Genomic DNA, 144,179 nt, shown 5'->3' on the forward strand with positions numbered 1-144,179 from the left:
AGAGCACACCTGCACACTTCACATTATACTACACATCATAACTGCACAATCTCCATTATATGCAGTACACTCTTCACCTCATTCCTGCACCATACTTGGACAATCCACATCACACATTCCACATCATGCTGTGTCTTCATACTCACTCAAAAATCACATGTGAAAATTAATTAATCGTGAAAATATCACACATGCAAATAACTGAATTGTGCATAAAAATCACTTGAAAATAAATTCATCATGAAAAATCATGTGAAAATAACAGAATTATGCAAATAAAAAATAAAGTAAAAATAATTGAATCCTTAAACAACCACATGTGAAAATAAATGAATTCTGAAAATAGCACATCTAAAAATAAGACAATCATGCAAATAAAAAATAATGTAAAAATAAATGAATCATGAAAACAAAATTACATGAGAAAATAAATTAATTGTGAAAAAAATTACATGTGAAAATGCATCATGCAAAAACAAATCACAGATAAAAATAAATGAATAATGTATTTAAAAAAATGATGAAATGTACATGAAAATGAATGAAAAATTGTGAAAATGTGAAAATAAATCATGCAAAAATGATGTGTAAATAAACTAATCATGTTAAAAATCACATGTGGAAAATAATCATGTGAAAAAAATTACATGGGAAAATAAATTAATCATGTAAAAATTAAATACATGCATTACATGTGAAAAATGTATGAAACAAAATGTGTCTAAAAACCACACGTAAATTTGTGTGACTTTTCTGTGACTTTCTATATCACATCTGCGTGCATAAATCTTACCTTTACATACATGCATACATCTACATCCATACCTTTAAACATGTTCTCCAAAGAAGTTGGCACCCCTTCCAGGGTATTCCCCATCTTTTGCCCCGAGTACCCTGGGATAGGCTCCGGGCTACCCTGCAATCCTGTGCAGGATAAGCAGTATAGAGGATGGATGGATGTTCTCCAAAGAGTGCATGTCTCATTATTACACACACCTGCCTGCAGATACACTCTTCACAACACACGTGTGAATTGAAGCTAGGGGGCATGTGTGGAGTTCATGTTACCACATAAGTCAACTGTTAATAATACATGCAAACAGAGAGACATGCACAATTTGTGCAGCAAAGATTTTCTGCAACCTGCTTTTGAGAAAGCTACATTTCTGCTTTTAAATACGAAGAGTCAAATCAGATTTGTATGAAGCAATATGTAGCAATATTTTATTCCCAAACCTGCAAACTGTAAGTGATTCAGCTGCTTTACTCGATTTATGTGTTAAACTTTCAGGCACTGTATTATACAGCAAAATATGCTGAGATATATTGTTTGCAGCAGCTTAAACTGAAATGCCTGATAAATGAAGTGTGTTGCTACAGCATATTTGTAAACTGCGTTTCAGCATATGCTTTAGAGAGCAAATGATAAAACACAGTGCAATAGCGTTGGATTCTCACTCGATACAACTGGATTGATTGGATTCTTGCTCTATTCTCCGCTTGATTTCTCACAAATGTAGCCATTTCTCCCCTCATCCCTGCATATATGTGTTACACGCTCAGGCACTTTATTATACAGCAAAATATGCTGAGAACTATTATTTGCAGCTGCGCCAAAAGTGATATTCCTGGTCATTGAAGCTGCTTCATACAAGTGCAGTGGATGTTTTTTTGCATGGTGCTTCGTGTTGGCAGAGATTTCAAGAGCCACAACATGGATGAAAACCGACATTAATGCAGGTCAAAGGAGAACCTTCATCTAGCTGTATTACCCATGGTGAAAAGAGCAACAAAAATGGCATACTCCACCATTTTCAGTTTTTATCAAAGTTGTCTGTGCTGAAGATGTCCAAAACCATGACTGTACATCCTTATGAAAAAACATAATCCACTCATGTTAGGAATTAGCGTACTAGTTAATGACATGCCATGCACACAGGGATGGAGCTAGGAATTCCTTGAAAGAATATAGCTCCAGGGTTCAAATCATCTTTAATTTCACGTTGTGTTTTGTGTACAATAATCAGACAATAATCACCCCCCCCCCCACCCCCCCACCCCCCCCAGGTCAGATTTTCCTGACCTTTAACCCCACTGGTGGCAGCCTTGTCTGTGCTACTCAGCATGTGCATGCAGGCATTGTTACTATAGCATCAAATGTAGACAAGTAAAAGCAACTATAGATAAACTGCACAAATAGAAACTATAAAAATTTGATTTGGCCCCTTATATAAACCAAAATGGCAGCTCAAAAACAACTCACATTTGTACTGCTGTGTGAACAATGCCGTAAGGTTTTTGATGCGTGAATTGTTGAATTATTCCAGTACAAATGTTAGAGTTAAATGTGTTTAGATGTTTAGATTAGGTAACAGATACACAATTTCTTTATAATATATCCTAGAATTATCTTCACATAAATGATTCTGCCCAGCTGACTAACAGAGTATGATGTATGTGGTGTTAGTTAGGTTATTTTTTTATCCTCTGTGTGTGTGTGTGTCTGTGACACTTTCCATCTGTCCTTGGTGGATGTATCACGCTGAGCAGCTCCCTCCAACCTTGTAGTAAAAAATTACGCTACAAGTCATAATGGAGGTTTCCCCCGCCTCTTATTTTAGTTTCATACGCACAGGCACACACACACACACACACACACACATGCAGGCACACATGCATGCAAACACACAAAGAGGCAGTCTTTCTTTGAAAGTCCCAGAAAATTAATTAAACTTCAGAGAATTTTTGATGTACAGTATAAAGCATATTTCCAGTTGTCAGTTTGGGTACCATACACACACACACACACACACACACACACACACATATGTGCACACACCAAATGAGCAGCTTTTCATCAGTGAGCCCTTGGGGAGTGGGCTAAGTGTCAAAAGGACTGGCAGAGTCAATTAGGTACTCCTTGTCAAGCTCAGTTGGTCTTTATGCATGCATGCACACTGACACACATGTACACGCACACATATACACACAATCACACACACACACACACACACACTCATATATACATTCATCCTCTCTGGTCAGTCTATAAGGCTCAGCTGGTTCTCAGAGGGCGGATGTCACGGTTGACTAACATATCCCATAATGCCATCTGCCCCTCATATCCCAGAAGACCTCTGGCCAGTCAAAACCCAGCAGTTACCACGGAAACACCTGACTGACACCAGACGATCAGCTGTTACCATAGTGATGAGGAGAATCTCAGGGCCAATTTTTGGGTGGGAGGGGTTGGGGCGTGTGGTTGTTCAAAAGTGGGTATATACTATAGTTTATATAAGACAGTTTTTATGAGATTAGAGAGAATATTGTGTGTGTGTGTGTGTGTGTGTGTGTTTTCTGTGAAAAAGGAAGAGATATGAGATAAGGGAAACAACTGTAGACTAATCCTGACCCGAGAGGAAGGCTAGGTCACATTCTGCACTGACATATTTAAAAGCAACTCTGCAGATGGTTCAGTCCGGATTAATCCTGGACCAAACAATACAAGCACTAGCTTAGAGAAGGAAAAAACCCTGTTCTGGCAGTGTGGTGAAGTCCTGAGCAGGCCTTTAATGAAACAGTGCCAGACCGTAGATTCACACGCTGTTGAACGCCTCCAAGTTTATTTAATGTTTCCACTCAGGTTAAATGCTTGCCAGAAATGGAATAAATATCTGGAGAGGATTGTGCTTTCTTAGCAAAAAATTGGACTGTCTGATTTCTTTGGCGCTAGAAGAGGATGAATAGGCTTCATCACAGGAAATGTAACCACAGCAGTCTAAATCCCATTTTCACTCTCTCACACACACACTCACACACACATTTCTCTCACGTTCATATTTCTCAGACTTTGCTGTAGTGAATGTAATTCATGACTCAGGTTAAAGGAATACTCCAACAATTTTCAGCCTAATGTGTGCAATTACCAAGACAAGAATTTTGATATGTTTCCTTGCACTGACAAAAGAACAAAGAACTCAGTGATTCAAAATGTAATTATAATTGATTGCTGTGGATGGTCCCACATGAGTGCTCTAAGATTATTTCCAAGTCTTTTTCATCAGTGGAAAATCTCACTATATTGTAGACTTGTACCTAAGAACTGCTGCTGTAATCATAAACACTGTGATACTCGTAGTGAACATCCTTTCAACAGGATGAAAGTAGTACCGTTAGTATTGTTGGAATTTATAGTGTACAGTTGTGGAGTAATGATTTATAATCTCTGTCCAGTGTCACCCAGAAGAGTTCCCTTTTGAGTCTGGTTCCTCTCGCAGTTTCTTCCTCATGTCATCCCAGGGAGTTTTTTTTTTTTTTTGCCACTGTCATTAGCTTGCTCATTAGGGATCTAAATATAAATCTACATCCAGATGTCTATTGTTAAAACAAAAACTAAAATAAAATACAAATAAAATTCAATATGGAAAACAGAAATGCTGCTAAAGGAATGAGGGTGTTTTGCAGCATGATGTGAATCTGAGTTAATGTAAAGTTTACTGTTTTCCTATAATAACATGTCATGAAGAGTTTTATTTTTAATTTCCCAATGCTTACAATTTTTTGTTTAGTAATAATGAATGACTTGTCATACATTTTATTCAATTATAGTTACATTGAAGTTGGAGAACATCCTCAAAACAAGTTATCGCATACATTCTAACAGCTATACATAATCCTTCAAAAGCCTCTCTATTTTCTTTCTGTTGAAGTAAAAAAAAAAACAGCTTTGTATGTTACAGCGAAACCAGAAAGCATAAAATCCCCTGTTCTTTATTATTAGCCCAAGATTATGTGAAGCATCCACCCTTTAAGTCTCTGTGAATAAGCAGCTACTATAGAAATAATAATATATTAGAACAAGCATATTTAAAATATTTCAAATAATTAGTCAACACCTTCTGACCAATCAGATTTGAGAATTCAACAGTGCAGTGGCATAATATTCATTAACTCAGTATGCTTATTCAACATTTATAGTATATCCTTTCTGTGGATCTCTAGCTAACGAGCAGATCCTTTGGGTTGAATTAGAGCACAAAATGTTCGATATTGATCAGCAGTCAGGAATGTTAGTGGACATAAAATATGTGGAACATCTGAAGTCTGGAAAGAGGGCTAATGGAATGATGGTATAGAGCTATTAAATGGTGATACTGCAATAAGTTTGGACCTTTTGATTTGAAGGCAGTGTGACCTCAACACTTAATTCTCACACACACGGAAAGTGGTTCCATCCATCACAGAGATTTCAGTGCAGCAAACAGAGTGCAGTGAGGCTCAGGGAGTTTTCAGAGGCCCTCCTGAAGATGGACGAGACTGTGAATAGGGCCTTTCCCCCTGATACACAAAACTATTTTAGGCAGCTTTAATTATGATAACGGACTGGGAGTTTTATTCTATAATGTTCCATCATAACCCATCATCATCACAATCATCACCATCATCATCTCTCTCTCTCTGTTTCTCTCTCTCTATCTCTCTCTCTTATTCTCTCTCACACACACACTACTTTCGTCACACTTGGCTGTGTTTCCATTTACTCCTTACTGATAACTCACCTCCTTTAGCAGATAAATACTAAATTAGAATAAATGACCCTGCATTGTTCAGCAGACAGCTGTGCAGTCTCTCTCTCTCTCTCTCTGTCTGTCTCTCTCACACTTGCTCTAATTATTATTAAGCATCTTCATTACAGTTGTTTCCTTACAACATTAAATACTGTATGGCTAAATGTTATAGTGTGTGTGCATGTGTGGGGCATATATGCATTCACTTTCCCGGATTTCTCTTGCTGTCACAAACTAATAATTAATTATTTAGTTAACAACTGTGTCATCATATCCAGTAAAGAATAGTAGTGTTTGGGCTGAAATGTGTTTAGGTACTGAAATGCATGAACGACAAGCACATTAACAGTACACTCCTGATTACGGTAAGCTGTAAAGAGCTAGCCATGTTTTTCACACTTGGCTAGCTAGCTAATTCCTTTATGTCAATCGCCTGGTATTGAATACAGCTCCAATAATCTAGCTAGCTAACTTTGGCAACAGTTAGAGCATGTTCAGGACGCGATGAAAAATGTCATTTTATCTCGATTTTATATTGAACAGCTGCTTAGTCATGGTCTGGCTACAGATGTACAAGCTGCCTTTTTAAATGCTTACCCTTATCACAGGCAATTACCATAAAGTCATTTTTTACTCACAAGCACATCAGTGGGAAAAGAGTGGAAGCTCAAGTATGGATGTTTGCATGAATTTAGGTTATGTTAGGTTAGGTTCAACTTTATTGTCATTGTCAGAGTATGAGTACAGAGACAACGAAATGCAGTTAGCATCCAACCAGTAGTGCAAATAACAAATAGTTACCCATGTACAGTGGTAAACAATATGATGCATACCAGTAATGCAAATGGCAATTAAGTTAAATGGAATAAATAAGAATTATGGTGCAGTTAGTTGAGATAAACAGTATACAGGTAGTGGCAAGCAGCATAATGCATGCAATATGATGAATTAATCCAGAGGTTTTGAAATGCTACTATCTACGCTTCCTCAGTGCAAGCCTATGCATCTTAGTAACGGCTTTATCTTGGTCAGTGTTGTGGTGGATGTGGAGCCTATGTGATGAACAACAGCCATGGGGTGGAACTATACCCTGGAAGAGACACCAGTCCATTGCAGGCCATCTTGTATGAGAGGCGGTGGGAGGAAACAGGAGAACCCAGAAGAAACCCACATGGACACAGGGAGAACGAGACAGCGAAGGAGAGAGAGAGAGAGTGATGCTGATGTGAAATAATGAAATTAACATATTGATCTTCCATTATATGCAGCCCTTTTATACCCTTGAGTGTGAGTTGACAAATTTTCCCAGATGACTGCAAAACACTGGAACTGTATTATGAAGGCAATTTGCAGTTCCAAAAAACGTTTCACTGTGATTATTTATTATGATTAGACATAATCATATTCAGCTAGAACCATGCACAGCTCAACAGAGCTCAAGGGTAAACCCTCATCAGGGTAGCATTACATAGGTCCTGTGTGTGTGTGTGTGTGTGTGTGTGTGTGTCCTGCATGCGGGTCTGTATTAACGCAATTATTTTCACTCTAAACTGCTTGTGTTGAGGCGCAGGACTTTTATCAGGTCTCTGGAGGGCTTTATCCTTCCCTAAAGCACAAGCACAGTTATTACCTGCGATAATATGTGTGTGTGTGTGTGTGTGTGTGCACGTGTAGTTTGTATGTCAAAGATTGTAACAAACATTATACTCCTGTAATCCTGTAAGACTCCTGACACTTTATAATAATTTGTACTCATAAATGTCCCTGAATGTTATATATATATTAGTAATAGTCTTAAAATAGTTTGCGTCAAAATGATGTAACTGTTACATTTAATGTGCCCTTCTGCCCCCCCCCCGCTCCCGTGCAGATGGTACAGTCCGGTAAGGAGCTGTTCGTCATCCTTCAGCGCGCCGTTCTGTCCGCGAGAGCAGCAATACAGCACATACGTTTCTCTCTCGCTCGCGCGCGCGCGTGCACACACATACTCTCTCTCTCTCTCTCTCTCTCTCTCTCTCTCTGTTTAGATTAACGTCATCATGGAATTCAGACCCCTGAACGGAATTCAGTTTGCGTAGAGCTGGATGTAGCGTTTAGATCGTCGCGCTGTAACACGGGTAGAAGAGAGAAGTGGTTCTGATGAGCGGCAGCGGGTGATCTTTGAAAGGATGGAGGACGGAGAGCAGCTCGCGCGGCGCGGAGACGCCACCATCGGTCGCGCGAGTCAGGAGCCGACGGAGCTGCGCGCGGACCCGGTGGCGCGTGACGAAACGGGGGAAGCGGGAGCGCGAGACACGGCCACGGTGGAGCGGAGACAGGCACGCAGCTGCCACGGTAAGAGCGCACCTTCACCTTCAGCTTCAGCTTCCACATGCTCTCCAGGGAGGTGACATGAATGAACGCAGTTATCCCTCTGTGTTCGTTCATAGGTCCTCATAAGGTCCTGCATGTCACCACAAACGTGCGCGTGAGTTCATGAGTCCTCATATCATAATCAAAATCAAAATCAGAATCAGTTTTTTATTGGCTAAGCATGCCTGAACACACGCGGAATGTGACTCACATAAGTTAACAATGTGCAAAAAAAAAAAAAAAAAACGTCAACAGTACATTGGCAGCAGTGAGTAACTCCTCATATGCAGAATGAGAGTGCAGATTGGACAATAAAAATCCATAATAAAAAGTACACAGGATTTTTTTAAAATGTGCATTACAAAATCAATGTATAAAGGATTTTTTTGTACATTTTTATGCATCTGGTTTAACACACCTTAACCAAAAAAGCCCTAAAGAGGCTGAGTGGCTGCTAGGGCTATCACAGTGCGCACTGACTGACCAGACACATCCATGGATGGCCATTACTAAGTGCCTAAAGGAATATTCCAACATTTTTTCGGTCTGATTTCTATCTACCCCATCTGCAGGCTTACCACAGATAAGCACTTCGACTCGTTTCGCTGTACTGAGAAATGAACAGCCTGTTTACTCAATTCTTACTCATAATGTAACCCATAGGGCAGTTGATGGATTGTTTTCATAAAATATGTCCAGAATAACTCATGACAGTGTGTGCTGTTCTAGGAAGATAATCAACAAAGTGAAGGTGTGATGCTGTCACCACCCCGAAGTGTTTTATTCCTCTTATACCACAACAGTTTGCCAGTGATTCCTGATTTTTAATTTATTACTGAATAACACTTATCATGTCATCATACTTTCTGACTGTTTATAGTTAAATTTAATGCTGTGGAACATCCATGAGTTAAGTTAAACAATCATTCAACGACCTCTGTCTTTTTCTCTTTTGGAAGTTAATATAACAAACAAACAAAACAAAAAAAAACACAGCTTGTCATTTTACAGAGAAACATGAAACTCTGAACACTGGAATCTCCTTCCATAAATGTCTTCTTACTGAAAGCTTAATCATATAAATGATTATACATTTATCTCTGTTAAATAAAATGTTTTTTAAAATCTGTTTATTATTAGTCGTAGATTATGTGGAGCATACGACCTAAAAGCTCTGTGAATGAGTGGTTGCTATAGAAATGATAATGTATTAGAATGAATGCATTAACATAAATCTGTGATTTACATTACAGACAGCACTACTGTCAGAGCTGCTCTTATAGAACATTAAACACCTTCTGACCTGTCAGATTCGAGAATTCATCAGCCGTGTGGTATAAGTGACTATACACCGTCCCGCAATAACATTAAAACCACCTGCTCAATATTGTGTAGGTCCCCCTTGTGTCTCCAGAACAGCTCTGACCCGTCAAGGCATGGCCTCCACAAGACCTCTGAAGGTGTGCTGTGGTGTCTGGCACCAAGACATTAACAGCAGATCCTTTATGTCCTGTAAGTTGCGAGGTGGAGCCTCCGTGGATCAGACTTGTTTGTCCAGCACGTCCCACAGATGCTCGATCAGATTGAGATCTGGGGAATTTGGAGACCGAGTGAACACCCTGAGTTCTCTGTCATGTTTCTCAAACCATTCCTGAACAGTTGTTACAGTGTGTGTGAGTGCATGTGTGTGGGTGTGTGGGGTGGCGGGCATTATCTTATATTATTATATTATATTATATTGGCTTTCTGTCACAGCCAGCATTAGCTCTTTCAGCAATTTGTGCTACACTGGCTCTTCTGTGGGATCCGAACAGACGGGATAGCCTTCACTCCCCAATGAGCCCTGGGAGCCCATGACCCTGTTGCAGGTTCACCTGTTCTCCTTCCTTCGACCACTTTTGGTAGGTACTAACCACTGCATACTGGGAACATCCCACGAGACCTGCAGTTTTGGAGATGCTCTGACCCAGTCGTCTAGCCATCACAATTGGGCCCATGTCAGAGTTGCTCAGATCCTTATGCTTGCCCATTTTTCCTGCTTCCAACACATCAACTTCACTTGCTGCCTAATATAACCCACCCCTTGGTATGTGCGATGGTAGCGAGATAATGTTATTCACGTCATCTGTTAGTGGTTTTAATGTTATGGCTGATTGAAGTATAATGCAAATTCTATAACTACGACCATTACAGTCTGATGTTAGGATGAGACTGATATAAGAGAGCATTTTACTGAAAGTGTTCTTATTTACACTCTTAGTAAAAAAAAAAAAAAAAAAGGGTTCTTCAAGGATTCTTTGGATAGTTAAAGGTTCTAAGCTTCCTAAGGTGGTTCTACTTGGAAAACTTGGGTAGGGAAATGGTTGTAGGTTTCTATAAATAAGCTTTATGAGACAAGTCAAGGAACAATTACGGTTTGAGATTTAGCATTTATCTAAGAGCATAGTTTATCAAACTTCAGTAGTTCTGGTTCCATATGTTCTCCTGAAGGATTTGCTGCATCCATGCACCATTAGGCCTACACATCTACATATTCTTCCCTCTGAATAGTAGTCCCATCTCTGAAAAGGATAAATTCTACAGATTTTGAGCTTAATTTAAAAAAAAAAAAACACTTTTACTGATGAATTTGAATGTTTTCCAGAAATATGTTTTGCATAAACCTTAAGTGACTGTCAGAACAAGCTTCCTTTAAGAGTGAGTTTTGAATCAGTGTACTTAGAGGTTTTTTTCTTATTATAGGGAAATATGTCCATGTTATTGTTTGCAGTAATTAAGCATATGCTATAAAAGAAGATTGAAAAATGCTGGAATGTCCAAAATGTATGTCCTTTCTTGGATGTCCTTTCCTGACCACAGCATCTTGGCGCTCAATGGGATGGTTATTATTGCAGTGTCACTTGAATCGATGTAAGTCCCCACAAGCCTTATTGTCTTCTGCGTGTGACAAAGGAATAGAGACACAGAAACACTGGTGCGAGAAGGTTTTGTTGTGGCATTTGCTGTTTCATTGTTAACACATTGTGAATCAATCAGCTGTTTCATTGTTTGTGTGTTAGAACTGAAAGAAAGCTTCTGCTGGGGCCAGGGATCTTTCATCACCTCAATGGGCTGTTTGTTCATCTTGGCCAGTTTTGCCAAAAAGAAGCATTGGCTGTGTGTAACAGTAAGGGAAAGCAACAGAGTGAGAGAGACAATGGGGGAAGGAAGGAAGGAAGAGAGATTGTACATTAGATGGGAGGGTGTATGATTTAGAAAAAAGTGTCACTGTGTGTGTAATCAACTGTGTTAGTGTATTTGGTTTGCCTTATTTCAAAACGTTTTTTTTTGGGGGGCATGACTGTTTTCTGGGCTGAACTGAAGTACATTTAAAACATAATGTACCACGACAAGTGATGATAAAGGTCAAAATTGAAAACAATGCAAGCAAGGAGGCTGTATCCACTTAGAGATGTTTACTGGAATAAGTTAATTAATTTCCCATTGGGTCAAATGACTTCCCCACACAAACAGAGGAATGAACGAGAGCTGTAGTAGGAGGCATTTTGGATGATGTCCAATGTTCATCTCAAGGTCTGCACTGTAATCTAATGCATAGCTGCAGCTTAGAACGTCAGCTCTTTCTGGTTGATGTCAGTATTTTGAGAATGTGCTTACTTCTTATTCAGCCATTGTTCTCAATTGTCCCACGCCTTGGCCAACAGATATTCCTCATCAAGTAGATGAGATTTTTATGCAGGCCTTCAAAAGTACATTTCATGTAGTTGAAGTTTCAGAGCTGTTGGTGCCCGTCACACCTTTATTCAAGCTGCGAGTGGCCTCAGGCTTGTCATTGACCTCTGTGAACTGTTATTACAGAAAAACTGCTGGCTCCTTCATAGGCCTGTGTGCTAGGTATCTTTTAATTTATTCAAACGCTAATATACGTAGAAATAAACTGTATGCAGCCTCACAGCCCCAGGGTCCCTTGAGTTTGGGTTACTGTCTGTGTGGTTTTTGATATGTCTACGCGAGGTTTCGTCTGGGTTCTGTGGTTTCTCCCCACCTCTCAGATTGTTGACTATAAACTGACACTATGTATAAATGGAATAATGTTCATTCCAGGATGTATTCCTGTCTCATGCCCAGTGTTCCTGAGATTACCCTGACCAGGATAAAGCTAAAGATCAATGAATGAATGAAAAGTTTTTTTTTTCTTCAATTTACCGACTATGTGCTATTTTTATACAGAGAACTTCCGGAAGCACGTATGTATATTCTCAGTGGATTCAGTATTGTTGAATTCTCAATTCTGATTGGTTGGAAGGCACGACTTTGACAGTAGTTTTTGGCAACAAGTCAAATCACAGGTTTATATTAATACAGCTGTTCTAATGCATTGTCATGTCTATAACAACAGCTAATTCAGAGGGACTCGTATGGCAGTCACATGATTTAAGCCTTGTAAGCCTAATAACCACCATATAACCAGATGGTTATTTCTAAAACAGTATGCTCCATCGTGTTTTATTCATTACGTGACAGACTTAGTTTATTATTACGTAGTTTATTCCTCTTTTTAATAATTGGCTGGTGCATATGGAGTGAAAATGGATATTATAGTGAACTCAAGAGAGAACAGTCTATATTTTGCTCTCTCTCACTCACTCACTCTCTCTCTCACTCACACACACACACACACACACACACACACACACACACATACAAACCTTCAGGACGTGTCAGATTGCATCTTCAGAGTCAGTGTAGAGGATTTAGAGGGCCTGACAAGACAGCAGCCTCTCTCTGTCTGTTCGTCTCTGTCTTTCTCTCCCCATTGGGAATAAATGCTTTTTGCTCTGACAAGGGAAAGAAGTGAGTAGATGAGTGTTAATATTGCATGTGTATGTGTGTAAAGTGTGTGTAAGTAGCTATTATAAGTATGTGTATGAGACTGTGAATAGCATTGTGAATATTCAGCAAAGTTTGTTTATTGGCCATGTATTATAAGAATCAAATTTTTCAAATTTTTACATGTTCACATTTGTGCACTGTTTCTACATTTTCCTTTTTTAACTTGGATGTTCTGTTCTTTATCATTTATTCTATGTCATTATGTTTCATTATGCTTCTCTGAGGTTCAGTGGACTCGCGTCTGCAGTTTAATTAATGTGTATTTATTGAGAGCATGTTGAAATGTCACGGGTAATCATGTAATCATGGATAAGGGCTGTCACGACTGGAGAGTGGTGAAATGATGTTTTTGTGGTAATGTTCAGGCCAGAAAGTATACACTGTCACAGGGTGTGTGTGTGGGTGTGAGTGTGTTCGAGGCAGTGTGTCATGATGTTAAACACAGATGTGGAGAGGGGGTTAATATCTGTTTACACTTTGGCAACAAAATGACAAGATAGTAATCGTCGTCTCTGAGTATGCTTGCATGTACGTGTGTGTGTGTGTATGTGTGTGCGTGTGTGTGTGAGCGAGTGCATGGTAATCATTAGTATGAAGTTACAGCCAAATGGAGGTAGCGAGTCGAGTTTAGCTTGAAAGGCATCTCAATCTTGATTTAAAGGTCATCTGATTGATTGGTTTGGTACAAAATGTCATCAGACAACAGAAAAAAAGGCACAGAAGCTGTGACACATTTACATTCATTAAAAACATCACACTTCAAGAATACGCAATTTAGAAATGCCCTCAAATCTGCACTCGGTAAAAAATAAAAACTAGTCATATTCCAGTGTGTAAAATAAATTTGCATACTGGAGTATATTTGACTATTATATTTTATGACGCAAAAACACTTGCCTGTGACATAGTACTCACTGAACTGCCTTCTGTTTGTTAAGAGAATGCAGCAAAATCAATACAGTTACAGTTTTCACACTCTAACCTGTCTGCACACTCAGAAATTGCTCATAAAAACGCATTTTATAATCTTCAGGGCAACATTAAGGTTTTAGGACTTGGGCTATATGAGTTTCTAGTAGAGAATCTCTTTTAATAAGTCTGGAGTTTTTCCTGAACCCTAGGGGTGGAATAGTAAGAAAAAGTCATGCTATGATGATTGTAAAACTCAGGATCAATTACTTGGTATAACACAGAATCTGCTTATAACAGAACATTACAATTATACATACATTTACAATTAAAGAACATTACAGTTAATCATTAAATAACATATAAAGCTTAAGTAGAATTTCATTTGTTTAGAAGATTCAACCAAATGAAACGTGTTTAAATATTTAAATTATTATTAATTATATTTCAATTATTTTTCAAAACACTGTAGAAATACTGGTTACAGATTTTTGTCCGGATATATTGAATGTCGAATCTTTGCTTTTAAAAAGGGGTGGCCTGGAAATCTATTCATGTATTTTCATTTTCATGTTTTCTTTCTATTCTGGTACAGCACATTAACAGTATTTCAGATTTCCTTATCATGCTGTATTATATCATGACAATATGACCAATCCAGCACATCTTTCATTTCCAGAAGCACAGAGTAATTGTGTGTGATGGCAGCTTTTTTATGATTAGCCCTGAAGCTACCCAGATGCACAAGGTGAAGCTGAAAGCCCTTCATACAATCTCTATTTTTAAATTCACTTATGGTGCTATGAATTGGTGTGATTGTGCACTTGGCAGCTTTTGAAGAATTTTAAAGAAATCTGCGTATTAATGCAAGCAAGCAATAGTTACGTATGTTTTCAAAATCATTCGATCAGAGCTCTTAATGTGCCATGAAAGACTCAGTAGAATTGCCTAAAGTCAAAACATTATATTGTCTATTATGTTTATGTCATTACATGCCCTTTGTCTTTTGTTCTGTGGTCGACCATTAAAGTTCTCTTGACATTCAAAGCTAACATATTTATTGACATTTGTTTAAATGTTAACTAAATACACTTGCATTCACTAATGTTCATTTATTCTATGACTGAAAATGAATCCACGTAAATGTTATTATGCAACAGTTAGTTCTGGTCCACTAATTTGATTGGTTGAGCAGCTTTCCAAGAGTGCCTATATTTCCTACAACCGCACTGGGACGTTTCACTGTGTGCGTGTATCACTCCGCTCGTCTGTGTTCACTACGTAACATCAGTGGACATGGCAAACAATACGTTTCAGGAATATAACTTTTGGCTTAAAATATGAAAGCTCCTCAGATGAAGATAAAAAGGAAGCAGGAACGCCAATTTCACCGGAAGTACCTTTAACAGGAATGTATAAATCAATGTGAGCTAGCTAACCAGCTAGCCGTCAGGCTATAAAGTGAGTATAGCTTCTTTGGGATCTATTTCAGCTAGCGGAGCAGAAATAAACAGAACATTTGGCCATATTATGTTTGAAATGTCACTTACTCGATAATATTTCACTTGCACTTGGGCGGTTATAATGAATATTGGATTAACTACGGCGAAATCACAGCCTAGCCAATATTCAGTGTAACTACTCAGTATAATATTCAGTATAATATTCAGTATATTGCTTAATTGTAAAATCCAGCTTAGCACAGCGCACATGACTTGTGAATGATATGACCTCGTAAATTAATAAGAGTCAATAATGTTCCAACACTGCTTGGTGGCGCAGTGGGTAGCATTGCTTCCTCTCATTTCCAGGGTTCCCAGAACTAAAGTTACTGTCTGTATGGAGTTTTGCATGTTCTCTCCATGTTCACTTTGGTTTCCTCCAGGTTCCCCTGGTTTCCTCCAACCTTGATAGGTGGATTGGCAATGCAAAATTACCCTAGGTATGAATGTGTGTGTGTGTGTGTGTGTGTGTGTGTCCATGGTCCCTTGTGATGGACTGGTGTCCCATTCAGGGTGTATTCCCACCTCATGCCCAGAGTTCCCAGGATGGACTCCAGAGCCACTGCAACGCTGACCAGGATAAAGCGGGTACTGAAGATGAATGAATGGATGTTCCAAAAATGCAAATGATGGACATGCAACACCAGTTTTCTAGGAGAAGGTGTTAGATATATGTAGGGTTATTGATATTTCAAGTTTACATATTTACAGAGTCTGGAGGAAATCACGTCTGTTGTATTTAGTTAGTAGTTGGCTAAAGTAGGCAGTTTATAAGAAGTGCAGTCTTTGGATAGATGGATATATCCATAAAACTGGGTTGTGAGAAATGGGACAGGATTTGACTTCAGGAAGATAGCATTTTGGTCTTGTGTTTGTGTCACAAATTCCAAAGCAGGTGGATAGAAGTGTGAGTAAAATCTTTCTTCATAAATCCATATTGTCAGGCACAAATGTAGTCAAAACACAAGCAATCATAGCAGAAACAGAAGAAACAAAAGCAGGAAGCTAGGAGACGATAAAAATTATGCTCAGAATAGAATCTGCAGACAAAGTCAAAACCTCACAAAGACTGTGAAAATACACTGAGAAAATGACCGAAAATAGGAAACAGGTGTGTTAGTGTTCAGGTGAGCGAGATAAATAATGTCCATGTTGGATCCAGATGTCACACCCTCTGTTGTGCTGCTTCGCCTGCTTCAGTATCGGCTCATACAAGGAAGATACTGTAGCTCCTGGGTGAAATCACCAGTTAAATTAACAGAACGCTAATGTTATATGTTCTAGACAAAATAACACTTGCAACTGCAAGAAAACACTAAAGTTTATTAACAAGTTACCAAAGGAACAGAGTAAATGTAGCACATAATTTCCCTTCTCTGGTCCTTTTACTTTTAATGGTGTGACCTATAGAAACTGACCACTGTTATGAAAGATTTAAAATGGCAATACGCTGCTTAGACACTTTTCTGAGTCACTTCTAGTGCTGAAGGCCATCATCTGTATGAGTCTTTTTGGAGGCTCGACAGAGATGTTGTTCTCGAGTGTAAAGTCGCCTCCTCCTCACTTTGAAATGTCACTCTGCTGCATCACACCGCTTTATTCTCTCTTTTCTTCCTCCCTCACTGCGTAAGAGACATTGCTTGTTATCCGTCCGTCAAAGCACCGGTTATATCTGGATATGTTTGTGAATATGTTTACTTGAAAGCAGGACGTTCTGAATAAACCACACTGGGATCTTTTCTGGTGGCATCGTTTGCATTAATGAATGACTTTTGTTATTTTTATCTATGGGACAGTGTGATGCCAGAATGCCTGTCTGCCAGAGTAGCCTAGCTGTGTGTATTTGTGAGCGAGAGGGAGAGAGCGAGAGAGAGCGAGAGAGAGCGAGAGAGAGCGAGAGAGAGAGAGAGAGAGAGCGAGCGAGAGCGAGCGAGAGAGAGAGAGAGAGAGAGAGAGAGAGAGAGAGAGAGAGAGAGGGGTAGTGCGGTAATGCTGGTATCTGTTTCATGCATTTGAAATTAGCACAGCTTTTTATAGACACCTGTACTTGGTAGCAGTAGAGTGTGTGTGGCTGCAGCATGCCTAATTCTTGACGTGTGTTGAGTGCAAGTGTGTGTAATGTCAGGTTGTAATCCGTTAATGTCTGGGCATTAAGCCACACAGCAATGCATCAGTGCTTTCGCACAGGAATCTGTGATCCTCTCAGACTTTTTGCTGTCAGCACTTCAGGTAGGCTGTATGTGTACGTGTGTGTGTGTGATCATGTGTTTGACTCTTCGTTGATTGATTTGTTAATGCATGTTGAGAATGATGTGTAGTGTCAGTGTTTTTTTTTTTTTTCCTTTTTCGAAAAGTTGTCTAGGGTTACCTCAGACCTAAAATATACCGTGGCAGAAATACAGCTGCTTGTCATAAAAACACATACACTTATAGTCTGACACTGAACTGTATCTCAATTTTCCAGTTGCTCTGTTTTTTTTTTCTTGCTGTATTTCTGTCTGTTTTTATTTCAGCATTGTTCCATAATATTAACTCAGATGGGATTCGCAACACACTCACTGCCTGCTACAATTTCATGACCACACACGTAAAAAGGGGATTTTTTTCGGTTTCTGCCTGGAATAATTTAGGGTTAAATGTTTTTGAAGGATTGGCTTAAACTGGGCTTTGATATACCCCAGACTATTTTCAATAGCCATGTATCAATAGATATATTAAGATATTAAAAATGAGAAAAAAGCAGTGTTTATTGTCAAATTTTATACCCATAATCCAGCCATACCATTGGCGCAGCTTGTGAGTTGATTGAGATAAATGCCATTTATTTCTTGTGAAACTAGAGATTAGTGAATGGTTTCCATCTGTCATCAGACTGCATCAACATCTTTTAGAAAAGACTGATAGTTTATGTTGCTGTCTGACACATCCATTGCTCAATAGTTTTGTGTAGATCAGTTATAGATCAGTTTTCATCTACCATTCATATTCGTCATTTTAAGCCTTTTGCCTCAATGTTGGTGACACCAAAGCCAGTTGGAGCATTTCATTCATTCATTCACTCATTCATTCACTCATTCATCTACCTATCTCCAGTAACTACTTCATCCTGGTCTCTTTATCCTTTATACTGAATAGGAAGCCCATCATACACACACTTATTCCCATCTAGAGGCATTTTAGAGTATCGAGTCTACTTACTGGCATATTTTTGGGAGGTCTGATGAAATTGGAATATCTGGAGGAAAACCATGTGGATATATTTGGTGTATTTGAACATACAGGCAGTAACCAGAGCTCAGCATCAACTCTAGACCCTGGCACTATGAGGCACCAACAATACCTCCTGCTCCATCAAAGCAACCCATGTCTTATTCAGGAGGTGTGGAAACTTAAGCTGTACTTTATAAGCTCAGACCAAGGCATCACTGTTAATCAGAGAGTCTTCTAACAGACAGGAAACACTCAGTCTGGTTGGTTCTGTTAAACAAACAAGCGAAATAAAGGACAATGGCATGTAACAACAGTAACTGACAGTGACTGCTAGTGTATTATGTCAAGTCATGTAGACTTGACCATCACATCCATACATATGTGCTTGTTGAACACCTCATTCCAGATTTAGTCCACCTCCACTCTTTTGGGAAGACTTTCCACTAGATTTTGGAGCGTGGCTGTGAGGATTTGTGCTCATTCAGCCACAAGGACATTAGTGAGGTTGAGCGAGGAGGTCTGGGGTACAGTCTGTGTTCCAGTTCCTTCCAAAGGTGTTCAGTGGGGTTGAGGTCAGAGCTCTGTGCAAGCCACTCGAGTTCTTCCACTCCAAACTTCACAAACCATGTCTTTATGGACCTCGCTTTGTGCACAGGGGCATTGTCATGCTGGAACAAGTTTTGGGCCACTTAGTTCCAGCAAAGGGAAACAATAATGCTACAGCATACAAAGACATTCTATACAATTGTGTGTTTCCAACTTTTTGGGGAGTGATGGTCAGGTGTCCAAAAACTTTTGGCCATATAGTGTACCTTGAGCTCAGACTCACTGTTTATTTAAGCATCTGCATCTTTTATTCTATAAAAAACTGGTTTCAAAATTATCTGCACCTCTAATGATTAATATATTGTGATGCCTTCCTGTGCATGTGAATTTCCATCTTCCACTAACCATTAACCATTTCTGTGCTGATTTGGATGTATGTTTTGCTCATTGTCCTATGACCTAACCTCCTAGCAAAGGCAACCAGGATAAGAATAATTTTGGAACATATATGTTTGAGGGAAAAGTAGTTTTAATGAGGATAAAGAGAAATAGTTTCCCTTATTGCTTGAGTGGAACGTTTTAATTATTTTCTGTAACGATTAGTAATTTTGGTGGGCAGTGTATATACACTGGAATGAAATGTCGTTTCTCCAGGACCATGGTGCAACACACAACAATATTAGAGCAAGCATGGCTACATAAAGTGCAAATATTCAGCAGTATATGACAGTGCAGTGCAATATTATAGACATAGCGAACACTATAATAAAATAGATACAGCAGCCAGTACACACAACTGCACAGGACATCAGGAGCATTATGAGAGTGTACTGAATAACATTCTGCACCAAAGATGAAAAAAATTGTAAATTGTATAAAGTTAAAAATAGCAGTAAATGCTTGTGTAGAAGGAAATTGAGATGTATAGAATATTAGACACCACAGCTACTAGCAGAAAGAGAAAATGATATTGTCGCAGCTTTCCATAAATGAATATATGAAATTAGATTAGATCATATATATGTGTTTTTGTGCACAGGTATACTGTTCTTGTGCTTGGATAATTACATAACGAGACGTGTATGTGACTTTATAGAGCTATAATATAGATGCTGTGTGGGTGCTATTCTGACTGGAGGCATAGGCTATGCTATAGATGTGACGTCACTCTGATTTTTTTTTTTAAACACAGCCTCTGAGAACGGCTCTGAGCATCTCACCCTGGATTTGAGCCAGAATGTCTTCCAACTGTGTTATTCAATGCAATTTTCAGCTTGGTTTTCAGGAAAGATATACGGCCATGTAGGAATAAGTCAGCGCTATCGGTCTAATGTTGTCTTGATGTTGTTTTTCCACTCATCCAAGAGGCTTCAATGTGTTCATAAGTGAGTGTGTGTTGGTGGGTCATTGATCAGTCAGTGTGCTGCGACTGCTATCATTTCACTCTATCATCCAGCAGACTCTCATATCGTCCTCTAAGGGGTTCTGTAGTCAAAGTGGCAGCTGAGGAAGAAATGGCTTCTTCGCTTCTTCCCCACAGCTGCTCTGATCTCATCCTGCGCTGCAGTAATTACTGTTTTTCAGGATTTGTCGTGAGGTTGTATTAATGGTGTGCCTCTGTCTCTCTCTCTCTCTCTCTCTCTCTCTTTCAGACGCTGTCAGACAGAGAGGCACTGAGGTCAGCAACTTAACAAACCTCAGCACCCACGATACAACACTGGATAAAGGTAACAATACTGCATTTCATACAAAAACAAACACATGGATTCATGTGGTATAGGGAGGTCACGCAGGGTTTGGTCTTTTAATTTGTATAAAGGCATGAACACACTTACAGGAATGAGCATGAGCATGGAGGCTGTAATAAGCCTGTGCGTCAGATTTTAGCAGGAGTATTCAGATTATGTATATAAAGCAGAAAGCAATTACTCAGTAATAATTGAAGATTTGTTATGGGTGTCTCTAACACACTAAAGAAATTGTTGTAATGTGACAGCTGAACTATAGCAGCGATTAGTGTATGAATCATGTTCTCTCCGTGGTGGTGGAAAATGGGAGAAATGTAATTTGTGAGTTTCCTAAAGGCGAAATCCTCACCGATTCAGTAGTGCTAGAAATTTTGTTGTAGTTTGGTACTTGATCACATAAAAAAATATATATTAGATTTAAATGTATTAGTAAAATTACTGTTGAGAGTAACTGTTTTTATCCCTCATGGTTTTTGAATGGAAAAATGGAAAATCCATTCTGTTTTACGACTGATCTTCGATATATAGATATACAGTAAAATATATAGACAACAATATATAACAGGATATAGATAAAACGTGGGTGAATCCTGGAACAAGTGAATGATCCAGAACATAAGGCAAGACCAACAGGAAAATATTTTGAATATAATTTTGTCGTGATTCTCTTGGTCTCCAGGCTTGATTTGACAAAGTCAGTGTACAGCAGGTATGCAGGTGGACTACAGGGGGGTAATATCACAGCAGAGACGATCCAAAAGCTACAGCGGCGAATGAAAAACACAACAGCAAAATCAAAATCAGGACAGCAAAAGCAAACCCAAAAACACAACAGCAAATTTGCCAAAACATGACCTGCTGTTGTGTTGTTATTGTGTTTTCTGATTTGCTGTTGTGTTGTTGGTTTGTTAATGTGTTTTGTGCATATGGGCCACCGTAAAAAGGATACGAATAATAAAAAGGATAAGACAGATGCTGGAGGTACACGTTTTCTCAGGGAATATATATCAAATATCTTAACATGCACCATTTTGTTATTTGTGATGATGGAAAATCTGTGAAAACTATCACACGAAAGTACTCAACTGTACTTTACTTACATGATCAGTTTAATAACAGAAACACTATTTTCTTTTATAGGCTAAGCTGCCAAAACTAGATTCAGAAGCTGATTGATTAAATGCTGATTGAATAAAAAACAGAGATAACCACTTCAAGCAATTTTAAAAATAATAATTAAAAAAAAGCAGTTTGGCACATTGAGTTTTGCTCTCCTGTGTAATTTCAAAAAAAAAAAAAGAAACCTGAAAAGAATCCAGTTTTAAGAAATAGCCAGCACCCTGTGAGCTTATTGAAAAATAAGCAAGTCGAATTCTTTTTCTACCTTCCCAAAGCCTGCTGTGTAGAAAACATGTTCTGCTGGTGCAAACTCCACAGTCATGCATAAATATTGCCTTGCAAAGTGATAGAGTCTTTTGTAGTGTAACCTTGCATTTTTGTTGTATTCTTTATGAGGTCTATTGCACTCAAGTTTCCACTCAACATTCTGTTATTTCCACTCAGAAAACCCCTTAAACTCAGAGTTTAACCCCTTAAATGCTCGGATTTTATATTCCTCACTGTTGTAACTGTAATTTTCCTATTAGTTTCTATGTAGTTACTGAATAATTTACTTAAGGATAAATAACTGAATAATAACCCAGCAATTATTGCCAAAGTATTGGCATGCCATGGGTTTTTAAAATAAATTGTATGTCTGTATATAGCCCACAATATTCAAATTTGTGAATCCCAACTTAATCAATTATGGTTACATAATGAGTGCTGATTTGTCAACTGTTTGTGCTAGTCATTAATCTAAAGGCTGTTCTCTCTGTGTAAGGGTCTATAAATATGTTCTTGTACTGAACTGCTCTGTTACTTACTAAGCTTGTGGCTGTGCAGGACTGCAGCAATGAAAAATGTTATTACAGAGCGATTACAGAGAGGAAAATAAAGACCGAGAGTGTGAGAGAAATATGATGCTGCATTTAATCATTTGAATTTTTCTTCGGACATGAGCGTATATAGCACTGCAAGGTGGGGGATATGAGACAAAGTGGTTTTTATTTCTGGTACCAATATTGTTGTTGCTGTATGAGTGAGAGGGAAGCAGAGCTGAACTTTAACATTCAACAATTGTAATCAGACCGGAGGAGATTTGTCATCAAGCCATTTAAAAAGTAACCGATTTAGTGCAATAGTGTTCACTATTTCTCTGTGATTTGGGACATCATTTCAATTCACAATTTCATCTGGAAATGCCTCAGATGTGTTGTTCTCTCAATACATATGTAAGGCTGGTTTATTTATTTATTTTTTTAAAATCCCTATTACACATAGAAAACATGGTATCTGCTTTTTTTCGGGGGCAGTAGGATGGATGTCTCTACAGTGGCATACCGATTGAAATAAATGGCTGAGAGGCCCCAGCAATTTTTCCTAACCTGTATCCTCACAAATTCTGCCTCCTCCTCAATGATTGTCAGATAATTTTTACTCACCAAATGATTGAACATCCGAGAAGTAAGCTCGCTCTAAGAGGCAAGACAATGCAATGTCCAAAGCATTGTACATTAATTTTTGTCTCACCTGTATTCCAGAAAATGCCTTTCACTAAATGTATTTGTTCACATTGTCTGGTGAATTAATTTCACTTTTCTGTTGCATTCTATCTTTTACTATGACCTCTGTAGCCCACTGGGGAGTCTTATGACTTAAGTGCATGTATACACATCACATGAGGCAGCAAAACTGTATGGAGCTTTGGTGCTTTTTCTCCTGTAACAGCGAGAACCCCCTCCCCACCTCCTACAGCACTCACTGTCACGTTTATTTGCTGTTTAGTTACTGAACAACTCAAAAATGACAGCACTACACTTGAGGCCAAAAGTTTATACACACCTAGGCTAAAGGCATTCAAACTCAATTTTTCACAAATCCACACATTTCAGATTTTCAGTGGGTCAAAATTTTACATACACTTTGTTAGTATTTGTTGACGAAGGTGTAGAGCAAAAGGGCACTGCCTCTAAACTGTATGCCCTTTTCCAGCCACAGGTGCCTTCCCAATTAACTCCTAGTTATGACAATTGGCCAATCAGTAGCTTGTAAAATTCACTACATCAATTTCTGGAATCTTCCAGATGGTTTAAAGAGACAGTTAGCTTGGCATATGTAAAATTTTGATCCACAGGAATTCTTATAGTGAATTAAAGCACAGATAAATCTGTCTATAATCAATTGTTTTAAAATGACCTCTGATGTAAACAGAGAAGATGCCTTTTTTGACTTGCCAAACGAAATGTATGGTAACATGAAATGTGTGGAAACATGAAATGTGTGCAGTTAAAAACTGAGACTGAATATCTATAGCCTATGTGTACTGTATGTAAACGTTTGGCCTCAGCTGTATATGGGTACAGATTTCCTTCACTTTTTTTTTTCTTTTTCCATTCCCACAATTAAATTGGTCTGTGTCTTTATGTATGCATATGTGTACAATAAATTATATATGTTTCCCAGCTAAATTACATTGTCAATCAACACGATGGAATACTGCAGTAACTTGACAATCACACAGCCTTCTCTGTCTTATGGTGGGTTCTCAGTCTGTGCTTTGGTTTGTTATATTCCTGTATAGTGTATATAGTGGGAGAAAACTAAAAGAAAAATGAAAGGAAATTTTACTCATATAGCACATACACGTCTGCAGTCCTTGCAGTCATGGCAACTCACACAGTGAGGCAGCTCACAGAGAAACCACTTAGTATGCTGGTATTTTCCTGCAATGAATTATCTTACATGGAGCAGTGTTCACTCACTAGAAACGTTATTCCACATGGCAGAATGGTCTCAGAGACCTCTGCTTCTCAGCAAAGAAGGAAACCATGGTGTATATTCATGCCACTTCACATAATTTTGTGTTAAATATTTTATTTCTATAAGAAATGGCAAAATAGTATTACAGTCTTTTAGCAATGGTGTTTCATAAATGGAGAGTGAGAACACAAATTGTAAAATCAACGATTCACACACATTCAGTGATTGTAAAATGAGCAGGACATTCACACAACCCCATCCTGTATACCACCGGTTCTCAGATTTCTTGTAGCTTGGGACCCCATTAACTGTAATTTAACACAAATGTCTCCTACCCCCTCAGCACTATTATTCTTTGAACACTATTTAAATATGTAATAATATATCTATTTATTAGAGCAGTAGAGCTTTTTATTCCTGAACATTATCGACAGTAATCTTACACTACATACAACCTATAGAGGTGGTTTATTCAAAATCATTGCTTATATGCATAATTATTTTATTAAGTTATAAAGTGGTATGAATTCTTTACATACAGGTGGCTATTTATACAAACAATTTATCAGATTATAACATATTACAGATCACATAACCTGTCCTGAAGGAATAAGGCTAAACAGGCCTCGTCACAGGACCGGGGTTTGATCCTGAGCTCGGCTTACTGTCCGTGAGGAGTGTCTGTGCACGTTCGCCACGTGTCCGCTTGGGTTTCTTCCACGTTTTCCAGTTTCCTCACACCTCCCAGAAAACATGTCAGTAGGTGGATTGGCTAGGATAAATTGCACCTGGGTCTGAATGTGTGTATGGATGGGTATCCCATCCAGTTTGTACTCCCACTTCATTCCCAGTGTTACTGGAATAGTCTCTGGATTCACCATGACCAGGATGAAGTGGCTGCTGAAAGTGAGTGAGTGAGAGTTCCCAGATTCTGGTGTCATTATTTTTTTTGTAGAAGATTATATGGTCTTGTTTACTAGGTGTCAAGTTTTAGTTTCCACTATGTTTCCCAATCTGAGGATTAAAGACTTAAAGGAAAGACGCAACCAAAAGGTTTGTCACGGACCTATTTTTTTTTTCTGGCTGTTTTTTCATCTGCTTCATGTTATTTAAAATAGTAAGACAATAAATATGAACTCTAACACAGTTACATTGAATGTTTTTTCTGTATCTATTGAAATAGTGAAAGAGAAAGATAAGCAGAGAATGAATGCACCTGCTTGTAATTCTACACCTTTGTTCCAGCTCCTCCCTTTCCCTCACCTGTGTGTGTGTTGGACTTTATGGTATTATTTCCATGTTGTCCCTCCCAGTTAGTTTGAAAGAGAGGGCAAGGGGGGGAGGAGTAAAGAAATCCTAGTGGTTGTCGCTCTCAATACGGAGAGACAGACAGAGAGAAAAACCAACGGACAGAGAAGGACACAGTGAGACAGAGGTTTAATGATTGGTTCTCTGTTGGAGATCACGGGTCTGATGACGCTTTGGTGTTGTAATTGTTAAAAATGAAGTGTCAGTAGCCGCTGTTGGAAAAGTGCTGGGAGGAAAGCGGGAAATGAAGTCGGACGTAGAGGAGGGGAAAGCCGGTGAGTAGCTGGTCTTATGGGTGTTTGTCCTGAGAGAGGACTGAAACGTTCATTGGGCTCGATTACGTATGAGAGGTGTTTAATGATCTGAATGAATGATTATGTGCTGTGTGGGCTGAGAGAGGCCGGAGGTGGGTGGTTCCTGAATTTTTTTTTTTACTTCAAAACCATTACGATCTTTGGACCTGTTTACTTTTAAACTGAGGTATCAGGCACATGGAAAGAAAATGCTGTTTATATTCAAAACCGTACCTGTCTACATTCACACTCAGGTAGTGATAACGGAATAATGAGAGAAGATTCATAACCTACCTAGACTGTCCGTGATAATGACTTGTGTGCACTCACATGTTTACATGTTACAAAGCATTTAGGGCTTTGGATTTAGTTTTTGAAAATGAAGTGTGATCTAAATTGATTCTCAGTCTGTGCTCATAAGCTTCACAGCTTACATGTGATTGCTTTCAGTACACCACACAATAATCTGTCTTGGCCTTAGCGCTCTGTGTCTTCATTTCTAACTTAGTCTTTCATCTCCTCCTCTTATGTCTCAATTCACTCTGGGATTTCAAACTCTCTTGGGGCTTCATGCTCATTCATTGCCTGTTGTGGTTCTGTTTATTTTATCTACTTAAATAGCCTCGCAGAAGAATCTTTCCTAGTGAGTGTGGTCTGTTTTGTCAATAAATATGGCCAAGAACTGCCTACTTTCAAACATGCGAGATTATCCTCAAACAAAACTACCTTTTAAAGACAGGATTCTGTGAGCCATTTTCAATCACTGACTACAAAACTAACTTTTAAAGACAGGATTCCGTGAGCCATTTTCAATCACTGACTATATCTTGCGCCGGAAAATTCGCTGTGTCAAAAGTTTGTCCTCCTGCTTTCAACTAGCAGATGGAAGTGTGTATACATGGAAGTGCACAGAACCAATTTGATTGCAGCCTTCAACATTCTGAAGGTTGTGGCCAGAAAAGTGCACAAAGGAGCACAGATGCTCGGCAGAGCAGAGCATTAGAGGCTGAGATTACTTACCTTGAGTCTTAAAAAGGCAGTATATAAAGTATATTAATAATATATATTAATAGGTATATATTATTCAAATAATAAGTATATATTATATACTATTATATATATTATATATATATTAAGGAAATAATATTATTTTGGTGGCATTAACCTGCTTTATTAAATCATGCTACCATACTAAGCTCTGAAATGACCATCAAAATTATAACATATCCTATTATGTAGTGAATTCTACTATCCATTCTACTATTCAACACCGAGTCTGTGTTCATCTTAGAAAGATAACCAAAGAAAGAAGCTCTTCAACAGAGCACTAAATTGTTGTTATATGTTAGTCAAGCAGTAACCAACCATAGTGACAAGGAGTTGTCCTTTCATGCAGCATTGTGTGTGCAGCATTCAATGCCAAAAGCATATTTCTTTTGCGTGACATGCAGCATTCATGGAGACAAAGATTGTTTACTATGGAATACGCAAAAATGAACAAAAGCATCTGAGATGCGTACTTACTGTATCCCCATGGGTGTATGTGCAGCGATATGGGAGTTTGAAAAACAAATACGTCCGTTGCCTTTGTAGCTGCATGCTATTTAAAAATCTCAACCAGTCGACAGTTTTCTCCCTGTTTCTCATCTGTAGCATTACCTTGCACAAACGAACAGTTATATAAATTTAGTATGTTTTTGCTGCTTTCTCACCATCTAATGAGCAGAATGATCTGTCTTGACGTCTTGTCAATCAAAGAAGCCCAAATTTATGGTTATACGACACATGATTCAAGGCTAACATAAAGTCATGACTTTTTGGAAAGGTTTACTGGATTCCTTTTACAGGGTGTCCCTTTAAAGTCTTAAATTCCTTGATGTAAAAATAAGGCCTTAATTAGCATTAAAATATCTTAAATCCATGTTTCAAATATCTTAAAAATGCAAACGAACCGAAACCGTAAAGAAGAGTTCGATTTTATTTTCACTCATTGCTTTTTGAAATCGTCTTTAAAAAAACAAATTCTGTGTTTGTCTATTTGTCACGCAGGCCGAAATAGGCAGAACCAACCAAAATGGTATGTTTGCAGGGGGTTGTTGGGTGCGTGAACCAGACATTAGCGAACGATATAATGAGAAGAGTTTGTGCTTTAACCATGGGGAAGTGCAAATTTAATGAAAACTGGTTACATAACCTTAGTTTTGCATCGTGGTTTAAACCAGTTCATGGCAGTGTGTACAAGGTCCAGTGTACATTGTGCAAGAAAGTTTTAAAACTCGGAACAATGGGGATCAAAGCTTTGAAGTCCCACATGCAATGCGCAAAACACAAAGCGGCTGCGGAAACCTGTCAGAAAACGCCCAGCATTTCTCTGTTCCTTCATGCCCATATCAGTGCCACAGAGCACTGCTCCATGCCATGCACCAGCATCAGCTTCAGCATCAAGTGCCGTGGCTTCGGCTCCAACAGACATCTGAACAGCGCTTGGCTCCACCGCAGCAATTAGAGCTGAGGTACTTTGGTGTCTGTAACAAAGCACCAGTCCTATAATGGTAACAAAGATGTCAGGGACATTTTCCAAGCTATGTTTACTGACTCTGAAATCGCTCGTACATTTGCCTGCGGTAAAGACAAAACTTCCTACATTGCCAGTTTTGGACTGGCTCCTTACACAACCAAGTTCCTCGTCACACTTGTCAACAAGGAAATGTTTGTTTTTAATGTTTGACAAGAACCTTGATGAAACGTCCAAAAATAAACAATTGGACCTGCATGTCCCATATTGGGAGAAGATCACATTCAGTCAAGATACCTAGAGTCACAATTCATGGGGCTTGGGACAGCTCAGGATTTGCTTCACCATTTCAAAGTAAGTAGCAACACATCACTAATCACTTCTCTGTATTCTAGCTAGCAATAATTATTATTTTCTGATGGAATATAGAGATATATATACTTACAGAAGAAAAGAGGCATAGATAGGCTGCTCTTATTATTGTTGTTGGCTTTGTTATCCATGATCCATAATCTAAATTGATGATAAACAGCATATTTTATTTGAAATGTAAATCATTTGAAAAAAATACTATCAGAAAATCATTGTATATATAACATTACCTTGCAGTGATAATGCAATTTGTTTTAAAATTTACATTTACGTACATGCTCTAAATTGATATAAATATTCCAAACCTAATGTCAGTATTTCAACCATGTCACCCAGCCCTAACAGTTTTTATAAATCATCTTTTTTTTTCTGCAGGAATGTGTGAAGCAGCTGGACTTCCGAAAGCTTCTATCCGTTACTATGGATAGACAAAATGTTAGTCGGAGGTTTTTAAAACTGCTGCAACAAGAGCATCGTGCGCAGTTATGCAATAAGAAATCCATTCATTGCTCAGGTTAATGGTGTGCAGTGTACATGCCTCATGTCACTGCTGTGCAGTGTTTGTTTGATATCTTTGTTGGCTGTCAATGTTCTGTCTAATATTTAGTCAGCTCAAAGACTATGTTTTGCAATTTATTGTACTCTTGCTGTATGTCAGTAAACAATGTGTGTTAAGGATGTCAGTAAACAATGTGTGTTAAGGATGGTAACTGGTGGTAATTGTGTGCTCTTTGCAAATTTGGTACTATGTAATTGGTCTTAAATTTCATTACACACGGTATTAAAAAGGTCTTAAAAAGTCTTAAATCTAACTTTCCTGAACCTGCAGATACCCTGCTTTTATCTCGAATCAGATATGATCAAAATAAGACGGTTCATTGAAAGAATTAAGTTCATTAAGTTCACCACACTAATCCATGGAAGTTCAGTGTTTTTTTTGTTTTTTTTTGCTGAACCCATACTGGTTTGTATGTGAGGAATATAACATGAAGAGGCATGCGGTTATAATCAGGAAAATAATCAATGATGGGGTGGAGAGATGGGGCCCAGTGCTCAGCTGAAGCTGATTATTTTCCTATAACAGCACATTCTGAAGTGTTTTGTTTCTCTTATACTACAGCAAGCTGGCAATAATGAGTTTTTTATTATTAAAGAATGACATTTTTTTTTTATCAGTTTATAGTTTTAGATTTAAAGTTGTGTAACATCCATGAAACAAGTTAGTTCCGGTCATCGCTTAGATTATTGCAGATGTAAACAATTGTTCCCTCACCAGCCTCTCTCATTTTCTAAGGCAGAAAAACATGTAATCTTACTGAGAAAGTGCAAGGTCCTCCATCTTAAGAACAGCATAACCTCTAACTGTTACAAAGCTCTGACGCTGTAGACTGATAAACAAATGCCTCCTTACAGAAATCTTCATCTGTTTTTCCTAAATAACAGCAGTAATTTTATGTGAGTGTCTGCCGTACAGGTTCCTGTGCATTAGATTGAACTATAGAAACGATAATGTATTATAAAGAGCACATTAATATAAACCTATGTTTTGCAGCCAGCATTTTTGCGAGAGCTGCTGTTGTAGAAAATTAATCACCTTCTTACCAATCAGATTCGAGAATTCAGCAGCGCTGTGGTATAAAGCCTGTTATTTTCTGGTTCTGTAATTATGTGCCTGTGGCTGAATCTGCCATTGAGCAGTTGCACTAAGCATAGTGACATTCAAGTGCTTTAAGTAATGCAGACATTTTGTGAAAGCAGATGGTAAACCTCATTCTGATGTACACAAGCAAACTAAGGTCATTTATGCATTTCGCAGTTTGATTCATGACTGTAACTTTTGCCAGCTGGACTGGAGCTTGTGTTTACATGCTTCTTCATATTGCATTCTTTTTTAATGATTTTCACTCTTGTTGTTATTAGAGTTATATACAGTATACAGTATGGGTTCTGTACACCCTTATAAATGGGTTTAGGCCTTTTTTTTATTAATACCACCAATAAAACACTTTCAACAGCATAGATTACAAAAAACCCTACTCGCAAGCTCCCTGAAATTGGAAACAGCACATAAAGTACACTGAAAAAAGCTCATTAAATTTACTTAATTTAGATGTGTACATCGGTTCCACGTGATTGAATTGACACGATTTGTTTTTGTACATCCAACATGATTTCGTCATGTACTTTCAAAGCCCTGAATAACCCGAACTGAGGCTCAAACCCAGGGCACATTTCATAATGTAATTAGTTTACATTAATACTACATGAACTGATAACGCTCACTGTACTTAATTCAATCTATTAATTACTTGTTTAAATAAGTCGTTTAAATAATTTTAGGATAAGCGTTGAAATCACAATTGATGAGAAACTTAATATTTGTATGTAAACGATATGTAATATGTTCTCTTAAATCTGACTCACCACATATTCCATTTTTATGTGTATATAGCCACTAACAGTAACATTTCAGTACGACTGTTAGAAAAAAATCCCAGTCAGCCACTGGACTAAACCCATCACACTAGCTAGATGGGTGGATTTAATCATTGTTAAATCAACTTTAAAATCTGTCACAGGCAACCCACAACTAAGAGAAAACCTGTAGCACTATGTAGGCGTGTGAAACAGCAGTGTAACTCACCGATGACTCACTGCTAACAGTGACGCTGATTAGTCACTGGTCCTCATTTTACTCCAGCAGTAAGTCTGTGATCAAATCCATCTGTACTGTCATCACAGCTCTTTAATAGATTTCATTTCATGTGACTAACGTGACCAGCTTAAGTTTGTTGACCTACTGTCTGAATCTCATGGCACACGGTCTTAACATACAGTAGAGGTGGCGATTGTGCATAAAATGCATGACTGCATAAATCAAGGCCAGCCACCATGGTCAGTCAAGTATCTCAGCCTTCCAGAATGCTTGAAGTGACGTTTTATTAGATGGATTGGTAACTTTTAAGTTTGTTGGCGATAAATTGGAGGCATATGGCCCTCTGTTCAGCTCATGCTGTCTTAATGGGTAAAGCAAGCTTGGCTACCTAACCACCATCAAAAAAAATGCTCATTGGATAATTTTACCACTTTTGCTTCCAACCAGAGCTCAACAATTAAATAAGACTGTTACTACAATCTGTGGGTATGGTGGTGCAGCGTGTAGTGGTGCCACCTTACAACTCCAGGGTCCCCTGAGCTCAGGTTACTGTTTGTGTTCTTTGTGTTCTTTATGTTCTTCTGGGTTCTCCTACCACGAACATTGGTCAGTAGGTGGATTGGTTAAGACCAGTTGGCCCTAGGTGTGAATATGTGTGTGTGTGCATGATGGGCTACAACCAGGGTATGAAATTAGCACCTGCCAAATGCGGGTGAATTGTTGGCAGTGGCATGTAAAATTGTCTGGTCATCCGCCACTTTGGTGGGTACAATTCTCGCACAAGTAGGGCTTTAAAAAATAGACATAACTTTTTGTTTATATCAATTATATCATTTAAAACAACATTGGTAGGTTCTGTTTTGTGAGGTGGCTGGTAGAAACTCTGAGTGGCCGGTAGAAAAAAAAAAAAATTACCAGCCACTGTGGCAGTTACTGAAGGTGAATGAAATATTATAGCAATATTTGCAGATGTTAAATGCAACAACCATCATGATTCATTTAAAGATGTTAAAAGATGTTCCTTTGAGTTCCCAGTAATGCTTTTTCACTCTTGCTTCCACTCTAATTTCAGATAAAATGAAATACCACATCAACCCATTAAGAATGTTTTCTGCAGTTCTACAGCCAAGCTCCATCACCATCCATCTCGGAGCATGTAATGCCACTGGCGTAGGGATTACGAGAGAATAGTTGGCAGAGTTCTTCAGTCTCCAGTGATAGAGCATTACAGCCAATCTGTTGTCTGCTAGGTCACATAAACAAAGCCAAGCAGTTAGCGTTCTCCTCTAGACACACCAATCTGTTCAGTAATGATGTGTGGGTGGCATTCAAAAAGATGTAGCATACACATGAAGGTTTACAGTCATTTTACACAATAGTAAATCTTGCATGTCAGCTTTATAAGTTTTCTTTTTTCTTATACTTGCTATCTCAAGAGATGCTCTATGCTCTTTGGAGAAAAGCACTTAGTACTGAAATGGTGACTATTGTCAAGTGAAGGTTTTCAAAAGACACAATCCAGAATGAAACCAGTATATTGTACATCCAAATACATCCCGTTTTTTATTAATGGATACAAAACGTTTTGATCTTGATTCACATTAATCTTTCTTTCTTTCTTTCTTTCTTTCTTTCCTTTTGTGCTTGCGTTTTTTCATTGCTTGTTGGCCTTTTTCTATCTCACGCACATGTTTCTTTCATCTTATTTTAAAGGGATATAATAATATATCTTTATCTTATACTCAATATCTTGAGAGATGCCACATACTCTAAGGAGGAAGGCACATGACCTACCTACGATTGTCAATGTAGATTTTCAAAAGACGCAGTCCAGAAGGAAACGCCCTAATTAGTCTGTCTTTTATTAAGGGACACACAAAATTTTAGTCTTTTTTAGTCACGTTGATTTTGATGTGCACAATTAGACAAATCAGACGTTAATCCAGAATGGTGTTCGCTGTAACCTTGCTGATCCTGGTGGTGTGTATTTACTTGAGTGAAGCACCATCTCATACTGTAAACAGGGCTGGAGCCTTGCTGTCCTCTGCTCTCTGCTTGTGTAAGAAGTGATCCTCAAATTACACACAGCCCATTAAAGGCCTGTAGCTGAAGGGATTGTTTATAAGTGTGTGCATGCGAGAGAAAGCGAAAGAGAGAGAGAGATAGATCAATAGTGAAGTAGTTTTCTCCAGAGCTAAATTGCTGAGATGTCACCAGAGCAACGAGCACTTCTCTAAATACACATGCGCGCGCGCACACACACACACGCACACACACACACACACACTCACACATATGTCCAAGATAAGAGAGTCATGTTTTGGCAGTTTGGCAGTGCTGTAGAGCTGATCAGATTTATGCTGTATGTTCATTTTGTCTTTGTCAGTGTTGAGCTGTCAAGGTCTCATAATAACACTTCCACATCGCTCGGGCTTTCAGGAAAGGTTTGTAGCGTCATGAATCAATGTGGCCAGCCAGTGCAGTAAAGCACATTCAGCCTGATTTGTCATGGAGCCTCAGAGAGTCAGGATCCAAGGTGAAGCAGTTATTTCAAACCATTTCAAATGTCAAACCGTATTTTCTGCTTGTGAGGTGTTCTTTGACCTTTTTGTTGCATGTTGAAGTCCTCGGCCTCTGCACATTAACAGCACACGGTGTAAGGATGGGAACCCTTCTATATATATTTTCGGTATTACCGAAAAAAACTTAAGTGGTGTGACATGTCACTGTTATTGGTAATCGGGTCTTTGAACTGTCTGCAGTTTTTCTTGAGGCTTTTCAAAGAAAAAAAATGAGCCTGCAGAGAACACAGAAAAACAAATCAACTCTTACCTGAAGCGTCATGCTGTGGTTTTGCCTCATTAGTGTAGCCTTCGATATAAAACACTATTTTTTTAAGTCCTTAGTTTTATAATGTCATTTTTAAATCAGCCTTTTCTCCACATACTTTCCAATTTCTAAGTTTCAACTTTTAAAAGAGTTTTTTCTCCAAAATAATATTACAAAACATTTTACACTTTACCGAATAAATGATTTGTGATCACACATTTGTGCGATTTTGTGATCACATAAATGTAAGCGCTCGCAAAAGTGTCATTTATACAGATACCGTGCATGGAATATTAATAATAATAATAATAAGTTTCATAATTTCATGGGACATCACACTGTGTAATCACTGCCATTCAGAGGACCGAACAGGGGACTGACAGCATCAATGCGATTGTGTTTGTGCCTAATTAAGATTATAATTTTTATTTATACCGATAATCGATTGCCCTAACACACTTCACTACATACGATACATCTTCAACAAGCAGCAGTGCAGCACATCCTCTCTGTCATGCTGCCCCTCAGCTATGTTAGCTAGCTAGCTATGTTATGTTTATCTAGGCAGCAAGTATTACTAACTTCAACAAAAATTAGTTAGTCACCTATATGAGCGTGTTGGACATCCCATTCCAAAACCATGGGTATTAATATGGAGTTGGCCGCCATTGCAGCTGTAACAGCCTCCACTCTTCTGGGAAGGCTTTCCTCAAGATTTTGGAGTGTGTCTGTGTCAAAAGAGCATTTGTGAGGTCAGGCACTGATGTTGGATGAGTCCTGGCTCGCAATCGACATTCCAGTTTATTTCAAAGTTGTTCAGTAGAGTTGAGGTTAGAGCTCTGTGCAGGCCACAGTAGTTCCTCCACACCAAACTCTTCAAACCATGTCTTTATGGACCTGGCTTTGTGCCCAGGGGCATTGTCATGCTGGAACAGGAAAGGGACTTCCCTAAACTGTTTGTATGATGTAGCATTACCCTTCACTGAAACTAAGGGGCCCAAACCCTGCAAAATAGCCCCAGTTATCTGTCATCCCTCCTTCACAAAACTTTACTGTTGGCACTATGAATTCCAATAGGGAATGTTCTCCTGTCATCCACCAAACCCTGATTCATCCATTAGACTGCCAGATATTGAAATGTGATTCATCTTTCCAGAGAACATGTTTCCACTGCACCCGAGTCCGTTGGCAGTGTGCTTTACACCACTGCTGCCAACACCTGGCATTGCACATAGTGATCTTAGGCTTGTGCTGCTTGGCCATTGAAATCCATTTCATGACACTCCCAACACACAGTTCTTGTGCTGATGTTGCTTCCAGGGGCAGTTTGGAACTCTGTAGTGAGTGATTCATCAGGTGATAGCCAATTTATAAACACTTCCGCACTTGTCGGTCCCTCTCTGTGAGTTTGCGTAGTGCACCACTTTGTAGCTGAGCTGTTGCTCCTAGACACAATAATAGCCCTTGACTAGGACAGATCTAGCAGGGCAGAAATTTTTACGAAGTGACTTGTGACAAGGGTGGCATCCTATAACAATGCCACGAGTAAGTCACTGAGCTCTTCAGTATGATCCGTTCTACTGCCAATGTTTGTCTATGGAGATGGCTATGTGCTGTGTACCTGCCAGCAATGGGTGTGGCTGAAACGCCTGAACATATAATTAGGAGAGGTGTTCACATACTTTTTGCCATATGGTGTATCAGGAAAACACAATTTTGGTAAGCTCTCTGCCAGTTTAAGTGGAATCAGCAGTTCAGTGGAATGTACAGTACCGTCTGTTTTCCAAAGTAATGCAAGAAATTTTAGCCATCTTCCACCTCTAGTTCCATTCGTGAAGCCAGACTACATTTACTTACAGTTGTGAAGCCAAATATGGCAACAGTAACAGAAAAATCACATGCAATAAAATAACACAAACAAGATGTTTAAAAAATGGATAAAATAGCAACGAAACCTTCTTTCTTTCTTTCTTTCTTTCTTATTTGCTTTCTTCTCTGTATCTAGTTTTGATGTTTTTCTGCCTCATTTCAGAGGTCAAATACACACACACACACACACGTTTGTAAGTGTGTGCATGAATCAGAAAGCGAAAGAGAGAGAGAGAGAGAGGGAGAGAGAGAGAGAGATCAATAGTGAAATATTTTTCTCCTGAGCTAAATTGCTGGGATGTCACTGAAGCAAAGAGCACTTCCCTGAAGCCCTGTTAACATTCATACATGCACACCCGCACAAAACTTCTTTCCTCAACTCTTAACCTTTAATCTCAGAAAATTCTGTTCTTTGCAAAATATGTTTTTAAAAGCTCGTTTTGCATGAAGTGGGGGAAAAGCTAATCCATACTGAAATATGTATTTAAATAACTGTGGGTGCGGAGGGCAGCCAGCGACGCTGTTAATGTATTCACATGTTCCAGTTCTCAAGAGACTGAAGCAATTTGCATTAAGTAGCTGGCTTTCAGTAATCATTAGTCATAATCGCCATCTCTTTCATCTCCAAACGGCCATTACAAAAGCCTTTAATGGACCTTTCATACACACAGTCAGTCCTGAGCCAAATCCAAAACACACACCAACACAGTGTTAAGTAATCCTAACCCAGACTTCCTCCATCAGACCCTAATGTAATCAGTGGTGCTGCACTCTGACCAGCTCTTAATTGCCATTTAAGCGGTTCTTTAATAATGAAGAGGGAATGAATAGGAATTATGGAGTATGGAGCTATTAAGCTAACAGTACGTCATTGCCAAATAGTATTGAGCTTGTTGTTTTATTATTTCCCTCCCTCTTTGTGTCGGTAGTGCTCCTGCGTGAGGAGGTGCTGGCTCTGCAGGAGGAGGTGGCTGAGCTGAAGCGGATGAAGGAGATGCTGAATAAGGAGCTGGAGGAGTGTGGGGGTGGCTGTTCTGCTGAGCTGCTCTCTGCCGCTGAACTTCGAGTGCAGCTCTCCCACCGAGAGCGAGACCTGGACCGCGCCAGTGAGGCACTGCAGGGTGAGTCCACACGTTCAGCCAGGGAGCCTCACACTAAACCCAAACCAGACTCCAAAACTATTTCCAAATCCTTACTCCATCACATGAAGACACACTGAGGTGGAGTCACTTATAATAGTAGTTATATGACCATTTCATATTTTCTATATTACTAAGTTTTTGCATTTACAGTACAGAATTATACAGAGTTTTGTCTGCTCTTCTCATCTCCACATGGATTTCCATCAGGTGTTCCAGTTTTCCCCCGCCTCCCAAAAACATGCCAGGTTTAACTTCTTAAATTGCCAATAGGTGCCCTACAATGGAATGGCATCCCATCCAGGGTGTGTTTCCACCTTCCGGCTAGCATTCCTGGCATAGGCTTCTGATCCACCATGACCCTGACCCCAATAAAGTGTTGAAAATGAACAAATGAATGATGAAATGTAATTTGCAAGCAAAAGAGAAAACTAAAAATGACAGATGATTCAGTTTTTATGCTTGCACCATTGCTGCAGGGTTTTTTTTATTTTGTTTGTTTTTTTGTTTTTTTTTTTTTCATTTCATATCATCCTCTTTGAAAACATGAAACCATAAAATATTATGTAAAAATTCACAAATTAATATTTAATGCTGCTCCACTTCTACTACATAACTAACTCCAGTGTCTCTGGCCTTTAACCAGGTCACACTGAAAGTGACCCTTTTACATGCAGCTCAGACAATGCAAGGTGACTATTAATTGACTCTGCCCATAATCCTCACCCTATTACACTGTATTAAGCTGCTTAAACAAGGCACATCAAACGTTTATGGTTTAGCCATAGCATTTATGATTTTTGACCCCTTTCTGTGATGATACACGAAACACCCAAAAACTACACATGCATTTTCAAATACAGCAGCAGTCAAAAAAAACATGAATAAACTTAACCTGGTGGAAAAGCTATTCACTGAAGGGAAACGGGACATGAAAGGCATTTGCCTCTGGTAGCAGTTCCTTTCACTCAGTGCCAACTTTACCTAAGTGAACTTTGTCCTGTGAATTCATGAGCTTCTGTCGTGTGAGCCAATAGAAAACAAGAAGGCGGAACTGTAGTCTGTTTGGCCTTTAAAAAAGGAAATGCTGCTTATTATTAATTAGTGGTCACATCTGACTTCTCATTTCTCTCACTTAATTTGGTCTTGGCCAATTCCCACCCACCAGCCAGCTCTCGGCTTTCATACGGCAGCTACCACCCAGGGATAGCTTTGTGAAGGCTAGCATGTGCTCCTTCGAAGACGCGTGAAGCCAGCCAACATCGTCTTTTCAAACTGCTGCGCATGCTTTGTCACAGTGCAAAGTAACTAACTCACTTGGAGGAAAGTGTTATCTGCTCTCTTCTGCATACATGACCTCACAGATGCCCATGATTGGCTAGTGTCACTGTGATTGACAGGGAAGAGAGAGTATCCAGTCTCTCTCCTCTATCCTCCAATCCAGTAAGCTGTCCTCCATCATACGACAGCTACTAACCAGGGAGGCTGAAGTCTAACAGGTGCTTCCTCGGGGATACGTGAAGCCAGCCAAACGCATCTTTTCAAACTCACTCAGGCATATGCTAGGGTTTTTGTGGTAAAATTCTGTGTTTTCTCTCTACCTGTTTGGATTTCTTTGTTAGCAATGTTACCACTTCTGTCTAGCTATGTTACATATTGCTGATCCTAACTTGTGTTGTTGGTTTTTCCAACATCTCTTGCTCTAAAAATGTGAAATCATTTTTTTAACTACATATTAATTTCTAGAAGCATTATTAAGGATGTACTGATCTAAGATAGAGGTTCTGAATTGGGGCAGATATTGGCTTGAATCTGTGGATCAACATTGTTTTGTATAAGACATATTTTCCAACATGATAAAATGACATGTTTTATACTGTGAATGCCAGCTTGTTTATTGTCAGGATGTTAGTATTGGATCAGTTTTAGGTATCAGATGATACTTTAAGCTCTGATATCAGTATCAAAAATGGAAAAAATAGGTTTTTTACACTGGCTCTCATCAAATGTCCGGCTAAACAGGTTCATAGAAATTTCTGTCATGTTTATCATCTGTATCTCTTTATTTAACTGTCACCTTTTTTAATATAAGAACTAATTTGATTGCACAAGCGGCGTTCCAAGACTGCTGATATTTAGTATAACAGCACTGGTACATCTCTGTTTGTATCACTGAAAAATTCTATTTCTAGCAATAGCTCATTACATTAAAACGGTTACACTTACCATGGGCTGTCAGTCAGTCTGTGCATCGCATGGCTCTATCCAGCTGTAGCTTCCTTTGGAGCTATTTTTGTTGACAGAGCAAAAATAAACAAAATTATTTGCCCATATTGTATCTGAAATGTCAGTTACTCAATATTAATGTCTTGTTTATAGAACTGTTGTTGCAGCCTTGTGCCTACGGGCAAATCGCAGCCGTGCCGATATGCTTAAATATTCTAAAGTATATTAACACTAGGGAGTCAATCTCACTTTATATCTAGCAGGAAAAAAATGATAGCCATGAGGAAAAAAGAGCCATGACCTCATTCATCTTTCATCTTTCTGAAACTCATTATTAAATATAAAGATGAAAAGCCATTTAGAGTGTTTTATTGAACTGGATTTGGGAATGGAGGAATTGCATTAGTATCATACCATATAATGTTGTGTGTGTTCATTTCTCTTTATCTGTGCATCAGTGTGTTTCTCTGCACCTCTCATTTCCCACGTTGCATGCATGCCGGAGTTCATTTCCGCACACTAGTATAAATAAGGCTTTGTTCCGTTCTCATAATGAGTCATTTGCTCTATCCTCCCTGCCTGTCAAGTCAGTGATGCTTTGGTGTTGTTTATTTATTTTGTGTTTTCCTTCCGGCTGGTTGCGCCTGTTAATATGCAGTGTTCTGGAATGATTCCTTTATTTTTATCTTCAACCTTCATTTTGAAAAGGAAAGTCCCACTAAAAGCCTCTTAGAAAGGAGGCTTGGTTCCAAGCCACAGAACATTCATTGACTTTCCAATTACCATTTCTAATGAGTTTTTAATTGCAGTGTTTTTACTTATAATATTAGATTATGCTGTCCTTTATTCAGAACACAAACAAACAAAAACACACACACACACACACCCCACACACATCCCACAGACACATAAGAGTTTTTCACTTGCAGCTGATAGCAGAACAGCTGGTCAGGGCCACTTCCTCCGCCAGGTGCTCCTCTCTCTGTGTGTGTGTGTGTGTGTGTGTGTGAGAGAGAGTGAGAGAGAGAGAGAGAGAGAGAGAGAGAGAGGGTCTTTGTAGAATGTTGGCTAGCATTTCACTTCTACATAATGAGTCTTTATTTGGGAAAAGTAGACAGATTGTCCAAAGTAAAAGTTGCACGTAATTTGCAAGTCAGATGAGCTATAACCTCACGAACTGTACACTATAAACCAGAGAGATAGATAGAGAGTGGACAGCGAGAAAGAAGAAAAAACTTTTAACGAATGCATTTATTTTGAGTGTGTGTTGCTACATTATACAGTGCTGAGGGTTTTATTTTAAGTACGCCTAAACCCAGAAGCATGATTTTTAAATGATACACCTTTTTTGGCAGCTGATTTTGTTTATACTGCTTACACATTTTTCTATTTGACACAGACTGTCTCAGCATCTCTGTAAATAAACTGATTCATGGAGCCTTACTCAGGAGCTCAGTTAAAGGAAAACTCCATCCTGAAACACAATGAATATGTTTTTTCTTTATTTCTGTGAGAAATACCACCTGTTTTGGTGGTTATGTGACACGCTGATGTCACAGGAGGGCATTGCTAGTGCGGTTACAATGGCATTTAAAAGAAGAAAATGTTTCATTCATCTCATTACAGTCATGTTTTGCTGTTAATGCTGAGAAACAAAAGAGCAAGAGCTTCTTTTCTCTCACACGCTTTTCCATCGGCGTTCGGTGTCACTGATGACGCTATTAGCGCGAAAGTTGAATCTTTGGAAGCCGATCTGTTTGAGCAGAGTGTATAGATGAGGAGGTGAAAGTGCTGGACAGACTAAATGACTAAAGCCCTGCTGCACTGCTATCTTGTTAGGTTGATGGGCTTAACAATACATTCATATACTGAAAAGTCTGTGACAAATGTGAGCTAATTTACTACCAGATAGAGAGCCTGCTAGGTTAGATAGTTGTTAGAGACTATTTAAGATGGCAATATGAGATTGTGTGTTTCCAAAATTCCATTGTGCATAGTCCTAGATTTTTAATAAGGATAAAGGTGGACAGATGTTTCTATGCACCTTTTTGCTAGGTTTTGGGCATAACAGTATGTTCAGGACTGCTTTACCTCCCTCTCACTTATTCTCTCTCGCTCTCTCTCTCTCTCTCTCTCTGAGCAGCAATGAAGGCGGACCGTAAGCGGTTGAAGATGGAGAAAGCCGAGCTGGTGAATCAGATGCAGCAGCTCTATGCTACGCTGGAGAGCCGAGAAGAGCAGCTCCGAGACTTCATCCGCAATTACGAGCAGCACCGCAAAGTAACACACACACACAGACGTATACACAATCACACACAAGATGCTAAAGCAGTGGTGTGAATGTGTAAATTCATTTACATAAATCAATATTCTGACTCAGTATTACGCTTTGAGACGTGCCATAATGTCAGAAACACATTCACAAACTTCAGATTCATTAAGTTTTTCTGTGCTTTAGTGGAAAACAGCAACAAGAAATCATGCACACTAGTTATGCTAACTCTAAAATGTGTGTGGAGAAGGAAGTGCGAAGTGATTTAACGTTTTGAAGTTTCACACATGACCTGTCGTCATACAAGAAGGGCTATGTGATGTGAACTGACAGGTTGGAGTGGCTGAAGTGCTTTGAATTAAATTTCATTCTTGTACGACGTATTTTCTGTCCACAGAGCTCATTCATGAGTATTCATCAGTGTGGATTCATAAAGGCGGATAATAATCGATTTCTACCAAGCTTTGCCTGTTTGTTCAAGTCAGCCAGTAACTGCTGAGATTTGGGCCTAAACAATGGAAGAGTTGGGTTGATACTGTGTATTGATTGTACTCTATCCTTTTGGAGGTTTTCTTGTATCCAGAAGCAACAGAGGTGCTCGTTACTCTGTTTGAAGCGTGCAGCGACTGAGCCCAGTGTGATGAAGCAGAAAATCTGCAATTTAAACTGTTTGTCGTTCTGCTTCGAGTACAGAAGTTCAAACCGAATAAAAATAAAAGACTGTCCTGCTCGTTTTTGCATCACTAATATTTTACTTAATCCCTGACTAGTATATCTGTGTGTGCAGCTTAAATTGGCAACTCACTGCCTACATACATACATACATGTAGCACAGAGACACAATATGTATCTATATCTGTAAAGTTCTTCAAATCTGTTCAGTTTCATATTTGTATCTGTATTCAGATTTCAGAAGAAAGCAGGTGTGGTCTAGACCAGAATATTTTTTTTTGTTCGTTTTTTTAAGGCAAACCCTACCACTATGCCTAGGAAGAATATCCTTTATTTAACAATGATGAAAAACACACACAATGAATATACATGATAATATATCAGAAAATTAATTCAGTTAATATTTTCCAGAAGAGGTATGCTGTCCTGGGCCTAGCGCCTGGACTGCATGGGCTGTGTGTATCTCGTGAGCTTCATGCTCATTCCCTACAAACTTATGCCCATGCCTCTATTCTCAGCAAGATACCCCATGAATCTATCTGGCAAGCATTCTGACAAAAAATAAATAAATAAATAACAGATGAACAATGTTTGTATTAGTTTAGAACTCATTATTTGTGCAATCCAAACAATGTATTTGTAATCGGTTGCATCCCTAATATGTACAGTGAGTTAATGGTTAATTAGCTATACTGATGTAATAACTTAGCTGCCAACTCGCGTGTGTGTGTGTGTGTGTGTGTGTGTGTGTGTGTGGGGCAGGAGAGTGAGGATGCAGTAAAAGTGTTGGCTAAAGAGAAGGATCTGCTGGAGAGGGAAAAGTGGGATCTGCGGCGTCAGACTAAAGAAGCCACTGAACTCGCGGTTGCACTGCGATCCGCACAGGAGCTGAAGGAGAACAGAATCAAAGAGCTGGAGGCAGAACTGGCCATGGTGAGACACACACACACATATGAATGAGTCTGATTGACATACCACTTTATTCAAAATACACATCGTGTCTTACTTTGTTATGTAAGGGACATAAAATAAATGATATGAAGGAATGCAACAGGGAAAAATTTTGTATTATACACAGATGGCAACAATATTTTAAGGTACAAAAAAAAAAAAACAAACATCAACAACTGTGTTTTACTGGATGATTTATTTATTTATTTATTCATTCATTCATTCATATTCACTACAAAGTGAGCCGAAATAATTGTCTAAATAGGAAAAATCCTGCATGTCAAATCACAAAAATATGCATCACTCTGTGAATTAAAGTGTATGATTAATGTGTTGCTGGCATAGTGTGTGTGTTTGTGTGTATATGTGTGTGTGTGTGTGTGTGTGTGTGTGTAACTCTTAAGTACAGAGATCAGCATGTTTCGAGTTTCGAGCGCTGGTGTGAGTGTGTGTGTGCCTCTTTAACAGATGAGTAACTATGTGGCCCAGAAACTCGAGTGTCAGCTGTTTGTTCGAGCTCCCGAAAAGCCAGTCTCCCCCAGAAACATGTCGGTAAGATCAGCCAGGCCTGCCAGTCCAAGCAGACTCCTTCTCTGATTGGCCCGCAGTGACCCCACCCCCTCTGCTGTGTGTAGTTCTAAGTTAGAGGATCTGTGACCTGATTGGCTGCACGTCTGTTTTATAAACCCTTTAAATCCGCCAACATACAGTAGAACAAATCTATGTCCTGTGTATTTGTTAATACAGTATGTGGCTGGAGGCATGTGGATATTGTATGTGTGTGTGTCTTTGAGTGTGTTAGACATGTGCTCCTATCCAGATTCCTGCTCTACCTCACTCCTACTCTAACAGCAATTTAAGCTTCTCTTGCTTAAGACATATGTGGATTAATATGCAGTGTATAGAAGGAATTAGGTTTGTGACAGCTTGAATCGTTTCACATTTTAAAATTGAATTTTCCACTGAATGCCTGTGCTAGAGCCACAGACTGTGTTTACATTAGGGGGTTTATCTCAACTATCATTGCATATTTCATATTAAAGATTCATATTCATATTATATATACATATATCCTATAAGAAACAAGCAGTGAATGCAGCTCTCTGAGTAGCTGTGAACCTTATCATCAATAATAAGTTTGCAACAGCACACAGCACAAAATAGCTCCATATACACAGAAACACAACTGAGCACGTGAATCAAAGCAGGTATGCTCGGATAATTTCACTGGAATAGGTGCGGTCAGTGCCAGTCCTAGCCTTGCTGGGGTGGTGCATGCATATTTTGTTCTCACAGTTCAGGTTTTCTTTCACGTCTATGGCCTGCTAGATCGCACAACATGCAAGCCATTTCATCTTCATATGTCTAACACTACCTCTGGATAGATAATAAGAAAAATGGAATAAAATAAAAAAGTCTCTTATACCATTAGGCCTGTTACAAGCCTAGCTAAATAATAAATCACAACACAATTCAACACACCTATTGGCTTGGGTTTGACTGTGCAAACTTGTGGTTTGCAAATAATTAGGACTGGCACTGGATGCAGTTGTTCTTCAGATAACCTGAAAAGTGTAAATGTGCAAGAAGACGTATTTCAGTGTCTTAAAGACGGCAGACATAAACAAGGGAAGAATTTCTTTGACTGTCTTGCTGGAGCTGGAGAAAACTGAATTATGCAAAAAAAGTGAATTAAGTCTGATAAGCTATTGCAATAGGAAAATTCATGAAGACCTCAAGATAGCACATGCCTTGTTTTTTTTTGTGTGCGTGTGTGTGTGTGTGTGTGTGCGAGATTACAGCTGATGGCACTGGGAATCTCAATATTTCTGTATGTAGTAGTTGTTTGATGCCTGCTGCCTGACCTGAGTGTAGACTAAAATGATTAAAGTACAAGTGCAGTAAACATAAACAGTGACGAAGTTCTTATGTATTACCAAATCCAAAGCATCTGTCTAGTGCAAAACAGCATCTGTTCTACAGTTACTAGTAACATTTTCTTTTTGGTAGCATTCAGTGTTATTTCTATTTTTGTGAATATTTAGTAGTGTGAGTTTTCACTCAGGTGAAAAGTAGAATATTGCACCTGTACTTTAATTCCTGGTGATGAAATACAGTGGCAAAGTGGTTTATGTCTGAGTTTTACATTATAACTTAAACTACAACAACCACCAAAAACCACACATAACCACTTTCACACAAACACCTGCACCTGTACACACTGATGAGAGTGTTGACACCCTATGGATGACTTCACGTTCTTTACGGACACCTGAACACACATCTGATAAAATACTTTTGTTTACGTGTGTGTATGTGTGTGTGTGTGTGTGTGTGTGTGTTTGTGTTGCAGGCTAAGCAGTCTTTGGCAACGCTCACTAAGGATGTTCCTAAGCGCCACTCTCTGGCCATGCCCACAGAGGCTGTCGTCAATGGCAACCAGGAGTGGGTGATGCATGCGGAGATGCCTCTTACTGCAGCCATCCGTCAGAGTCAACACAGCCTTTACCACACACTCGACAGACATGGTACACACACACACACATGGCAGTTAATGCAGCTCATAACATATACTTTATGTAACATTCACACACTCATATATATATATATATATATATATATATATATATATATATATATATATATATATATATATATATATGAATGATGCTTCAGGCAAAACACTGTGACTGTTTTACTGTCTCAAAAAAGTACTTCATTAATGACACCTTTAACAATTTTCAAGGATGTTAGAAAAAGTGCAGTGTGGATTCATACACTGCTTTCTAACGATCAGAAAAAGGATCAGAAAAAAATTATTTCTTTAACTTTCAAGCCATCCTGAGAACTAAAATTCCTAAAACATAAACAGATACTAAATATAAAAACCTAAACCACACTTAAAACGAACTCAAACTGAATTTCAAATGAAAACTGAAGCAAAAATATCCAAACTAATTTAAAAAAAAAAAACTGTAACTCAGACACAGCTTTGCAAATCACAGAAAGTAAAATAAGCAGAATTCTCTCTTATTCTCTCATAATGAGCTATTTTGATGGTCCTGTGTGTGTCTGGGTGTTTGTATTCAGTGTTAAAGGCTGTGCCCCAGTGTGTGTGTGATGTTGACGGAGTGTGTGTGGCGCACGCCTCAGGCAGCCTCCGCCTCAGTCCCTGTCACTCACGGCAACCGTCAATGATGTCAGACGCCTCTGTGCTGGAGGGAGAGCGATCATCCACGCCGTCTGATCTCAACTCACCACGACACAGAACACACTCACTCTGCAACGTGAGAGGACACACTCACTCACAGAATACATACACATTAAACACACTCTCTCCCAAATAGCTGAACACACACTTACTTGTAGAATACATACAGTATACAAATACTGTCACTCTGAAACATATAAAAACATGTCTTTTGACTTATAGTTATCTCAGTTCATCATTCCTGCTGTTGCACTACAGTAAAAATATCATCTCTTTACTGACAAGTCTGAAAAGTTTGGCACAGTTTAAATATTTTCGTTCTGTTCAGGCTAAAAAGACCATTTTGAACTTTCATTAAAGGTGCAGTGTTACTATTAATAATTTTTTATTGTGAAATGTTTTTAATTACCGAAAGATTCTCAGACAATGGGTTTAACTGATATAAAGACATTTTATTTAGGAAAACTTGGGTGGAATTTGGCTGGTGACAAAAATAGAAAAATGTGGAATAATCCAAAAAAAAAAAAAAAAAAAGTCAAGGCATTTTCTTGGATTTCTCATTTTTATTATCATCAAATTATTATTATTATTATTATTATTATTATTATTATTATTATTATATTATTATTTTGATATGCAGATGAAAGTGAAAATAAAGTGTTAAAAATGACTTAATCCCTGTCATATTCCCCCCATCTCTTATATACTGTCATATAGGTACATACACACTTTCCATAAAGGGAACCCTCAGGCATGTGAATATAAAGAAACATTACTTATATTGTTAATAACCTAAATGAAGCTATGATTTATTGGATATTTTAAATAAAGTCTGCACCTGTATTGCTTTAAAATCACAAGAGGTGTCAGTAGCGAATCCTGTAGTCAACCTGAACACAACTAATTAGGAAACATGCTATAATATAAATTTTTTTTAAAAATTCAGCTCTGTGCTTTTTTGATTCCTGCAGTCTTTAGAAGATCTGGAGGACCAGAAGAGGAGAAAGAAGAAGGAGAAGATGGGCCTGAGTTCTCTGTCTCGCGTGTTTGCCCGAGGAAAACAGAGGAAGTCTCTCGACCCTGGCCTTTTCGACGGTACCAACACACCTGAGTACTACATAGAGGAGGACGCTGACTGGTGATCCAGCCACACAGCCTCTCTGACCTCTGTGTGTCCGTGTGTGTTTGTGTGTGAGAGAGAGAGTATCATTATGAGCCTCTGAGGTGTGTGTGTGTGTGTGTGTGTGTGTGTGTGTTTTTGCTCTTTGCATTGCTGCTGACTACAAAAGCACAAGTTTAGAAGCACAAACTCGGATCAGTCCTGCAATGCGCCTGCTCTACATCTCCTAACCTTTTCATCCCCCATCTACACTGAATCTTGCTGTACTTTCTCTGGAAACTTGAAGGACCTGCTGGATTTGTAAATAACAAGTGCATTGTAGTACATCCTGTGCTTGTAAATGTCTTGTCCTAAATGCGTTTTGTTTAATTTAACCTTGTCTGTTGTGTGTTGGTCGTTGACCATGTTCGCTGTGTTTTCCTGCTGAGAAGTGGCAGGCAGATATGATTCAGAGGCCAAGCACACTGATGAGGTTTAGACCATGCACACACCACCTGATCTGAGCCTCTCATTAATACACACGCTAACCACACACATACATATCAAAATCTAAGAGTTACTCAGTGTAATCCTTGCACATCTCCGACCTACATATCACCTGCTCAGCTCTCGGTTATGGAAAAGGAAATGTTTTGAAGCTGATTCTGTCTGCCTGCTGTTCCTACAGGAATGCTCTTAACCTGTCACACTGGATATGGGCTTCCCTTGAACACTGATCCATTACCAATTTGTTCTGCTCAAGTAATCATAAATCCTTTTTTAAATTTTTTTTTTATACCCAAATCCAGATCTAGTGTGAGATCAGTGGCTTAAGAGAAGCTTTCCCTCTCCTCCTCCGACGTAGGAAGAGGTGTCATGGAAACACAGCTGTCATTGCTCCTTTGCAGATGAAATAGGATTGTGTGTATTTAACAAAGCCCAGGTTTCCAACATATCATACGAGGCTTATGACTCACTTCTTGCTTTTTGTCTTTTTTTTTTTAAACATTCTTTTCATTCCATGGCTAAAACTTGATGTTGTGAAAATGTGAATACTGAATTAACTCTCTGCGAGGGAGTAACGTAGCTTTTAACAGTAAAGAACCTCTTCATGGCTGTCTGGGATTGTCTGAATCATAGAGATCTAAATAGCATGGAAACAAATGTTAAAACTATTATAGAAGTAATTATTTTGAAATAAAACCAATGCCACAAATGGTAAAGGCTGAGGAGACTTGTGTGTGTGGTTTGATGTTAGAGCTTTAGGGCTGGGCAATATGACAGTATAATACTGTGAGAAATTATGTCACAATATAATTTTCTAAGATATTGCGAGTATCATTATGTCTTTTTTAATCTTTTTTTTTTAATCAATTTACCAATTTAAAAATAATAATTACAAACTGAATGGAAATTGAAAAGAGCTGATTTGATGTTAATTATTTTTGTACTGAATCTTTAAAATTGTCATTTTTACAGATTTCATTTCACATTTCTCTTCCTTTTCAGTGTTAAGCAGTTATTTTGTAGACATCATATAAATTCACACAGACTTTTCTTTTTACTGTCAGTTTCTTTGTAAACCTGTATATTGGGATTCATATCGTGTATCGTAGAAATGTTTTTAAACATTGTGATTTTTGCCATATTGCCCACTCCTATTTCTGTCCATTTTTGGGGTGCTTTCAGTTAGCCTTACTAACAATAAATTTTGGCCCTCTAAACTCTCTAATACTCACACTGATATACTAGTCATGCTTTGTAAATGTTGTTTGTGTCTGTTTAAGCATAAATGTGTGTGGTACCTGTTTGGGAAACTAACATCCTATAACACACATTGAAACACAATTTTAGTGTCAGGTATAGTCCCAGAAGCAATACTAGAATAATAATATTAATAATAAGAGAATTAGCCAGTTAATTTATAATGATTTGTCAGGTGTTTTCAACCAATCCAAGTCATTCATGTTAGAATGTAATGAGAAGCAGATGTTAGGAGAATAAGCAGAGCTGAGGGAGGGAATGTGGTTCTTCACATTAGGTCACTTTGAATATCTTTGTGAGCTGACATCACCTTAGCCCTTAGAGAGAAGGAGAGACTAGAACTGAGGAAATAAGAAATATGTACTGCCATCTGCTGGTGCCATTCTGTAGCGTCATCCTGTGCAACCAACATATTAACACCCAAAACACTAAGCATATTACAAATAATGCAGTATCAGCATATTTAATGTGTTCAGGTATTAGGTTTTGCTTCAACATCGTAATCATGAGAGTGTTAAATGTGACACCATGTCTACCCTCCTAGAATATGTGCAATGATGTCTGTACTAAATGTTTTTGAGATAGTGACGCTCTGTCCATCTGGCTGATCTGACAGTCTGATCTGATTGGCAGTCTGATCATTTTTTCTTAACTATCTCTTGCCTACCCTGCCTGCATAATTCTTCCCAAAAAAAGTCCTGTCCAAGTATAAATATATTTATAAATACACATGATTCAGTACAAGTGTGAGGCGCACACCATCACTACTGCTGAAAAAAAAAAAGTCTCTTGCATATAGCCCTGCCTCTTTCCCCTCATCCACTGATTCAGACTCGGACAGCCTGTCCAGCCCGGGCCGTCTGAGTGCGAACCTGTCGGACGGTGAGGAGCAGCTTGACAAACTGCAGCAGGTGGAGCTGGCACGGGCAGTGCCCATGTCCCGGTGGCGAGCTGGCACTGTTCAGGCCTGGCTTGAGGTCATCATGGCCATGCCCATGTACATCCGTGCCTGTGCAGACAACGTCAAGAGTGGCAAGGTCAGAAAATATATAATAGCAACAGCTTCTGTGTGCATATTAGATATACTGTACAATATGCTACCTGTTAACCTGTTCACTAAAATACATAGTATATTATACACTACACTATCCTTATATGCACTATGAAAAATAATAATTACACAATGTACACTTCACCATGCCAAATGCAACCTACAACCAAAGGCCATACTATAATATTAGGATATAATTTGTAATATTTAGAGTCTGTATCTTCCTCTTCCTCCAACTTCACCACTTCTGTTGAAAATACACACAGTGGGGTCCAAAAGTCTGAGACCACTATAGGAATTCTGCAAGCTTTATACATTTGCTGCAAAATGCTTAATTACAAATGATATCAATCTCATTTACAATTACAATCTCAAGGATTTACAAATGTCAAGGATTTGCAAATGTCACAAATTTGCTGAAATTTAAACAGTGACCAACAAATCTTGCAGAATCTTGAATACTGTATATTTAGAATTTCAACATTTCCTTTTCTTTGTTTTAATTATTTCAAGAGAATTTCAATGTGGTCTCAGACTTTTGGACCCCACTGTATATGTTGTAGCAGCTGTCTTTTCCATAGTTACAGCAAAAACTGTTTCAGAACATCGCTCTTTTTATTTGTTACATTTTATTTGTGCAACAAAGAACGTGTCAAACTCCACTTTAATTAACAGCCATACACAGGATACAAAAGTAAATAAATTGGTGCAACAAACATGCAAAATAATAAATCGTTTCTCATATTTTTTAAGGACATACCAATTCCTAAAATACTCACGTGTGGATGAGCTTGTGGCTCAGCTAAAATTGTTGATTCTGGAACAATTTATAGCTTAATGATTGATGGAGAATGCAATGCATCAGCCATGTCTGGGAGCATTTTCCTCCCATAGTTAGCCTCTTTGAGCTGGCATGCACCGATGATCTGACTCTAAACTAGCTGCATGATTTGCAACCCGTGGCTATGAAAGCACTCTTTTGCAAAGCGTAGGAGTAGGATTAAAAAAAACAGTTAACCGTCTATTACAGCAAAAAAAAAAAAAAAAAAAAAAAGACTTTTCCCAGCATGGTCTTGTGTAGATGACTGTAGAACTGGCTTTATCTAATCTGGAAGTTTTTCTCTTTAGTGTCTTTCTTTGCCTGGATCGTCTTATCTGTTGCCTAACTGTTTTTTTCCCCACTGACCTGACTGGTCATCCAGCTCCCCACAATGGCAACTAGTGAATGTATTAGTATTGACTAGCCTATGCAGCCCCTCATGTTTTGTTGAGCTGAGCAGTTCGGGAAAATGTAAACAAAAGCATGAAAAAAAAGTGTGAAATGTGAAAATAATGTGAAATTACATGATTATTATAAGTCTTGATATTTAAAATTACCAATAGCAGCTTTAGTTAATTATTTGAGGAAAACAAGCATCCAGTACTTTGAAAAATGAAGGAGGTCCAAATTGAATTTACATTCTGTACTTTCCTATAAAGGCGCACTAATATTTAGGTCTGGTAATTGTGCAAAGAAGGCAGTTTGTCTTCATCCTGGTGTTCATGGTAATTTGCTTAGTATTGCATATCGGGTCATTATCATCATTATCAACATCAGAACACCATAAGGGAAAAGTGTGGCGCCATATGGTGCACCTGGTCCTATAAAATTGCCTCATATTTCTTGACCTTTAAACAACAACACAGCAATTACCAGAACTGTTGACTCCGACGGCAGGGCTACCCATAATGTTATGAAACCAGCATAACAGCAGTGTAACAACAGGTTCCCTGGAAGTTTCGAGGCATATTTTGGCTTTCTACAGATGTAATTGTGGAAATTTTTGTTGAAAGATGACTCATCAGATGATATCACTTTTTTCTTTTCTCAGGGCTTGCTTATGGTTAACAATGAACCTGTTGAGCCACTAACTGTGTTACTGTTGTTTGGCTTAGATTTGTAAACATGATTGTGCTCTCAGGATCTTCATGAAGGTTTCCTTTGACTTATTATCCTGGGTAAAAACAGAAAGACAGAAGCACTTGAAAATATGAATGTATACTATTCACACCCAATTGATTCTCTGCTAATTCCCACCCTTCAGCTAAATCTACCTATCATTCAATAGCCACCAATCTGGAAATGTGAGGCTAAAAGCTGCAGGCAAACCTAGCTAGTAAAACCTTGTTTTGCACAATATAAGAGCCCAGTGTTAGCTAGCTAGCTAACTAGCTAGCTTGTTTGCAAACTTTGATAGACTGCTGGAGAGTTAACATTAGCTATGTTAACTACTTAGCTGTGTTTTTAGCTGTACTGTGTAGCCAATGCTATTTTTACTTATTTGCAAATAGATATTCTGTTAAAATAAATTTGTAGGGTTTTTTTTGTCTGTTTGTTTGTTTGTTTTTTGCCCAGTTGTAACAGCTATGACATTTTTTATACATTTGTTAGTTTCTTTGTGTTGCTTTAAACATAAGTATATCTCTGCGTCAGGGTAGTACAGGTCAAATAAAACACTATACATAGTAAGCATACTATTGGTCACTCTTGTACTCATGGCCATGTGTGTGTATGTGTTAGGTGATGTTAGCCTTAACTGACACAGATCTGGAAGCTGGTTTGGGGATCAGCAACTCTATGCATCGCAGAAAACTGCGCCTGGCCATAGAGGATTATAGACAGGCTGAGTCGGGACATGGGTGAGACATGCAAGCTGTCAGAAAATCATACGCTTAAACAAAACAGTCAAATCCAAACTAATTTCTTGCTCTGTACACATAATCACTACTGCTGCCACAGAAGGTAAAATAAATATAGCAAAGTAATTCACCAGTGTAATCAGTCTGGCCACAATATTATCTACTGTGCACACAAATGTTGCTATACACACCTGTCAGATATATTTCTAATATGTGTATCGTAACTAGGTGTACTCAACTTAATGATTCATGTCTGTGTGTGTGTGCTGTCAGACTATCGAATGCTGCAGATCTTGACCACCACTGGGTGGCGCAGGCATGGCTAAGTGATGTAGGCCTGCCTCAGTATTCTCAGTTCTTCCACACACACTTAGTCGATGGACGCCTACTGAGCACACTCACACGAGCCGACCTGGAAAAGCACCTGCATGTATCCAAAAAAGCCCACCAGAGCAGCCTGCTGCTGGGAATCCAGCTCCTACACATGCTTAACTTTAACAAAGAGGTACAGCATATGCATGCATGCATGTACAAATGTATAACTAATACTATAATATATAATATATTGTATATTTCTGAAGCTGCTGCAAGCAAGGCGAGCAGACTGTGAGAACCGGAACTCAGACCTTCTGGTCTGGTCCTGCCAGCGCATTATTAAATGGCTCAGGGACATCGACCTGAAGGTACACACACACTTAGAGAGGAATGCTGATTGAGGAAATTAAACAGCAAATTAATAATGCACCTTTAACTGATTGTTTGAGATCAAATATATATAGGTCATTGAGGAATGAAGGAGGTCAAAACCTAATTTACATTTTATACTTTCTTAGAAAGGTGCAATAATATATAGTTTGACTAAGGAAATAAAACCTGACATACGGTTCATTGCCTTCGTTTTGTGCACATATTGTTTCAGGAGTTTGCTGGCAGTCTTCAAAACAGCGGTATTCATGGTGCTGTCATGGTGCTTGATCCTTCCTTTAACACAGACTCCATGGCAACAGCATTAGGTATCTCTGCAAGCAAGCACATGGTCCGTCAACACCTGAGTGAAGAAATGAAGGCCCTCCTTGCTGCTGCAAGGTGAAAGAGAGGGAGACAGATTTTCTTGGCTTTTAAAAATGTATGGCTTCATTCAAAACTGCATGGAAGCATAATAAATATACCACTGCTTGTAATGATATGGTAACCTGAATATAGTCACTTGGCATTAAGTCCAAAACAATTTGCCCAAGCCCAAAACAAGTCAATAGCTAAGTCAAAAATAGAGCCAGTCATCCCAGCCTCACAATCAAGTCAGGTCTTAAATCCATTAGTTTCTATTCAAGTCAAATCCAAGTCAGGTCTTAAATCCATTAGCTTCTACTCAAGTCAAATCCAAGTCAGGTCTTAAATCCATTAGCTTCTACTCAAGTCAAATCCAAGTCAGGTCTTAAATCCATTAGTTTCTACTCAAGTCAAATCCAAGTCAGGTCTTAAATCCATTAGCTTCTACTCAAGTCAAATCCAAGTCAGGTCTTAAATCTATTAGTTTCTACTCAAGTCAAATCCAAGTCAGGTCTTAAATCCATTAGTTTCTACTCAAGTCAAATCCAAGTCAGGTCTTAAATCCATTAGCTTCTCAAGTCAAGTCAAGTAAGTCAAATCCAAGTAAGGTCTTGAATGGGGTCCTGGTGGACAGGGAGAGCCTGGCAACATTAATGAATTACAGGAGTGAGCTGCAGTGGTTTGGGCACCTTACAATGATGCCCCCTGGTCCCCAGCTATCAGGAATGTCCCACTGGATGGAGAACCCGGGGTAGACCCAGGACCCGCTGGAGAAATTACATCTCACCATTGGCTTGGGAAAGTCTGGTGACCCCCCAGAAGGAGCTGGAATCTGTGGCTGGGGATACAGAAGTCTGAACTGTCCATCTCAGCCTGTTGCCTCTGAGACCCCAAACAGGAACAACAGAAGAAAATGAATGAATGAATAACATAGTTATGTAACATTACTTAATGCTGAAGGATCGATTATTTGCATGTCAGTGCATGCAACATTGTGTAAAAGTTTCCAAGCCCATATCAAAGTCCAAATTTTTTCAAGTCATAGTTGAGTATTGAATCATAGACAGGCAAGTCCAAATCAAATTACACAATTGTGACTTCAGTCTAGTTAAAGTCCAAGTCTAGAACTCACGTACAAGATCACTGATAACATGACATGCAATTTGGGACATTGCCTTTGTCAGTATAGTAGTATGCAGTGCCCTACTACTTTGACCTAGTATTTTTATAGCAGTGTTTATCATTGTCATTGTGCCTGTGCAGACTGGATGTTGAACAGGAAGTTGAGACCATGGGAACTCCACCCACTATATCCCGTCAGAGCTCTCTGGGACGCTCCATGATAAGTCACCATGATGGCCAATACTCCTTCAGACAACTCAAAGTCAGGGTGAGACCTTTATTCAGGAGTAAAAATTACCAGTGAGAATAAAGAATATACATTTTAATTATTTTTAAAATTCCAGTCTGATGAATATGTCAGCCACTTCTGACATAGCGATGCCTTACTGTGTAAATCTATTTTGTACATGAGATCTAATGGATTTTTATTTATGTTTTTGCTTGAGATCACATTTTCAATGATTGCATTAAGTGGGTCTTAAGGGAAATATGTGAAACAAATTAAATTCACACTCTTTCTTTCAGCCTGAGGTAAGCTTCAATCTGAAGAGCCACGGTGGAGTGAACAGCACGTCTCTAAACGCTAGCTGTGAGGATGCCACACCCCAGCCAGAAAACAGTCCAGCCAGAAACGTCTCTGCTGCTGACCTCACTAATGTCTAATCCTTACTCTATAATCCCGAGACATGGTCCAAAGCCATAATGAGCCTGATCTCAAGGGTTTAAGCTGTAATCAAATGTTGTTGATGGAACAGACATTTATATGAATTTATATGCGTCAGTGGAAACCTTTTCTCTTGACATTTCTATGATGATGTTATTAAATGAATGTTTTGTATTGCCAACACTGGTGCTGAGGTAAGATTTGGACTCAGAGTTAGTTTTGGCACAAATAACATCATGCCATAATACATAATTAACATCTGGGGTCTTTTTCATGAACCATATAATGAAAGAGTCACTAATATTTCTGCGAATCCTGCAAGTAAAACTTTGTTTTGTCAAATTCGTAAAATTACATAAACAAATATGGAGCTTTGTAAATAGCATGAAAGAATTGTAAATTGTACCATGTGTCTAACTTTATGAACATACAGTTGATTAAGCCGTAACCTTGCCCATCTGCTCTGTTAAGTTATTGTCCATTGAAAATAATGCACAGCGAATAATACACAGTAAATTGGCTCTGTGTGACTCACCTGGTTCTGCAGACGCAGGCTAAGCCTGGTCTGAGACTTAGAAGACTATTAAAAGAGAGACCCTGTAGAAAATATAAATTAGTCCAGGCCTAGACTTAACCTGTGAATTAAAAACCAAGAAAAAGGTTAAGAAACAAATCTGAGGCTGCATTGTCCTATATAGACGTGTCTCACCCTGCATTGCCTCAGATAATCTACTAACAACACTGAAACTAAACCTGGGAGAAACCTCTCATTATCTCTAACCTCAATGACTAATAAATTAATTCTCTCAAACAGAAAAGACACACTTCTCTGTGATCAGGTGTTTTTTGGCAGTTGATCCCTGTAAGCTATAACATCTACAGTCTTGATTTTTTTTAAGTTCTAAGATTGATATTAAGCCAGTGAGGACAGTCTAACAATTGTCCACAGTAAATGGTCTTGATGAAAATATGATAAGGTCAATCCTGTAATCTCACCATGGAAAGTTTAAACAGTACTTTAGAACCTCTGCCCTCAGAGCCCCAGGTCATGTGATAACTCACCTGCACAATGACACCACGGCTGCTCATAAAGCTGGTTAAACATTGCAGGATACCCTCGCTGTTCTCGGAAAACCTATCATTAAAATGTGAATATTTGGCATAATTTGTCTTAATAGACTCCAGTGGCATATTTGGAAATTACGAGTTAATGTGTCACAGGTGTCAGTATACTTATATAGTTAAATCCCGAAAGAAACATCTGGGATTGGTCCTGAGATGGTCACGATAAAACAATTAACAGGGATGATTTACATGTGTTCACTGATATCACTATCACCAAGGCCAATATCGCAATAAATAATTTATTATGGGTCATAGGTGTCGTATGGTAGTAGTGGTTTAGAATAAGAAAGAAAGAAAGAAAGAAAGAAAGAAAGGGAATGCACTGGGTTTGGCACAAGGTGCCACCCTTGACATAAGCCTCCTCAGCCACAACTCTGACCTCAAATCACATCTCACCAATGTTACTCCTTTACAGTTCATTACTCCTATTGCAGACATATGAATCATATCAAATTCAGACATCAATGAATCATACCTTCGTCCTCCTTAACGGCTTTATTCTGGTAAGGGTTGCGGTGGAGCCTGTGCCAGAAACACTAGCCAGGTTGCCAGTCCATTGCAGGGCATGTACAGAAATTGTACCTACGGGCAATTTAGCATAGCCAGTCTGCCTACCTGCATGTTTTTGGACAGTGGGAGGAAACCTGAGAACCTGGAGAAACCCACACAGCTATGAAGCCAAAGTACAGGGTGTCCCAAAAGTCTCCATACATAGGGGAATATGTACGCCAGCACCACGTCGGGTGTACCTTCTTCAGTGGATGTTCATGGACGTCCACTTCTTGGTTGGTCCACAATACTTTCGCCATGAGAATGATTTCTTCTTTTTTCAAAGGCATTCTTAAAGGCTATCTGAATAAATAAATAAATAAATAAATAAGTAAGTAAGTAAGTAAGTAAATAAATAAATAAATAAATAAATAAATAAATAAATAAAATAAAAACTGTGGGGACACAGTGGCTCAGTGGTTAGCACTGTTGCCTCAGTCCAGGGTTGGGGGTTCGAATCCCATCTGTGCCCTGTGTGCGCGGAGTTTGCATGTCCTCCCTGTGCTTCAGGGGTTTCCCCTGGGTTCCCCAATTTCCTTAAAGTCCAAAGACATGCGTTGTAGGCTGAGTGGCATTTCCAAATTGTCGAGTGTGTGTGACTGTGTGCTGCGATGGACTGGCACCCCGTCCAGGGTGTCCCCCACCTTGTGTCCTGAGTTCCCTGGGATAGGGTCCAGGCCCCTTGCAACACTATGTAGGATAAGAGAATGGATGGATGGATGGATGGATAATATAAACTAAGGATGAAGAAAAATTTTGCTAAAAAAGTGTCCCCTGTGTATGGAAACTTTAGGGACACCCTGCAGTAATATCATTATGTGGCCATTCATTTTACACCAACGAACAAAATGAGTTATTCTGCACCTACACTAATTTAGGTGTTGTCTCTCACTGGGGGTGAATCTTTTCCAGGCCTGAAACTCTAAACACATGCCATTGAAACACTTCCGTTTCAGCCTCCATCACATCAGTGAAGTCTTATCAGTGGACTCAGTGGGCGTGTATCTACAGTAAAGCGCATTAACCGAGCAGTCTCACTCAGCAGGAGCAGGAAGACAGTTAGGGGCTGAACAACAGGCACGTTTTTCTTTGTGCTTCTTCTTTCTTCTGAAGTTAGGTGTCCTGTCTCGTTTAAATCTTGAATTCAGCTGCACAAGGTATAGTGTGCGAAAGTATTAGTACCTTTTATCCGCTGAGCTCCTGAGGTAGCTGCTTTGCTGAAGCGGAGTGTTACAGTTCCCGGGTAAGTGAGGCGTCAAACTTACGCTTTACATTTTTCTAAACGGTTTTAACTCCTTTTCTAGAGCTTTATACCCCTGTTGGTAGAGTTTAACTTGGATAACTGGTGAACACAACTTTTTTATTCAGTAGTAAATGTAAATGTTGTGTGCCGTTAGGGCGGTCACTTGGGTCGCGTGAAGCAGGATTTTTATGAACCTTATGTTATCCCGCGTCTCAAGAATGAGTCTTATTAGCTGTATATATAGATGTAGATATGTTTTTAAACTTTATATGAGTTGTCCTGAAATGTTTTGGTGTGTGTTTATATCTCCGACGTGCTCGTAAGCGTTTAGTTCGTTGACAAGGCTTGTGTTAAGAAAATGAAAAACTTTACTACTGCTCTACATGTCTTAAAGTCCTGTTCAAGTATAATGGGCCTATTGGTGGTCAGTTCACGTGACTCCAGGCTCCGCCCACTGCCGTTTCACAAATCCAAAACCACTTACAAGTATATACTTCTTACGTTCTTCACTATATGTTAAGGGAAAACATTTCTGTGAAGTTCTTTGAATAATGAAGGGATATTATCTTAAAAAAAAAAAAAAAACATTCTACTTGGAGAACTTTTTCTCTTGTAGGGAGCCTTTTTAGTGCCCCAAATATCTATATCTGTATTTGTATTTGAATTTAAGCCTGAAGTGGGCGTGGCCTAAACTACAACGTGTGGGCTGGTTTATTTGTTTGTTTGTTTGTTTGTTTGTTCAAATTATGAACTCATCACTTGAGATCATAATTCTTCTTGACTAGAGCTGTGGTTTTTTAAATCCCGCTCACACAGTTATGACACTTGTTTGCATCTGCACATGATATTTTCTAATGAATTTAAGACAATGCGTCTTGACAAGCATTATGACAAGTATGCTTGAACTATCACTTATTTTACCCTAAGGATCAATCTCTCTTTACACAGCAGAGCCTCTTTATGGTTTTATACTCTTTATACTTCCACATAGACCTTGAGAGCTCTCACTGGAAAACAGGGCTGGCCTGGGTACATTCTCATCTGCAAGCACAGATAGATTGATAGGTTTATTAATATACCACATGACACTATCTTTGGCGTGGGTAGGTTTGGCCAAAGTGTTAGATTTGAACTCTGACCCCCAATGCAGACACTGCATGCGCAGGCAAGTCTCAGACTCATCTGGCTGTAGTGCTCTCCCAGTGACAAACCATCAATCTGTCCCAGACAATGCAGCCACACACACTTTAGAGCAGCCCCAGAAAGAGACGCTTCCAGCCATCTCCACAAAGACAAGATACAACTGGCATGTAAACGAAGGACCAGAAGGTTCTTTAGTAACATTAACAAGATAACTGTAAATTTAGCACTATTGCAAAATTCTTCACACTTAACCTAATAAATGTCTGAGCAGTAGCATTATGCTTAATATAGAAAGAAGAAGTAGCTGAGATTCACAAAAAAATATATATCAATTGTTTTCATTAACTGAAATGAAACAGTAAATACACCAGTGATTTTTGAAAAATTATCATTGATTTTGTCATCATAATCCTATAATTTTGGATGTAGCCTCACTTATGCTGGCTACTTACCTGCATTATCTCTGTCCAGGACTAGTTTTAGTAGCAGACTAAATGTTTTTTTAGTGTGTTGTGACCATCCTAACTATCCTCAGCTTTTCCACATGAGCGTTTCTGTGGGGTCTTTAGATGACTCACAGCTTTCACATGAACATACTGTGTGGTGTAAAGAAATACTCATAAATTACACAGCATCAATGTCATTTTTACACCATGTCTAATTTATTAGCACAGAAAAGCACAATCATCACTGAAGATTTTAACTACTTTATGGCTACCTACTAGGGGTGTATCAATACACAAAATTCTAATTTGATATGATACATTAGAGTAGTGTCTCAATACATTTTCGATACAGCAAAAGAAGCATTGCTGAATATGTGCCTCAGGTTTCCATCTTCAGTTGATCAAAACACTGAACATTATAAAAATACAATAATTAAAAGTTAAAAAAGACACAGTGTTTGGTTGTCAGACTCAGCAGCATACTGTATAATGAAGCAAAAGCTGAATGTAACAAAATTAAACATGCCTAAACTTTTACTGGTGTAACTCACCAGCAGCCATGTCCGAAGCACAGGAGTTCTGTAGCTCTCTGTAGCCCTGCATGTGTTTTTGTATCCTGCATTCTAGAGGATTCAAAATGCAGCAGGATTCAAAATGCCTGAATTTAGCAGAGTGTTTCCTATGTGTATACGTGCGTGTGTTTCTCTCTCGCTCACTCTGTGTGTTTATTGCTTCCTGTTTTTGACTAGTTTCTGAGACAACACGGAACGGTGATGTCAGACATTTCTGTGGTATTTGTGCCAGTGTATTGATCTCATATTTGGCAGATTCGGCACACTGTAATATTTTGCTCCAGAACTCACTGGCCATCAGCATTAATATTTACTGGGAAACCGAAGTGCTCCCATACATCAGACCTTAACGAATTGGGGGAATCTTCCAGTTCTAGCCATTGCTGCTTTTTCTGCTAGTATTCCAGAGTGCTGGCTCATGAAATGTAGGAAAAGCGTGTTTTTAATCCCGCGTAGCCTCTCCTGAATTGAGAAAAAAGGATGCTACTTTGATGCTACTTTGTCAGATGTGGTGTGGGCTTATTGAGTTTATTACACCTCACATAATATAAGCAGTATTTTCTGATGACTAGCCTACTTTACTATGCAGTCTGTTGAACGCATTGTTCAATATGCAGATGCATCAAATCGCCAGCCCCATTGATATGATGTTGTATGCTCCCCTTTTCTGGAACTAAGTGACTCAAACCTGTTCCAGCATGACAATGCCCCTGTGCACAAGACATGGTTTGCCAAGGTTTGTGCGGGAGCGCTCGAGTGGCCTGCACGGAGCCCTGACCCCAACCCCACTGAACACTTTTAGGATGTTTAGGAACACCTTCTCAAGTCAGCGCTGACCTCACTAATGCTCTTGTGGCTGAATGAGCACAAATCCCCACCCCATGCTCCAAAATCTAGTGGAAAGCCTTCCCAGAAGAGTGGAGCTTATTACAACAACAAAGGGGGACTAAATCCGGAATGGGAGGTGTCCACTACACTTTCGGCAGTGTAGTGTACCTGTACTTTTTACCTGTTTTTACTGAGAAGAAAATAAATAGATAGGTTTAGCTAGTTGTTTGTGTTTTGTAATTTTAGGCAAGACAAAGCATTTATATAGAAATCTTTGTGAAACATTCAAAAGAATGAGAAGAGAGCAACAGATTACAATTAAAAAAAAAAAAAAAGAACATAAACATATAAAGGTGATGTAATTCCCTGTCTGATTTATGAAATTGTAAAAGTATAAAATCTAAGTAGAAGATGAATGTCAACATTCAAAACAGTTATGTTGAGGGTTCTCACTATTGTAATGTTTTGAGGGGATTAATGGCCAGTGAGAGTTATATATGGCTAAAGAGAGTTAATAAGGATTTCCTTTATGCACTGCAGTATTGATTCTCAGGTCTCTGTCACTATTCCTACAACAGTGGAGATGTCAAGCCAAAAGCTGCTTGCGATAGTGGTGTATCAGCCTTCAGTACTGAGGTAGAGTACTGTGGTATTATGGAAATTTAAAAGACATCATGTGATGACTTTAATGCTAAAAGGATTCTTCTGAAGTGGGTTATGGGAACCTTGTTCTGAAAAGCCACAGGGGTGGTGTAAAGGCTATGTATGTGTGTGAGAGAGAGAAGCAAATGAACTGTAAATGCTTGCCCATATTGTTCAGTCTTTGTGAGGTACTAAAAAGTTAAAGTAAGGAAAAAAGTTTCCCAAGCACAAAACGTCCAGATTTTCACATCCATGCTGATGGAAGAGGTAGGTGTGTTCTGTTTATACTATGTCTAATGGTGCAAAGTTTGCATCAGACAGGCTGTGAAAAGCATGACACATGAAAAATCCTCGCTGAAGATTTGAACATACATGATGTACCTGGTGTGAAAAGGCCTTGAGATTGCACTCTAGATTACAGCTGTCATAAGTTGGCAGTTTTACATGAGCTGGAGAGATCAAATTTCCAGTGGAAATATGGCATACATCTAAACAACAAAATCTCAACAACGTCCTTTGGCTGGAAGTGAATAATATATTTAATCATGGACTGGATCTTTGAAAGTAGAGGCGTTGTTAGCCTAGTAGTTCAACCAAAGAGAATAATAACTTGAATAACATACAATTATGCTTCCAGTGTTCTATTGTACTTTTAAAAATAAACAGGGATATGTAACTGGGGGTAAGTCATATCTTTAGTCATTACACTATGTATTATTGTATTATTAGCTCAAGTGTTAAGCTGTCTCAAGTTAATTTCAAACTTACATTAGTATCTGAAGGTGGTTAGTGTCTCAGTGCCAGGAAGGAAGCCATCATAGCTGTATAATTAGGCTAAATTTATCACAGAAGCAGTCAAACCATAACACACCAATTAGCTTGTAAAAGCCATGTTATGGTTTAAATAATACTAGAAAGATAAAATGTACAATTGAAATGAAGGTTAACCTTTAACAATGTGATGGAATGAGGAAAGTGTGAAGAAAAAAAACAACTGTTCGCATCACCTACCTGTGAACCATGATGGCATGTTTCTAGTGCTTTGGGTATGGCTGTCAGAGGTACTGGACTGATCCACTGATTTTCAGATAACTGATGCTTGAAGTAAAGGTTGTGTAAGATATATCACATGTTCACTGAAAGTTTGATTCCTGAGGTTACCCTTTAAAGGTTTTAAGAGATTTGAAAGCATTGCATACCATCATGAACTTAAGAAAAATTTATCTGTTAACAGCCCTTCTCCTGGTTATATCCATTATGTAATACATTCACAGTACACTTTATGAGAAACAACTCTACACCTGCTCATTTCTGCAATTATCCAATCAGCCAATCAAGTGGCAGCAGCACAATGTGTAAAATCAGATACAGGTCAAGGGCTTTAGTTAATGTTCACATCAAACATCAGAATGGGAAAAAAATGTGTTCTCAGTGACTTTGACCATGGCATGGTTGTTGGTGCCAGACAAGCTGGTTTGAGTATTTCAGAAACTGCTGATCGCCTGGGATTTTCTCAAACAACACTCTCTAGAGTTTACACAAAATGGCGCAAAAACATCAAGTGAGCACCAGTTCTGCGGGCAGAAACGCCTTGTTGATGAGAGAGGTCAGAGGAGAATGGCCAGACTGGTTTGAGCTGACAGGAAGGCTATGATTACTCAAATAAACACTGTTTATGACCATGCTGAGCAGAAAAGCATCACAGAATGCACAACATGCTGAACCATCAGACGGATGGGCTACAAAAGCAGATGACCACGTTTGATTCCACTCCTGTCAGCCATGAACAGGAATGTGAGGCTACAGTGGGCACAGGCTCACCAAAACTGGACAGTTGATGATTGGAAAAATGTCTTCTGGTCTTTTTTCTTCATCTGTCTAGTTTCCTGGCTGACAGGAGTAGAACCCCATGTGGCTTGATTAGCCGACTGGATAATTGCATGAACGAGCAGGTGTACAGGTGTTCCTAATAAAGTGGGCAGTGAATGTATCTCGATCAGTTACTTGATGAGATCTGAGAAAGTAAACAGTACAACAAAAACTCCTCTTTGAATTGATTGTACCATGATGTATCACATGTAATCTGGTAGTGAAAACTGTGTAGAGAGATGCAGTTAATAATAATAGTAACATGGTCATAGTGCTATCGAGTGTCTTTATATGCACACTTTCGAAAGTAGTGGAAGTAGTGGTGACGTTTTGAGGCATTATTATTATTAACATCATAACCAAGTGGATAAAGTGTAATGCTACCCTTCAATTTTATTTGCAATGCATTGCAAGATTAACTGGAGTGAATCAATAGTTAGAAATGAAATATTTGTTGACATTTGTTTCGTAATTCATTACTGCATTCAAAAGATCCATAAAGACATGGCTTGCCAAGGCTGATGTGGAAGAAAACGAGTGGCCTCATACCTCTGGCCATATAGTGTGTATTGTTGGAGATATAGTAATATATTATACAACAGTTAGTTCCAGTCCACTAATTTGATTGGACAAGCAGCATTCCAAGAGTGCCGATATTTAGTATATAACAGCACTGGTACATTTCTCTGTTTGTAGCACTCCACTTGTCTGTGTTCGCTACAAATATTTTCAATTCTAGCAAGAGTTCATTACACTGAAACTGTTATTACACTCACTATGGGCTGTCGGTCAGTCTGCATTGCATGGCAACACTCTATCCAGCTGTGGCTTCTTTGGGAACTATTTTCATTGACAGAGCAAAAATAAACAAAATGTTTGGACATGTTGTGTGCGTATTGTGTGAAATGTCAGTTACTCAATATTAATTTCTTGGTTATAGAACTGTTGTATAAAATCAATATCACACTCCACAGATGCCTACGCCTGAATCACAACCATGCTGATATTCAGTATAAGACATTCCTGCTCGTGCGATATTGCTTCATTGAAAACTTACTTGCTTGTTTGGAGAAAATTCCTGGCATTCTCTGGATGTGTGTTTTTGTACTGCTGCAAGAATTAGAATCCTGTGGCTTCAGTGATTTTATTTGTTTTTGTTTTTTAATTTAGACAGTTTATCCTGTCTCAGCCATAGTCACCCTGCCTGGATTGTTCTTAGCTCAGTCTGTGGAGAAACCACTTAAACTGAGTGTACAAACAATCCAGAACATGTCCCGCTAAAGTTCCTCTTCTCTGTTGTTGACAAATTCCTTGCAGTTGTACTTAATACAAAAGTACAGAGTACTATGAAACGTGTATGAAGGTAGATTTTTATGTCTGGAGGCCAAGAGTGCATATGAATAAAACAAATTTCATGCCTATGTGCATTCATTTGATCATATTTGTATCTGTAAATTAAATTAAATTAAATTAAATTGCAGTTTGCAGAATGCTGGTTCTACAGTACTTACGTCAATTCTCACCACACAATTTAAATCATGAATAGTTACACTTACGGAAAGTTTTAACATAATGTCAGTGTACTCTTAAACAATATCAGGCAGCATATTTTCTTCCTGCTGTTTATAAATAAGTAGGATAGGCCATGATTTCCTGGCAGTGGCAGCGTCACACACTAAACCCAGACAAGTTAAAGCTGGAGGTATGTGCAGTTTTTGAGGATCTGACTTCAGTTGTTATTTGAATGAGAGTGATTGAAGAGCAGGACTGAATTATGGGAAAACGTACAGGCCTATGACTACCTCTGCTTCCTGGGGCTGTGTGTGACTAGGTATTATTATCTGTATTTCTACAGTTCTCATTTTCTTGGTTGAACAGCATTCATATGGGCAACATAAAAGCATCAGTTCTGTTGTTCTATCTATGTATATTTCATATCCTATTAAAAATATAATGTTATTTTATCTCTGAAACATACATCAGCTGTTGTTGTATGCACGCTGCAAGATTCAGATTATTCGTAATCTGTATCACTCTTGCAGCTATGCAGCTCCAAGATTTGTTCCTACAACATAAATAATGTTCTATTCAGATAGATAACAGGAAATGGGAATAAAGAATGCATGACTTTATTATTCTCCTTGCTTCAGAATATCCACATCAACATTCCCGGGTTGGCAGACAGTATTGTATTACGTATAATTTACTAAGATCATTTACACAGTAGATATATCCACATCCAAATAAAGCACATAACAGCCTTTTTCATCTTATTTATGTGCCTGGCAGTAATGCAACCTGACTGTGCCTCATCTATGATCTTAGATCTTATCAGAAATAGTTCCAGGCAGTAATAGGCTATGAGTTACCAAGGCTCTGAGTTTTTTATTACCTTCAGAGATAAAAGAAAAAAGGCCTCCATTCATGGAAGAAAGAATACCCCCTGCATTCTTGCAAGGGGGTAAGAGTAAGTGAAACGCTTGTGCCAGAGTAATTTAACAATGTTTTACTCTCTTTGAGAGCTGTTAAGAGTTGGAATCTATCTTTTAGCTTTACTGATTTCTCAGCATTGTATTTATTGCACAGTAAATTTGGAGCCAAATGCGTTTGGGTTTATCTGCTTTTTTATTATGGCTTTTCAAGTTTTATTGGTCATAATCTCTAGCAGCGGTGAGTATACTGGTAGTAACGATAGCATCAAAAAATACAAGCGTGCCAAGGTCAAAACGAGAATGGCCAGGAAGTAGGGACTTGTAGGTCGGATAGGTTGGAATTAAAGCTAGGGATTAGAAACTTTAATGGGGAGGGAGGTTGTGGGGTTCAAAAAATGTAAATGAATGTTTTCATTGAATATTCTGTTTTGCTCATTGAAAAATTAGAGATGGCATGATACCTTGAAACTTTGAGTATCAACTGATATCAATGCCTGTCTGATTTCTTTAAAAACTACTATGCTTTAAAATTATTTTTCAAATTACTGCTTAAAAATACAGGAAAATACTTAGCTGTAAACTTGACTTATAAAAAAACTGATTTTATATTCAGTTAAATGCTTTAACTTAAAAATCACTTTATTATATCTATTATATCTGCAATCACATTGATAGATAAATAGGAAAAAAAAATTCTCTGTATGTGTAACTATTTCCAGATCTTAGGTATCGGATTGGTGACCTCTCTACTCTAAATTGTTCCAGAGTGAGAATGTTATTTCAAAAAGTGCTTAACTGGTTAATAACCTTTTTTTTCTGTTCCAGTGTGATTTCAAAAAGTATAACTTGAAATTAAACTTTTTCCAAATAGGCTTTAATTCCTGCCCAGAATTCATCACTTCTTGCATGCTGGAAAAGGAACATTAAAATATGTACATTAAAACTAAAAAATTAAAACTAAGAACTGTGTAATAGTTAATAAAGAAGTCCCTTATTACTTCCTGATCATCCCAACTATACACATACCTTTAAACCATTTAGCATTAATTAGCACAACGTTAATGAGTGTTCATTTTCAAAATTCGTTTTAGTCTACAAAACAAATTTAGTTTTTTCAGAAAGAGACATGTCACAGCCAGGGCCATTTCTGAACATATGAGGGCCCTAAGCAACAACTTACTTCCTTACTAAATCCAATTAGCATTAATTTCTTACCAGAGTTTTGTCAATTTCTTCTCTTCTGCTTTTTTTTTTTCTTTTTATGTTTTTCCATCCCAGGTAGATATGAACATTTTATGATCACCATTTATTTGTGATCTTCTGACGTTAGTTACCTAATTTAGTAACGTAAATTGCAGTTTCCATTCTTTTCACACCACATGGGACATAAACCTTTTCACCAACTGATAGTAAAGTGTGCTTTTTTGTGTGTGTGTGTGTGTGTGTATTTTAAAAATCAAGGGGCCCCCTGGTGGTTTGAGGGCCCTAAGCGACCACTTATACCACTTGCAGCAAGAAATGTCCCTGGTTACAGCATTGAATCTTTAGCTTGTTAATGAAGAATTATGTGTTATTAGCAGATTTAGTCAGTAGCTGTTTATGGCTCTGTTTTGCCCTCTAGTGGAATAACAAACTAAAAATAAACCTGGGCTGGGTCTATGGGCTGTATGTTAGACACCCCTGGTGTAGTGCCTGAGGAGCGAGGGGAAATGAACAGAGCTTGTTTCAGTGCTCTCATGTTTTGAGTCTGGGTTTAAGCTAATTAACCACAAAGACATTTTTTCATAACCTTTTTTTTTAAACCCATTTTTACCAAGGGTGCTAATCAATCTGGCAGTAAATATACAGTACAAAGGAATGTGTGTTTCTTAAGTGAATTATGTGCTTGGTTTCAGAGTGAACTATGTGTGATCATTATGTTCTCCTAAATGCAGTGATGCTGCTGATATTGTTGTGTAATGAAACTGTCCAGTTGATAGTTTTAATTGATGACTATTCTTCTTCTTGTTTCCAGTCCATCGCACCTCATTACATGCCACCGCGGGGAAGCGATACACTGTAGGATACCACTCCAGGAGCTAACGTCTATACGTGATCGAGCGAGAGTTGAAGAGCGAGTGAAGAACTGGAAGAGGTAGCGTCTGAGGGAGCGTCTGAGGGAGCGGGAGACAGCTCTTCGCTGGACATGTCGTACAGCAGCCAGACTCCCCCCGACTCCAGCAGCAACAGCAGCAGCTCCAGCTCGGCGTCTCAGTATGCTACGGCGGCGCTGGGCGTGGGGCTGCTCGTGCTGGGCATCGTGATGATCCTGTGGAGCGTGGTGCCTGTTGGTGCAGCCGTAAACAACTCTCAGTCTATAGACGGCCAAGTTAAGAACACATCATCAGTGGGCTTTGTCCTGCTGGGCACAGGAGTGGCCATGCTGCTGCTCTCCCTTTTCCTCGGCATACAAAACAAATACCGAGCACAGAGACAACCAAACAGCAACACTAACACAGAGCAAGGACAGCAGGGAGACAGGTGAGGACATACACAAGTCTACAGGGTAGAAAACAGAGTCTGTACTTTCGTCTGACACAAATACACCTCCAAGTTTCAGTGGATTCAACTGTAACCATTATACTACTTCAAATCCATAAGACCATTTAGTTTAGCAGAGTCTTCCTGAGATAGTAAAATTGACACTTGCAGCACATTTATAAAGCAGCAGTAACTTCTAACCCTGCACTCAGCAAGTCATATGTGTGTGTACAGTTCTTATTTAAATCAAGCAACATATCAGTTATTGAGGTGACCAGGTCTGTCCACCTTTATATCATGGATACAGTTCTTGAAATCATCGACATGTTGGTTACGTGAAGGTCACATGGATTCGCAGAACTGTCTTACTTTATATGCCACATTGAAAGGAACTGAAAAGATTTTTTAATTAGAAAACTAGTATTAGCATACTATTAAATAAGCATTACTACAATCACAATACAGCTATCACTGGAGTATATTGGCTATGCATACATAGCTACCTAGCTAACAGTATGCCATGCCATAAAGAAAGGTATGAAGTAATATAATGATGTTACATGTTAATTTCCACTGTTACTGGAGCAGATAAAGATTAAAAGGTTAACTAGCTAACCTGGATGGATATTTAGCTCAAAGGACATTTTTTAGGATGATGTCAGTAGGACCATGATTTCACTCTCTACCTGCATTTAGTTTCTCTCTCTTATATCTGTCTCTCTCTCTCTTATATCTTAGAATAACATTATATTTTTAGTTCATTTTTTTACTTTTTAGTTACTAGTTGAAAGTTGTTAGTTACCTGGTGCATCAGTGATGCTTCTTTGGTTGCACCTTAGTTCCTCCTAAAGACATCCTTTTTCTCATGTTTCTATGTATTGCCCTTTAATTGTTCACACTTATATTAAAACACAGGATGCTGTCATAAAAGTAAAGAATAAAAAATATTGCAAATGTCAAAGGTTATGCTATTTTAAGAACTCATATTTGTATTTGTACCCAGGCTAGGATAAAGCAGTTACTGAAGTTGATGATGATAATAACGATGATGTTTGTATTTGTGCGTGTAGGCAACCAGAAGAAGCCGAGCAGTACACTGTACCCAGCTATGAGGAGGTGGTCGGAAGTGCTCAGTACCCCATCAGCCAGTTCTCTCCACGGCAGAACAGCACCACCCATCTGCCAGCCTACGACGAACTGATGGAGACGACGCAGGACGAGGTGGAGGGTGCCGGCCCATGCGCAGACAAGAATGGAGCAGACAACTCGACACACATACTCCCCCATAGGACCGACCGCCCCGGACTCAAACTGCTTCCACTTAAAACGAGAAGGAAGAGCTCGAGCAGCTCGCCACAGGTCACTGTCTCCAGCATCGAACCCCTCACTCCTCCACCACAGTATGAAGAAAATCCCCCGGAACTCCTGCCAGCAACACAGTGACCACGTCAGCACGTTCTCTTATGACACGAAGTGTGTGCTGTGATTAAACATGCATGATGATTTGTGCACTAATTCATAATGCGCATCACAGCTTCATTCATCACTATGTACAGGAGCTGAATGTGACAATGACACAGTGTGGTCACGACCGAATAATAATGAAAGCTTCTATATCTCATAGCTGAGGAAGAGGGCACACCGTGATGTACTTCCTGTTTATTATATCTGATAAGAGTGTTTCTGAGCTGGAGATTACAGCAGACAAACAGATTTTAAACAGAAACATGGGAATAGATTTCTAGAGGAATCTCTAAGGGAAGTGTAATTAACACACTCAGGTAACATGTGCCACTGTGCTCTGCATTAGTCTTCTTAATAAACTGTGTTATTTAAAAGGAATTTTTTCTATAACCAGCTTCTTAGTCTCAGCCTCAAGAAACCGAGTATCAATGCCAGTTTCTGGCTTTATGTTTTATGTCTTTCATATCCATCCAAAAAAGAACATTTCAACCTGAACAGTGTTAAATGATGAAACAGGGTATTTCACTTAACAAATAATTTATATAGTATCATATATTATGGTAATGTTCAAATTAAATTGCTGCTACAGAGCACCGTGTTGTTAAAGGTCAAGACCACACACAGCTTGAGCATAACAACCAAACTATGACCTGAAATAGTTAAATGGTGAGTTTAGCTAGCACTTTTTGTGGAATGGCGTTGTCACATTTTGTGTTAGCGTTGATGTTCGTCTGTGCTCTGTGTCAGTACCCTTTATTGGCTGTGAGACTAGCCCTTGTTACCATAGTGACAAGCAGTGAAGTCATGAATGTGTAAGTGTGTTTGTGTGTCTCCTTAGGAGAGGAGACAGGGAATCTCTTTCACCCTGCAGCTGCATGTTATATCACACACTCTCTCGTTTTTGTTCTTTCACTGTTACTAGTGTGTGCACAGACACACACACACACACACACACACACACACATTTGTCTTACAATCTTTTGTAAGGACCTTCCACTGACATAAATATTAATGCAGCTAATTAATGCTATGCGTACATGTAAACCTAATCCTAACCTTAACCCAAGTAACCAAAAGGAAACATTTTAAAAAAATAAAATAAAAGCTGCATTTAAAAAATTAAAAAATTCTTCATGGAGACAAACCAAATGCCCCTACAGTATAAAACCTGTCAGATATTCCTATCCTGTTGGGATCATTTGCCTCCCACATACACAACATGCCCATAAACACAGACTCACAGAGCATTTTCCTATTGTTATTCACTATTTATAGATCTTTATCTTACATTCCTTCACCCCCCCCCCCCCCCCCCCCACACACACACACACACACACACACATCCATTTAATTGTATGGTCTCTACATTTTTTATGCATTCCATATTCCACTGTATTTAAGAGGAGGCTGGCTGATAATTCTCTAAGAGGTATTTTGTTCATGACCACTCCCATTAATAAAACTGTATCCTGTTCTTAAAAGGTATATACAGGCAATTTCTGAGAAATGTGACCCACTTTTCCTATTTCAAATGTTTACGGTTGAATCTTTTCAGAAAATAAATGGAGGCTTTTGGAATGAGGATCTGTTTAATGATGTTGATGTGCTGTCTTATGCACGTGCAGTTTTTACAAATGGCTTTTTCAGATGCATTTCTGGGTTTTGCTAAACATTTGGGAAAAAAATGTATACTGTTTCCATCTAGTGGTTAAAAGATTTCAATACAGCCTGTATTTCTGAGCAAGCAATAAGCATCAGCTCAGGCACTGCACTTTCTTTCATGCACAAGCAATTATTGAAAAGAGAATGTTGAGAGTATAAATAAGAATACACGGTGTCCCAAAAGTCTCCATACATAGGGGAATATGTACGCCAGCACCACATCGGTTGTGCCTTCTTCAGTGGATGTTCGTGGACGTCCACTTCTCGGATGGTCCACAACACTTCCAATCTTTTTGAATTTGTTAATAAGTATGGCAACAGTGTCGTGTGTGATGTGCTTGCCATGTTTCCTGTTAAAGTCCATCGCAACCTTGCAACAGCTTCCTGATCCAGCCATGAGAATGATTTCAATATGTTCTTCTGTTGTCAAAGGCATTCTTAAAGGCTATCTGAAAAAAAAAAATTTACACACACACACATATATATATATATATATATGAACTAAGTATCAAAAGTTTAGGAAGACATTTTGCTTGTGTTAATTTCCGCTATGTATGGAGACTTTTGGGACACCCTGTAGAATAGTGCAGGGGAAAAAAGTATTTACTGTCATATTTTTTGAAAACATACATTGTGTAATTTGAACTGAGCAAATGAGTTAATTTATTTGGTATTTATTTATTATGGGTGATTTTCGGTGAAAATGTTTCCTTCAATGTTGCTCCCACACTCCAGTTTCCAAACCTCAGGAGTAGCAGTTTAGCAACTGAAATGTAGCTTCTACTGACGCTTATGCTGTTGACATGGATAAAGCCACAGCTGAAGCTGGGGTCAGTGATTTTTTTTTAAAGAATGCTTTTTGTAATATTTGGTGAAGTTTTGGCATCTGACCAATATCTGAGTAGAAACTCAGGTCTCTGTGGCACCCCAGTCACTGTACACAAACGGGAAAAAAAATAAAACCAAATGATAAGGAAAGGAGCTGTGTTAATCAATATGAATTGAATGTTGGAAATACTTTGAGTTTGTCAGATGTGTGTAAACTAATACCAACCCATCAGAGCACTTAATATCATTTTCTTTAACTACGATTATAGAAAAATAATAGAAAAATAAACCTGCCATTTTGTAAATAAAGTACTTTTTCTCAAGCTATGTTGCTTCACTTTGCTTTACATGAATGTACACAAAAAACTCTGACACGTTTTCCCCGAGTAAGTTACACACAACAATTATATGTTCTAGTGCAGTGGTTCTCAAAGTGGTGTTCAAGAAGCATAGCCAGATGGTCTGTGATTATTTTATATTTTGTTACGCTGGTGGAAAGCACAACACACCATTATCAAAGTTAACATTTATTACCAAGTTCTTATAGAGATGGACATGGTGGTTTAGTGGTTAGCATGTTTGCCTCACACCTCCAGGGTTGGGGGTTTGACTCCTGCCTCTTCCCTGAGTGTGTGGAGTTTGCATGTTCTCTCCATGCTTCAGGGGTTTCCTCTGGGTACTCTGGTTTCCTCCCCCAGTCTGAAGACATGCATTTTAGGCTGATTTCCAAATTGTCCATAATGTGTGTCTGACTGTGCCCTACAATAGCCCCCGTCCAGCGTGCCCCCACCTCGTGCCCTGAATCTCATGGGATATACTCCAGGCTCCCCTGTGACCCTCTGTAGGATAAGTGGTACAGAAAATGGATGGAGGGATGGATGGAGTTCTACATATTAGCCTGTTTGACCAGTCACTTGAATGAATTTACTCCAAACATCAATAACTCAAAAACATGTAGGCCTTGTTCATCTTGAGTGTAATGTGTTCTGTCAGGAATAAAAAGCTGTAATCTTCCAATAAATAGGCAGAATTTATATATATATATATATATATATATATATATATATATATATATATATATATATATATATATATATATATATATATATATATGTGTATATATATATATATATATATATATATATATATATATTTAAACAACTTCAGGATAACTTTATTTATCACAATAGATAATGTTAGGATCATGGTGAAAAAGAAAGAAAAAGAACTGGTTTAGAGTAGCTGTATTTTTATTATTAAAATGTATCAATACAGTAATGTAATATTACATGTTAGTTGCATTTGGAAGAAGAGGATTTGTGTGCTGGGTTTGTGTGTGTGCTGCTTTGAGTGGATATTGGATTAGTTTTTACACACAATGTAAATAACTCAGTTCAAATGCACTACTAATGTTTTTTGCAAAATATTTCTTGGCAAAAAAAAATTTATACATATATATATATATATATATATATATATATATATATATGTATGTGTATGTGTGTGTGTGTGTATGTGTGTGTGTGTGTATGTGTGTGTGTGTGTGTGTGTGTGTGTGTGTGTGTGTGTGTGCTGTTTCCATCTAGTGGTCAAAAGATGGCAATACAGGCTATATTCCTGAACAGCCACTAAGCATCAGCTCAAGAACTGCACTTTACTTTCTTCATTCATCTACAGTTATTAAAAAGAGAATGTTGTGTGCATAAAACCTTTAAAGAAAAATACTACTACTAGTAATAAGTTACACACAGCAAATACATGCTAGTTCCCAAAGTGGGGTCCAGGAAGCATAGCCAGGGGGTCCGTGATTATTATCATTATTTTTTTTTATACTGGTGGTGCAAACATTCGTTGATTGTCAAGAAGGCAACACACTACATTAAGAGCCAGAGGGGTGTAAACCTTTGAACAGGATGATCGGTGTAAATTGTTATATTTTGTCTTGTGGGAAACGTGGAAATATCTTATGTAGCTTCTGAAGGGCAGTGTTAAATTAAAAAATAAGATCTTTAAACAAAATAATAACAATTTACACATTGTGTGTTCTGGACCCTTACATAGATGGTTCATTAACATAAAACAACAACCCTAACCACTCTGTATCTGTAGTCCAACAATAAATGACAGATTATGGACTGATGGATGTATAGACAAAAGAATCCATGAAGCAAATCCATAGTATTCAGTTATTCGTAATATTATTATGTCTGATCATGCCCCCCTCAGTATCACTTTTCTAGCAGCACACTGATTCCAAACTCCCCTTGATGGCGATTTAATACGTCATCACTCAATAAACTATAATACTTTGAGCCAGAATGGGAATCTTTTATAAAAAATCAGCAACTTTCCTGGTGCATCAGCATGTACACTTTGGGAAACCACAAAAGCGGTGTTGAGACGATGAATAATCTAATATTGTATCAACAAAACCTCAATTATCAAGGACATGCAGTATACCATGCTCAGACTCAAGGATAATTTGATTTAGAATTAAAATGCTCTTAGCAAAATAAAGCAAAATAATTATAATAAAATAAAATAAATAAAAAAACAGAGAAGTCAATCATTACATCAATTACAAACCCATCTGGCAAAATCACCAAAGATCCTTACCAAATTAATGATGCCTATAGGTCCTTCTATTCCAATCTATACACTGTAGATATGAATACCTCCCCAGAAGAAGCCCAAGTATTTCTGAGAAGTGTCACCCTAACTAAAGTAACTACAGCTCAGTGTGAATCCACACACAAACCCCTTTCTTCTGAAGAAATAACAACAGCAATTTACCACATGCGTTATAATAAATCACCAGGACCTGGTGGATACCCAGTACAATTCTATAAATAATTCTCTCTCCTATCTTTTTAAAAGTAACTTCTGAAATGTTCAAAAAATGCTACAATACCCCCATTTATAGTAGCCTTCTCCCAATCGCTGAGACGCATTTGACTGGGTAGAGTGTTCCTTTCTCTTCACCTAGAAATACTAGATTAACTTGCCCACTGCGTCTATAGTAACCAATGGATTCATAAGACGTACTTAGAAATGAAGTACAAGGATGCTCATCTCCATTACTCTTTGCGCTTTTCACTGAAGCATTGGCTGCCAACATCAGACAATGTAACAGCAAAGTCATAACATCATAAAATCAGTTTACACTGACAACATATTATATATTACACCCTTATCGTCCCTCCTATCAGTCTATAATAGGATTAGCATTGACAGCAAGGTGTCTGACTACTACATCAACTGGAAAAAATCCAAGATTCTTAACCTAAATAAATTCAACTGGGATGCCAAGCTCAGGGACTTGACTTTTAAGTGAGCAAAATAGTTGATCCAATAGCTTGGAATCCACATTTCAGCACATTTAAATTAACGATACAAATTAGATTATATCCTACTGCTACATAAAATGAAAGATTTTATGTAGAAATGAAAGAGGGTATTTACACTCCTATTGGGTAAATAAGTGTAGGCAATTTTCTATATGTGGTCCCCTCTTTTTAAGGGACCAAAAGTAATTGGACAAACTTACATAATCATAAATGACCAGCATATGGGCAGTTCCATCAGAAAGTTTTCTTGGTCTTCTGACCTTGCCTGGACTTCCACATTTCCTCTTAACTGCCATTTCGTCATGATGTTTCGGACATTGGAAATTGTCAGCTGGAAGTGCTTAGTATCTTGTTTTAGCCTCCTGTCGCTTTGTAGGCATAAATAAAATTCATTTTCAGATCTCCCCTCAGTCAGCTGGAAGGGTGTCCAAAATTTTGCACATATCATAATATCATAATATCATAAATTGCCATAATGCCATAAATTGTCAAATATAAAGTAACTGTGCATTAACATTTGCAAAAAAAAAAATGCTTTTAAGTAGCTTGCTGCAGAGATTGTGTTTACTTCTTTTCACTTCAGAAATCAACAAAATATGGAAGGGGTGCCCAAACTTTTGCATACTGACAATGGAAAGACAGAACCAAGCATCCATAGAACACTGGCTTAACCTCTGAACAGAATATTAAACTTAGAAAAACTTGCAACTAAACTCAGAAACAGTATTAAATCATTCAATCCTCCATCCCACACCCAACTACTGAAATGTGTTTTAATTATTTGTTTGTTTTCCTCCTTTTCCCTTTCTTTATTGTATACAAATAAACATTATTTCAAGTTTCAAAAGAAAGAAATTAATTTTTTTTGATAGCCTTAATGAAAATTAAGTACTGCTGTCTGTTTGCTAGTCATGCTCCTCTTCAGAACATTTTCATGTGACACTCTTTAGGGCAAAGCTCCACTGTGACTGGTTACACAGTAGTATTTACAATAGATGCAGAAGAATGATGTAATGAAGAAAGATAATGTATGGTGTATATTGGTATAGACATAAGCAGTAATCACTGGGGTCCAAGCATCAACTCTTCACAGATACAAACTGACAAATCACACACATACTGTGACAGCACTCTATCCACTAGAGATTTTCTTAGTCTAATGAAAGGCTTAAAAGGCAACTAATCTCTAACCACCCCAAAAAAGTAAATACAGTACTTTTTCAGATATCACATTGAATAATCCGCCAGAATTAACACAAAGTGCACCTCTCTAATGGTCTGACAAGACCCATGCTGATTCTTTCGAAGATGACCGTGATTAAGGGTAAGGCAAAGAGCAATGGCACTTTTGGGGTGGCTGGCAGTTTCACCAGCTGACATTGGCAGCATGATGCACACCACCTGCATGCATCACCACAAATGCCTGGCCAAAAAAATGGGCCATTAGACAGTTGAGTGTTTTATCCTGTCCCAGATGCCCCACCATGAGATTATGATGAGCCACATAGAAAAGCACTTCCCTGTGGCTCTTTGGCACTAACAATGGAATGGTCTCTTATTTTGTGTGAGTGTCCTGCATCACTCGCTCTAACTTGATTACTGAAAAATAAGGATGTGAGTGTGATTTCTGTATTATCTGACCATAAGTGGCTTTCACTTGGTCAAACGCGTGTCTAAGAGACTCATCATACATCTGCTCCAAAGGGAAATTCCCAAGGGAAATCCCCACAGAGGCAGATGGGATCAGTGCCCTCCCCCTCCTGCAAGTGACAGTTACACAGAGCTGACGTTGATGGCCCTGGCACCGCCTCCCCAGCCAGAGTGGCACACACACACCACACCTCATTATGCTGCGGCAGGGTCCGTCTACCATCATGGTTTCTAACATTTTCCTAAACCCCTGGCCAGTTAGTCCCTAAAGTGAATGGATGGGAGAGGGTGGGACTAAGGGTCACCTCACCATTATGTGTTTGGCCCTAGAAATGTATTAATATATCCACCAGCAGATTTTCGTGAATATCCTTGTGAACACACCTCACCAATAATGCACTTCCCAATGCCCAGCCTGCCTAATGCCACTAAGTGAAGCCACTAGGCAATCCTCCTCTAACTGGACTCACTCAGCTGTTCTGGCTGGACCACACATGATGAACTACTCCAGCACCACCAGATTGAGAATTCCTTTGGCATGCTGCTCCTCTGCCAGCATCCACCACTGACAGGAATCTTTGAGCTGCTGCATGAAGATGAACGGCAGCCAATAGCCGAAGTCTCAGGGACTGCAAATGTCATCAATGTTGCTCCAGAGTCTATCCAACCCACCTCAGTACTGCCTTCTTCATGCTCCAGTACTCTAGCTACATATGTGGTGGGAGCTACACCCATATCTTGGGTCGCGAGCTGGGCTTCACCTGACAGCAAGTGGAGGAGTCACAAAGCCTACTCGTCCACAGGCCATCCCCTATCAACTGCCGTGGTAGGTTGCAGCAGCTGCTGGAGCATCCGTTGGTCCATTGTGATGGCTTCAAATTGCAGCCGGTGCAGGTCGAGGATCATTTGGTGGTGCATCTGGTGAAGGCTGATGAGGGATTTGACTATGTCGCCAAGAGGGGAGGTTTTCATGGTGATGGCTTGGTCCTCCTCCTGGATTTCGGAACCACTGTGAAACCCTGCATGTGTGTGTGAGAACGGAGAACTTGGGAGGCAAGTGCCTTCGATTTTGTCTTTTATTTTCTCCCCTTTTTTTATTAGTACCAAGTGCTTTCCATCATGTGTTCTCATAAACTGAAATTCAACAAACACAAAACAAGACAGCACACTCCAGTTTATAAGTTTTAGATTTATCGTGTAACTTTAAAATCAAAGACAGTGGTAAGTTATGCAAATACAGGTCAAGAGCCTCAGTTAATGTTCACATCAAATATCAAAATGGAGAAAAATATGATCTCAGTGACTTTGGTATTTGTTGGCATGGTTGTTGTTGGTAGATGGGCTGGTTTGAGTATTTCAGAACCTGCTGATCTCTGGATTTTCATGCATATCTGTGTAATCCAAACATTTTGATATCTATCCGTCCAACAAATCCAAACTAATGAACTCCTAAAAATATATGCTACAGAATATATGAGAATGGTTACTTCTGAGAAGCAGATGATATAACAGTGGACATCTCATGGTCTCTTTTTTGCTTCCAGATCTGTCTGTCCTTCGCTGTAATTTCTGTAAACAAAGTTTTATTCTCAGTTCAATCATTATGTCACCTTAATGCTGTGTGTGTCCACATAGCTTTCTACTGTTAGACATGGGGAATGTGACCGTGCTCAGAATTAACCACATTCAATTAATCACATTCAAAATGAACTTTTTGAGCATACTTCTAAAAGATATGTTTGGCACAAAAACAAGACAGCTTATCACCCTAAGAACACATTACCCACTGTACAGCATGGTGGTGCTGCAAATATTAATCTATTTTGGCACAAAACCTGTTAGAGAGCTGAAGAGGAAGAAAAATTTCACCTTCCAGGATGACAATGACCCAAAGCACAAACCCAAGTCAACAAAGGAATGGCTTTAGTAGAAGAAGATTAACGCTTTGTAAAAGCCTAGTCAGAGCCCAGATCTAAATCCTCGGAAACCTGTGGGATGATTTGAAGAGGGCACAGGAGATCCCCTTGCAATTTGATATATCTGGAGCATTTCTGCAAGGAAGAGTGGAACAAAATTGCCAAATGAAGATGTGCTAAGTTGTTAGACTCTTACCCAAAAAGACTGACTGCTGTATTACAAGCAAAAGGTACTTTAACAAAGTATTAGTTACCATATGTGCTTGTTGAACATCCCATTCCAGATTTATTCCCCTTGTTACTGTTATAATAACCACCACTCTTCTATGAGGATTTGCCCATTCAGCCACAAGTGCATTAGTGAGGTTAGGTATTGATGTTGGGTGAGGAGGCCTGGGGTACAGCCGGCGTTCCAGTTCATCCCAAAGGTGTTCAGTGGGGTTGAGATCAGGGCTCTGTGCAGGCCACTTGAGTTCTTCCACACCAACCTTGGCATGTCTTCATGGGCGTTGCTTTGTACACAGGGGCATTGTCATGCTAGAACAAGTTTAGGTTAGGCCCCTTAGGCCATTTGTCTGCAGAATTTTGGCCATATAGTGTATGTCCTATTGGCAAACTGGCTAAATTTATGCTATTGTAACTAAATTATATTCTTTTAGTCTTCTAGCCATTTAGCTAAGTTATACAGTTAACTCTAGGCTACAAAATATTGGCTAACAGTCACATCTGATCTTTAAATTAGTGGTCAGTGGAGTTAGCTTTTTATCATGCAAAACAGTAGGCCATTTTATTTGTTCTGTACTGATCTGGCTAGCTATTGAATGGTAGATTTCAATAGCACTTTTCTTTTTTCCAGAAAAGAATTCAAAGCAAAGTTTTAAGATATATAAGAACAAATTTAATGATGTGCTCTATTAATGCTGCAGAATTATTAGTGATTAACCCCTTCATGCACAAAGGGAAAAAAACATTTGAAGGTTCTTATCAGTTCAAATAAGATTAATAACATATTGAAATGTTTTTAGTGTTTTATTGTGAGCTACTTACACATCTGTTACACATCTGACCACTGTGCATGAAAGGGTTAATAACGCACAATAATACCTCAGTTATGCACATGTTTATGTTCTGTATCTATTCCATTTGCTCATGTTACTGATTTTGCATTAATGACTGTGGATATACTGTATAGTGCTTGTTGCTAATTATCCTATGGCATTAATAAATGCAACACTTCACATGGATACATACATTTGGCTTTTTTTTTTATGATATTTGTTTTATTCTCCCATATCTGAGTGTGTTTATGTTCTTAAGAATGCAAAGTCACTGAGCTAGTCTCTCAGCCAACTCTAGTCAGAATGATATATAATATTGCTTTAATATGGTGGTACAAATCCTAGATATTTGATTGCTGCTTGTGCACATGCCTATGATGCATTAGATGCTGACTGGGTAAACAAGACATGCCCCATCATTATCATGAGGAGGTGAGGAGATTAGTAAATGTGGTGTGAGTAAATTAGGAAATAAGGCGGTGCAGTGGCACAGTGTGTAACGCTGACGCCTCACAAGGTCGCCGGACTGATCCTGAGCTCAGGTTACTGTTTGTGTGGAGGTTTGCATGTTCTCTTCATGTCTGATTGGGTTTCCTCTGGGTTTTCTGGTTTCCTGCCACCGTCTAAAAACATGCTGGTATGCGGATTAGCTATTCCACATTGCCCCAGGTGTGAATGAGTGTGTAACTCAGTTATGTGGACTGGTGTCCCATCCAGGGTATGTTCCCATCTTGTGCCCAGTGTTTCTGGGATGAGACCCTAAAATGATAAAAACAGGATTGATTTGGAAACTTATATTACTCCTTTATTTATTTTTTAAATTTAATTTATGGACTGTTTGAAACTTGAGATTTTTAATTTTTTTATTTTTAATCAAAAATTTATATTCATTTATATCTTTAATTTACTAGATAGCCCATTAATGACGTTTGTCATTTTGGTTATTGCATATGGACCTGCCAAAAAAATAAACAAAATGTTTCAGAAACAGGACATCTCTGTCATCTTTGAATAAATGGGCGGGGCAAGTCCAGCTTTCTGCCCTCCTGTTCGTATATTGGCCCCGCCCCGTACTTAAGCTCCTCCCCATTCCCGGTCCACACCGAATCATTGGCCCGTAAACTGCACGCCACTGATTCTGCGGTAAAGATGGCGGCGTCGGAGGGGGCGCGTAGTGGTTTCAGCAAAACAGCTCGACCCCCTATGGGTCCGTTTTAGAAGGAAATAACTTCGGGATCCCCAGAACAAGAACTGCCGGGTCGAGTGGTGCCGTTAAAGTGAACCGAACTGATTGGTGACACATTGTGCACAGTAGAGGCGAGGTGGGTGGGATCACACACACACACACACACACACACACACACACACACACACCGACTGCTAGCTCTCGGGCTAGGCTATCGAGCTAAGAGGGGGAGAAGAGCACAGTCAATAGGCCGCTCCGCTGTTTCTGTTGAGGGGGGATGTGATCCAGGCGGACGGTGGTGTTTCCTTGCTTCGGTCCTGGCGGATCTTTTCACGCAGACGCGCTGGTGAAATGGGACAGCAGGTAGGGCGAGTGGGTGAGGGGGCCTCGGCGGCACTCCAAAGCCCACCGCACGGCCACTCACAGCAACCGCAGCCGCACCAAAGCAAAGCGAGCCGGGGGAGCAGCTCCGGGAGGAGACCGCGGGAAGCGACCAACACCGGGACACCAGCGTGCAGACTCGCCGTCACAGCTAACGCGTCCGACCCTGGAATTAACATATTCACTCAGCACTCAGGTAAATAAACTCACAACACCCCTGTCCAGCTCACAGCAGTGTGTTTTAGGGCTGTCAAATCAGTGCAAGGTCATGCCAGGAATATGAGGCTCTCCAAAAGATGAGTAAAGCTAGCGGAAATGCTGCTCAGAGTTCCAGGGTTTAGCTACATGGCCTGAAAAAAAGAGAAAACAAACCCTAAACAGCACACATTTCACTCAAGTTGTGCAAAAAGTCCGGAATATCAGTCAGCCGTTGGTGTGTTGAGCGCTTCCTGATGCTCTTGTGTGTTAATAATGTATAATGAATGGAGGTTAGCTGTTAGCCGGACAGTGGGAGTCACACTGGGACTTCCTCCATTTGGATGTGGCGAGAGGAAGCATGGTTTTCCTGGCATGGACTTCTGGAGATTGTTATAGCCAACCAATATAATAACATAAAATAATGACTTGTTTTTAATTTGGCCACTGTGAAGGATTGATGTCTTGTTAAGGGTTCATTTCTCCAGAGCCAGACTCCTTACACAAACTACTCAGTGTTCATCATTTCTACTTCCTTGTAACAGAAACAAGATCTCATCCTTTCTGCATTGACAGCAGTAGGCCTTATTGTGTCAGAAGCTACTCTGCTTTCTCAGATTTCACACATGCCATTTTTAGTGAGTCAGTTTCAGTTCACCCAAAGCCAGGAAGCCTTAAGATGCTGAAGAAGATGGTAAGGATAATATGATATGATACTCATCCTATCATTCTTACTATCATCTTCACCGTCATAACTGCTCGAGATGATAGTGAGGACGGTAGGAGTATCGTACCGTATTGATCACTGTGTTTCTTTCCCCCCCAAAGAACTACGTCTTTTCCTTTAATTGCACATAGATTGCTTGGTTTCATCCCCAAAGCACTTCTCTTTTATTCTCACTTAACACCCTCAAGTGGTTAGCTAATGTCATGAGGTCTGCTTATAGAAAAAGGCACTATTTAAATCCTGTTTCTTTGAAATGGGAGGAAACGATCTCATCAGCAGTGAAGCTGCAGCCTGTGGTGCGTGTTGTCTAGCCCCAGATGTACAAAAAGCCCAAAGATAGAAAGAATAACCGCCAACTGAAGGAATACACAGGGGCCTATTGGTTGCGCAATAGTCATGTCATGCATCTCCTAGGCAGTGAAGGCAGCTCACACAGCTTCCCTGGAGCTCTCCGAGGCTGGCTGTATCAATGTCCAGGCTGATATCAGAAGTGACTGTGATGGAAGAGAACGGGCGCTTGGTCGAGAGTTTGCGTCTCTCTTACATCAGAATTATACAAGGGCATTTTGCATCTTGACAGCGAACCCCTTGAGCTGGAAAAGCTGACATGCAAAGGGCATCACATTCGTTATTTTTACACTCTCATTCCCGGAAATGTCAAGTGTCCTCTCTATAGTGTGTTTCAGGATAATGGCATGGTGATTCTGCAGGCTTTCGACGCCGCGAATGAATGTCCTTAACATCAGATCGTAGTGTAATGTAATGAACACGTATTTAAAAAAAACAAACAAAAAAAACAAAAACAGAGACCATCTTTTCGCATTAGTTTCCGCTTTGTTACAGTTACTAACAAAGGCAGATTCATTTCCTTATCCATTCACTTTCAGTCAGTGAAGGAAGTAGAAAAAAAATGTGAAGACGTGCCAATTGGTTATATAAATAATATTCAAGTATGATATTATGGAACACTACAAATATTGCCCAAAAACTTTCCATTTGGAAGGAACCTACTTGGGTTGGTAGCATTTATGCTTCTAAGATGGACAGTCCTAATGACAGCTGGCCTGCTCAGTTGACATGTTAGACGGTTTGAACTCAGCATCTTGTGTTTGTCTCAGCCTTGATCCTGCTATAAGGGTTCATTTCACGTAAAATGCTGTCTGACTGTACAGCTAAAGCCTGGGTCACACTAGAGCTTTAGTATGGGGTGCGTAAAGTCCAATCTTAACCCCTCTGATCTGCTCACAGTCTAGTCATGGCTAACTCAATTTGAAATCATAAATATTAAACATGTTGAATATGTATGACTGAACATCCTGTAGTGAGGAGAGAAGACAGATTGTGTCATTTGAAAACGCCAGCTTGATGATGTGGGAAAGACTGGTAACCAGTGACAGTTGAACTAAAATGTAGTCCAGCTTGATCTAAAGTTGCATTTCGTAATGAGAAATTCTGCAATGAGATGATGAGATGGCGATCCAGTACTATCTGTGAAATCTGTCATTCCATCTAAGCCAAAGCATGTTTGGCTCATCGTCTTGTTGAAAGCTCTAACAATGCCTGAATCTCCTGGCAGAGACAAACAGGTTTTGCTCAGAAATACTGTGGTAAAGCAGAATTAAAGAAACAGTCAGTCATCGCAAAAGTCCTTGAGAAATCACTCCCAAAACAGACCCAAAGCACCAGTGATCCACTGCTGTATTTTACAGTGGGTATCTGGTGCGGGCTCATTTCCTTGTATGCAGTCTCCTTTTGTCTCTAAACATGCTCCGAGTATGCGTGATTAAAAGTTAGATTTTGGTCTGATTTTGGTGGACCACAACACACGATGCCGAGTGGTGCTTGGTCACGTTAAGGTATTGCATTTTGTGCGTTCTTCTCAGGAAGAACTACAACACTTCCCAACTGCTTGTTGTTGTGAAAGTGGTGTTTAACAGTTCATTTTAATAAACTAAACTATACAGTTTTAAAAGCGTGATCTTTGGGCCCTCTCCTTCACCTCATCACTGTGTGTTCATTGGTCCAATCTGCAACTTTTCAGAAATGTGAAACTTTTCGTTATATGCTTAATGTTATGTATAACTGCATATGTACTGCATTTTTATATCCATTATCTGATTTGTGCAGGTCAACAACTGTAGGTCTGTTTTGTGTTCTTTGGTATTTCCCATGGTAATGGATGACGAAGGGATTTTACATGTGTGCAGTCTCATATTTCTACCCCAGGGAAACAGTATGTGGTGTAAACGCAACAGCAGTTTAGTATGTTGTAATAGTGCTGGATGATTTTCACAATTAACTCAGTTAATTTGAATTAATGTTATAACTTATAATGTTCTAATCACAGTTGTACATGTTTATATATACAGTATGTATTACATATTTAATTTAAAAAAAAAAAACACTGCCAAGATAGACAGGCATCACTTCGCCGAGGAATGAGCTCGTAGCAAAGAAAGGTGGAAATATTACTTCAGAGATATGGAATTGGTGCGAGTTTGAAAAGTCAGTTGAACAAGTTTATGTAAACTATAATGCCGTATTCGACTTACCTCATAAGTGGTAATTCGCCAGTCAGAATGACGTCATTTTCCACCTGGGCACGTTCGACTGGAGGAGTGGAAAAAAGAATGGACTCCTCCATGTTTGTCTTTTGTTAGCAACAAGTACATGAGTGATGTACAGCGACCTGTATAGTAATTGTTTTAAATTTAACAAGCAAATATGTCTATGTTGATTGAGCTAAAGCGAATACTTGTGTACTTACATAGTTACATAGACCTCGAGTCGAACGCAACGTTAGATGTAACATTTTCTGGTGCCGTTCCGTATGACAAGAAGAGCCCAGTGGAAAGAAATTATTGACACGACGGCATTTCTTGTTGCGAAAGACATGGTCTTCATTTACACTGTCGAGAAAGAAGGTTCATTAGGTTGTGAAAAAATAGTAACAGCACCATCTGTATCAAATAGTACAAACAGTGGTTAAAATTTTTGCACAACGTTTTTCCTGTCGAGAAAGATTTATTTTTTTTTACGCTATTTACATCTACATTTACAAGTCCATTCTAATTAAAAAAAAACAAAAAACTTTGAATTAAATTGCGTCATTTTTCAATTGCATTATGTAAGAACTATAAAAAGAAAAATTAAAACGTAATCGAGAATCTCAAGAAAAACCTGAGATTAATTTTTTTGCAGTATTGCCCAGCTCTAGTAGATATTTACAACACTAGACAAGATGAATTTTCATAAAGAGGCCATCTCGCTTTAAAACTACTGTAGCATATATGAAAGCACATGCAAGCAGACTTAACAATATCATGATTGCATCCTGAATATCGGTATAACACAGATTTTTCATACAATTATACCATCACACGCCTAGTCACCATATGAACCTGGTTAAAACAAGGATATGTGAATATGCGGCAAGGTTCTGTCTGAGCGTTCAGAATCTTTATCTTCATGGCCACTGCAGACTTGAAGACGGTGAGCCATCCAGCACCCTGTCAGGTCATCAGGCCACTTCAGCATTCTCTAGCATTACTTATTTATCAGCTCTGTCTCATGCTTAATCTCAGCTGTGTGATGCATTTTAGCCCATTGCGCTGTAGTTTAGCTTTCCAAAATGAAGTCTGTTAGTATGTAATGTACTTAACCTCCAAATCTTTATTTAGCATATTGGTGCATACGTTACAGAAAGGCTGCTTAATGTGCTTTTATATTATTTGGAATTAACCAGCCGTATGTCAACTTAATGCACTCTCATGAAGCTAGCAAGCAGCACAGGCAGGTCATGTGTGTTAGGATGTCCAAAGGATCAGCAGATTAACTGTGGGGATGAACTAGAGGTGGCAAATCCACTTTTCAGCATATCCATGAAAAAAGATTTGATGACACATGAAAAGTCCCAAGAAATATCCAGGTTTGGAAGCGTGGTTGTGAGTTAACTCTAATCTAGGGAACACCAGGGGGCATAAGAGAGCCACTTCACTGGTTAAATGAATGTTCCCAAAATTGTCCTAATAACTTGTTCACTGTTTTTCTTCATACATTGTATAGGACCAGTGAGTGATATGAACAATCCATGTAGGAGTTCTCCATCCTTCTCCTTAATCTCACTTCATTATGCGACTCTGGTCCTCCCCAGAGCAGCTCCGCTCAATCTCCCCTCATTAAAGTGCGGCTTAGTGGGAGGAAAGGAAATGATTTGTCTCTGGTGGGGGTGGTGATAGAAGGAACACCACTGCTTTGCATAAGCCTACTTCTGTGTGTAAACAATAGTGAGGGTCCAGAGGATAATTGTGTCTCTGTTTAGTACCGGGAACCAACTGTCTCTGGTCCTCTTCCTGTAAAGATGCTTGTGCTAGAGACACTGTTTCAGTGTAGATGCAGTAATAAAGACATGATCAGGGGCTGCCTGAGAGAGCGTCTGTGGACTGAAGTCGATTGGTATGGATAATGATGTACGAGTGTAAATGGTGAAGAAGTGCTTCTGTGTGGGTGGATCTTTTTATATCTATAACTAAAGCATGGATCACTTTTCCATCTGGCAGTAATTATTTACACTGGTGGTGTAACTGATGCAAAATGTATTTGTTTATTGAATTATTTTCTAGGCATAAGTGATGTGTGCGCCGATCCATTATCAGATAACTGCTAACGATACCCTTTTTCTTTCTATGTAATAGAGGCACCCTTAAGTAATGAGGCACCCTTAGGCCGTGTTCGAGTCCAGTTTTTTGGCGTATCTGATATGGGTAGGAAAGATTTTCTGTAGTCTTGGCAAAAAAAGAAAAACAATAAGAATAACACATGAAATTTGAATTTCTTCCAATTGGATTTAAGCTACATGTATATGTGGTTTTAAATCCAATTACAGTCTGATTTCTGGACATGCGTCTGACATGTCAAATTGGATTTAATGCACTGATGGCTGGTTGTGATATTAGATCGAGGGCTAAAATCTAATATCAATGGCATGATGTGAGACAAACAATTTCTCAAACACACTTAAAGGCATATAGGAGGCTGCATTTGTAAGTTAAATTATTTTTTTTTGTGTGTGTCTGTAATGCCTGAATAGGTTCATGCTGCGTGTCCTCTGACTACCAAGCATGGTAAACAGGAAAGGTGTAACCATTTTATTAAAAAAAAAAAAAAAACCCTAAACTTGCAGTTCTGTAATCTGTCCTTTGTGTCTTTTTTTTCATTTACTTATTTTTATATGCGTCTCCTCAGTCACTGCTGTGTTACACGTGTGTCACTGAAGCCTGAATGGAGATCGGATGCAGGGCTGTTTGACTCTGTGTAATCACTGTGTGTGTGACTGTCACTGATAATCTGGTCTAGAAAGAAATCAGCCCAAGCCTCACTTCTTCATTCCGTTCTACCAGTGTATTTTTTCTTATCACCATTTGTGATACTGTTGTTCTTGGTTCCACAAAAATCCAAAGTAATTAGCTATAAGGTATTTCTTAACACCAAATAAGCTGATATGGATGCCAAAAATGAAACCTTATATTGATGTCATTTTATCTTTGACAGACGGGGTGGCATAGCCCCGCTAGCCTGTTTATACCAGCCTCCTTTGTTTTCATGTGTTTTATTGGTTATTCGGTGCGCCCTCATAATTATTTTTTCCCTTTCTGTGTCTCGCCTAACAACGGACAAACACCACGCACAAACAAAAGTCATACCTTCTCATATTTCATCAGCCTTTTTCCTGCAGCGGCATGTTAATAGTACATCACTGTTACTGCATGTAACTCTAATGGCTGTTCAGGGGTTGTGCAACATTTCATCTTGAATAATCTTTATTGTTTGCGCTGCTTCTACACTAATAATTAGTATTAGTGCAAGCCCACTTGTCATAATTTAAAAACAGATGGTCCAAAATGCCATATTATATATGATTCACACGTGTCTCATGTTAGTTTACATGAAATGCAGGTACAAAAGATCCAGTGACTCAGACAAGCGCAGGAAAAGTCGTCAGTGAAAGACTGATTTGGTAGCTCAGATCTGGCTTTGAAACATCCTTGAATCAAGAACTTAATTTCTAATCATGAAATGATCAACTATACATAATTATTCTTATTTATTTTTTAAATATCAGGTGTTGAGTTTGGTTAAGGTACAGCGTTAAGTATGGCTGGTTGTGTGAAATGTCACTGCTTGAGGCTATGTTTATATAATGTAATTAACACCATTGTGTAGTGTACTGGATTGAACCAGAACATGTTGTGTTATGTAAGATAATGAAAACTCTGGTGTTCAATAAACACGTAGCCTTTGTGAAGCACATGCAGGGGAACAGGACTGAACAGAATCCTACCCTGAGATCAGCATGATCCGAGTGTCTGTTTGACTCATCGGCTTTCCAGCAACCATGCCTCTGCTCGGTAAAGCTGATTACTTGAAGTAGTCCGGTATACATTTTTTTTTTTTGTCTTATCTCAGAAGCTGATGCAGCACTAATAGAGTCTGAGATCGACTTGGTCTGTTTTTGCAGCCACAAACCCCTTTACCTATAAAATAAATTCCACAGACCCCCTCAGTACAGATTAGTTTATGAACATAATCAAACTATTCAAATATTAGGCTCATTTCTAATTAAATATGTACACCTAAGGTCCAAGTTGACATTATTTTTAAGTTATTAGTTTTGAGTTATTGGGGTTTGGATTAAATCCGGATTAAATCAATACAGGTTACTGGTCAAACTTGCTAAGAACTCAATAAAATGTTGGATGTTCCTTTTTTTTTTTTTTTTTTTTTTGAATTAAGACTTAAAAGCAAGTTGGGCTTGGTGTAAGGACAGAGATCTGAGGTAGGAACAGTAGCCTGTGAGTGCTGTGAGTGGGTTTTGGCTAACATATTCCCTGCATGATGCAATTCAGGTGAGTAAAGTACGCGGGCTGATGAGTCTGTTTCCGGGAGGATTGAGCCTTTATCGACTCATCACACAGAACAAGTGGTGTTACTGAGCAGTGGGAAATCTGTATGTCAGATACAGTGTCATGATGTTATGACCAGAAAGGACCACGTTAGTTAGTAGCTGTTAGTAGCAGATACAGAAATGTTATGAGAAGAATGTAAACAGCACTGACTACTTTCACACAACTCTGCTTTTGTGTGTGTGTTTGTGTGAGTGTGTGTGTGAACTTTAAAAATTTTTTCTTGCAGTTTCTTTTCTCACTCTCAGTTTTCCGGCAATATTCAATGTCCTATTTATGAGAAATCCAAAGCAGAAGTAGTGAGACAGCAAACGTTGGACTGAAAGCCCCAGAATGTGATACAGCTGTTTGATGCAGTTGTGCTGAGTTACAGCAGAGACTTGGCTCAGCTAGTTACTGATCTATGATAAGACGAGCATGATATTAGCATGAAAGCTGAAGCTTTGGAAGCTGATCTGTTTGAGCAGAGTGTACAGATGAGAAGGTGAGAGCTCTGGACAGACTAAAGGACTAAAGCGCCGCTGCATTGCTCTCTTTAGGTAGCGATAATACAAGGGCTAAATCGCACTGGCACCACTATCAGCGGGTTGTCAAACCACATTGTGGGTAGTGTAGGAAACCATTAACTGAAGTGAAATTAGATGAATGTGTTAATGAAAAAATAGTTTAAGCAAAAGAAAATCAACTACGATTGATCTTGGACATCAGCGAAGATCACGTGTTAAATATAAAGGTTAATATGCAAATCATTCAGGGTGAATTTTCTTTTTTTTTATTATTATTTATTTATATGTGATTTATTTATGGTAGCTCCCTGTGCGTAAGTCTGATTATAGCAGGATTGTCATGGTAACCTCTTTTACACTGATCATGCTAGTTTCCTATTTTTGCCCAAAAATAAAAATTCTGCTTATAAACTTATGCAGCCTAAAATTGGCTTAAACAGCTACACGTTATTCTCCTACCTAGATGAGGCACCGTGATCACTCATAATTAGTGGAAATATCCGGCCTGAGCAGAGAGCGAAGAAGAAGAAAATTGGAAGTAAACAGCTGAATTATTTTCCTTTTGGTGTATTTCCATCATTGCAGTGTAGTTGTCCTGCTGATATTAGATGTCACCATGAACTAAGCGTGTGGCTTATTTGATTGACAAGTTGTCAAAACGTAACATTGTGTTTGTCCGCCAACAGGAACACGCTCGCATGTGTGCAAACAACCGGGGGGAGAAAAAAGCTCTTCTCTGTCTTTGGATCAAAATAGAAACAGCTGAAAGAAGGACAGCATTATGCAACTCGCATCCATAAAAAATAGACCACATGAATTTTTAGAACGCAAAGGGACTGAAGCAGACTTATTAGCACCCGGTAACCTCATGCCAGTTGTGCTGACTGGATCAATTTTTAAGCAGCTTGATTAAAAAATTGAAGATGCTCTCACCTCACTACTGAAAAATGCAATGAAACTCATAACTTACACTAGCGCTACTGAAAGAAATTCAACTACTGAGCAATTTTATCATATTGCTTGGGTACATTCAGACATGTTGATTGAATATTTTGCCAGATTATTTTGTATTTTTAAAGGATAACGTGTCCTTGAAACACATTAAATATGTTTGTATTGAAATGTTTGGGATATGTTTCATGATTGTGGTGGTGTTTTGTTGGTTGATGATGTATTTTCATTATTCTTGTGAGAAGTTGTTGATTGTGTGTCACGCTGATGTCGCAGGAAAGAAAATGTAGGTGATCTCAAACAAAAGATAATCGTCATGTTTTATATGTTAGCCCCTAAAAGCGAAAGAGCAAGACTTTCTTTTCTCACTCTCAGTTTTCCAGCAACGTTCAATGTCCTATTTATGAGAAATCCAAAGATCTGTTTGAGCAGAGTGTACAGATGAGGAGGTGAGAGCTCTGGACAGACTAAAGGACTAAAGCGCCGCTGCATTGCTCTCTTTAGGTAGCGATAATACAAGGGCTAAATCGCACTGGCACCACTATCGGCGGGTTGTCGAACGACATCGTGGGTAGTGTAGGAAACCATTAACTGAATTAGATGAACACGTTGATGAAAAAATAGTTTAAACAAAAGAAAATCAACTACGATTGATCTTGGACATCAGCGAAGATCACATGCTAAATATAAAAGATAATATGCAAAGCGTTCAGGGTGGATTTTTTTCTTTACACACACCCACTGTCACTACTGCATGCTCAAGTTCTCTGTCTGAGAAAGTGTTACGACACAATGGCTGTTAACACAAAAGGAGTTAGATGAGTGGGAGTGTGGCGACTATCGGTTCTGGAGAATGTGGAAACCTCGGACAACCAACTCTGCAGGTATCAGTGAGATAGATAAGTTTGTTATTGGTGAGTATGTGTCTAAAAGCTTTCTATTGTTCATGTTGCTGCCTCTAGAAACAGAGGGAGTGAGTGAAAGTGAGTGGAAGTGTAATATCCTGCTGTCCAGAACATAGAAAAGTGAGGGATTTAATCTTAATTGCTCACATTAGTTAATCTCTCTGTGCTCATGATAACACTTGCTTTGCCTTTGCCTGCTGTTTGTGGCTAACTGCGGGTCTCTTATCCACAACACCGCTCTCAGGCGAAGAATACACTGATTTTCTAACCAATTTCCTCTGGATTGGTAACTCAGTTATACTACCTGAAGCATGCAGAAGTGTGGGTTTGTTATCCAGCCACTAACTTATCCATATGAGTAAATTCATTAAAGAAGTTTTTCTGTTTACATTGACAGTATATCTGTAATTTGTATGAAGAATCAGATTCTCAACAACTGATGGATCAATCTATTTTTGTCCATGCTTCAGGAAATCAAGCAATGCAACTCCAACTGAAACTTGCTGACCTGCATTAATTTCTCCTTGTTTCCTCTTTCTCACATGACCGGCATCTTTCAGTTGAGTCATGGCAGTAAGGGGAACAGTAAGAAAGTGCTGAACCCTCAGACTGCAGAGCTTCCCCTTAGCAACCATTTTTCATTCTGTCCTGTGTTCTTGACATTGATGATCTAGTACTTTTTGAACAGGCAGCTATGGACCCAACAGCGAGAATATAGCTTGCCCTTTTCCTTGCTAGTCCAAGCTTGGCGTTAAGGCAGCAGCATATGTGTGTTTTGACAGTTGGGCAAATGTTAGATCAGTTGCTGAACTGACTTGGGTGTAAATCAGTGTATTTACAGAACATCATGTTTAACCTCTGTGATACCAGCCAGCACCCCATCTAAAAAATTGAATAAAACTAATTTTTAAATTAAGTAACTAACCAAAAACATGTGATTTGTTAGTTATTGTAATGACCAAAATTCACTACAAGTCTATGTGAAGTCACATTAGTGCATTAAAGCCCATTCACCTCAAATCCTAACCAAAAACTAGCCAAATTAATATCTTTTTTTTTTTTGTGCTGATTTGTGCTGTCCAAAAATAGTTTGTGCCTGGGTGATTATTTGACGTTATACATTTAATTCACTGTAATGTCACACTCTGGCATAGACCTAACTTCAAATAAGGTGCTTATTATAGCTCAAAAAAAAAAAACACAGCCTCAAACAATATTTTTACAGGTCAGCATTAAGACAAATTAACAACATAAGTTCTGCCCCATTTTTTTTTTGACGCCAAGAGCAAGGTTCGTAAAGTAATTTCACTCCTCCTAACTGCTGAGCCTGCTACGTTAGCTGGATTCCACTAACACTCATTACTGGGGCAGGAGTCGGATTTCCATTTGCTCACCCTTCATTCTCCAGCCTGGTCGGGTTCTCCCTCTTGTCTGACTGCCTTTTCACTTGCCATACTATGCGCTATGCTGAATTTTGTGTGCCGAATTAACAGGCATTCCTTACACAGCTATAGGGATGGGGTTAGTTTTCCCTTCACGTAACAGACCCCTATTCTTTCACAAAAGTGGTTGATCTACATGCTGTAAGAACCAAGCCCATGCAACCAGTGTCTGAATTCCCTGGTAGCCTCAGACGGGCTAGCTATGTGCTCACTGTCTCAACATTGACCATCAGAAGGACACAGTCCTGGCTTGGACATCCCCTGTAGCCCAATGACTGATCACCCTCCCTGTTCCTCATGTGAGATGCATAAAGATGCTATGTCTACAGCTGAGCCTGGAGGAGTTTCTACCAGGTTGACATTGACCTGGCATCTCCACTTCTGGTCTCAGCAGAATCCCAAAATGGGTCTGGGTCAGGCTCTGCCAACTGACAGGCACCACTTCTGCCAGGCTTTAAACCAGCCATGGCAGCCACTCAAACTTGCATCGCTGGTGCTCACCAGACCAAGCACTACATCCAGATGTGTGCTGTCCAAGCAATGAATGGCGATGAACTAATGATGATCTATTGGGTGTGTGCAAATCAAACTTGTGAAATCTGTCTTTTGTGCCAGGGTGGCTCTTTTGGCCTGCTGCTAAATAAGCCCTGGAGAGGACAGCGCAGGACCAAACAGACCGTCCCTGTGGCTCCACTGGTGACCGCAACCTGGTTCTGTGTACCTCTAATTATCCAGATGACGATTGTATTGGCAGAGAATATGGTGAGCTTTAGTGGTTTTAGTAAGAATAGCTCATTCTAAAAAAAAAAAAAAAAAAAAAAGGTGCTGTCATTTTACTGTACGGTAGCAAATGCTGAAAAGACACCTCAGTTTCTCAGAATACTTTCTGAACGGAATGTGTTTGCATTTGTAAGCATTTGTAAGTGAATAATCAATAACGGAAATATTGGATGATACTTATCCTTATGGTAATTGGAAGCCAGGCAAAAGGAGAGGCTCATCCGGGGGTCCATTAAGCTGAGAATGTGAACATGTGGGATTCTTCATTAGTGCCCCTGATGGTGTGGGATATTCAGCTGTTATGAGAGAAGAGCTTGGGTAAATGGCTTTGGGTGCTCTTCCCCATTATACCCCAGTGCATAACTAGTTAGCCTCCTTAGTCAGATTGATGGGCACTGAATGGCATCATGACCATGCATCCACTTAGCAAACTATAAGAGGCTCACCACTTTAGGCTGTGCACTTTAGTGCCTCAGGGTATTCTGACTTGTGTCACCAGACTGTGTTGTCTTTCAGAGCCTTTTGTTGTCTGTATTAGGGAACCTACAGATGATCAGGTTTTTGCAGTTCGCTCACTACAAACTGTGCTACGTTATGCAAGCCATAGAGTTAGTAAGAGTTAGTGCTTTCTAAATTGAGCATGTATCTAAGTCTCAGACAAAAAAGGTTTGACTTTTGGTTGTACTTTGGAGAAGTTTTATACGAATATACGGAGGGCAGTGGGTGCATGAGAAACTATTGTTGTGACAAACTAAACCTCACTGCACTTTCTTCTACAAGGCATGTTGTATCTCTAAGATTATATTGGATATCTTTGGATATTGAGACACGCAAGTAAGTAGCAGGTCCTCCATTGTAAAGAGCGTGTCACGTCTTTGCTACATCATATTTGAGCGGTCTTATTGGTTGTGCTTTGAAGAGGTTAGTGGAAACTGGGTCAGAGTTGAATTTGAGTAAACTTTAAGCACAGCGCCAAGGAGGGAACTCCAAGGTGGCGTTGCCTGCAGGCAAAGTGGCACTGTTTTCTCCGTGGGGAAGCGATGGCTTCAACGGCACAAAGCAGTTTTTTCCTCAGATCATCTGTAGGCACCCTTAGTGGTGTGTTGATACAGGTTTTTTCAGATTGAGTACATGTTTTCTAGCATTTGTCAGTACTGATACTGAGTAACCTACTTAATATTAAGCAATAAGGGACGCCACAGTGTTAGCAATGAACTCTTTTACCGAGTTTTATGTTTAAAGCTGCAGTAGTTAATATTTTCATTCGTTACTAATGCAAATAATGTGGAAAATTATGTAGAAATGATTTTTAAAAAAAAGCTTAAGTCATTGTCTCAAAACAAGTGTACATAGCTGGGAAAAAAAAGTTTGAAAACGGTCTGGAAGTTTGTTTGTCTTTGGATTGGCCTCTTGTCAGTCATTGTATAAACACGCCCCCAACGCCCCTTCACATCCTCATAAATCATTATGAGGAGAAGTAGCACGTTTATAGAGTTATAACTTGGCTTTCATGCAGTTGAATGTCCGAGAGCACTTGAAAATAATGCTATGACAATCCTTGCTGATGCTAGCTGTAGTTAAACCAGTATAAGTTTTAGGACTGGAGCTTGAAAGGGAGGGAGTTCAATGAGTAAAAAAAATCAAATCGTCAAATCTTATTCAACTCCACCCATTTAACCATTACAGACCTATTCTTCCACAAATCTTACCTAAGGCACCTTAAAGATGTTATGGTGTTTAAACAGTGTTTTTATTAGAGAGCATGAGGGTGACTGAGCTGAGTGCACAGAGCAGTATCAGCGAGCGTGGTCATTAAAAATGTGCATACGTTACCTGACAAAAGCATGTCTCCATGCTCGGTGCTCACAGAACTGAAATTCTGTCACACTCGCCTCACTGCTCCACGCTAACAAATTTGCTTTCTCAATTCACTACAGCTACGCTTTGATTGCTGTTATTGGGACGTACGTCCAAATTGCTGCCATTTTGTGTCGTCTCTTGTTAGCGTGACAACGCATGCACACTAAAATCAGTGAGAATGGATTTGACTGCATACCTGATACACTTACAGGTAACGATGCATCCTGTATTGCATCCTTAAACTGTATTGTAACTGTTGTGTAAGTTGTGTGTGATTCTGTGATGTTTGTAGTGTAATCTTTGGGGCAGATTTGGGCAGTTCTATTCATCACCCAACTCAGCTGTTGCAATGTTGCAAAGCTGATGACTACAAATGAAAACATTTGCATGGTTAATCAGACTGGGGGTCTAAATGTCCTCAACGCTTTATGAGACAGAGAAAAAGGGGTTTGGGTCAGAAATTGGTTTTAAATTTTAACAAGATTTATGTAATGGTTCTTATGTTTTTCTTTCTTCCCCTAAAAAAGATCACTTAATTACTCTATTGGTTGTATTGCCTATGTGCCACAGCATTTGTACTCAACATAGTCGTATATTCCTTATTTGTGATCTATAATGAGTATATAGGATGATAAAATTTAAAATCATCAATTTAAAATCTTGGATGTTATATCCTCTGGCTTGTGCATTAAGGATCTATACAATAGTAACACATGCTCATAATAATCTGCTGGGCAGTATGGACATTTGCATGTCATGCAAATAACCCAGTGCAAGAAAGCACACCTACACTGGCGTGCTAGACTATTCGTCTGCTAAATGAATGCCAATGTATTATAGTAATAAAGGTAATAAACAAATATTGACAGATTTTTCACATTTTGCACAGTAATGTGAAAGATTACTTGCAAACGTGATACACCTTTAGAAGAACATGTAAATAGTTTACCAGATGGGACATACTGTAACTGTATGTAATGGGACGGTGTGGAGCGAGTGGCGATGGTGTTGGACTATCGGACACAAGATTCTCCCAAACATTACAAGAGCTATGTAAACGCTGCTTGGATTTCTGTATGATTGTAGGAGTGCGACTGCAGGACGGGTTAGCAGGTAAGCAAATGGTGCATTAGGGGTGTTTGGTGTAGTTACTCTACTGTAACAGCACCATGTGATGATCTGCCGGTAATGCTTGTAGTTCTCTTTCTGATCATAAATTACTTCCCACTTCTAAATCAGCGGTGGCCTGGCTTCCCAGTTTTGGTTGTTTTTATCTTATTTATTTATTTATTTTTATTAATAAGGGATGAATAAGGTCCTTCAAGTGAATGGCGTCATTCTTTCACAGTGGACTTTCTCATCTGGGTCTATTGTCTGATGGAATCATTGTTCGGTGCTTCCTCTGTGTGTCTGTGTGTGTTTGCAGTCTGGTCGCTCAGAAGGTATTTAAGGCCAGATTGTTTTGTATTACTCTGAAGCTAAAAATACTGTGGCTGCATTGTGATGGTCATAGCAGCGTGGTTGGCTCATCACGGAGCACAGTTTTAGATAAAGAGGCATGTGGACAGGATGTTTGCTTGTCATCATGCCGTGCTTCAGCATCCCTTCAGTGCTCTGATAGCATAACATCCTCCTTTCTCACCTCTGAGTATGTAGCATGAGGTTTATTGTGCTAAATTTATATGAAGTTGTCATTGAAAGACTTTGCTGTTGCATTGAGGTGCGTGAAACCTACCATGTTGGTGTTATCATTAAGTAGTGCCTAATGTACTGCAGTGCTTCCCTTGTTACTGGAATCCTCTCGTTCTCCCTCACAGTCGGCATGTCTGTTTGGCCTGCAGAAACACGCTCTGTGATGAGTGGTATGATGATGAGAAATGATTAAGCACCATCTAGCAGGATTTCACTGATTTCCCTTTTCTGTTCATGTTGTTTGTGCTCAGGAAGGACTAGATTTGATCATATATTTTAAGAAAATGTAAATAAATGATTCCGTGAATTTCTTCACAAATGATCGACTACAGTCTGCGTGTGTTGGTAAGCACTGCTACTGTTGACTGAACTGAGTACCACGTTGTGTATCCGCTTAGAGAGATGTTTTTGGGACTATAGAGTGGTTAGTCACAGACTTTCTGTGAATGTTGGTATGTAGGTAAATGTGAATCAAACTTTTCAAACCTTGAGACTTCTGACCTGCATAGAGACTGGGATCCTACAAGTTCCAACTGGAAAACCTGTAGACGCAGGGATGTTTTTCCTCTCATGTGGGTTGTTGCCATGCCTCACCCTAGAAAGAGAGAGAGGGAGAGAGAGTGCTGCAACATTATCCTATACGGTCTTGCCATAAATTTCTGACTGCAGAATGTCTGATCCTAAAGGGTTTTACTCGTTTAAAGCTGGGACCCTCTCTGAAGTGGGTTCTGGGGCTGTCCCAACTTCAGGCATGCTTAAGATCTGGTGAAAGACATCACCCTTCCTTCATCAGTCAATGGAACATGAAACAACACACATGCAACATAGTTTCCCAGCAGACTTCAGGCAGGCTTTACTGGTTGATTTGGTCTGGGATAAAGTCATCACGGCTGCGGTTGCAGTGTTTATAGCTGCAGATGTGAGCTCCTACTCAGTAGTGGAGAATGCAGGATTCAAGATATGCTAAAAGTGATTGAGCTGTGTTGTACACCATTTCATCATGTCCACCTTTTAGGAAAGATGTAATTCCCTCATTATGCAACCAAAAACTCTAATTTTCCTAATCGCTAGCTGTAGTTCTATCACAGCCTGGGCTACATCTAGAGCTACAGAGTTTTACCTGACTGCATTGGCATATTATCTTGAGATAGCTTGGGGTATACCCCACTGAGAATTGTACTAATAAAAATTTGCCAAAGAGGTAGCATGAGCTATAGTGCGGTGCGTAGACTACGCAAAAAATAATGTGGATGCTGTAGCAATTGCTGATCTGGGTCTACACTTTGTAGGCTTTGCACTAGAATCTCAGAAATGTTGGCTTTTTTCACAGAAGCTACCAGTTTGTTGAAGAGAAAAAAGGGACATCATGAAGCTCACAGTGTACCAGTGTGTTCTTTACGTTGTTTGGCTTGGTGAAGTGACATCTTCAAAAGTAGGCTGCCGTTTTCTCTACACTGGCTATGAGAAGAATGTCAAAGGCATGGTAACCCTTTCTGATGATTATTTGAGTTGATGTTCCTCTTTCGGCTGCTCCCGTTAGGGGTTGCCACAGCGGATCATTGGTCCGCTTATTTGATTTGGCACAGTTTTATGCCAGGCGCCCTTCCTGACACACCCCTCCCCAATTTTATTCGGGCTTGGGACTGGCACTGAGAGCGCACTGTTGTACGCAACCCCAGTGGCTGGGGTAGGTTCCCTGGCCAGGAATCGAACCCAGGCCGCAGCAGTGAGAGCGCTGTGGCCTGACCACTAGTCCTCCAGGGACCCCTGATTATTGTTTGAGTACTGGATCAAAAAATTTTAAACCCCTGAAGAGAATTTTTGGTCTTGCTTCTGAAAATAACCTTGAAATCAATGTGTATATCCAGTGAGGTCAGCCCACCAGTAAGCAATGTGAAGACATCCAGACATCACATGCATCATCAAACTAAAACATGCTTAGGTAATCAAAACTATAAAGAAAAGATTAGAACAGAATGGCACCTTGGTCAACTAAACTCATGGTGCTTACTCTTACTATATTATGTTCTACTTCTCTACCTAATTCAAATACAAGGACATCTTCCACAGAGAGCTGGGCTTGGGGTTGTGTGTCTGTAAAAGTGAGCTCTAAACACGTTCCTGGGAGAAAAACTAGCCAAACTGGAAATGATTGGAACTGCCCAGTAGGCAGAATGCTTCATTAAACACATCAACTCTGTGGACATCTAGATCATGTAGAAATATTAAAATAACATGGTAGTTTATACATCACTGACTAAAATCTTGCCCAGATCAGTATTTGCTTTTAGACATTGAATTGACCAGATCAGAAAATTAGAAATTTTTAGAAAGCTACACCACCAGATTGGAAATTTGTTGACCAGCTCCTTGTCCATGGTCAAGAAATGGCAAACATTTGAGAAAAGCCTTAAAAGCTAGTGGTTCTCCATGCTGGGGCTTTGGTCCAGCTAGAACATTAGACTGAGAATAGAGATAATGTAACAACATTATCATCATTATTTTTGATGAAAAAGACCTGCTTTATGAACGCAAGCCCCAACAGAGAGTCAGATTCCTCAGCCTCGGGGCTGTCTAACTAAATCTGAACGTCAAACTGGAAGAGCCATCACTAAATAAGGGAAAAGTCTGTGACACCTATCACCTACTTACTGTGTAGCGTTGACGTGTTTATCCTGGTAGTTTGACGCCAATTCGCATTTCCAGGCTGTGGTGTCACGACAATCTTATGTTACAGATGTGAATCACGGTGTTGAAATAGTGAGGATTATCCCACCATTCAGTAGACGTGATGAAGCCCCCCGGATGTGTGGTGCAACATCTTCATGACTGCCCAAAACCTACTAGTGTGAGACAAAAAATGTTTCCTCTAATTAAGGTTTCTGACACAAAAGTGCAGCTTTGGATCCTTGGTTAAAATCAGTGCTAAATCTAGATCCTCAGTAAAGATATCTGAACATATTCTGAATGTATAATAACCACTGTTGCAGCACATACAACTGCTCAGAGAGAAAGACACCAAATTGAGTTTCAGTATCATTTTCATAAGAGAAGTCTCCATGTTTGAGCTGTTTGGGAAGCTGTGCATGACAAAGTCAATCAAGCGTGACACACAGGAAGCCGTCTGCATTCGTCAGGATGCTGATTCAATTGCATAGTCTAAAATTCAGGTGCACAGATAACCCCACAATGGGCCTTGATTATCAACGTGGATACAAATGGATTTATTAGTAAATCATTTGTACAAGCATTTACAAAATCAGTTTGTTATTCATGAAAATCCTGTAAATTTGTAAAAAAAAAAAAAAAAAAAAAAAAGTTTGTATCCTACTCATGCATCTAAGTATGTGAAAATTTACACATCAGAAGACGAACCAATGTAAACCTTGATCGATCAGCTCCAGATCATATAACTTTTTGTATATGGATTACACTGACAAGTTTAAATAGCTTATGTATTTTTGCTTACACATAAATTTAAACTTATGTGAATTCCAGTCATTTTATTTTAATGAGATTGACTAAAGAAATATAAAATATGAAAAAATAAAGCAAGCAAGCCAACATAAATCCATAAATTAAGACAAAGTCATTCCGTTCACTGGTTCCATTTGCCACGGCACCTTCTTTTAATGCAGTGCAGCTCGTTATTAGGGCCAGCACTAAGTGACTGACCGATCTGGTAGGTCTCAAGCTCTAGTGTGCTGTATACTCCCCAGTGTGCTGTGGACCACTTGCTTCCTGTGGACACACACCCTTCTGCTTTCCCTTCTGCAAAGCCTTCTGCTTTGGTGTCCACAATCACTTGGGTACATTAGATAGGCCCTATATATTTTTTCTTCCATTTTCATGTTAAATCGTTTTCTTTTCGCTTCACTTAATTCACATCTGATTCACCTTTTCCATAATTTGGCTCCAGATTTTGGCCTTTCAGGTGCTGTTCCTGTGTTGAATAATATTTTTTTATTGGCACAGATACGAGTTAAAATAAATTTTCCGTCTACCTCTGAGAAAGTCTGTTTTTGCCTTTCACTCATCATTTCAGCTGTGCGAGCTTTGCCTTTTGTGGAGTTTTGTGGGTGTCACTAAATGCCAGTCAGTTGGGCCGTGCACATGCCCAGTAATTTACCGGTGATTACTGTTCATCAATGTATGTATGTCAATGTGCAGAAAATCAGTGTTTCTGAAACTTTTGTAAATTCCCCCATTTTCTCCCCAATTTGGTCACCTGCCAGTGCCACCCACCAGCCATCTCTCTCCTATCATTTAATTTTATGGCATTTGGCAGATGGCCTTAACCTGAGAGACTTACATTTAGTTTTTACAACTAAGCAGTTGAGGGTTAAGGGGCTTGGTCTAGGGCCCAGGAGTGACAGCCTGGGAACTCACAATCTTCCAAATGGAAGTCCAATGTCTTATCCACTGAGCTACCGATAACTACCAACCAGGGAGGATGAAGGCTAACACGTGCTTCCTCCGAGACACACGAAGCCAGTCAACTCTCATCTTTTCAAACTGTTGCATGTGCTGCATCACAGGGCAGTGTAACACATATGGAGGAAAGTGCTAACTGCTCTCTTTCACATGTATGAGCTCACAGATGCCCATGATTGGCTAGTGTCACTGATTGGCAGGGGAGAGAGAGTATGCCATCCCTCGCACCCAGAGAGCATGGACTGTTTTGCTCTTGGCTCCTGGCCAGGGATCAGGATGTTCTTTTAACCTGAAGAAACCAATGCACACAGGAAAGACATGTAAAACTCCACATAGGCACTAACCAGAACTCAAAGTTGAGTCTGGAGCTGAAATATAAATCGAGAAGTAAGACTTTGGACTCCTTGGTTTTGCTGTATTGAAAATCGCATCATATCAAATCTAATCATTACGCTACTACACCATATTTAAGCATGCATTTCTGCAAACTGTTGCAGTCGTAATACTTTGTTTAGGCATAGGGACGACAGCATGCCTGGGTCTGAAGGATTTACAGAGGTGCTGCTTCAGCTGTCCTGACCCCAGCAGCTGTGCGAGGGGCTCAGATCAGGAAGGGGATCAATGTCCTCATTCAGATCAACATTTGGCACCCCCCATGCTCCTGTCCCAGTTGTCCTGTGTGGCATCCCCTATGCTACACACACACACACTCACACAAGACATATGCTGGCCAGCACACTCGCTCGGCACACGTCATGCCCCGTGCAGTTCAAGTGTTTGATCAGCCATTATAGACAAGCCCTCTTAGCAGGGCATATAACTGTAAGGTTGAGCCTTTGGAAATGGCTAATGCCTATACAGGAATGTGTTTTATGATCTTTGGCCTTTGGGCTGTGATGCTGATGTCATTCATCCTTCTTTGATCATAAAATATTCCATTAGTTTGTTCTGTGAGCATGTTCATTATCCTTTCCCTGTTAGCTCTTCAATTATTTTCCATTTTAATCCCTCCAGAGGATTTTCTTTCCATACGGAAGGTCCTTTTAGCTTGGCTGCAGATGGTGTTAATAATTGAGAATCCTGTTCTAGTAAATGTTGGCTAATGTTCTAAGGGCCTGGAGATTACAGGAAAATGGATGCTTTAATAAGAGGGGACCTCTTAACTTCTTGGTTAATCATGAGCAAATTCACAAGCCATGTCTCCTTTCACTGAACTTCTCATTCTCTCTCATGATCACACTTCACACTCACTTTCTTTCTCTTTTTCTTGCTCTCCTTTTCCCCTCTCGCTTTATCACAAGAGGTTGTGTGTTAGGAGAAATGTATACATCTGCCATGGGCAAGAGTTGACCCCCACCAGTCTGTGAAATGCACTGCCCCCTTACACACACTTTCCCTCAAGAGATCTCCAGCAAGACCCTCCATATGAGCTCAGTTCCCTTCATTTCTCACAGTCTTGCTCACACGTGTTTGCGCTGGAGCAGCCACCATGTGTCCGTCGTGGTTTAGCTTTCAAGGAGCTGTCTTGGAAATTCTGAGGTCTGAGCCACATCAAAGACCAGCGTGGAGGCTCAAAAAGCCTCAGTGAAAAGTGGGTTATTTCTTGTCTGAGAGGGGTCTGTGTCTGCAGTGAGCCTCCTGGACCACAGCCTGGTGCGTCAGGCTTCAAACGATCTGTGGATTGCCTTTGGACTTTAATGGGACCATGTACTGGGAGCTGTGGCTGAGTCAGGTGAAGGGGAGAGGAATTCATTACGTGCTTCTCCGAAACAAAGGTGTGGTGAGCACTGGTGTAAGCATGTTCCTGTAGGTTCTTTGTGGCAGTAACATGTGCTTCCTCACAGACTGTCATATAATTTACTACTTTTCTGAGAAAGGTTTCCGATGCCAGGTTTCTAAAAATTTATCAGCTTCAGCTGCTGCTTATGTTGGGATTATTATCTTATTATTAATGTCTGGTTGGAAGGAACTCGGGTCTGTTAAACTGTCTGCTTGTTGAGGAAGGCAGTGGCCTACGTGTTGTGCTGCTTTAGCTTTGCTTATGGCCGAGCGATATGACCTGTGTTACTGAGATTGTAATATGAACATCCTGATGATGGCTACATGGCTACACTGGCTACACTGTTTTGTTAGGATTCAAGAATCGCATTTTGTATTTTTTTTGCCCACTCATAGTGATTTTAATTGTGCTTGTATGTCTGTCTGTTTTTATTGGAGGATGCATATAACACTGAAAACAAACTTTACAGGTCTGTATACTCTCCAGCTTGTTTTACACTCCTTCCGATCTCCCCTAACTCTCCTCTACCTCTCCATGCTGTCCTGTTTTCCTCCACACACTTTCTCTTAAATATACTGGGGTGATGGCTACGGGGCAGCTGCCTAGGCATGCTCTCTGCGTGTGTATAGCCATGTGTTTGCATATGTGTGAGTGGCTGGCAAACAGCTGTGGAGGTAGGAGGGAAAATGCAGGCATGCTGGAAGGGTGTGGGGGGTGATTGTAGAAGCTCCACCACACTGTTTTTCCAACGATGCACACTTGACTCCTCCTTCCCATAGCTCCTTATACATATAAATAACAGGCTGAGCAAAACCTCCTTTAAACAGAGACTCTTACTTGGCAGCTCCCTACTAGATTTAGATGTAAGGTGTGTATACATATATGTACAACAAGTTTTCAGAGAAGGACGATGCCCCTGCGTACTTTACCATCAAGCAGCAGCTTTGAAGAAGACAGGAATAGACTGATCGGTATCAGACAGCAGGACGTGGATTGTTACAATCTCACAGGTACACTCTATGTCCAGCGTGGTCCAGGTCTGCTAAGCGCTTAGGAATACGGGAAATCTCAGTGGGCTAGAGGAGGACATGTGCAAACACTGGATTTTCATCTTTATTTTTTAACTTGATTTATTTCAGCTTGCAGTATTGTTTAGGTATATCTCGATTGTCTTTTGAATTGTGCCATATGTGGGTTAGTGTGAGTGTTTTATGAATTGTTAGTGATCAAAATTAAATATTTCCTGTCATATTATCTCTCTGTTTTCTGTAACTCAAATTCTCCACCCTTTTTTTTTTTTTTTCTCCTGCATATCTTTACGCTCAGTCATTCATAATTCCTGTTTTCCTCCTCCTTACTCCCTCTTGCCTCTTTGTGACTCAGTCATCTTAAGCCCTTCCCTGAGGGATTGGTGTTTGACGTCTTCCCTCCTTTCCACACCTTTTCTATGAGGAGTTTTTTTTTTTTTTTTCTTGCTGACATCTCTCTCTCTTTTTTTTTCCCCTTTCTGGGACAGAAGCCCTGCATAGGCCGTTTGGATTGGACTCATCGGCTCTGACTGAGGCGGTGCGTTGGAGCTCAAAGGAGAATCTCCTGGGTGCTGCTGAGAGTGACCCCAACCTGTTTGTCGCACTTTACGACTTTGTGGCCAGTGGTGACAACACGCTGAGCATCACGAAAGGTACGATGAAAGCATTTGCCTTGTCAACACGTGATTCCGACTTTTGGCATGGTGTTCAGTATCATATTTTTTTTTATTCTTTATTATATTATCCTCTTGCTTCCCCATGGTAAGTCTGGTTTTTGCTTCACTGTACCAAGTGCAATACCCAGACGAATCCCTGTCCTCTTAATTACACATTAACACCACCTCCTCATACCAAGCTGCTGTAAATAGGATTAATATTTGTAGTGTGAGACAGCGGCCACTGTGGACTCTCCTTGTGAACACTAATGCCTGAGCATTTTGTAATCCTCCCAGTTGGCCCCATAGCAGGTGGATAAACACAGACTGGCGTAATCAGAGCGAGGGAGTTAGTGCTTAGTGGCTGCATTTTAATCTCTGTGTATTTGCTGTGCTATAGCACTGCCTGCCAGAGCCCCAATATTGTCTGGCTGGCCCTGACAAGGAGAAACAGGAGCCAGGCTGTTGGAGTTGGGTTTTTAAACAGCCCACTGGAGCCATGTGGTGTAATTTGCTGTTATGGAGCTTGAAGAAGAGTATGTTACTTTAATAGCAAAGTGAGTTGCTCTCCATCATTGGTGCTATAAAAGAGCAAAAGAAGGATTCAGACGGAAGAGACATAGTGGGGAGATTGAGAAAAGGCAGCAGAGATGCAATGACTGAAATCTTTCTTTCTCGCTCTTTCTCATTTAACATAGCCTTTAGGATCATTTCCTCGCTAACACTTCTATACAGGTTTTAACCACTTTCCTGAATCTCACTGTCTGTCTCAGGAGAGAAGCTCAGGGTGCTGGGCTACAATCAGAATGGCGAGTGGAGTGAGGTTCGCTCTAAGAACGGTCAAGGCTGGGTTCCCAGTAACTACATCACACCGGTGAACAGTCTGGAGAAGCATAGCTGGTATCATGGACCCGTGTCTCGCAGTGCAGCCGAGTATCTACTCAGTAGCCTCATCAACGGCAGCTTCCTGGTAAGGGAGAGTGAGAGCAGCCCGGGCCAGCTCTCTATTTCACTGCGCTACGAGGGCCGAGTCTACCACTACCGCATCAACACTGCCTCTGATGGAAAGGTGAGAACTTCAGAGCTTGTTTCTACAAATTATTCAGTCTGTATTTTGACAGTTTTTATAATATCTATATAGTTACATGACATATACCCTCTCCAACCAAATGCCACTATTTTAAACAAGCAGCATATAGGACATGGTTGCAACGATGTAAAATGTAAAATAAATACATATGATTTCTATATGAACAGGACATGGAGGCTCTGCATACAGTAACCTTGACTTGTCTATAAAATATTTTTTAAAGGATGACTGGGGAATATCGGTCTTTCTTGCAGGTCTACGTAACCTCTGAGAGCAGGTTCAGCACATTAGCCGAGCTGGTCCATCATCATTCCACTGTAGCAGACGGTTTGGTGACAACGCTGCACTACCCAGCCCCGAAATGCAACAAGCCCACTGTCTACGGGGTCTCGCCCATCCACGACAAGTGGGAGATGGAGCGCACCGATATCACCATGAAGCACAAGCTAGGAGGAGGCCAATATGGCGAGGTCTATGTGGGTGTGTGGAAGAAATACAACCTCACTGTTGCTGTCAAAACACTCAAGGTTTGTCTCAAGGCATTTGTTTTGGTCTCATGCATTCAGAAACTTCTGATTCTGCTTTTGTTGTTTGCTGGCGTAGCTCTAGTGTGTTGAAGTTGCAGTGTTATATTATAAAGTATATGTCCAGCTTTTATATTGTAACAATTTTGCATTGTAGGAAGACACTATGGAAGTGGAGGAATTTCTGAAAGAGGCTGCCGTCATGAAAGAGGTGAAACACCCCAATCTAGTGCAGCTGCTTGGTTAGTATTCATCAAATCAGTCATAACTTCAACTTAAAAATTTCACTTATAATTCATTCCTATGACGACATTTTTGCACTTCGAGATTAATCGCATCCATTAATACACCAGAATCTCTCTCAACAATGCTTGTGTATAATCACAGACTGAAAGGCACTATTTACTGAGTGGACATTACTCTTCTTGTTCAGGTGTGTGCACACTGGAGCCTCCGTTCTACATAGTGACGGAGTACATGCCTCATGGCAATCTGCTGGACTACCTCCGCGAGTGTGACCGTGAGGAGGTGAATGCTGTTGTGCTGCTCTACATGGCTACTCAGATCTCCTCTGCCATGGAATACCTGGAAAAGAAGAACTTTATTCACAGGTAATAATTTGACATTGCAGTTTTTCTTAGTGCTGTATACAGTATTATATACAGTATTATATACAGTACAGTGCAAGCATCTTATGCATAAGTGAAGATGTTTTTAATATTAATGAAATGAAAAGTCTCAGTCTATATTGAAGGGGAAAAAAAAACATACCATAAAGAGCAGTGAACAATAAAAACTAAATTCAGTACTGGATTGAAACACCCTTTTCCTTTAAAACTGCCTCAGTTCTCTACACTGTGGTGCAGTTTTAAAGGAAATTGGCTGGTAGCTTGTACATCTATCTTGGAGATCGTGCCACAGTTCTTCTACAGACTTTGGCTCTCACTTGCTTCTGTCTCGCAAGGTCTTGCTTAGCACTGTAACTATTAAATTGCATGTTGTGCAAATCTACTTAGTATTCAGGAAGACATAATTATGTCTTTCTTTCCTTTACACTGTCCGTCTCTCTCTCTCTCTCTCTCTCTCTCTCTCTCTCTCTCAGGGACCTGGCTGCACGAAACTGTCTAGTAGGGGAGAACCATGTGGTAAAGGTGGCTGATTTTGGCTTGAGTCGGCTGATGACAGGAGACACATACACAGCTCATGCTGGCGCCAAGTTCCCCATCAAGTGGACCGCACCGGAGAGCCTGGCCTACAACACCTTTTCCATCAAATCAGACGTCTGGGGTCAGTCTCTCTCCTGCTTTCAGTGACTCACTCTTTTGGCAAATTGAGATGTTTCTCATTTGTGCTATGAAAATATAAGACTCATGAAAATTTCAGGCTTTAGAAAACCTGAATCTTTTGAGACTAAAGACTGTTTGTCCAGTGTCTTGGATTCTCTTGATCTTAATTTCTAGTCTCTTTTTGTTCCTGCGTGTGACCTTTAGCATTTGGAGTGCTTCTTTGGGAGATTGCGACCTATGGTATGTCTCCATACCCTGGTATTGACCTGTCTCAGGTTTATGACCTGCTGGAGAAGGGCTACCGCATGGAACAGCCAGAAGGCTGTCCTCCGAAAGTCTACGAACTCATGAGAGCATGTGAGTGCATTGCAAACTACACCCTGTCTCTTTATGTTGCTCTATTAAGAGTCTGAATTTGGGTCTACAGCATGGTCCTACATACACACTCACATACATACATACATACAAACGCACACTACACTCTTGCACTTTTGAACAGGATGTGACTAGAACTTAACTGATTTGTTTAATACAACCTTTTATTTAAAATTCATGCTCTTTTTCAACATTAGCTATTCTTACTTTGACATGTTGTTTTTGTGTGTTTTCAGGTTGGCAGTGGAGCCCACTGGACAGGCCCTCATTTGCAGAGATCCATCAGGCCTTTGAGACAATGTTCCATGACTCCAGCATATCAGAAGGTACAGTTACAGTACCTCTGCACTACATTCTTCACAAGTGGTGCAGTTATTTGGATGGATCCTGAGCTTAATGATTAAAAACACTTATGTACCACTGTAGATTATTTAAAAAAAAAAAAAAAAAGTGTTCTTCATTAAAAATGGCCAATACAGGATCTCACTGTCTTACCTTTAATGAGTGAGGCAGACTTGTTAGTCTAAAAAGTTTATCAACTTTAAAAATGAAGGCAGAATGAGTCAGCAACCAAATGTTTTTTTTTTTTCAACCTTTGCTTTGCAGAAGTGGCAGAAGAACTGTGTAAGACTGCCTCTTGTGGTAAGGGTGGGGTAGTGCACTCGTTCAGTCACGATCAGCCCCTTGTGCCCTCCAAGTCACGGCCGCAGAAGAAGCATTCAGACAATAAGGAGAACATGGAGGGGCTTGAGAGTCGGCATGAGCCTGGATCTCACGGTCCTTCAGGTACACCAGCTGATCTCCACTTCACACGTCTCCAGCGCAGACTCAAGAGAATGGGAGTGGTGTTTCTCCTAGACTAAAGGAGATACCCTTCAAATGCACACCCACACAGACACATGCATATTATGTACAGATTTGTACGTATATCAGCAGTATTAGAGGGTAGAGATTCTTATTATTCTTTTATTATTATTTTTTGTACAAAGTTTGTAAATACTTTTCAAGTAGAGAGCTTAAAATGGATATTAAAAATATTAACTAACATTAGTAAAAATATTAACTAACATTGCGTTATATTATATATATTATATTATTAGCATTCAAAACTAAACTGTTTGGTCACTGTAGAAATCTGTGTTTTGCAAATAACCTATATTCTCTAATAATTCATTGTTTGGTTATAATTCTGTTTTTGTTTGTTTGTTTATTTCAATGTGGTGTCATTTGATTGTTGTCTTTAATTGTCCCGTTTTGTCGCCCATCACTTAACAAGTACGCATAAGCACCTAACACCCCAGCACACCCCATATAAAGGTCAGCATGTTGACCTATGTTTTGATTAAACACAATTTAACCTCATTTGTGTAGCATTATTTATGTATTATATAACATGGTTTAAATATTTTCTGGATTTTATTTATTTTTTAATTTATTTCAAGCATGTACTTATATGATTGCAAAGGGCCTGGCCTTTCATTTCAAATAAACATTAAATTATTTAGTCCTTTACCTGCTCACCTTTATCTAAGCAGCCTTAGTTTGACACAATTTTTTCCCTGTTTTATCCTGTAATTCTCTATAACTGCTGTTAGTGGAAGGGCATTTTTACTCCCACAGTAGGGGCTTTTAAAAAAAACTGCACCACTGTTACAGTAATGTAGTTCTGTTCCAGTTTAAGCAGTTCCAAACTAGGTTTTGAGTTTTCAAATCAACTATAACAGTACATTTAGGACTGCTCGGTGTTACTCTCAGAAACAGGCTTGAAAACATGCACCTTAGTGACCATAGTCTCATTCTCAGTCTGATTTATCACTACTTTGTTTCTCTATAAATTTAAAAGATCAGCATCACTTCTACATTTATTGTACCATCTCTCCTACTGCTTCAGTACCTGTTAATTGATTAGAATATGAATGACAACAAGAGAGGGTACTGTCTTTCATTAAAGTGAAACTAGTTGATTTACCACAGCACCTAAGCTTTGTAATTAGAGCCAAACAGATGGCTCCAGAAATGAGTACATATCTGGCTATGATGTAATAGAACAAAAATGTACAAGTCAGGATTAGGGCACTTTTGATTAACTACACCTTCAAACCAGAAAAACTTGCACAGTGTTCAATACTGTACCTACTTCTCTCAGATCTGTGCATTCTGTCTTGTCACTGTGAACTTGTAAAAGAATACACCACTATAATTTAGAGGGTGTATGTGTTTTCACAGCTTTCTTCTTCTCTAACCTGAGTTATGTTTTCTTGTGTTTGGGCTTTTCAGCCTCTCTTCTGGTAGGTGATGGTCGTTCCAGCAGCTCTCCTGCTCTGCCCCGGAAGCAGAGAGACAAATCTTCTGGTGGCCTGCTTGATGACTCATTGGATGCCACCTTTACTCGTGACCGCAAAGCTGGCTTCTTCAGCTCCTTCATGAAGAAGAAATCATCAACAACCGCTTCCACCTCTCAGCCTCAGCACAACCTCCCCATGACCCCCAGCAGCTCCTTTCGTGAGATGGAGACACAGCCTCACAAGAAGTATGAGCCCACAACTGCTTTTGGTGGTCCTCCTCCTCCACTGCCTCAGACTGATGGCCTTGGCTTCTCTCCGTCTCATGGAGAAAGTAACCATGTTCAGTCACGGTGCTGCGGAGCCACTTTTGGGCAGAAGCTCTCTGGGTCAAACTCTTCCACCTCTAACCAAGTTGGCAGCAGCAGTAGCTGGGCAGGACTTGCAGGCTTCTTCACACCACGCCTTATCAAAAAGACCCTTGGGTTGCGAACTGGGAAGTCTTCTGGGAGTGATGAAGGGGGTGGGGGAGCCAGGCCCTTTCCTCGTTCAAATTCAACGTCCTCCATGTCAGCTGGGCTGCCAGATTTGGAGCGCATGGCGCTAACATTACCCAGGAACCGTAGCAAGCCACCATTGGAACGCACAGTGTCCACCACTTCACAGCCAGAGAATGGTGCCCCGCGACCCTCAGATGCTCTGCCCAGAAAGCTGGATGAGGGCACAGCGCAGATCCGGGACAGACCCAAAGCTAAACTACTGCCACGTGCGGTATCAGTGGGCACAGGAGCGGCTAGGGCACCAGGGGTTGGGGGCGAGGCCGAGTCTGATGCGCATACTCAGGGTAGAGTGGGGCAGGATGACAGAGCAGCCTGGTCTTCTCCGTCTAAAACGTTAGTTGGCCCACACAATCATAAAGTCCCAGTCCTGATCTCTCCGACGTTGAAGTCTGGCACAGCTGATGCACACCTGGTTGGTGTAGACTCACAGGGCAACCGCTTCAAACTGCTGGCCGACAGTGGCAGTGATAGGCCACGACTGATCAAGCCCAAGTGTGCCCCACCTCCTCCACCCACACTGCGCTCTCTCCAACACAGTTATAGCACAGATGGTGCTGACGAGGCGACTAACATGGGCCCAGAGGTCAATGGAGATGGGGTTAAAAGGTCGGGGAGAGGGTCAGGAGGAGCTCGACCATGCATACCGCCACCACAAGCACCTCCAGCACCTGCTGCTTCTTCTGGTAATGCAACAACAAGCAAGATAGCCAATGGTGGCACTACCTCTGCTTCCTCAAAGCTGACGCTGAGACGGACCCGGCAGCAGGTGGAACGTATACCACTGGAAAAAGTCAGTAAAGAAGCTCTGCTGGAGTGTGCTGAGTGCCTGAGCCTTGCGCTCCACAGCAGTACAGAGCCATGCTCCAGCAGCCAAGTCTTGGATGCTGGTCACCAGTTACTCGACTACTGTTCAGGCTATGTAGACTGCATCCCACAAACGCGTAACAAGTTCGCCTTCCGTGAAGCTTTGGGGAAGCTGGAACTCAGCCTCCAGGAACTGCGGGCTTCTTCTACGGGTGGAGGAGGGGGACTAGGTGGAAGTGGGACAAGTCCCGCTTTGGACAACTTGCACTCTTGCATTAAAGAGATCAGCGATGTGGTGCAAAGGTAGTTGGTGGAGTCACATAAAACACCACTACCCTAATAGGACTTTTTACAAGTTTTTAAGTATTGTTTTGTAAATGATTTGGGACAGAGGATATTCTCTCAAAAGTACCTCAGTATAAATCACTACAAATGGTCTCTCCCCCTCTGTCATTGTTTACAGTGGACTTTGAAATCGCCAGTTGGAAACAGAGCTCTAAACTTGTAAATAAGCTTGTTGTCCAAAAGAAATCACGTACAGTGTCTTTTGCCCAGGTTTGGCTACTTATTTTGTGATCAAAAGAGCCTACATTTTAAAGTAATAGAGACTAATCAATACCCATGACCCAGTCGTTTGACAAATTTATATGATGATTATTACACGGTTTACTTCTACTCATAATAACTGGATGTGTGATTGTGTCTGAATGCACAACAAACCCATCACCATAGAAATAGATCAAGCATGTCCTGGTTGGGCTCTGCACACACTGTTCAATATTAGCAGTACTGAGCCTTCGGCACGAAGGATACGCCATGCAGTCACTGTCACCTCTGATTGATTTCATACATCCATGTATAGACATTTCAGCATTTGATGAAAGGTCATGGTTCTGTAGCAGTGTAGGCTAATGCCATTCTCTGTATGTCCATTTTTTGAGGGCATAGTGCTATTTACTTGTGGGAAAGGAGTATGGTCAACACTGAATATAGAGCATCATGTCTGTTCATTAGTGTGTTTTATGTAAGTGACCTTTCAAGATTGTTCTTCTGCGTCAGAATTTATAGCTAATGTCAAATTCAAGATTCCAGTTATTTGTCCACAGAATTTGTCCATAGAATGATTTTGTCAAAACACAGACTTCCAAGCCAACTAAACTCAATGGCGACAATCATAAGATGCATGATAATAATGGCAGATAATTCCAGCTGATATGTAAGTATTTGATAAATATGTGTAGCTGATATTTTTCGATTTTGGAGCAGGAAACATGCTAAAATCTAACAACAGAAAGAGTTCATGGATAAAGGATAGTTTCATATCCAGTAATTATGCCAGAATCTAACAAATTAAATATGTCAATGTTTTACTGGTATTCCTATAGATATGTGAATATTGATTATAGGCTATGACTCAGAATGTTTTCAGAGGTTACAAGCAGGTTTGGCACCTCGACACAACAGCTGAATGTGTTGATTTAGACATGGATGGGCTTTTGTTTGTCAGGATGGGGCACAAGTTTGGACACTGTGGTTTCCCACTGTGACTATAGACACTCACTGCAGAACAGCAACTTTACTGCAATATTGCTAGATATAAGTGACACAGCAAACTGCCATTTCTATAGCACATTGATTTGTACTTTTTTTTTTTTTTTTTTTTTTTACATTAGAATGTCTTCTAAACTTGAATTTTAAATTATTTCTTATTAAAAGCACAGGAATTTTTGTTATAGTAAATAAATATTTGTTCATTATGTCCTACAAGAAACATTAAAGACCATCTTTATGTAGCTTTGAGTGGTTGCCTGATCAGAAGGATATTATTCCTTATAGAAAATATTGAAATGAAACGAAGGTCTCCATCTGAGCATCTACAACATGAATGTATTCATCTTGTGAAACGTTGCATGATTTCATACGGCTTGACCAGACTCCAAAACATTAAAATAGGGTGCAATTTCCTTTTTCTTTCCTTTTATTTGAAGCCTTGTAATGTCATTAAAGTGATGATATACTTTTTACACTGGATGCCATTTTAAAGCATAGATGTTGATGGGCTTGCCTTAAATCATCTATGCGATGTAATATGGAAATGTTATTGTCTGTACCGTTCATCTCAAATTCATTTTGATTCCTCTCAACCAGAACAGAATGTACATCCTGTGCGTACGTTTAGGGAGCAGTTTTTGGTTTTCATCAGATGACGCTTGGTGGTCTTCTCCACCATAAGCCATTTCCGCAGTTTCATGGTGCCTTTTTGTGAGAGATTTCGTAGTTACGATACAAAAATGCATTGGGAGGATGCAAATGGGGAGCAGTTACTCTTTTAAATGTAAAATAATGCTTGACTCATCAGTAGATGTGTAATGATGTGCAATGTTTTGTCCTGTAGCAGTGAAAAAGGCAGGGCTTTTAAGACCATTTTAATTTTGCTGATGAGATCATTCATTGGTTATATCTTGCTGGGGTTTCTTCACTCTGACTAAATCCTCACACATTTTTATTCCTTACTCTGGATAAAAATTTAAAGATAGCTACACTATAAAGAGATGTTCAGATTTATTCAAACAGCAGGAAATCTACTTATTTGACAGTTGCATAGCTTTGGGGAGGAGGTTTTAGAAGAAAGGTTTAAAAGGTTAACCCGAATTCAAGTGATTTTCAGGGAATATTTTTGTGATAGGAGAATTTGAAATGGCAAAGTGCTTATGGTTCATTGTCACTGTTGAATTGCAGATTGATTTAATTTGCCCAGTTAATAACATACAGTAGTGCATCATCGTGCAGTTCATTGGGGTTGCCTTTCTGTAATTTGGCCTTTTGTTTAGTTTGGTATGTTCATTATGTATGTACCGTATGAGTAGGCAACTAGGCAAACCTGTGAAGTGGAGATGCGATTAAACAGAATTTCCTGTTCCTGCTTGCTGGTCTATGTTCAAAGCCATCTTACACACACACACGTGTTTTGCGAGTGCATTCAATACAACAGTACAACTTTATTAGCCCTTTTTCACTCTGCATTTTTATTTTGACACTGTCTTTTAATTTATTTTTGGTTTTATTTATGTATTTTCTAAGAGATATTGAATCCTGGAAATAACATGTTCTTTTTTATGAAGAGGTTTCGAGTTATGTAGATTTTTTTTTAATGTAAAACTTCATTTATATACCAAAGGCCACCTCTGCAGTCCTTCAAGTGCAATGACAAATGGAACACTCTTAATTTTAAATATGTGAATTTTAAGGGGGATTTAAAAAGGGCAGAGGTTGACAGAATAACAGTATTTTTTCTGTTATGTAAAAAGTATATTTTGTGTGATTCTAATTTAAAGCTCACTTTTAATAGCATATTACTGTGAAGTGCTCCCTCAGTGTTACACTTGATGTAAATAATAATTAAAAAGGGTTGAAGCTTATGCTGGTGCAGTATGTTTATTTCTTATTCAAAGGTTTCTGAAATATTTTATGTTCTTCATACCGAGACACCACATTCAGTGGTCTGTTACAAACCACCGCGTGCTTGAACACCTTACTTGGTTGAACGTTAGTCATCACCTACTCAGTAAACATTAGTTAAACATTATGGCTGTGTAATTAGTTAACTCTAGTTACACATGGGGACAAATGCAATATTGACTTGCAGTACATTTTGCAATAAGACATTCATAAACCCTCAATGTGACGTTTTGCTTATTTTTATTTTTTTTTATGTTTGTTGGATTGTGTAAAAATAGTGATTCCCCCAGACACTTTTAGCTGGTCAGAATGTTCACAGGACACGGTTTGTTAAAGCAGTGTTTCTCAAAGTTGTTATATATGTAACTGAGAGGGGAAGTAAGTAATTGGACACTTCTTTTTGTTATTTAATATACTTCCCAATGCATATAACCACTTCAGATTTACACACATAATGTCTTTTGACTTTGTATTAAATATGAACCTAGAGAATGTATTCATAAGCGTAAACAATGATTAAAATGAAATTGATAGGGGAAAAGTTCAGACACGACAAAATAACAATAGTACTTTGTTGCTTCTCCTTTACCTTCCTTATCATTAATATTACAGCTCGTTGTGAAATCTTGTGTGGTGCACCTGTCTGGGGATGATTAGTTGTGGTGCCTTGAACTCTCCACCTGTATATTATCAAACCAGTTGTACTGAGAGGAATGTTTAAGCTTTTTCTTTACTTTGGCTCTGTACCTTTTTCCGTTAAAGTGTTGTTTAATACTGTTGTCCCTGAGAATTTAAAAAAAGTTCCTTCACCTTCACCATAATTGGTATTTGTTGCGTGAAATCTTCCCAACCGATGTTAACGTCTTTTCATGACCCCTGGCGAAATTTGCCCATATACACTCACCGTCCACTTTATTAGGAACACCTGTACACCTGCGCATTCATGCAGTTATCCAATCTGCCAATCATCATCAAGAGCTTCAGTTAATGTTCATATCAAACGTCAAAATTTGTGTGATATCTCAGACTTTAACCGTGACATGGTTGTTGGTGCCAGATGGGATGGTTTGAGTATTTGAGAAACTGCTGATCTCCTGGGATTTTCACACACAACAGTCTAGTTTACACAAAATGGTGTGAAAAACAAAAAAAAACACACCTTGCTGATGAGAGAGATCAGAGGAGGATGACCTGACTGGTCTGAGCTGACAGGAAGGATACAGTAACTCAAATAATCACTCTTTACAACCGTGGTGAGCAGAAAAGCATCTCAGAACGCACAACACATCAGACTTTGAGGTGGATAGACTATGACAGCCAAGAACAAGAATCTGAGGCTATCATGGGCACAGGCTCACTGAAACTGGGCATTTGAAGACTAGAAAAAGACCAGGTGATTTTTTTCCCCTAATCTTCAACTGTCTAGATTTTTTAACTGATGTCTAGATAGGCTATAAAGGCAATTTATCTGTAATGTCAAAAAGTCCTTTCATGAATTAACAGTAGGATTACCCTAGCTTCAGAACAAAGTTTGTCAAATATCAGTGAGAAGCTACTAAATCGTATCATATCCATCCATTCTCTGTACTGCTTATCCTACACAGGATTGCTGGGGAGTCTGGAACCTCTCCCAGGTGAACTCTGGCACAGGCTGGGGGACACCCTGGACACGGTGCCAACCCATTTCAGGGCACAATTACACACCCATACACACACACACACACACACACTACAGACAATTTGGTAATGCCAATCAGCCTACAACACATGTCTTTGGACTTGGGGAGGAAACCCACGAAGCACAGGGAGAACATGCAAACTACACACCCCCAACCCTAGAGATGTGAGGCAGCAGTGCTAACCACTAAGCCACTGTCATCATACCGTACCGTACCGTACCGTGTCGTATCGTATCGTATCGTATCAGCAGAAACAGTGTTATCGTCAGATTTCGAATGGTTGCCTTAAAGAATAGAAATATGTTATCATGTGGAAGCCTGATGGAAGCGTACACCCCTAGTATGCACATATGAAGTAGACCATTCATTTATTGTTTGCATTAAAATAATCTCACCTATATGACTTGCAGGAAATTCTTATAATTATTAAACAACCGACAGAAAAAGCCGTGGTGGTTCAAATTGGCGCTTGTGCGTGAACGCTGCTGATCTGGCAACCCTGGCTGCCCAGGTACTGATGACGTCGACGCACAAACCGGGACTTGTTCTTCCAAACCCTGACCAGCAGAGTGCAGCATTGAGCTAACAGTTTGGCATTTTTCCCCCCTTCTTCACCGGATTTCATGTCGTTACCGAGTCTCTACGGTGGTTGTGCAAGTGTGTCAGAGTGTGTGCATGTGTGTATGTGCGTGTGTGTGTGGAGAGAGAAACGAGAGCGTTTAGTCGTGCACTGTTCCTAGCTTCACGCGCTCTCGGTTCCACGGCGGCGGAGGAGCGTCTCGCGCAGCTCGGAGCGGGGAAATAAAAGGCGGCTCAGTGGAGTGTGCGCTTGTAGCTTTTACCACACAGACAGAAATGAGTTGGGGAACGGATCTTTGGGTAAGAAATTTCACCTACTGGTGTCTTTTGTGTGGCGTCGCATTTGTTATAGCGACTTGAGACGGCGGCTTGCTGCTCGTTAACGCTGTATTTTATTCTAGCTTTTCCACAATGGCCAAATATGACACGATATTCCTTGGATTATTTTTGTGTTTGTCTTGTATTTACACACACACTGAAGCACACAAGCCTTTCTCAGGCTGAGGTATGGTCTGGGTATTCTTCAGTCCGGTTTTCACACCCTGTTTTTCCGACTGAGGCAGCTGAAGGAGGTTAGACACTCTTTTAGACACCTTTTTGCCTTCGCTTATCTTCCGAGGACTGTTTGTTTTTAAACTCCAGTGAATAACAAAGCGCTAGCGGCTGTGCTAGTCGGTGTTGCTGGGTGTTGTGAGCTGGAACAATGCGGATACCGTCCTAACTATTCATCACCAGCACACATATCTGCTTTCCTGCACCTAAATATGAGCCTTTAGCTAGCTAAACTAGTTAAGTCTATCTGCTTTAAATGTATATTCCCGTCGTCTGGGTTAGACTCTTTAGCTTTTTGCTTCTATTCACCTTTCAGGTTTAGAGTACACAGGCTTCAAGTGATTAAGTGTAGACACGCTTAATAGCCGTATAAGGCCTGGTTTCTGTCATGGTTTTAGCTTTCAGGTGTGTTTTTTTCTTATTCAAGCAACAAAAACAGTCAGGTTGGATCTGAATGCGTCGTTTTGTCCCGTCCTCAGCTCAAAAATAAGGACAATGAGGTCTGAGGGAAAGGGTCCCGGCTGAAGGAAGGGGTGTTGGCTGCAGTGTCCTAAAGCACGACTTCCTAAACCTGAGCCACAGACAGCACAGGACAGGGGATTGGACAAGGGACGGGACAGGGGATGAGACAGGGGATTGGACAAGGGACGGGACAGGGGACGGGACAGGGGACGAGACAGGGGATGAGACAGGGGACGGGGTGTTGGTTGCTGTGTCCTAAAGCTTGACTTCCTAAACGTGACCCACAGACAGCACAGGACAAGGGACGGGGTGTTGTTGTGCTTTAGGGCCTGAGCCAGAGACAGGACGGTATGGGGGACGGGACAAGGGACAGGGTGTTGGCTGCAGTGTCTTAAAGCATGATTTCCTAAACCTGAGCCAGGGGACAGGACAGGAGAACTTACCTCTCACACAAAAGAACTAAAAAATACAACACAAAAAGCTGCAAAGAATTCGGAGCTTTCCATTACACCCACTCTATGATAGTAAGCTATGTGGTTTTGTAGCCTGATCTCAAGCAAAATTTGAAAAATTTCAAAGAAGTGGTTTGCATAAAACCACTGATCGTAACTTTTCACATGAGTTGGCTGGTGTAAAGCTGCGTTTGTACTGGATTTAACGTTCAGCCCAGTTTTACTGTCACTGACAAAATTCACACATTGTAAAAGAATTCTTTGGTTATGAGTTGAGATTGGCGGTCTTAGAGCACACACTGTCCTCACCGGTGATTTAGTGCCATTGTGACCAAATACAGCCGAGAGAACATATTATATCAAAGTCTCAGTCTGACTGATGCTACAATGCTCATCTAAAAGCCACCAAAAGAGAATGGCTTAGGATGAGACGAAACTTGTGGGACTGCAACAGAGTGACACAATGTAAACAAAACTTGCTAAGGGATTAAAAAAAAAAAAAAAAGATCCCTATTACCTCAAGCTCACATCGAACAATGTTTCTGCTTTTGTGAGCCCATTTTGTGCGTGAGCCTAGATTGCACTGATTAAGGACGTAAGCAGATCCTAGTAATTTTCTTTGATCACGGGTCTGTTGTTGGAGGACCTTCATTGCATAATCTGACATGGAGAACATGTTCTCGCACAGTTTAACCCAGATTTTATTGGGCTCATTTTGTACAGAGTGACAAGTAAAAATAAGAGCGTTAAAACTGCACATTTTAAAAGCATCTTAAGAAGTGAGACTGATTTTGTTTGCATTCCTTGAAAAATCCTAAAGCATGTCTGTAAGAGCTAAGAGTAGTGGGCACAGACTCGCCTAATCTGGACCGTTCAAGATTGGAAAAGCATTGCCTGGTCTTTATCCAATCTCAGAGTCCTGTTTTTGCCTGACAGGATTCGAGCCCGAGGTGGTCTTCTGCTGTTATATCCTATCTGCCAAAGTCAAAGTTCAGCATGTTGTGTGTTCTGAGATGCTTTTCTGGTCACCATGGATGTAAAGAGTGGTTATTTGAGTTACTGTAGACTTCCTGTCAGATCGAATCAGTCTGGCCATTCCACGATGACTTCTTTCAACAAGGAGACAGCAAAACTGGATTTTTTTTTTGTTTGTTTTTCATAACAGTCTGTGTAAACCCTTGAGACCCTAGAGTTGTGATTTGAATATCCTGGGAGATCAGCAGTTTATGAAATACACAAACCGCCCTGTCTGGCACCAACAACCACATCATGGTCAAAGTCACTGATATCAATTTTTTGCCCATTCTGAGGTTTGATGTCAATATTTAACCCACCAAGAACTTCAGTTAAGGTACAAGATTTCCAGGAGGGGAAAAAAGGGAACGTTTTTGAAAACTACTCTGCATAGAAACCTTAGAGGTTTAGCCACAAGGATAAACTGAAGATGATGGATGGAACCTCAGATATTGATGCAGCATTCAAATCATTCATCAAACTTGGCCAGGTTGATGTGCACAAAGCCCTGAGTCATAATCTGTATCATGTTGCATGAACTCAGATCATCCTCTTTTTAACTGAACAGTGCTACCCCTGCCAGGTATAGTGAAGATGTAAAAGTGCTTTGGAGATATGTGCAACCTTTTGCCATGTCACCTGCATTTCAGAGATGGGCCAGAGTAAAACTGGTTCACAGTGATGCTTTTGTGATTTGCTGTGTGTTTGGTGTTTACCCAGGTTTTGTGGATAATGTGGGCGAAACCGCTCAGCCCATGAAGCGGCCTGTGCCAGATATTCTTCTGTGTAAACCTCATAAACCACAGGAAAACAGAATCTTAAGTTAGTTGCTCAATGTCATCATCCCAGATCACTTCATTTGTTCTCTAGTTTTTCTGTAATCCAGAATATATAGTAGCCAAATAATTTAGCTCCTCACTGGAGAATAATTTATCTCCACACTAGGTACCTACCTACATTATTTATAGTAATGTGAAATCCATTGTGATCACCAATTATACAAATTGTACACTGAAGTAAATATATTCTAAATGGATACAAATACACATTCACATAGGAGACACTCTTTCTTTCTTTCTTTTTTTCTTTCTTTCTTTCTTTTTGTTTTCCCCCCATGCAGGCACAAACAATTGGCCAGATATGAAGCTTGTGGGACAAACCAAGCTATACTATGTATTTTCAGCATCTTTAGTAACTTCCTAGTCAGGTTTGTGGTGGTTTAAATTAGGCCGCTAGTTTGTGTATATTTTGGAATATAGAGTTAACTAAATTTTTTAGAAAATATCACAGGCAGGTGCAAACAAATACAATAAGTGCATGTGTAGGATTAAAAAAATCCTTTCCACATCACTAGCTGAGACTAATTATGAATGCGAGTGATGTAAATGAGGTTGAGGAACTGTCAAAGCCAGAATTCACACACCATGCTGACAGTGCTGGCATTTCTACTCCTGGGGTTTTTCTCAGTGTTTCTGAGGGCATAGTTGTAGTTCATGTTGGACGAGAATTAAAAAAAAATCAGGTTTAGGTCATTCTCACTTTGAATTTAAATCCGAATACAGATATGGATATTTGGAGCACTAAACACATACAGACACCGATAATGTCATGTGTTACACCTCTAATATCATGCTCTGTTAGTTTTTTCTCTCATAGCCCCACATTATAGTTTGGACAAGCCTCATGCAGTTATAAAAACTTTGACATGCAAGTTGAACCATATGGAATTGGTCGTGAGCTTTGGTGCTGTTATTAGGCATTACTTCAACATAAAAGCCAATATTATAGATAGCTTTATCAGTGTTTGCTCTGTTGCAAATATGTACTTAGTAGAAAACCTAGGGAAATTTTGTGAAATTAGGAATTAAAATAGTTTTGATATTTTAATGGGTGTGTTTTAGCTACATGTTGGTGAACTGATACTATTATTCTGTGTCTCTCAGTAAACAGTACTATTTAAACTTCAAAATTTAACTGTGGACAAATGACTTATAAACCTTTTAAATGCACTGTGTGTTCACGCATGCTATACAGGACGTTAGAGAGTAACAGGAGAGTAATGTGTTTGTCTAGAGTGAGTTCAGGAAATCCGTGGAGGTTTTTAAAAAAAAGAACTAGCAGAAGACGTGTGTGTGTGTGTGTGTGTGTGTGTGTGTGTGTGCGCTTTGTGGGGGAGGTACAGAGACACGGTGGTAGTTGACATTAATGATCAGAAGCTGTGTGTGCAGACGGGTTTAATGTTCAGCTCAGAGAGTATGTAATACTGCAGGCGCTGAGTTCAGGAGTCACAGTCGTTGGCTATATGCTCCCAGGGGTCTCCTGGAGCCGTGAAGGGGAAACACAGGTAAACTCTGTCAAATCACACAGAACAAAGAGGCGATGGAAACACAATCAGTCCATCAGCTAGGGTCAGGAAGCGGGCATCATAATTCTAGACAATCGCAAATGAGTCACATGAACAGCACAGGAGCTGTTGTGCGTAAGTGTTAGATGATCCTTGGTCACATGAGTTTATTTACTGCCTTGAAACTTGTGTAGTTGTTTCCAAGAAACAGTTTGCTCACCTAATTTTACTCCATGTACAGCTTTATGGTGAGGTATGGATTATTACATGTCAAATGGTTAAGAGCTTGGGTGAGTGGTGCTGGTGTAGAGAGGCTGCCTGAATGATTTGAATGTTTTTATGATGGTTTCGTTCTGCTTGGGCCTGACTGGTTAGACCTGTCTGAACACTTGCAGTGCTAGAAAAGAGATTTTAATTCATGTGTATGAGATGATAAATGATTTATAGTTTATTCAGGCATTCAGGCAAGTGCAGTCTCTTTTGTGTTACCATATCAAGAGCTGGTGCAAGACCTTCCAGTAAGGCCAAATGTACATTTATTTCTACAAGGAAATGTAGTACCACTGTCTCTTATCATTGCATAGTGTTGGAATTGTGGGCATAGATAAGATCTTGCATTCAGATGGACCTTCATAAGGTTTTGGTTGAAATTATACACACACACACCGAGTGAGAGCAGCCCTCATGTATCACTAGTGTAAGGGTTACGGTCATGATAAACACAAAGAAACTTCTAGATAATTTCATGTTTTTTAGAATAGCAAAATAAAACTGCATTGGCTGTGTTTGCTGGATAGTGAAAATAAGGATATATATTTCTATTTTACAAAAAATCTTTTTCCTCAAAAAGGCTAGAATTCTATTTGTTCATTCATTCATCTTCAGTAAGCACTTTATCCTGGTCAGGGTCTCAGCGGATCCAGAGCCAATCCCAGGAACACTGGATTGTAGAGATTAGATTTTGGATTCAATACCAGTCCTTCACAGTGAGCCATGCAAACACACACATTCACACCTATGAGGCCAATCTATCGGCATGATTTTGAGATGTGAGGAAGCTGGGGAACCTAGAGGAAACCCACATGGACATGGGGAGAACACGCAAAACCACACACAGACCGTAAACTCAAGATCGAACCAGAGACCCTGGAGCTGTGAGGGTGCAACGCTACCTGCTGCACCACCGTGCCACCTGCTAGAGCAGGCATCCAATCCAATCGTCCAATCTAACATGATCACGTTGTCTTATTATTATAAATGTTGTTTTTATTTTGGGTAAATAAGAATTTAACATAAGGGTATGAAAACTTTTGTACTCAGTCATAAGCAGCCTTCGGTTAAAAAGCATCTTCAATCGCACTTCCTTCCTTTTTAAGATGAAACAGACATTTTTTTTGTACATTTCTACATTTCAGACATTTCTCTGTTCCTGGCAGCAGTATTCTGACGCTGGTTGTTGATTGATGACCCTGTCCCAAAATCAGCTGTGCCATCCTGGCACACACACTGAATGAAATGTGTTTATAGCAGAGCTGGGCTTCATGATGATATAATATTGATATTGTGATGAATTATGTCAAAATACATAATAATAATAATAATAATAATAATATTTAACAAAAGTTACAAACTCTGGAACCAGCTGATTTACAGTAAAATTTTGTATGTTTTTACAAATATTTCCTCTTTTTTGGTGTTAAATTTTTTTAATAGATATTAACTAACTGTATGGGTATGTATATATCTGTGTAATGTATACACACACACACACACGTACATATATAATTTTTAAATTTTTTTTATTTGTTTTTTATTTTATTTATTTAAATTTTTTTTTTTTACAGTTTGGAGCTCTGTGTCCATGTTGGCTTTGTTTAAGCGCACAGGTTGATCAGTAGAAGTAATCCGCGATGCCTGCAGTCTGAGCGGGTGATTTACCAAGTGTGATGTGTGCCAAGTCTAGCAGTACTGCCAAGCTTTCGTACACACACACACACACACACACAAAATCCTGGGAAAGCACAAGTCAGGAAACAGCTTATTTGAGCCCTAGTTGTGCTCTGATTACATACAACAGAGTCATGCATGCGTGTATTGATATAACCAGTTTTCTTTCACCTGTTGTTGCTGACCTGCTTTCATTCCAGTGAATGAAGGTGGTTTCACAAAAGCTTTCCCTTTTCTGTAGGCCTTTGCCCATGCAGTAAATAATACGCACAGCTATTTTATTTCTTATGTAATTCCACATTCACTTTCAGAACAGCACTACATCTTTTGCAAGGAGCATTAACTGTATTTGTGGCCCACAGATGACTTCTTATGTTTTGGGTCAAGGCTTTTCTTGTAGTCATCTTTGAAGTGTTTATGACGTTTCTGCCCCAGATACTGAGAGACTGTCTTGGTCAAACACAAGCTCTTGCTGTTGTGTCTCTGTTCCACACTACGGCTCTTCACAAGCAGAGCTTTGTAGCTCATAATCTTCTCTCTTGGCTTTCTCCGTTGCTCGCTGGCACTCCGTAAAAGGCTAGCAGCTGGGTGCAAATGTGTGGCTGTATCGCGCAACAAAGATTTATTCAGTTTAGATGTCAAAGTTTACATATACAAAAATGCATAGTTGAAAATGATGTACTAATTGGATAAACATTAGTTACAGTGTGGCAGCTGTAGTGTGGGAGACCATCAGGCTGTAATGTGCTTCAGCCTGTTTGCTCTGTGTTTGTGGAGTACCACATCCAGGCCACTCAGATGTATGGTTCTGACTCAGAGTGAAAATGTCATTACTCCAGACCGTGTTTCAGAAATCTAAACAAATTATATTTTAATTAAGGAATAAAATGTGATGTGACGCATGTTGTTAGAGGAAAATAATCAAAGACAGCATGGTGTGATACGGCCTGACACAAAGCAGAGTTACTCTCACCGCGCCGAAAGTAAATTATTTTCCAATAACAGCATGTTTTATTTTTTTAACATCACAGCAATTTGCCAGTGATTTAAAGTTTTTTATTGGTGCAGCTGTAAACAGTCGGTTCCTCTCCTGTTGATTCCTCACCTCTGTCCTGAGTTTCCCTGACAGAAAACTTAATTACAGCCTTACTTCTGAATGTCACAAAACACTGATACTGGAGACTCCTTCCAAATAAAAAAAAGTTACACAATTTTTTTTTTTTTAACCATTTATGTGCATCATCCATATGTAATTTATTACTATAGAAATAATAACATATTAGAACAAGCAGATTAATATAGTTTTTTGTTATTTTGTGTTATAGAAAATTAATCAACACCTTCTGACCAACTGGCCATTTAACAGTGCTGTGGTATAAAATTAAAATAAAAGTAAAAGTTTGAAATCTGGTGCCTTCTCTGTTCTAAGAACCAGACATCATAAAAATAATAATAATATTGATAATAATGAAACTTAAAGTTTAGGATAAATTCGTAATATGTTAGAATTTCTATACTGCCAAGTCATTCACAGGGACTGGTATGATGGATGCTCCACAGTAATATAAAGGTCATAATAAACAGCTTAGAAAAACATCTTACTTATAACAATATATAAACATGTAATCATTGATATGGTGAAGTTATCTCAATCTTTTATTTAGCATTAGAGATGTTTATTTAGCATTTACGGAAAAGCTTTAGCTGTCAGAACTTTGTAACTCAGTAAGTTTTTCTAGAGAGTCTTTGAGAGACTTTTTCAGGAAAGTATTCAGGACAGAGGACTTTGTGCTTAGAAACAAGTTGTGATTTATTTTGTATTAATAGCTTAAAGACAGGCAAAAAGAAGCTGAAGTGGGAATGACCCTTTATAGCTGCTATAATATGAAGTGCTAACAGGAACTAATTTGTTTCGTGGACATTTCTTGACATTAAATGTAATATAAATAGTATATATTTCCCCTTGGGATCTTCTAATTTCTCCTTGGGATCAATAAAGTCATAAAATACTGATGAGACAACTCGGCTGATGACTCGACTACTACGTGGTTGCATTATAAAACTTTACCACTGGCATTTATCAGCAACGGGCAGAACTGATGTCTTTCTGACATTATAAGTCATGTAAATTTGTTAGCTTAATCACACGCCTTTCTGTCATGGTACTTCATGCAGGATTGTAGGCTAGCTAGTGGATTTTTAAAAATATTCCTAAACATTTAAAAGTCATTAGACTCAAACAAACCATATACAGAACATCAAATATAGTTAAAAATCTATAATGTAAGTAATCATTTGAGAGCTACAACAACAATAACAAACTGCTACATTTGTCGGCAAAGTTGGCTGAGAATTCGTCAGCCATTTTTTTCGAGCTGAGGCTTCAGAAGATATGACGTCATTTCCAATAAGGGAACATAGTGAGCATCAATGCTCCCTGGTTTCTGCGGTGCATCATGGGAGTTTTTTAGGGAGCGAAAGTTCCAGTGCACTGGAAGGATTTTGCGATTGAGACAGCCCTTAAAATGGCCGACTCTCTGATCAGTGCCCTGACTACTGAACTAGGGAGCTGATTGAGACACACCCAGTAACTCCGCTTTGTGTCAGGCTGCATCACACCACCCCACTGTTGATTATTTTCCTATAACAGAACATCCCATCATATTAAATTTTCCTTACCTATCCAGTATTTATGCTAAAGTAAGATGGTGGTGCATTTGGGGCCGTTTACATTGTGCAGTCTCTTTACACCACTATCTAATAGCCTTTCTAATGTATTTACTAATTGGCTAACAGATTTCTAAGCTGTTGTGTTGTTTTAACGGTTAGGCTAAATTTGCCCTTTTACTCCAGAACAAGAGAGAACACCAGCAAGACGGAGAGTAGGTCAGTAAGTAGACGACAGATAAAGCTTTCTTTTTGTTACTTTAGTTATATTTAATAATTCAAGTTCTTGATGTATTCTACAGATTTTCCATCACTGTATGTTTTGCTGTTATAATAAAATCTGGCATAAGATACCATCCAGCATAGACAACTGAAAACCTCGGCCAACAAGCACAGCATTTTATTCACATATGCCCCTGTCCTGGGAATTCATCAGAAACCTGTGTAGGCGGTCTGTGTGTTGTGTAACCCACAAAAAAGCTGATGCTATCACAGGACTTACTCTGATACCTTCCAGGATGTCTCACAGCCAGAGAATCTATTTTTTTTTTTTTATATATAAATATATCTCTTTAATAATTCATCAGCCCAAGTCCTGAGCATTCAGTCTTGCATTGTTCCTCTCTGAGGAATAGGAAAATAAATTCAGGCTGAGCTCAGGCACTCGGGCTCTTTGGGAATTGGCTGGAGATGTGTGTAGAGGGGTAACCGAGTTCATTGTTCTCAGACTCCCCCATTCACATTTACAGGGCCCCTCAACAGCCCTGATGGATCACTCAGCCCTGTTTACAGAGAGAGAGAGAAAGAAAACACGGAGAACCGGACTGCACGTTTTTTCACCTTCAGCTTTGTCCAGATGACATGCATGGCTGTGTATATAGCCAGTGGAAATATTCCCAGGAGCATTATTCCTCCAAATGGACAGAATGCTTTGGGAATGCTCATTTATTCACCTCAATCGCTGTTTGAAAGTTTTCCGTTTTCCATCTCGGCCTGTAAATGTACAGACAAGCAAAAGTTTGAGGGTCTCTTAGTGACCTGCATACTAACATATTAGATGTGGTTGTGTATAAGATTGAGTGGCCTGTTGGTTTCCAGGGTGAGATTTTGTTATGCTTTCTTCCTACAGTGCATATCTTGTTTTAAGTCGCTGTTTTTGTATTTTGGCCTAAATACTTGTCTCTGTCTGAGAGATTGTCTAGGCTCCGTGTTTTGTGAGCTTGGTAAATTTTATAGTCTGGCCTTAAAGTGTTACCTGGCTGCAGATGGAAGTGTCCCGCTGTTCCTGGATTATTCATTAAAAATGAGCGTGCAAACAACTTGTGTTCTGTTGTTGAAGTTCTGCTCCCTGAGATTACTGACATATATCCAGATAACATTGTTATACTGCACATAACTTTACACACATCATTTTTGTGGTGTATGGCCAAAAGTTTGTGGACACCTAACCATCACAATCATATGTACTTGTTGAGCATCCCACTCTAGAGTTTGTCCTCCCTTTGCTGCTGTTGCAGCCTCCAGTCTTCTGGGAAGGCTTTATGCTCGATTTTGAAACGTGGTTGTGGAGATTTTTGCTCATTCAGCCACAAGAGTATTAGTGAAGTCAGATATTGATGTCGGGTGAGAAGTCCTGACACGCAGTCGCCGTTCCAGTTCATCCCAAAGGTGTTCAGTGGGGTTGAGGTCAGAGCTCTGTGCAGGCCACTCGAGTTCTTCCACCCCAACCTTGGCAAACCATTTCTTAATGGACTTCGCTTTGTGCACAGGGACATTGTCATGCCGGAACAGGTTTGGGCCTCTTCGTTCCAGTGGCGGGAAATCTTAAAATTACAGCATACAGAGACATTTTACACAATTGCGTGCTTCCCACTTTGTGGCTACTGTTTGGCAAAGACCCACATATGGGTGTGATGGTCAGGTGTCCACATACTTTTGGCCATATAGTGTATCTGTTTCGGCCATCAGATTAATATAATAATACATTGCCTCATTTTGTTAATACCCCAGGGTTTTTACTCCTACGCTTTGCCAGATAGAGCTGTTACAGCGTTACACTAATGCCAATTTTAAGTAACTCCAGAACTTGCACAGCTGCTGTAAGGGCTACAAAGTGAGATGTAACTCGTGTTCTCTTTAGCTTATGAATACACACTACATAATATAGCAGGAATTTTGTATTCTGTGACATTGCTATGGTGCTCGTGCCATGCCACGTGTATACCACGTGTGATTTTCAGTATGTGTTGGAAGAGATTTCTTTCTAGTCTCCGGTCCCTTTAAACAGAGGTTAAGTCAGTACAGGAAGAGGGGGTGGTCATTGTCTCGGCCCCCCGCTTTCCCGACTCTCTAAGCCAACGCTAAGAGGCCATCTTACAGTGCAAACTGCTGTTAATTAAATGGCCATCAGAGAAGAGTTACAGCAGCAGTGTCCTCTTGCTATAACCTCTCCAGATGTTTCTAAATGGGCATGATCGTCCAACTCCTTGGCCTCCCTAATGATTTCCAAATGAAGCCCAATCTCGTGTATGATAGTACAGCCTGCTGGTGTTCCCATGCTACCTGAGTGAAAAATGAGCACAGCAATTTTCACACAGCAATTTTCACATTCAGACTGCTCATATATCAATGTTAGTACAACTAGATCTCAAATTATTCATGGAAAAAGACTTGGAATGTTTATCTAATATTGGATTTTGTTGCACTTTAATGCCATTGCTACAGCAAAAGTATAAATGCCAAGACAGTTTAGAGCTTAGTGGAATAAATGCAGGCAGGAATGAGCAAAGCACAGGGCAGCTACGCCCCACTGAGGTAATACATATTCCCCTTGAAAGAGCAATTCCAACGATTTTCATGAAAAATGTAACAAAAACATGATCTTGAACTGTAATGCCACTTCTTTTGACTTTGGAACAAAATGAAAGCTCCATCGCTAGCATATTTTACAGAAATATTGTGGGTTGGAGTGAGTGGTGCACCATGACATCAAGTTATACTGGGCAGAGCTTATTTCATTCCCACGGTGTCAAAGAACCTCTCGCACAAATGCACTCGTCAAGCCTAGACTAGTAAGACATCACTGAAAAATACTGAGTTTTAGAAGTCAGGTGGTGGTGAGCAGGCTATAAATAAGAAACCAGAGAAACGAGCAGGGGTATTGAAATCTCGTTTCTACAGTGGTAGTGAAAGAAAAGCAACCAGCGTATTTGTCTTAATTCATAACTTAATACGTAAGTTAAAACATAAGCAAAAATGCTGCACATGCTGCTATTTATTCATTTATTTATTCGATGAAATAAGCATGGTGTGCGCAAAGCCGCTTTCCATCAGTCAGGTTTAAAAAGAGTGTTTATTAAACTGGTGCCGGTTATAACGCGCCAGTGAGCTTATACTTATACTGCAGTCCATCACCTTGCAATTAAATACATGTAGAGAGAAAATGAAGATGCAAAAAAGACAACCCAGGTTGTGTTCTTACAGAACAGCCAAAGACTACCAGCTATCGGAAATAAAACTACTCACTCATTTTCTCTGTTGAGTATTTAAATTGTGAGAATGATCAAAGTACTGTCTGTGAGGTTTCTGCCAGTGAGTATATAAAATAGATTGTTTTTCTGTGGGCGTGAGTTTGAACAAGGGGGCGTGACAACAGGAAAAGTGCTGCTGGAGTTACTAAGCCATTAAATATTAGAGCTGAAAATGATGAAAATTCATCTACATGGATTTTTGTGCTGAAAGCGTTGTTACATAAACAACAAAAAAAATTTAGAATGTAAGAGCTGATAAGCCTGTATTTCAGGGTAGAGTGTAATACCTAAGCCAGTGCTTCTGCTGGCTGTCACCATGTAGTGCTGGTGGTTTTCAGTCGGTCCAACTATCACAGATATAAACAGATAAATCATTTAAGCACAGGTAAGACAGGATTTTGTTTTTCCTTTCCATTTTTGTCCCCAAACTGGTCCTTTGCCAACTCCATCCACCAGCCAGCTCTACTCTATCACATGACCACTACCAACCATGGAGGGTGAAGGCTAACACGTGCAGCCAGCAAATGCATCTTATCAAACTGCTGCTCATGCTACATCAAAGGGCAGTGTAACACACTTGGAGGAAAGCGCTGTCTGCCCTCTTACGCATACATGAGCTCACAGACACCTACGATTGGCTAAGATCTGACAGGAGAGAGAGTATTCTATCACTCCCACCCAGAGAATACGGCCCATTTTGCTCTCCAGGACTCCCAGTCACAAATGGCTCTGATTCGAACTCTTAACAATCGGGTGAATGCTTTTCTGTTGCATCACTCACTAACCACTTGGTAAGACAGTTTTTATTGGATGCTTGTACCAAAGAAGTAGAGTTCTGAACATGATCTGCAGGAAGCCCATAGCGGTATGAGGGGAAAAGTCAGTAGAAGCTTTGTTCCTTGTAAAATCCTCTCAGCAAGTAGGAATAATTTTATTTGACAGGTGATAATGACTGACTGTCTCCACACAAGACAAAAACTGTGTTCCTTTTATTTTCCATTTGTTTCCTCAGCTCCAGCCAAAAAGTAGACCTCTCTTTGAGTCGCACAGAATTGGCTGGGTCTCGGCAGGGAAGGTGATCATCAGTGCTGCTTCGGTGATAATTCCTAGTGTGCAGTACAACTCTCTAAGAGTAACAATTAAAGCTAACATTGTACTTCATTACTTATCTTCCTAATGTCCTGATGCAAATGCATTATGGCTGGAATAAAATTTGTAATGAACAGATTTCCAAGATGGATAATCCAGGAAAGCCCATGATCATTTAGAATGATTTTGCCCTTTATTCCTCATGCTGGCAATAAAAAATGATTTTTTGCATATAATTTTCCAATAAGATAAAGGTTAAGTTGGAGGTCAGGTTGCACTTTGGTATCTATCAGGGGAAATGTTTGCTTGAGAAATCCGATTTGAGTTTCATCCTCTCCCTCCTCTTGGCCTAGTCTCCAGTGAGCTGCGATGCAGGAAGGAAGCCTGTCCCTGCCTCAGCCTGCATGCCAGAGCTCTAATTGATTACGGATGTTTGGAGCCTCTCCATTTCTTTCTCCTCACAGAGCAGGATCTACAAAGGCAGCCCATGACTTTAGCTCCGAGTCATGTGAGCAGGATGCTGTGAGCACTGTGGGGCGTTCGGTTAGTCACTTATTATGTTTGACTAATATTTCCATCATGCATTTTCAGTCCTCACAGTAATGATTAACATTAAAGCCAAATGTGTACCTAATTGTTAATCCCCGTTTAAATAGTCAGAAGAGTCACTTGGAAATTCCCTGAGGAGAAGTGGGAGAGGGATGAGTCGCGTGTTGCTCACATTTTCAGAATGAGATGCCGGAGCTAGAGGAAATGAGGTGGCTCAGTGCTGGAGATGAAGAGAGGAATTTGGCTTTCACTGTGCTGTAGTACTTTCATAGAGGCTGTCTGACTCTCACCCATGAGCAGCGTCTCGTTTGGCTTAGCTTTATGGGTCTTAATCACTTGAGTCTCTTGAAGGAATGTGGGCAGAAAGTTGAATGAGCTGCTCATGGTTTTGCAGTGTTTGAAATCTGACACCTGCATCTGGAAATGGAGCATCAGCCAGCTTGTCACTCATGTTATGTCAGTGTGGTGTGGTGGATTTTTTGTCTTCTTGCTTTGCCATTAACAAATGAAGGGATGAGACCATAGGAGCAAACCAACTTCATTCTCAGTCGTTTGACAGCATGCTCTTTGCACCAGTTTTTGACTAACAGCTCATTTTTTATATGTAAAAGTAGATTATTTTTAGATTAGATTTTTTAAAATCAAAACAAGGTTCTCAGAACAAAATGTTCTTAATTTAGAACGAGAAGCTGAAAAAATAGCCAAGGAAGAAGTTTTATGTTGCTGTTACTGGCTCTTCTACGCTGAGAGACGTTGGTGCAACAGAGCAGCCAACAGTGAAGTGGGACTTTAGGAAAACATGTGACATAAAAAGACTCATGCATTTTAATCTGATGGTCATGTATCCAGTCTAGGACCACATGTGAAATTAGTTCAAATCTCCTCTAAAAAGACATGAAGAAATCAGATCTGTGTGCCATTTGTGAAAGTTTGTGTAACAGGAACCTAGCTTCAAATATGCCAACATGCACATTGTCTTTGCTAAAGCAAGCAGATTTAAGGCAGTGGCTCTCCCATTTCTGAGTCATTGCTTTTTTTTTTTTTTTTCCTTTTAATACTTGTCTGTTCTGTTTAATACTTGCATGTGGCTGTGACAGTAAGTGAAATGTACTGTAAGCATAAAAGCACCTGACATTGCTTTAAGTGGCCCTTTGTACACAGTAGTGTAAGCAGTGTGGAATGTACGGCTTTGCACAGTGATAACAGCCGCCTTCTCAACCTACATTTGATTCCTTAAAACAACAGCGTCATTTAACATTACTATCAACCACATGAGCAGTATTAATAATAGAAAAGAGTTTTAATTCTAAATGCCCATGTTTGATAATCGTCTGCTTATGACGTCAGAGTTAAGAACAATTATTAACCTGTTAAAGATTATAAGAAGAACAGGCAAATGTTTTTCCAGTCCTCAGTTGTCTAGTTTCGATTCCCACTGTAGCCTCAGATTCCTGGTCTTGGCTGAACCTGGTGTGGTCTTCTAGTGGTCTGGTCCACCTGCCTCAAAGTTTGACATGTTCTGAGATGCTTTTCTGCTCACCATGCTTGTTAAGAGTGGTTATTTGAGCCTTCATGTGAGCTCAAACCAGTGTGGTCATTCTCCTCTCATCAACAAAGCATTTCTGCCAACAGAACTGCCACTGGATGGTTTTTGTTTTTCGCACCATTTTGTGTAAACACTGGAAACTGTTGTGTGTGAAAATCCCAAGAGATCAGTATTTTCCTGAAATACTCAAACCAACAGCCGTGCCACGGGCAGAGTCACAGCAATCACATTTTTCTGCGTTCTGTTGATTGATATGAACATTAATTGAAGTTCTTGATATTGATTTTATGCTTTGTGCTTGTCACCTGATTGGCTGATTGGATAATTTCATGAAAGTATAGGTGTTCCTGTTATAGTGGCTGGTGAGTGTATATCTCTATACGTGTTTTAGATTGATGTTGACATGATCACCTAAACAGCGGTCCCAGTGACCCCTAAGTTCCCAAGTAGAGATATCCATTGAGGCTAGGACCATGTGTACATCTTTAGAATAACTAAACTGATCACAAGTCTGTATGAAATAATTAAATCCCAGATGTTCTAGTAATGCCAAGGATATACGCCTAGAGGAAATTCTGTGTGAAGCTCTGCAGTGGCTCAGCAGCAGGTGTGTAACACTCAAAGAGCAGAGCAGTAACACTCCACATAAGCTCCATAACTTTGGCAATTAGCCTAAAGCTCATTGTGAAACTGGCCGCACCCGAGTGTGTTTAGCTTTACTTTTCCACATTACCATTCACTATTATTACTGATAATGTCATCATCTTGATCTAGAGCCATCTTACCCTGATGGCCCAGACGATTATAAATTGTTTTATAACCTTAGCCCCTGTTTGGTTCGCTTGATGTTAAGTTAGATTGTGTGTTTTATGATGACTGGTAAAATAATTTATAACTGATGTAGTAATCTGACACCACTATCAGTGACGGGCAAAAATCTACTGCTGATCAGTGCTGCGTGAGAGAGAATGTCATGTCTCTGCATGTGTGTGTGTCTCTGCGTGTGTGCGTGCGCGTCTCTGCGTGTGTGCGTGCGCGTCTCTGCGTGTGTGCGCGCGCGTCTCTGCGTGTGTGCGTGCGCGTCTCTGCGTGCGTGTGTCTCTCTGCGTGTGTGTGTGTCTCTGTCTCTCCGTGTGTGACTGTTTTTTCCGTGTGTCTGTTCTTATCTCCGCTGGTGTGTGTGTGTGTTTCTGTCTGTGTTTCTGCCTGTGTCTTTCTTCTGCATGTCTGTGTGTCAGATTTTCTGTGTCTCCGTCTGTGTCTCCGTCTGTGTCTCCGTCTGTGTCTCCGTCTCTCTCTCTCTCTCTCTCTCTGTGTCTTTGTGTGTGTGTCTGCTTTGCACTAGCCAGAGCATATAAGCTACTGTCTTTACATAGGAAGATGATTGTCATGCTCTACCCCTCACAGAGTGCCTAAGTGCCCCAGGCAGTTAAATGATTAACCTTTTGTAAATAGGTCTGTGTCTTTGCTGCTCTGTGCCTTAATTCCATCCGACTCCTCCCCCTCGTGTTCCTCAGGGTGAGGAACCCACGCTCCTCTCAGTCATGCTCTGGCTCTGCAGCAATCATGACCTCACCAGCTCCAGTACAGATGGTGTAAGGGGTCAGCCTCTCTCTGCTACAGTTAAAGACCACAAGTGCTGCCAACAGAACCGTTTATAGAGCCGAAAAACACAGCCTGAATGTTTTCCTGCAATCTTCTGACTTTGCCATGCAGTAATTATAGATGTTGCTATGGCAGTCGAGTATCCACACTCTTTTTTTTTTCTTTTTTTTTTTTCCTCCCGTTTATCATTGGAGCTTAGGCTCTACATTGGCTTGTATATCAGATGGAATATTTAATTACTGATCACAATTTAGGTTTAGTCAGCAAGTAGATTTAGGAAAGAAGGAGACAGGCAGGCTTTCTTTTCAGTGAATGTTCCCTCACATAGCTTCCTTCACATCTTATATACAGTTCATTCATTCATCCATCTTCAGTAATTGCTTTATCCTGGTCATAGTCGTGGTGTATCCGGAGCCTATCCCGGGAACATTAGAGGAGGGAAAACACTCTGGATACATCCAAGCACCATGGACACACACATTCACACACCCCAGGGCAATTTAACATGTCCATGGTTTTGGGAGGCAGGAGGAAAACTGAGAACCTGGGGGAAACCCACAAAACCACTGGGAGTACATGTACAGAAACTCAGCACAGACAATAACTGCAGACCCTGGAGCTGTGAGGTGGAAATGCTACTCACTGCGCCACCGTGAGATCAATGTATAGTTTATCAACAATATAATTATTTCACCTGAACATGGGAACTGTTGGTACAGATGTAAGAAATGCTCTTCATTCTGTCAGCTGTGCAGAAAACATCTAATATGATAATCTGTACCATCTCAGCTTGGGGTTTGTGTAAGATGATGCTGGCTGTTGGCAACATGTTGTTACCCATGGAAACTGTCAATAGACTTTAATTTGTGTGTGTGTGTGTTTTTTTTTAAAGCACTTTTTTCTTTTTTGAATGTAGAAAGAGCGCCTTTGTTCTTGGAGTACATGTTAGAGGATGTGACGCTCTTATCGTCACAAAACAGTCATTGTTTTATTGCCCTTGCTTTACTTGGCTGAATGGCCTCGGCAGAAGCGTTTGCTTTCTAAACATGCCCTGTGACCATAAACACATCCGACGTTCCCTGTTTCATCCCTATTGCTGGTTTTTCTCCACACACCAGTTTTGCCAACAGTTGCTTTCTTATTGCTTAACTTTATAATCAGCTGTGCTCTCATTTTCAAACTCATCTATTGTGGCTTATGTTTCATTACACAAATCACCATCTTTAAGATAGCAAGGGACATTTGAAGTCCTCAAAACCAGCTGTGCTTGTGTGATGCAGCATAGTATCGCCTATGCATCTGGCTGTTACATTAAAGTCAGTACCTTCTGAGTTATAGTATGTGTGTGAGTAGAAATGTAATGAGACTGTACTGAACAATGTTAGCTCTTTCTTTCCCCCACTGCTCTCACCACCTAATACCACTGCTTGGAACTAAGAATCAAAGAACCCAAGCTAGTGTTTATCCACTCATCGTGTCCTCTTCGTACCATTTCCTGTTTCTGGTCATCATCATTTTCAGCCTCAGGATTGTGTTTCAATCAGCAGGCCATCTTCTGGGGATATTTTTGGGCGCTGAGTCAGTTTTGTCTTGCAGTGTGAAGACACCAGTTCTGTGGTGCCTATAGGTTTTTTTTGGGGCTCTGGATGGAAAACCAAATTCTTTGCCATGTAGGTTAACAGGGCTACATGGCAAAAAAAAAAAAAAAGGGTCGGAGAAACCCAAAGCCAGCCTAGTTTTTGAAGGAGAATTCCACCCTGAAATCTTTTTGCCCTTGACTAAAATGGACAGGATGAGAGTAAAGCTTATTTTAACCTCAGGTTTAACTAGATGTACCATATGATGCAGTTGAATTATAGCACTTTTGGTTCAAAATGCAGAGCAGAGCCTACTGACTAAAACCAGAAACCTGACTTGGTGGTGTTTCAGAAAGTGGAAATGGATCCTATTAATATTAAAGTGTTAATTTTCAAGTTTTTTGGCTACCAAAGGTCTTGTGTCCTGAAGTATCATTGTTGTAGATAATACAGTTGAATACTTTATTTAGTAAAACATTAGGGGTCCAAGCATGTAGTGGATCCCTATATTTTTTATTTTTATTATTTTTTTTAGGATTTTTCTTATTATTATTCGCCGCTGAAACAGATTGTGCAGAGCAAACTGTAAGTCATAGAGATGACGTACATGATATTTGTGATGTCAGTAGATTGTACTCCCACTACTGAGTCCAGTGAACCAGATAAGCCCAATCAGCCTAATGGTGGCGCTATAGCGCAAGCGTTTACATTTTGGCCCGTATCTTGAACTTAATTTGGCTTAATCCAAGGAATGATCTAGGCCATGACTACTCATTTCCACCATGATGGATGTTTTGCTGATTTGCGTAATTACATGATCCTCTCAAAAGGCTTCTCTGCCATTTGAGAGAGCCATTTTACTGCTTTACTTGCTGTCATTTTCTAACCAGTCAGCGTTTTGATTGAATACACAACTAGCACACTCCCAGATTAGCTACGAGCATTTGTCTTGAACAGGTTATCCTAATATTTAATGAACTTTGTGTACTCTATTCTGATAGACGTTCATCTTTCTGTATCAGACGTGTATGCAGCTGTGTGAGATGGTTGTATGTGGTGCCAAAAAAAAAAAAAAAAAAGGAAATGTGTTGGAGCTTTAGGCCAATAGGTAGCAGAGAGGATGTGTTGAAACTTGAGACTGGAAAAACCTATCAAAAGCAACACTGGGAGAAAAAAAAAAAAGACCAGTATACAGCATGGACTTTAAAATGCATCGAAGCGGTAATCTATAGTGCAGCCCAGAGCACAAAAAAGATTTAACCAGATGAAAATCTGTAGAAATGCAGTAAGGCCGCCTACAGAAGATCAGTGTTTTTGTTTTTCTCTTTCAGCGAAGGTAGGAGCGCTATACTGTTGATAAGCATTCTTTACTGCGAGGTTGAAGCAGTGCTATGTCAAGACACGTTTGAAAACATAGCTCATTCATTGTGTTCGCCTCTTCTGCGTGTTTCTAAATCCAGCATGTATCTAAATCTCAAAAAAATAAAAATTCAGGCTTTGGTCATTCTTTAGAGGAGATTGGAGAAAATACAGAGGGTAGAAAATGGATACATGAAACTCTGTTGTCTTAAGAGACTAAACCTGGTTTTCCTGTTTCTGTGCTGACATTTCACCATGCTGCACTTTTTTTCTGAGAGTTATGGTATGTCTTTCAAGTTGTAATAAATAGCTCTGGATATTGAGATATACAAATAATTAGCTGCTCCTCCCTTGTGACATGAGAGTCCCACCTTTGCTACGTCACATTTATGGGCTCATCTTATTGGTTGTGCTTAAAAATGCTCAGCATTAACTGCATCAATGAATGGCAGTGAAATCTAAGCATTGCCTGTAGGCAAAGCGTCACCTCTATCGCCACAGTTAAACAATGGCACAAGGCGGTTTTGTCGCAACTCATCTATAGACGGTCTAATAATGAATGCTTCTGATATTTTCGGATTAATCTTGAATTCTCTCAGCCTCTTCAGAATTTGCTGTGGTTTCCTGTTTATTACGATGGATAATGCGTAAAAGAAGAGTAGTCTTGCTTGCTGCATTGCCTCAGCAGCCTCCATCCTGAGCTGCTGCTTCAGGAACGTGTTGGCAGGACTCATTTTAACTTTTCACCTTGCCTCAGGCTCCCGCGTTGACGATCCCACTGATTCTGACACCGCGACATTTCCCTCCCTGGCCTCTCCTGTGCTCGCCAGATGAGGCGTGTCTGTATGTCTGCACACCCTAATTCACCCTTATGTCACGACTAGCTCCGATTATTGTTCTTCTCCTGAAGCCATCTGTGCAAATGCAGCCAGGACATCAAGGCCATGCTGGAACAAGAATTGCATGTCCCGTCATTCCCTGTGACCTTGCTGCTGAAGATTTGTAAAAGACGTGCACTGTCAAGACTCACATTGTCCTTTGCTTTGAGTCATGTACGCGGATCCGAGCAAGGCTTTGATGCTTCTGCTCCTTGTATGACCTCACTTCCTGTCATTATTCTGAATGAGGATGTTTTCTGCTGAGAAGATGGCTACCCTGATATGGCTATTGTAATGAATTTTAATGGCTGTTGTGTGCTCTCTGATAACTATTTTAGTAAATAATAATTTTTAAAAAAATATAGTAAATAGTAAAAATGTAATTTTTAAAAAATCTGTTTGATTTCTTGCGCAGTCAGGTTTTAATTATAGCTTTCTAGGTGTTTTACTCTTCTACATTCTACAAAATTTTTATGTAGACCAAATTTATATTACACCAAAAATCAGGTATCATCTAATTCTTGAAAGAGAAAACCTTTTTTTATTTTATTTTTTTTTTTCACCAAGGTACATATTTTCCATTAAACCTCATATTTATGGGAATTCTTTGCTCCATAACCTTAGATTTACAAGAGCAAGGGAGAAGCAACATTTGATTTCAGGTTTTCTCAATTCTTTGCACAATAGGTTTGATGCTGTAAAGCAACTAATCCAAAAGATTGACTCGAATGATTCCTCAGACCAGTCCTACAGCGTGTATGTAGTCTGACATTCATTCAGTCCCCCACTCACAGCTTTAGTTCCTACCTGCAGTTAGTTCCCATTTACTGTTTCGTTTGCAAAAATGGACAAAAAATTTCTGTTTCTGTGGTTTCATCTTATCCTGTTATGTACAACCTCTCATTAAATGTGTATAGAGAGATTATGAAGAACAATAATGCTTGGGAGGAAATAACAGAGATCGTTGGTGCATCTGGTGCGTGTATTTTCCTAGTACAGAGATGTGCTTTCGAAGCTAATATGAAACCAAGCACATAACGTGTAAATCACACAGCCAGTCTTCACACTGTTTAGTGCATTATTTAATTTGTGTTTTTGTGTAATTGTGTAATTTTGTGTCTGTAGCTACTACTATTTGTCATTGTCATGCTGCACAGTGCATGCCTACAAGCAGCAGCAACAACGCCCACAAGAGCCAAACTACAAGCGACTACAAGAGTGACTTGTCACTTGCTAGTGTGAACGTAGCATAATGCTAGCCAACTGTTCGTTGTTGTTAAGCTTGTCTTTTTTTCTAAATTCTGTCTAGTGTCAGTTTTAGAAGTTGGCAGTTATTGAGTATTGCACAGTATGTTGTGCTGCTTCTAGAGTGGCACTTCAGAGGCCTGTATTGGTGGAGCCTGGTTTATTTTTGTTCCATTCATGTTACCGTACTTCAGTGACGTTTTGTTTTCTGAACTGAAGCCTTTCCTGCAATCTTTATCTTGATCCCTGGAAAATATATGACTATAGACAACACTATTTAATGCTGAGACCATATAATACTTTTTATAACTAGCTTTTTTTTTGTCGGATCACTGCCATTATGGTCATTCTAATTTCTGACTGTGAGACTATATTTCTGGGGATAGTTACTGCCAAGCTAATGGTTATGTACTTTCCCATCCTTCCTGCAACTGCTGAATTAGCATATCTACCATTAAAAACACATTTTGTCTGTTAAAGCCGGGGAGAGTGACTTTTGGCTGACCATTATAGAAATTAATGAGACTGTATGGCAAACAATAATATCATATTTTTATAGCCTGGGGGATTTCACAACATGGTGTAATCATGTTCACCATAATGTTTCTGAGCTTTGTAAGTGGAAATTGTGCAAAATGAGATTTAGTGTACAAACCACAGGAATTATCCTACCAGAGCTCAATACAAGTAAACAGATTTGCACAAGACAAGGGTGACTTGATGAGGGAGAGACGAGGATGTCTGGAAAAAATAGCAAACTAATAAATTTGAAGGGTCAGACACAGTATCTCTCAGCAGAATATGGAAAGTTTGTGGACTGAGCTAAAAATTCTCAGGAAGCCAAAAGAACTTTCTCTGCACTCCAGGCAAAATCCACATTTCGTGGGGATCCTAGCCACTGAAACACGATCCTGTGCCTAGCGCTTGCTTTTATCTCATGGAGTCAGCACAGCAGGGGATATATAGCACTCCACAATGGGATCCCTATCAGGTGTCTGTAAGCTGAGATCCAAGCACTGCCAGCCCGGCTAGTCCATGTCACCCAGCAACCATAAATGTCAGTCATCAAAGAAGTCGTACGTTGCATTAATTATTCATGAATGTCAAGCATTTGGAGAAAAAGGTGACGTAAGGAGTGGAACTGCAGACACACTGAGAATGCCCATCTGCCCCTGGCATCAAGAGTAGCATTTTGGCAAAATGGCGCCGGGGCAGAAGAGCAAAAACAGTATGCTTGGAATCTTTTTGTTTCATTCACACAGTCGAGAACAAACAGACAGGAGTTCTTATGTGAAGTGCAGGATTGACAGAGAGAATTTGGTATCCATCAGTTGGACTAGTCAGATTACATCATGTGAGAATCACAGATTTGTGATTCTCACACTTTACGAGTGTCAGAGTGTCAAAAGTGTTTGGCCAGAGAAAGAGAGTGGTTCTGATTTTCCTCTGCAGGAAGAGGTCCTTAGTGTTTAAAGGCTACAGTCCTGTGGTCTTTCATCATTGTGGATAGAGGGAATTCAGCCACAGGCAATCTCTCCGGGAGAGCACTGCCAATTAATGTGACCGACTGTAAAGACTCTTACCACCACTGCAAACATATATCCCACAAAATGCTG

At 39.6% G+C, this 144,179-nt stretch overlaps 4 protein-coding genes across 14 annotated transcripts in view; all 4 read left to right on the plus strand.

Annotated features, from left to right (window-relative positions):
• The first annotated feature begins 7,479 nt into the window (after positions 1 to 7,479).
• Positions 7,480 to 57,461, plus strand: kazna (kazrin, periplakin interacting protein a). Of its 5 annotated transcripts, none has more exons than XM_026915636.3 (16): positions 7,480 to 7,901; positions 20,632 to 20,706; positions 37,360 to 37,551; positions 41,939 to 42,075; positions 43,502 to 43,672; positions 44,159 to 44,242; positions 46,044 to 46,218; positions 46,781 to 46,977; positions 47,873 to 47,996; positions 50,596 to 50,801; positions 53,376 to 53,494; positions 53,768 to 53,999; positions 54,076 to 54,177; positions 54,414 to 54,580; positions 55,808 to 55,934; positions 56,192 to 57,453. In XM_026915636.3, the coding sequence occupies exons 1-16, from the start codon at positions 7,736 to 7,738 to the stop codon at positions 56,327 to 56,329; spliced, it is 2,412 nt and encodes an 803-aa protein (XP_026771437.1). In that variant the 5' UTR covers positions 7,480 to 7,735; the 3' UTR covers positions 56,330 to 57,453. The 5 variants fall into 5 exon arrangements, with proteins under 5 accessions (XP_026771437.1, XP_026771444.1, XP_026771453.1 ...); XM_026915652.3 differs by lacking the exon at positions 7,480 to 7,901 and adding an exon at positions 12,624 to 12,773 and having other exon boundaries at positions 56,192 to 57,455; XM_053235971.1 differs by lacking the exon at positions 7,480 to 7,901 and adding an exon at positions 17,309 to 17,452 and having other exon boundaries at positions 56,192 to 57,461.
• A 1,525-nt stretch (positions 57,462 to 58,986) lies between these two features.
• On the plus strand, positions 58,987 to 72,741 carry tmem51a (transmembrane protein 51a). Its single transcript, XM_026934268.3, has 3 exons — positions 58,987 to 59,247; positions 69,194 to 69,699; positions 70,770 to 72,741. Exons 2-3 carry the CDS (start codon positions 69,365 to 69,367, stop codon positions 71,140 to 71,142), a joined length of 708 nt encoding a protein of 235 aa, XP_026790069.1. The 5' UTR covers positions 58,987 to 59,247; positions 69,194 to 69,364; the 3' UTR covers positions 71,143 to 72,741.
• A 9,978-nt stretch (positions 72,742 to 82,719) lies between these two features.
• abl2 (c-abl oncogene 2, non-receptor tyrosine kinase) lies at positions 82,720 to 117,449 on the plus strand. 5 transcript variants are annotated; one of them, XM_026918011.3, is made up of 11 exons: positions 82,720 to 83,387; positions 106,942 to 107,106; positions 107,883 to 108,178; positions 108,454 to 108,726; positions 108,881 to 108,965; positions 109,157 to 109,334; positions 109,826 to 110,010; positions 110,214 to 110,366; positions 110,621 to 110,710; positions 110,991 to 111,170; positions 112,662 to 117,449. In XM_026918011.3, exons 1-11 carry the CDS (start codon positions 83,162 to 83,164, stop codon positions 114,335 to 114,337), a joined length of 3,507 nt encoding a protein of 1,168 aa, XP_026773812.1. In that variant the 5' UTR covers positions 82,720 to 83,161; the 3' UTR covers positions 114,338 to 117,449. The 5 variants fall into 5 exon arrangements, with proteins under 5 accessions (XP_026773812.1, XP_034162525.1, XP_053092145.1 ...); XM_034306634.2 differs by lacking the exon at positions 82,720 to 83,387 and adding an exon at positions 90,879 to 93,446; XM_053236170.1 differs by lacking the exon at positions 82,720 to 83,387 and adding an exon at positions 90,880 to 93,416.
• A 2,299-nt stretch (positions 117,450 to 119,748) lies between these two features.
• Positions 119,749 to 144,179, plus strand: part of fnbp1l (formin binding protein 1-like) — a 47,170-nt gene continuing 22,739 nt past the window's right edge. For 2 of the 3 annotated variants that reach the window (XM_026918321.3, XM_026918328.3), the window contains exon 1: positions 119,755 to 120,047. In XM_026918321.3, the coding sequence (XP_026774122.1) occupies positions 120,024 to 120,047 (24 nt within the window). In that variant the 5' untranslated portion in view covers positions 119,755 to 120,023. Of the gene's footprint in view, positions 120,048 to 144,179 lie in introns of all 3 variants that reach the window. The other variant, XM_053236515.1, reaches the window with a different exon arrangement.

The sequence above is a fragment of the Pangasianodon hypophthalmus genome, chromosome 8 (genome assembly GCF_027358585.1).
Source record: "Pangasianodon hypophthalmus isolate fPanHyp1 chromosome 8, fPanHyp1.pri, whole genome shotgun sequence".
NCBI classification, from domain to species: Eukaryota; Metazoa; Chordata; class Actinopteri; order Siluriformes; family Pangasiidae; genus Pangasianodon; species Pangasianodon hypophthalmus.

Excerpts from the sequence above, each read along its gene's own strand:
- kazna (XM_026915636.3), top strand. The coding sequence starts at position 7,736 with ATGGAGGACGGAGAGCAGCTCGCGCGGCGCGGAGACGCCACCATCGGT. Across the intron at positions 46,978-47,872 it reads GAACACACTCACTCTGCAAC|TCTTTAGAAGATCTGGAGGA; the intron begins GTGAGAGGACAC and ends TGATTCCTGCAG. Across the intron at positions 47,997-50,595 it reads CGACCCTGGCCTTTTCGACG|ACTCGGACAGCCTGTCCAGC; the intron begins GTACCAACACAC and ends CCACTGATTCAG.
- abl2 (XM_026918011.3), top strand. The coding sequence starts at position 83,162 with ATGGGACAGCAGGTAGGGCGAGTGGGTGAGGGGGCCTCGGCGGCACTC. Across the intron at positions 107,107-107,882 it reads CACGCTGAGCATCACGAAAG|GAGAGAAGCTCAGGGTGCTG; the intron begins GTACGATGAAAG and ends TGTCTGTCTCAG. Across the intron at positions 110,367-110,620 it reads CTACGAACTCATGAGAGCAT|GTTGGCAGTGGAGCCCACTG; the intron begins GTGAGTGCATTG and ends GTGTGTTTTCAG.
- tmem51a (XM_026934268.3), top strand. The coding sequence starts at position 69,365 with ATGTCGTACAGCAGCCAGACTCCCCCCGACTCCAGCAGCAACAGCAGC. Across the intron at positions 69,700-70,769 it reads CAAGGACAGCAGGGAGACAG|GCAACCAGAAGAAGCCGAGC; the intron begins GTGAGGACATAC and ends TTGTGCGTGTAG.